At 44.9% G+C, this 117,123-nt stretch overlaps 6 protein-coding genes across 12 annotated transcripts; 3 read left to right on the forward strand and 3 right to left on the reverse strand.

Annotated features, from left to right (window-relative positions):
• Positions 1 to 2,071: 2,071 nt before the first annotated feature.
• On the forward strand, positions 2,072 to 9,995 carry DDX47 (DEAD-box helicase 47). Its single transcript, XM_065045244.1, has 12 exons — positions 2,072 to 2,392; positions 3,108 to 3,201; positions 4,625 to 4,813; positions 5,009 to 5,080; positions 5,594 to 5,712; positions 6,223 to 6,294; positions 6,398 to 6,514; positions 6,681 to 6,827; positions 7,131 to 7,268; positions 8,555 to 8,625; positions 9,163 to 9,292; positions 9,387 to 9,995. The coding sequence occupies exons 1-12, from the start codon at positions 2,087 to 2,089 to the stop codon at positions 9,504 to 9,506; spliced, it is 1,575 nt and encodes a 524-aa protein (XP_064901316.1). The 5' UTR covers positions 2,072 to 2,086; the 3' UTR covers positions 9,507 to 9,995.
• A 2,077-nt stretch (positions 9,996 to 12,072) lies between these two features.
• Positions 12,073 to 36,071, forward strand: LOC102089120 (retinoic acid-induced protein 3). Of its 2 annotated transcripts, none has more exons than XM_021291543.2 (4): positions 12,073 to 12,265; positions 31,961 to 32,946; positions 33,916 to 33,968; positions 34,699 to 36,071. In XM_021291543.2, exons 2-4 carry the CDS (start codon positions 32,007 to 32,009, stop codon positions 34,789 to 34,791), a joined length of 1,086 nt encoding a protein of 361 aa, XP_021147218.2. In that variant the 5' UTR covers positions 12,073 to 12,265; positions 31,961 to 32,006; the 3' UTR covers positions 34,792 to 36,071. The 2 variants fall into 2 exon arrangements, with proteins under 2 accessions (XP_021147218.2, XP_005505473.3); XM_005505416.3 differs by lacking the exon at positions 12,073 to 12,265 and adding an exon at positions 29,211 to 29,423.
• Positions 36,072 to 53,338: 17,267 nt separating this feature from the next.
• Positions 53,339 to 59,430, reverse strand: HEBP1 (heme binding protein 1). Its single transcript, XM_005505405.3, has 4 exons — positions 59,059 to 59,430; positions 58,757 to 58,895; positions 57,044 to 57,224; positions 53,339 to 55,711 (listed from the first exon to the last, which is right to left on the reverse strand). Exons 1-4 carry the CDS (start codon positions 59,134 to 59,136, stop codon positions 55,540 to 55,542), a joined length of 570 nt encoding a protein of 189 aa, XP_005505462.2. The 5' UTR covers positions 59,137 to 59,430; the 3' UTR covers positions 53,339 to 55,539.
• A 906-nt stretch (positions 59,431 to 60,336) lies between these two features.
• Positions 60,337 to 71,107, reverse strand: LOC102086159 (hypothetical protein). 3 transcript variants are annotated; one of them, XM_065045280.1, is made up of 4 exons: positions 70,698 to 71,107; positions 65,716 to 65,848; positions 65,178 to 65,307; positions 60,337 to 63,395 (listed from the first exon to the last, which is right to left on the reverse strand). In XM_065045280.1, exons 2-4 carry the CDS (start codon positions 65,816 to 65,818, stop codon positions 63,173 to 63,175), a joined length of 456 nt encoding a protein of 151 aa, XP_064901352.1. In that variant the 5' UTR covers positions 65,819 to 65,848; positions 70,698 to 71,107; the 3' UTR covers positions 60,337 to 63,172. The 3 variants fall into 3 exon arrangements, with proteins under 3 accessions (XP_064901352.1, XP_013223414.2, XP_021147219.2); XM_013367960.3 differs by having other exon boundaries at positions 65,716 to 65,853; positions 70,698 to 71,103; XM_021291544.2 differs by lacking the exon at positions 70,698 to 71,107 and adding an exon at positions 67,243 to 68,251 and having other exon boundaries at positions 65,716 to 65,853.
• Positions 71,108 to 78,042: 6,935 nt separating this feature from the next.
• Positions 78,043 to 100,409, forward strand: FAM234B (family with sequence similarity 234 member B). The gene is made up of 13 exons (XM_021291540.2): positions 78,043 to 78,193; positions 84,265 to 84,657; positions 85,621 to 85,719; positions 88,217 to 88,405; positions 89,720 to 89,850; positions 90,484 to 90,631; positions 90,968 to 91,109; positions 91,765 to 91,908; positions 95,368 to 95,449; positions 95,679 to 95,834; positions 96,447 to 96,564; positions 97,719 to 97,945; positions 98,362 to 100,409. Exons 1-13 carry the CDS (start codon positions 78,157 to 78,159, stop codon positions 98,365 to 98,367), a joined length of 1,872 nt encoding a protein of 623 aa, XP_021147215.2. The 5' UTR covers positions 78,043 to 78,156; the 3' UTR covers positions 98,368 to 100,409.
• On the reverse strand, positions 100,346 to 114,887 carry GSG1 (germ cell associated 1). Of its 4 annotated transcripts, none has more exons than XM_021291534.2 (6): positions 114,718 to 114,858; positions 108,539 to 108,857; positions 105,782 to 105,829; positions 102,852 to 103,004; positions 102,617 to 102,728; positions 100,346 to 101,545 (listed from the first exon to the last, which is right to left on the reverse strand). In XM_021291534.2, exons 2-6 carry the CDS (start codon positions 108,855 to 108,857, stop codon positions 101,230 to 101,232), a joined length of 948 nt encoding a protein of 315 aa, XP_021147209.1. In that variant the 5' UTR covers positions 114,718 to 114,858; the 3' UTR covers positions 100,346 to 101,229. The 4 variants fall into 4 exon arrangements, with proteins under 4 accessions (XP_021147209.1, XP_064901262.1, XP_005505460.1 ...); XM_065045190.1 differs by lacking the exon at positions 114,718 to 114,858 and adding an exon at positions 114,493 to 114,629; XM_005505403.3 differs by lacking the exon at positions 114,718 to 114,858 and adding an exon at positions 111,185 to 111,463.
• Positions 114,888 to 117,123: the final 2,236 nt, after the last annotated feature.

The following is a 117,123-nucleotide window of genomic DNA, read 5'->3' on the forward strand; positions in this document are numbered from 1 at the left end:
GAGTTAAGTTTTCTAAACCCAGTATATCTGCAGTGTCCTGTGCTGAAAAGCACAAAAAGGGAATCACCATTTAGAAGTGAGTGCTTTCCAACAGCAGTTTAGAACAGGAGGGAACTTTTGTTCAAATACATCTACTGACAAAAGGGAATTACCCAAACTGGATTTTCACCAGTATAAATTGCTCCAGCCTGCTCCCCATGAATACAGAACATACTATATTATATGGACAATGAGTTCAACAAAGAATCACTAGCAGTGACTTCCTGTCACATTCCTGACTCCATTTCCTGAGGCATCCCAGTGGCCCTTACAAGGGTTCATGTCTAAGTACTGGCCAGGCTTAACCTTCAGCACTAACGATATATAGCAAGCTCATAGCTAAGACTGCTGTAATTTTTGAGACATATGGTCATAACTAGCATCTACATTGGGTGTTTCTTGTTTTTATTTATCTATTTATTATTTTAAATAATTTCTGCTGGACACAGTGGGATGCAGTGGTTTCATTTCCACTGCTGCCCAGTGAATTGTTTCAGGTTTCCTCTCCTTTCCCTCTCACGCAGAGAGCTTGTTTGGATTTCCTCTCACTTTCCTCATTGTTCTGGGAGCAGAGGAAATGGCACGCTTGGAATCCAGTGACAGATGCTCAGATACGTCAGCATTTCCACTGTAAGCACATCCAGCCAGGCTTCCCAACCAGCAAGAGGGAGGTCTGCTCAGAAATGCAGTCACAAGTTCCATTTTGCAGTCAACTCTGCTGTCTTTTTGATGCCCAAGCTCTTCAATGCATTAACATCCTTCCCACTAAAACAGAGGGTGTTCATCCAGCTGCGAGGTCACCCTGCTGCAATCAGTATCGTGACTGCAGATTAAAGAGGCCACACCAAGACCAGATGGAAAAAAATGAGCTCAAAAACTATCATCATGACATAATATTTTGACACTGTTGTCACTTCAATGGTATTAAATCCATCACTGTTTTCACCTCTTATTGTGCACTTGCAGACTGCCTGCCCAGGTCACAACAGCAGCAAAGACAGGTAGGGGGTGTTTGCATCCAGTCCCAGCTCTTGTTTTCTGATTTCATGCTGTGAGTTGCCACAGTTCAGTTTATTTTATGTGTTTCTCACACTTCAGTGTTACGCAGTGGCTATTACCATAGACCGGAGAACAAGGTGGACAGTTCTTGACTTATTTTTTTCCCCCCCTACGCTGGTACATCAAAATGTTTCACACCAGCATTTCTGAAAAAGCTAGTTTGTTCTTTATATGCTTGTATTTTTGTGATCAGATTTTCCCTTGTTCTTTCACAGCCATAGAATTTATGAGTACGAAAGAATTATACATCCCGCACACTGCCTGAGCAACGTAACCCCTGAGTGGCAACCCAGAGGTTTAGCCATTTGCAGTTACTACCAAGCAGGCAGGTTTTCAGACAGCCGATGCAGTGTGCTCTTAGCCCTGTACAGGCAGCTGTAGCTCCGTAACTCCCACTTCCCTGGAGAAATAAGTGACCTCACTAATGTTTATAAATATATAAAGGGCAAGTGTCACCAATGATAAGACAAGGGGCAATGGGTATAAACTGGAACACAGGAGGTTCCACTTAAATATAAGAAGAAACTTCTTCTCAGTGAGGGTGACAGAGCACTGGAACAGGCTGCCCAGGGAGGTTTTGGAGTCTCCTTCTCTGGAGACATTAAAAACCCGCCTGGACACATTCCTGTGTAACCTCATCTAGGTGTTCCTGCTCCAGCAGGGGGATTGGACTAGATGATCTTTCGAGGTCCCTTCCAATCCCTAACATTCTGTGATTCTCCAGAGTTCAGTGAAAAACCTACCCAGAGTTCTTAATTTAACACATAAAATGCTCTGCCGTGCAGAAGCACAAGCCAAATGAGTTGAAAGAAAACAAGCCTTGAACACGTTTAGAAAAATAATGCCCTTGTGCTGAGTCAGGATGCTTCCCCAGACACGGCAACTCCGCTGACATCGCCTCCCCTAGACTAGGAGAGTAAAAAATGTCTGCGTTTGGCACCCCAAGCATTACACCCTGCCCAGAGGTCTGAGCTCTGAAGAACTCCGGATGCAGAAGACACTTTCTGACCTCAAGAAAACGAGGCCGCCGGTACCTCACGGCACCGCCGCCCGCTCCCAGGCGCCGAGGGGCGCCTCGAAAGAAACGGCCCCAACGGGCAACCCTGGAGCCCCGCCCGCTTCCATTGGCTCTTTCCTCCGAACGGGGAACCACAACTCCCAGAGTGCGCTGCGCTGCCGCAGAGGGGGACGGTCCAGAATGGCGGCAGGAGAAGAGAACGGGCAGACGGCGGAGCCGGAGGCAGCAGTGGAGCCGGAGGCAGCGGGGGAAGAGTCTCGGAGCTTCAAGGACTTGGTGAGGCCGACCTGGAGCTGGTTCTACCCTCGCTGCTCCCTTCCCCGTCCCGAGGAGCACCCTCCTGCTCATCCTCATACCAGGCCGGGCGTGGGGCGCTCCTCGCACAGCGCCGTGTGCCGGGCCGTGCCCTACGCCGCCCCGCCGTGCTTGTACCCTCGTGGCGCGGCCTTGGGCTGCGACCCTGGGCCCGTCGGAGCCGCCGGTGCACGGGGTCAGGCAGGCACGTCGCTGCTCCGGCCCGCGGGCGGGAGGCTGTCTTGGGCGGGAGGTCCGGGGCGTTGAGGCCTCTGCTCCGGTGCGGGTGGCGTTTCCGCTCCCATCCACGCTCCTCAGCCGGCTGCATGTGTTTTCACTTGTGTGAGTTTGCCCAGGTGTTTTCCCTTTTTCGTGCTAATGGGATGCCCCCGGAGGGGAAGAAAGACAGCTGTGTGTGTGAAGTTGCTTGTGCAAACTAAGGAAAAAGGTGACTAGTTTTTTAGTGATCACAGTCACCGCTTACAGTTCTGAATGAATCTATAGAGTTACTGATGGAGGTGGGGATCATTGTGAGCACCCTGCCCTTTCATATAGTTGCACTGAGGGCCTGATGGGGTTTGTCTCTGCTAGAGACAAGCATGGTTCTGTTGCAGCATGTATTTAACTTAAGCCTATCATTTAATTTAGGTCTCCTTGGTGATGTGTGTTTCCCTTTTCTCTTTTCACTAATGTTCAGGGAGTGACAGATGTCCTGTGTGAAGCTTGTGACCAGTTAGGATGGAAGGTCCCAACAAAGATCCAAGTTGAGGCTATTCCAGTGGCTCTCCAAGGTGAGCAGTGTGCTCTGATCCCAAATCTGGGAATGCCCCAGAAGCTCTGTTTGAATGAATTTTGCTGAGTGAGAAGTGGCAGAGATGAGAGTTTTTGCTGCTTCATCATGGAAGGCCTTTGTCTAGGACTAGTTTCTGTGTTCATTCTTGTGTCCTTCCCAGGGGGAGCTTGGAGTGCTAGTTTCTCCTCTAACACTGACTGTAACTGCAAACTTTCCATTGAGTGCATACCTGAGTTCTTAAGTATTCACTGCTGTTGTGTAGTTCTGACACTCCACATCAACTAGAGTTGTTGTCAATCATTTGAGCTGCTAGTCTGCACTGACCATTTTACTTCTGAAATACTCAAGGATGCACAGAAAACTTCTGATAGATTTAGGACTATGCCTCTTCTGGTTGAGACCTTCAGTGTGTGTCTGCAATTGGAGATTGCCGTGACTGATTACACGGCCTGTATAATCTGCCTTGCTCTAAGCTGGCAATTCTTTGAAGTTTAGATTTCTGGAGTGAGTAATAAATGAACCACAGTGCCTTTCTGTAAACATCATGGAATTACAGGAAAATAAATTACTGAATTCAGCAAACATTTCTGCTTCTAGAATATTTGGTGGTTTAGTTTGTTTGTTTTAAACAAACAAACCCACTGAAAAAGGAACAGAACAATGTGACAGAATGGGAATAAACTTTCAGTGTCACTCTGTCCTGGTACTTAACTGTTGTCAGACTCTTTTACTCCACATGTAAGATTCTATTGGAGGAAAAATAAAAAGATTGTATTCCTGAGAAGTTGTCTTTAGTTTAAGTCTTGTTGTCAGAGTGTTCTTCTCTGCTGTAGAAGTTTAGGAGGCCAGAATGGATTCTAGTGTTGAATTCTACACTGTTGCCTGCACTGGTTTTGGGCAAAGAACTTTCTGTCCTAATTCCTCCTGCCACAAACCAGTTTAGATGACTCCTAATGGCACAAAATTGATCCTGGCTTCTGTAATGTGAGTTTGGTAGTGCTGTTGTCTTGTAGTAGTTAGTATGACCTAAGTCTCAAACACAGACAACAGTTGGTCTAGGATACTTACCCAGATAAAAGCAATAAGCTGTAAATTGACAAACAAATTTGAGAAATAATAAAGTAAAGCTGCTTTTGAACCTGAAGTTTGTATGAAGACCTGTATGTTGACAGAAGTTTGACTAGAGAATGGAAAGGACTGAGACTGTATTGAACAAATGAAGCCACACTCTAAAAATACTGCAGAGATGTTCTGAAATAATTTGTTTTGGCCCTTTGTGCTTCTTTACCCTTTGTTTGTTTCCTTTTTTTTTTTTTTTTCCTTTCCTTTGGAAATTCTTGTGCTTTATTGCACAGTGCTTTAAAGATTTCTTTCTGTGGTCTGGATGTATAAGTTTTTGTACTCCTTGCTGCTCCTTGTAGGCAGAGATATCATTGGACTGGCAGAAACTGGCTCTGGAAAAACTGGAGCCTTTGCTTTGCCAATTCTTCAAGCACTGCTGGAAACCCCTCAGCGATTATTTGCTCTTGTCCTCACACCAACAAGGGAGCTCGCCTTCCAAATCTCAGAGCAGTTTGAAGCTCTTGGATCCTCCATTGGTGTCCACACTAGTAAGTAGCTTTGTGAGATTGTATGGCTGAAGAGGCCTGGGAAGGACAGATGTGCTAAAATAAAGCAAATTCTCATAAAGTAGCCTTTCATTTGTACAGAGCTGTTGTGGGTGACAGGGAGTAGGAGGAGGTACTATGGTGCCAGGGGCTGGCTGGTGCTACACTGAGATTCACTATGTTCTGTTTGTCCTGCAGCGGTTATTGTGGGTGGAATTGACGCGATGTCTCAATCTCTGGCCTTAGCCAAGAAACCACATGTTATAATTGGTAAGTTAATGTGCTGGGGATATGGGGTATGAATATTATCATGCTGCAGTTGTTCAAAGAAAGAGTGCCAAAGGGTTTTGTGCGTTTGAAGTAGAAGTGTGAGTACATCCTTTATTTGTTTTTGTCCTGAGATATAAGTACTGGCTTGTTAAATATATACCAGTAGCCTTGTTGCTACAAGCTCATTCCAAAGCATTCTTGCTAGACTGCCTTTGGCTTGCTTTTTGTTCTTCTCAAGTATTCAAAATGCTGGTCTTATCCTTCTCAGTACAGCTCATGTACAGTCAGGCTTTTTTAGGGGGGGAAGGAGGGCATTCTTCAGAAAGTCTGACTCCATTAGTCTTATTTCAAAATACTCTGAAAATATTCCATGAAAGAGTCCTTCCCATAAAGCAATCTGCCTCTACTTCTCTTGGGCAAAGAATCCTGTTTCTGTGACAGATGGCTCTCTTGCCTCTTTGAATCGTTTCCTTTGCTTTCATTCTAAATTGGCTCTCGGGATTTTGTTGATAGCAACTCCTGGACGTCTTGTTGATCATCTGGAGAACACAAAGGGATTCAACTTACGAGCTCTGAAGTATCTAGTGATGGATGAGGCTGACAGGATCCTTAACATGGATTTTGAGACAGAGGTAGGAAACTGCTAAAAGAAGAGTTTGTAACAGCAGATGAGTCCCTTTAAAATTGCTTCCTACAGTCACATAGTAAACACTGAGCTGTTCTGTAGAAGTGAATAGCAAACTGTAACTAAGATCTAATAACTGTACAGAAGTCTATGGTAGGAGCAGAACTTAGCAGAGTTCTGCAGAGCACTAGCAAGACAGTAGGATGCATTTTGTCTCTGAAGTCTTCTGGTTTCTCTGGAGTGCCTGACGTTGACATAGTTACTGTAGGAACACGATCACACACACATTCCTGCAGGAAAACTGCACTGCTATTAGACTTCTGGAGTTCACACTGCCAAACGGTCAACAAGCTATCAGCCTATGATTTTGCTTTAGAAGAGGGGAAGTTTGTTCCTGCTCTGAGTCTAAGTTACACAAGTGCATTACTCTTCATTTGGATGATCATTGTATTTGGAGGTGGCTTATGTTGTGATTACTGTTGTGTTCAGCATTTCCGTTTTCTTTCTGTTTTTACAGGTGGATAAGATATTAAAAGTGATTCCTCGAGACAGGAAGACATTCCTGTTTTCTGCTACCATGACCAAGAAGGTGAGAGCAGAGTACTCTGCTTTATTTATCCTTCCATCAGCCTGTACTGTTTAGGCTGTATGAGATGGGTTTCTGACAAGATCGCTTACATTGATCTTCCCAGGTTCAAAAACTCCAGCGTGCTGCTCTGAAGAATCCTGTTAAATGCGCTGTTTCTTCCAAATATCAGACAGTTGAAAAACTACAGCAGTACTACATTTTTATCCCATCCAAATTCAAGGTAATGCCACTTCTGTTTGTTCCTGCTTCTGATCGTGTCTTGCTGTTCCAACATGTGCTAGGTATCTTGTCATCTTCTCTGGCTTATAGTTTTTCAATGTGGCATATGTGAATTTTTTTTTCTTTTTCTTTTTCTTTTTTTTTTTTTCTTCTCTGTTTCTTTCCAGGACAGCTACCTGGTTCATATCTTGAATGAACTAGCTGGGAACTCTTTCATGATATTCTGTAGTACGTGTAACAATACCCAGAGGACTGCTCTACTGCTCCGCAATCTGGGGTTCACTGCCATTCCTCTCCATGGGCAGATGAGTCAGGTAAGGGTGTATTCCACAGAGTGGAGTAGACAGAAGATGTGTTGCTTGGGGAGTGGGCTGCACCATACTAAGTGACAACTACCTTGAAGAAGGAGTATTTCACAGCTAGTGGACTGGACTGATCTCTAGAAATTTTAACTATTGTGAATGCTGCCACTGATTATGTAATAGTTCAAAAATAAATTAGATAAGTGAGACTTTTGAGTTTCTCCTCCAGTTCTTCTGTACCAGCATTTCAACAAGAGCATATGAATCAGAATGAGCATTATCCTCTCATTCCCTTTTTGTCCTCCTCTTTTCCAGAATAAACGCTTGGGCGCTCTAAACAAGTTCAAGGCAAAGGCACGTTCTATTCTACTGGCTACTGATGTTGCAAGCAGAGGTCTGGACATCCCACATGTAGATGTGGTGATAAACTTTGATATTCCTACACATTCTAAGGTGAGCTCAGTCTGTGTGCTGGCTGAGAACTTCTGGTCACCGGGAGGCATAGTGAAGCTAGACAAAGGGACAAAGACAACTTTTCTCTGTTCTGCTGACTGGAAGCCTAGTTTACACTTCTGTCGATTAAAAGACACAGTTCAGCCTTTGAAACTGAGAGTTGGTATCTCAGTTTGGTTGGGTGGCCTCATCTGGACTGTAGAACCGATCCTGTAAGCGAAGAGGGGAAATAGGGTGTTCTATGCCTGCGTTTCTACTCAGAGTATGTGTTTTGCCATATTATATTAAAGGGCTTTTAGACTTTGAAAACAGTCATAACATAGTACTAGTTTCAGGTAGTCATCTCTATTCCTGTGATCCAGGCCTGCCTTCACATTTTAAACTGTGTTTTTAAAAAAGTTAAAATTCTTCCATTATGCTCAATCAGGATTTGATCAAGAAAGATGTCTTTGGTACATTTCATCTTCCTATCACAAAAGTACAGTGAACTGAAAAAAAAAGTGACTTACTAACTCTCTACTTTGTAGAAAGTATAGTATTGTCTTAGGTGCGTGACTTTGTTTCCCAGCCTAGTTTCAGAAAGCATACCGTTAACATGCATTTTAGGAACTGCTATTGTTCCTTATAATGATCAAAGATACTGCACATTGCAGACAGAGGAAAGTATGGTGGTTCTTTTGAAGATGCTGTCTTTGACATTGTTAAAGGATGTAAGTTAAAAAAAATAATGGTGGCAGCAGCATTGAGTATTTTAATTTCCACAATGTAGTATAAAAGCTGGAAAGCAGCCTAGAACCGTATAAACAGAAGACGCTCAATAGATCAGACGCTTCCAAATTGTTCTCATTCATTCTTCCTTTCAGTGTGCTTGCCAAATTTAAATCTACCTGCCGGGGAGTTTGTCTGGAAGACAGACTATATAAGAGCACTAATTCCCAAAACTGAAAATGCAGGCAGTGGCTCACTTTAAATATTAGCTTTCCAAGGAAGTGATAGTTCATTAGCAAAGTCTTGTATCACCACTTTTGTCCTGCAGTCTTAAATAAGTGGAGGTGGTCTTCTCCTTTAGCAAGAGAAGACTTCAAATGTTAAAACCAAATAAATGCCTCCACAAGCCAGCATCTTCTCAAACCCTGATGCTGCACATGGTCCTGAGTACTTAATTGTGGCTTTATTTTCTTGCCATTTTCTTGTTCTTTCCTAAAGAAAAATTATATGGACTGATTTCCTGTAACTACTTTGTTTGGTGCACATATCTTATTGATTATCAAGAAAATTGTTTTCAGGATTACATTCATCGTGTTGGGAGAACAGCTCGAGCTGGGAGATCTGGCAAATCTATCACCTTTGTCACACAGTAAGTGTTAAAATGTGGAAGACTTACTCTTTCCAGCTCTATTTGAGTGCAGAAAACATCTGACCTCATCCTGGGTGAGAAGAAAATACTACTTTCTGTTTTGAGGTGCCAGCTAGATTTGTTTAGTTAAAGGGGAGAGAATTCAAGGCCCAGGGTGGGGAGGGAGAAAGATCTAGGATAAATTCTAGAAGTATGCGTGTAATGAGCAGAACCAGGTGTTTATAACTTGATTGTATAATGTGCATACATTTTTATAATATATAATGCAGGTTAAATATGTGTTTTTGATAAGTACTGAAGTATTTGTCTAAAAAAAGTCTTTGCCAAATAACTTCTGAACCGAGATGAGCTGAATAAATCAGTAAAACTATCCCGAACAGTGGCATCATTTGGATGAAATTAAAACTTGCTTGTTGGACCATCAGCATAAGCTAACAGTATCTGTGGGCTGGAGATAAGGGGTGATGTCTGTGGGTGGTGACAGCCGAAATATTCTCAGGAGGACTGACTGAAGCTGGTGTCATGTCTTTTTTTCAGGTACGATGTAGAGCTGTTCCAGCGCATTGAACACCTGATTGGCAAGAAGCTGCCAGCATTCCCCATGCAAGAGGAAGAAGTTATGATGCTGACAGAGCGTGTGGCTGAGGCCCAGAGACTAGCTCGAATGGTGGGCACTGGCTTTTTGTCCCTCTACTTGCTGTTGTAGTTTGAATTTCCTCAGTTGCTAGAACCTCTTGGTCAACCTCTTGATTGCATTGCAGGAGCTGCGGGAGCAAGGGGAGAAGAAGCGATCTCGGAATGATGATGATGACACAGAAGAAGCTATTGGTGTCAGGAATAAGGTGGCAGGGGGGAAAAAGAAGAGGAGGAAAGCCTTCTAGTGTATTATTTGGACAGACTTTTAAAATTTTCTCTATGGCTACATGAGCTTGGCAAAAACAGTCTACCAAGCCATCTTCAATGTTTTTTTGGTTTTTTTTTTTGAGAACTACTTAAGAAATTTGGCAGTCTACCTGGAAAGCAACTTCTCTTCTGCTTCACTGGTTACAGACCAAGCTTGGCCCATTCTGGTACGCAGGGACCAGTCATCCTTTCAGAGACACCAGACCATCACCTATGGACCTGAAAGCCATTGTGGTCTGGCCCTGCTCATTCACAGAGAGGTGCAGTGTGAGTGCAGCTTTCCCGCCGCTGCAGCCTGTCTCATTGCCCAAACTCAACGAGTGCATCTGGGGTCAGTTAGGTCTGTCAGAAGAAAGAGGAAAAAGTTAATAGAACCGACTGAATTTCCACAGCAGATGGATGATGCCCCTGCCTTAGTGAAGAGATGTGATATGAAGAACTCCAAATATATTTTGCTTAATTTTAAAGCTGCCTGGCTTTCCTTGTCTTACCATTGACCTGTTCTACTCATTTTGAATATTTGCTCTACCAGAAAATTTTCTTCTTAGGTCAATCTTAGTGATTCAGGTGTGACATCAGTACCTTAGATGTGTCATCTGAACAGTGGCCCAGCACAGAGAGAACCTGTTTTGGCAGGATTGGGCCGTTCACAACCTGGAGTTTGATCCAGAATCTGTAATGATTGGGAAGATCAAGGAGAGGTCTGTGTTATGGGGTTTTTTTGTTGTGGCTGATTCGTGTATTACTTACAAACCAACACAAGAGGGTGGTATTTACATAGAAGAGCAGCTCACAAGCGGTGTGGTGAAGAAAAGCAGGTCTCATACAGCGTCTGTCTGTGTTTCCCTATTTATTTCTCTGTCTTAGGCAGAGTTCAGTGCCATATAAGTAGACTCTTGCAAGAATGAGATAAATGTATTTATCTTCATATCAAACCAGAAGGTTAGTGCTAGTTCCCATTGGCAATAAAAATTTTCACATTGGACATTTCTTCTGGTGGGCAGAGAAGGCTGAGAACCTTTGATATCTGTTAGAACCACTCATACACTAGATTTTCTGCTACATGAAAACAATGCTCAAATTATTTTTTCTAAATGGAAATTCTTTTTCTAAACGGAAAGCAGAGACTACTGCAGTAGTCAAGGTGAGCATGATGGTTACTTCATAGTGTCAGCGTAAATCTGATATATGTGTGTATGTTGGTCAGAATGCTCTTTTTTATACTTTTGGGGTAGCACATTTTGCAAAATTACAAAAAACACATTATCTTTAACAGGGAAACATGTTTTGTTTTTGTTTTTTTATTTAAAACAGCTCTGTCTTAAGGAACAAACATACTCTGGTGTGAGAAGAGTGACAGAGTACTTACTTTGTCCTTTTTTCTTTTTTTTTTTTTCAGCAATTTACTTAAGTCTCCCAAATACTCATCTTCAGGTCTGATAGGTCTAAAACAGTCTAAGATCAGTTGTAGATAGGTAAGGGTGCAGATCTTAAGTGTGTTGACTGCTAAAAGCATTCTTATGAAGCAGAAAGAGTTTGCATCTTCTGTGGGTCCTAGTGCTGAGAGGCAGGGTTGGAAGCCCCATAATGAGAACATGTTAATTCTACAGGGCCCTTTGGCAGGAATCCCTACAAGTAAGAGGAAATAGCCCTAGAATGCACCAGAAGGAGAGGAAGAAAATGAGTGGGTGTATGGGTGGAGATGCAAATGATTGTTCCCTGTGGAGCATGGGAACTCTCCTGACTGATCTGTCCTGCTGGATGCTTGAGCAACATTTCTTACACCTCACGAGCAAGACAGGGTTGGTTGCACCATCAGCAAATGAAGGTTAAAACCCTCTGAGGCTACTGAGGCTCAGGAAAACCTCTCAGTGTTATTCCCAGCTATGTAACAGGTGGCATGCAGAGTCAACCCTGAACCAGTCTTGTCAAGTGATATGAAGGGCCATTTTATTGCTGGGGGTGTATGTAGGGCAGCATCATTCCTTTCAGAAGTAGTGTGAGGCTTTCTTTAATAGACTGGTAGAGTCACTGGCATCTTTCTGCAGTCTTTCAAGTGTGGAAGGCTGCAACAGCAGAGGGGGTCTGTCTTGCCCTTTGACAGGATCAAAGATTCTCTATCCTTTCTCTGCAGTTCCGAGAGTAACAGAGAAGTAGAGTTGCTCCTTGTAAAAGGGTGTAGAATGTCCTTGGAGATGAGAGACTCCTAGACAGCTGGCCACCTCCCTTGATTTGGAATTATGAACTGTAGAAACACTTGGCACTAGAAAAGCAAGGGTTTCACCACACCCACATATTCTCACTGGTGCCTCACCTGCCACAGGTATGTGTGTTCAATTTCAACTAAAAATACTTCAATGGGTTGGAGGGGCAGGAAAGAGATTCTTACAGTGACTATGCCATGAGGGCTTGGTCAGAGTGTGTTTGTATAACTGAAGTGGAATAGGGAGTGTCTGAAGATACATTTGGTCAAAACAGAATTTGTAGCCAGGCTAAAGCAAGATCTGTAGCTGATCTAATGAAACATGAGGGGAAAAGAATGGAGTGAGACCTGTCTTTCTCTGCATAAAAGTTCAGAAAATACCTGCACTGGTATGTGTGTGGCTGCATACTTTTGTACAACAACTGATGGCAGCGTGTTTGTTCAGTCAGGAGGACTCTTAAGGGACAGTTCTGAAGCACGCCTCTCTGCACAGCAAGGAGCTAAAGTGGAGGATTAACTTCAGTGTGACGTAAGGTAAGGTTGGGCTAACACAACCTCTCATTTTTTTGCGGCTGAAACTCAAGTGAAGTTTCGACAAAAGCTGTGTTTTTGAAAGATGTTCGGTGGGGATGTTTGTGTTTTGAAATTATTCTGCGCTTCCCAAGTCCATAATGAGAAGTGATTGTTTATATACTTGTAATATGTATTTTAAATAATGTTTTGTAGTCTTGGTTTTTAATACTGCATAGGCAGTAAAGAATGGGGATATAGTGTCTTTCATTTAAATTATCTAGAGCTAGGAGAAGTGGGACGATCCTTTGGAGGAGTAAAACATTGATGTCAGTGTCAATAATTGACTTCAAGTGTGGATAGCAGTCTTTGCAACCACAGAGTGGTCCAGAGCAGAAGCTGGGCTTAGCTGCCCTGTCTGAAATGGATTTGGCCATCTCAGTTCCCCAGTGCCATGCACCTGCTACCCAGGGGCTGCAAGGGAAGACATGAGCAGGAAAGCACAACTGGGAACCAGAGTGGGGAATCCAGGTTTTTTGGGTTTGGGTTGTTTTTTTTTTTTTTTTTTGTTTTTTTTTTTTTTTTTTTTTTGTGGTAGCAGGCTGAACATAAGTCTGCTGAAAATAATCACAAGGGACACAGCTTGTCCTAAGGAGCTGGCAGCCCACCTTCCCCCCTCCCTAAAAAAGTAGAGATCGCCAAGGGGGAGAGCTTAGTATGCTGACTTCATAGAAACACATTAACTTGTGCTGAGAAGAGGCTCAGTTTAGGAGGGAACTCGCAGAGTAAGAAGTGATTTGGAATCTGGAGGGCCTTAGTTTACAAAGCAGGACTGAAATTAGTAAACATTCCTAGTTTAGCCAAGCATAGAAATAGGAAAACATCCAACATACTTAAAAGCCCTTGGAAGTACTTAAGAAGGAATGGAATTGATAGCATGACCTGTGAAAAGAGACACAGGCATTTACCAAGTATTTTGATGTTGTATAAATGTGAAGTTGTGGTTTGCCTGCAATGGCATGTGAGAAGCTTCTGTAAACATTCAAGTGAGCAATTCATTCCTGTAAATTTTGCAAAGCAAATGCTGTAAAAATCCAGCTTTGATGCCAGAAGTAGTCCATGTAGTCATTCTGAATTTTACTGCTCTTGTTTATGCACTTACCAGTAGAGTTTTTTGGGGAAAAGTACTGTCACTGTGTAAACATGAATCAGAATATGACTTTCTGACAGGTTAACTCCTGAGATCATTAAAAAAAAAAAAAAAAAAAGGAAGTTAAGACTCTTTCTGAGTCTTCAAATGGCTTTTTTATTTCCTGGTCTGACAATGAAAACTCCTTCAGAATAACAATATTTAAAAAGGAGAACTAAGGAAGTTTCATTCCTCTTGCACCTAAGAAATGAGAATGGTTGCTTGCTCTCTGGTGCAGGGATAAATACAGCCATGCCTCCAGTGCTCTGCCTCTTCCTGAGGACCCTTCAGGAATGGGAACTTATGATGATAATAGCGCTTTGACTCAGCTTCCAATGCCCACCCAGGACACATGCCTTCCTGAACATGATGATCAAGTATATGTCATGTTTCATGGTAGGACGTGTGTTGGACTGAGCCAAGGTCGTGCCCAGTTGTGCAATAGGAGACAGTGGCACTCTGCAGGCTTCAGCTATTGACATTGTAGGTACTCAGGGAAGGGCGGATGCCTTTGGAGCTTGTTCAGAGCTTTTTCAGGGAAGCATCTAGAAGCCTGAAGCTGTGTTTACTAGAGGTTAACACGGGGTAATTTTGCATGCCCAAAGGGAAGAGTACCATTTTTATCTTTGCCTTCTCTGCTGGAGAATCCTCATTGTTGCAGAGGTGTAAATGCTACTATGTTGCCTCTCCCTCAAACAAAGTCTAGGGGTAGGAATCTGTCAGAAGTTTCTGCCTTCTCTTGGGCTTGGTGGTCGCTAAGGGTTTTGGAGCAAAGGGAAGGCAATGCGGGCTTTCTGTGCAAAAAAGGGGAAAATGTTTTGTCTTCCATTCAAGTCCTAGCAAAGGCAGAAAAAGAACCCCATTGAGAGGCCTCTCGCAGAGACTGTTCCATCTGTCCATCACTTCCATCTACCTATTTGATATTATCGAGGAAGGCATTTTTTTTTACACATTTCCTATTTGGACTGACTTAAGTCCCCTTTAATCCTCCTCAGGCCTTTCACCCACAAAACACATCTCTGTGTAAAGAAAGGCAAATAGTAAAAGTTGTTCTGCAAGTTGTCTGTCTGGGTTAGAGGAGGGTTGCCTTATAAGGTTGAATTGCTTGGGTTGTGCTGGCTTTCCAGAAGAAAATGATTCCTTTGTGTGGTTCTTTGTATGCCATGAACAGGACTAAAAATGAAATTTCTTGGCTTTGGTGTAGGTAAAAGTCTTTTGCACAAAGACAGTTGGAGTCACAAAAGTACCTTCTTTCCTTCAGTAGAAATGTAAGGGGGCCCAGGATTTGTGGAGCAAGCCTGGGAGAGAATGTGTGGAGGCTCATTCAATTTTATTTAAAGCAACAGAAATCAAGTTACCCCAGCCAAGCATGTAATTTGATATACTTAGTCTTCTGCTGTCTTTATTGTAGCTTAGTTGAAGGGAATTTATAACAGGAGATACCAAACCTGATCTGTCCTTGCCAGCTTTTGTGCTTGATGTATCATCAGGAGGAAAGTAATACTTCTTTTCTCTCAATATGTAATCAGAATGATAAATTTGCCTTTAGTGAGTGATTTCCTATTACTGCTGCCCATGCTTACAGGTGTCTTAAGCCTTTATCTTGGTGCATGTCAGAGGCTCTCTTTGTTTTTTTAAGGACTAGTCTTCTTCAAACACAGTCAACAATATGAAGCAGACAGCCTAGCAGACTCATTTGACAGAGCTTGAGCAGAATCAGCTTTCTATCCCTGCAATTGCGGATCTTGAGATGCCTCTTAAGGGTTTTGTAGAGCTATGGGCTATTTTTCTTTGAATACACTGAAGTCATGCATGTGTATCATAGTTTAGGCTCTCTCCACCTGTTGTTAAAATTGTTTTAGTATTAACTAGGAATCCCAGAATTTCCTTTCCAATTTTCAATAAAAGTTTAGATAAATCGCAGAAAAAAGTATTGGTTATGCTCTCTAAAATAGATAACACAGTGACAAATGTTTATAAAAGATCTATGGAAGAAATGTAAGAAACGTATTTGCTTGTCTGCTCTCTCTCTAAGACTGGCTCATCTCAGCTGAGTGTGTTAGAGAGCTATTTCTTCTGAAGCATGCTAGTGGTTTGTGTCTCTTTAGTTCTTCTAACACTCCCACTCAGATATGATGACTTTTACTCCAGCTACTCTGCCTCTATCTAGTTCAAAGGATGACTTCTTGAAGATCCATCCTCTAAATGCCAGGCTACCTCTCGTCTTTGAAAATGCCAGCACTGCTTTTACAGGTCAGATGCTGTCATCCAGTCTCGCTGATGAACAGCTCTTTGTGATTCGTGAGGAATCTCCCTCTCCATCAGGGTTGTGTTAAGCTGGTGGAAAGAGAATTGCTGTTACTGGTCTTGGTCTTGTATTTGCGTGGACTGTTTGTGAGTGTGTGCCTGCCGTGTTCCTTTGAAAACCCTATAGGAGACAGTTGTGAGTCTCTTGAATTCAGTACAAGCAGGAGATGTAGAGGAAGATGTGGCTAGTGCAGGGCCCTGTTAGCCTCCTTCTGTTGATAAACCTGTTGTGCAATGGGAGGGCAGCTTGCTGGAGGGCATAGTATAAATGAAATTTTTGTTAAGTGTCTTTATTTCTGTATCTTACACATTAAATAAGGTTTTGAGTTTTTTGTGTGTTTTTGTTTGTTTGTTAGTTTGTTTTGTGTGTGTGTGTTTTGTTTTGTTTGTTTTGTGTGTGTTTGGTTTGTTGTTTTTCTTTAAAGACAACAAAACTAATTGCTCTGTTCTTTCTTGGAGAGGAAGGCAAAGCCTCTGAACCAGCAGTGTTCACTTGTCCTGTGCCAAGCCAGACACACAGATAAAAACTTTGAGAGCTCTCCTCCTTTGCCATGTTCTTTAACCACTCCTGCTGGGGCCAGGGCAGCCTCCTGGTGAAAGCCATGCCAGCCCTTTGCTTGTGTGATCACCTGAGAACTATAAAACCGTGTATTACTAATTGACATGGGTAGCACAGAAAATGCACAGGGGGTAGATGCTTTTCTGCCTCAAAGAGTTTGTGGCTCAACATCCAAAAATAGGATGATGTCTTTGCAGTAGTTATTGGCATGTGAAGATATAGGGATAAAGAGGAAGACTGATGGGGGAGAAGTCCCTCTACGCATGAATGAGAGGTTGCAGGAAGGTGTTATCTCTCTCGGCGGGGAAAGACCTTTGACAAGTAGAGATCTAAAGTAAAAATGGTTGGGTGACCTTGCCTTAAAGTGCCTTCTGTGATCTGGACTCTCATCTCCTTGGCCTGCACAGTGATGGGACAAATATGTCAGTTTCTGCCTGCTTTGCCTAAAGTGAGATAACCGCACCAGAAGCTGTGCTGAGCCTTAAAATGAATCCTGGGTAGAAGGAAACAGCTTGTGAGCTTGTGCACTGGCCCAGGTCCTGCATGAGCCAGCAGTCTTTTCTCTGTGACTAAACTGGGCAATGGGCTGAGCTCCGCAGCAGGAGCCAGGACTGACTGACATACATGGCTGTACTGGTACAGCAGAGTAGGTTAACCTGTCTGCTCAGCACGTCAGCAAAATCTTGCTGCCCAGGTAGGCAGAGTTTGCATCTTTCTTGCTCTTCCGCATTGTCTGTGGAATTACATCATTCCCCAGTCCACTCCCATAATTTGATCAGATAAAGGTGACTGAGGGACTCCACTAACCTTTGGAAGCATTCAGTGACGGAGATCTTGGGGCAGTGATGTCTCCAGGGGCACGTAGCTGGGAGCCACCTCTCCTGTGGCTGAGGGAGAGGGAATCTCCCTGCATGGCCTGGTGCAGGGTACTCCTTCCACCCACCAGTGCCTGGCTGCAGCCTCCCTCCCTGCCTTCAGGCCTCTGCATGGACTGACTTACTCCTTTGAAAACATCAGCCAAGGCCTCCCTTCATATACTTAACTGGCAACACTGTGCTCAACTCCTGCAGCTGGCACAGTCTTGCTGACTTCTGCTGAGATCCTCTCCAAGCAAGATTTCCTTGTGCTTAGCATGCCCCAGGATGTGTTGCATTATTAACCTTCCATTATTTGGTGCTTGTTTTGGGTTGTCTCATCTTCTCCCCAAACCTTTAGCCATTCCTATGTGTCTGATTCCCAGCCTTCACCAAGTAGGTCTCGTGCATGCATCCCCTTTTCTAAGCACCTTCTGCACTCTGCCCTGCTCACCTCTTCCCATCCTCGCCCCATCAAGCAGCCTGCAACCAGGTCCCTAAACAGGCCAAAGGCTGGTTCTTTGCTTTGCTGTTCATGCTGCATTGCAATATGGTCCTGCAGGCTCTTCTCCTAGCTGATGGACAGGTGTCTGCACAAGCTGTTTGCTTCCAGTGCTGTCTTCCTTGTGTTTTTCAGTGTGCAGGGGAGACATGAGCTGCCTCAGCAGTTCACCCATGGCTCTCCTAGACTTGATGTCATTTTAGGAGACACCTCTGTGCTTTGAAACCTCTTGCCAGAGGAGGCTACTACAGCCCCTGTGCGGGTGGAGATCCCTCCATTGCACACCTGCAGGCATATCCCACCTCAGCCATTTGGGGACTGACTGGGATCTGCATTCACAGATGTTCTAGAACAGGGGTGTCAAACTCATTTTCACTGGGGGCCACATCAGTCTTGCAGTTGCCTTCAGAGGGCCAAAAGTAATTTTAGGACTGTATAAATGTAACTAGTCCTACAAAGCAATGAGGTAAATGATAGAAAGCAATGAAGATTCTGCTGGGAGATATGGGCAAGTCTCTTGTTGCTTAATATTGTAGGATTGCCTGTTAGGAAGAGACGGTTCATTTATATTCAACAACTTATTTCAACGCAATTGTATTTGTCTTAAATCCTTTTGATGAGTATAGGGAAGGATGATTAGATCTAGGGCAAGCCTGTCAAAATGTTGTGCCGTCCTGGAAGGTTACAATACATTGTAACCAGTAACAGACTTAAACAATGTCATTTCTTTGCTTGATGATTGTAAATGAGTAGTTAGGAAAGTCAGATTTCAATTGGCCAGTGGAGGTTTTAACCATGTGTAAATCTAGATTAACCACTCCGGAGATTGGGGATTATCAACTGTTACGTAATACCAGACATTTTTTTTAATTGGAACAGGAATGCAACAGATGCTCTGTTTGCTAAAGAAGCCAGACAGTCATGTAATCCATCCAGAATGTCTGTTTCATTTGGCAGAATCATGCACGTGAATCTTCACTTTCCTTTGTCTTTACCACTAGTAAAACCACAGTGCTGATCAGGCAGGTGAATCATTATAGGTTGGATTTAGTTCTTGTTTGAGTTGTCAGTTAAGAACTGAAGTTGCCTTAGTTCAGTTCCAGTTCAACACAGCTTCAGATCTACTGTGTCAGTTCAGTTCTGGTTGAGGAAAAGCTAACCCCATGTAATGTAAGATCTTATGGTATCTTCAACCCCTATGTATATCACGGCCCTGTAACTTGATGAAGTCCTTGGAGGTAGCAATAATATTGCTCAAATCCATAGCACATGTGAGATCCCTTCATTCACATACAGCATAGGCTTTTTTTTTTCCTTTTTTTTTTTTTCAAGAATATACCTTAGTTTATCCCACACATGATGTGATGTGCTGTGTGCCAAGCAGTAAGTCAGAGCCCAAATTTGCAGTGGTTCCTTTTGCCTTTTAAAATGTGAGCACAAAGGCAATGAATTTTCTGTCTGATTAAATGAACCTCCCTGCAGGTCCTGGAGATGGGGTACTGTGTGCTTGCTGAAATGTAGCAGCACTGTCTGGTGCCCAGCAGTTGCTAGGTTTTACCCTGGGGTGAGATTCCGTCTGCAGCCAGGGATTCCTGGAAAAAGCATTTTATAGCCTTTTGGGGAGAGCTGCTTATGTGCCAGTTGGTATTTCGTTACTGCAAATGAAAGTCTGTTATGGCAGTTTGTTAATAATGAACAAAGAAGGGATTATCAGGCAATGCAACAACCCAGCAAGAGGAGAAGAACCTGCTGTGGGGAGGCTGAAGCTTTCCTTTGCCATGTCATGCACACACCAAGAGTCATCTCTCATCTCTGAAGCTTTCCTGGATTGGTCATATGATTAGGTGAAGCTTCATTTGCATTTCTAAAGAGGTTAATTGGCAATTAAACCCTTTCCTGGGTCGTGGCGGTCACTTAGAGGGTGTCACTTTTGTTTACCAAGCAAAACAGCCAGGGATGCTGGGTCTGGAGAGCAGCAGGGAGTGCAGGGCCTTCCCATGGGAGAGCTTGCTGGTCCTTCCCACCCAGGGACCAGCTAAGTGGGAGGAGAGGAGCACAGCAGGGGCAGAAAGGGGCTCCTTAGGTTGAGGTTACTGGTCCAAATTGAAGCACATGCTCTCTTTCTCTCCATAGGGCAAGACAGAAGCTTTGTAAACCTTCCTTCCAACCAAGTCCTCTTCATTTGGCTACTAACAATGGCTGCACATTGACATTCTTCTCCCTAGCTTGTCAGGAAGGTTGGAAGAAAAACAATCAATGTCAGAGACTTAGTAATCGGCTTTATTTTCTGTATAGTTCAGACCTTACCTCCTCCCAGCACAGCATCCAGGCTGGAAGTTTCTGGAGTACAGAAGTTTCTACTTCACATTTGACAGTGTAATGCTCTTTTCTAACCCAGCATCACTGCTTGTTTAGATCTGTGCAAACGTGGCAAGTTTACAATCTCTTTAGTGGCCATCAAATGAGATCGCAGATGTCCCCACAGTCCTATTTGAAATCACGAGAGAAGTTAAACGAAGGTGTGAGATGAGACACAGAAATTATCCCAGCAGCAGATCAAGAGACACTTTGAGTCTTACCAGCTGGTCTGAATCATTAGTGGAAATTTCCATTTGAACTTTCAATGGAATAATGGATTTTTTGCTACAGGAGTGAGGAAAAGTGTGTTCATCTGTATATATGTGACTGTGTTTATGACTGCATATTAGAAGAGTTATTTTTTTTTTTTTTTGCATTGATCAGAAGACTTAATAACAGTAGGAGTTTTATGCACAGGCTGCATTTTCCAGCCAACTCTCCCTTTGAGATTTCCACTCTTTATTGCCATAGAATTAAAGAGAAAATAATGAAATGGATTACATTAGGGCCTCAGCTTCAGTTCTCAAGTACTTAATCTCCCTGGCTAGGATTCAAATCTATGGCCTCAAGTGCTCCATCTTTAGAAAGCGCACCCAGTCAACTAGACAACATTTAAGGAGTGCAGATCTTTCAAATCTGGTTTCACAAAGAAAGCAGAGGTGTCCTATCACAGTGCAGCACGTGCTAAACATCCTGCAGTTAATTTTCTGTGGAAAACTGTTTTCAGTAGTTCTCCTGGCTTGCAGCTACCCTCTCTCTACCTCAACCTGCTGGCTACCACTTTCACCAATTCACAACTTGCAAGTCCAACATTTTTAACTAGTTTTAATAGATATTGCAACAGAAACAAAAGCGTGGCAGGCAGTGCCTGCCTGGGTGCGACCAGGCTGCTGTGTGTGTGTGCTTGCACACAAGTATGTGTGTTTGTGTGTGGTGATGTGCCCACCCAGATCAGTCAGAAACTGCAAAGAGATGCATCAATTTACAGACGCAAGCAGCTGGAGCAGGAATGCTATCAGACTTCTTAAACACACCCATTTAAATTTCTGCCTTAGTCAAGCAGATAGAGTAAGGCACTGTTTCCACCCTCATTTTCCCTAAGTACAGGTATTTGAATGTGTATCATTATGTCATAGATTTTTATGCCGCTTAACTACCAGGTGCAGCAGACGTACACCAAATGGACATTGTTATGTCCCTTAGGGAGTTTAATGTCACTGGTGATATTAGGAAGTTTGAGATGTCATCAAGCATCAGTTGTGATGAGCATGTATGACAGGAGGAAACTGGAAAGGCCTTCGTGTTGATGCAACAACTGATCGCTGCTGACAAATATTGAACTTAGAGAATCACTTAAGAAAGGATTTTGGTGGGAGGAGTGACGAGCTTAACTGCAGTCCTGGGCCTCTAGTGAGGCAGCATCAGGACACTTATGTGCCCATGTTCTCCTTGAAATTAGAAGAGCAACCCATTCACCTTAATGTACATGATGGAAGAAGTGGTAGAAGGAGGCCTGTATGTGTTTTCTTGTGCCAAGTCAAAGAAAGGTACCCAGTAATGTGCTGGCCTCTTACATGAAGGGCACCAAGTTCTGTTGCCCAGCTAGTGCCATAACCTCCACCCAGCTTGAGTGTCCTAGGCTACCACCTGCATTCCCCCTGCCATGGTGTGACCCACTGCCATCTGTGCATGCCTGAGGAGCACCTGACCTCCAGGCTCCCAGGGCACACCATCTACCTGTGCCAGAAACCGAGTGCTTCTAGGCTGCTGCTGTCTGCAGAGCAATTCCCATGGCTCCTGGGTTGCCAAAGGGAGAAGAGACTTGAGGATTTGAGTGAAAAGGCATGTTGTGCATGCTGAAAGCATGGCCCTAGCCCTACCCTGAAGAATTGCGTATTCTGATTTATTCCCATCCCATCTTTGAATGTTTGCAAGGCTCCATCAGCCTTTTTGGTACACGTACACTGAGCTGGGGAAGGTAGCATGGGCTGAGATGAAACTCCCCTAATGGCTGCTGACATGAGGTCTTGGGCTGCCCTGAAAGTCATCTGAGGAGTTCTTATGTTTATATATAAACATGGTAGTGCAACAAATTTTATCTAGGGTGAACTAGCAAGCAGAACTGAGGCGTTGGCCTTATAAACTATTTATAGTTATAACCTGGCAACTATTACTCACTGGCATTTCTGCCAGATCAGCACTGGCATGGCACTTCCAGCAGTCTCCAACTCAAGCCCAGAGGAATACAGATGATCTCTCCTGAAATCACAGGGACGCACAGGCTGTAATGCCTGTGGCTGCTGGGAAAAGGCTGTGTCTGTGGCTAGAAGCCCCCACCTCTGTCTGCCTGAGCTTTGCCACCAAGCAGCTGACACCCCAGAAGATGAAACTCTGTGGAAAAAAAGTTCCTTCTCTCAGGAATGTAGTAAGACATTTTTTTATCAGGGCTAGCACCAAAGCTTTGTGTGTTATCATGTTCCTCAGTTACATTTCCTTGAAGCCTGACTGGGTTTACCAGGGACCTACATGACTCCTCAGTAGTTCTCCAGCTCCAAGAGGTAACACTGGGATTTGTGGCACCCAGAGATCAAGAGCTGCCTGCCTTGGGGACTTCTTCTAGACAGCAAGAAAATATTCAGGAGTAATAGGCTGTGAACTCAATTACTTGACCTTACCTCACAATTATTCCTTATATTTTTCTCCCCCACCATCCATTTCCTTCAAGAAAACTCACAGCATTGATTAATGATTAGTCTTCATTGGATAGCACATATTGACCAAAACTGTAGTTCTGTAGTCAGTAGCTGTCAGTAAGCTGTAGTTCTGCAGTCAGTAACAGAGTTGGGTACAGCCATATTGTTCAATAGGGTGTGTCTGATTAAGATTAAATATGTAAATACAATTGTATTTTTGATAATTTAGCCAGGACAGACAATATTGAGTTTATGCCAGCTTTTATGCTGTGTGGCAACACACACAGATCTGTACCAACATGAAGCTTGTTGATAAAAAGAAAAACAAAATTTATGAACACTTTTTTTTTTTTTTTTTCTGGTGAAGTCTGAAAGGGAGGAGTGATTTATGTTGGATCTCAGCTTTGCTTTGTGTCATTGCAGTGGTGTTTGATCCAGGAGCAGTACAGCAGAATTTTCTGTATCATTGAGAAGGGAGATTTTGTGCGCAACCTGATTCCCAGGAATGCTTCTGGCACAGCAGCAGTCCTCTACAGAGCTTCTTACCCAAGATGCTGCTGGCAGGAGAAATCAGCCTCAGACTCCAGGGCAGGATGGCTGTCTCAGAACATCTATTGCCAGCAGCCAGCCATGCAAGAGAGTGCCTAATCCTCACTCAGCAAGAATCTCACCCATTCTTCTCAGCCCCGCAGTGTGGAGTGGAAGGGGAGAGAAAAAGAAAAACTGCTCCAGGCACAGTGGACAAGCAATACCGAAAGGAATGCCATTAGATGCCGGGCAAGGGTACCAAAGCAAGGACTGGCACACAGGGAAAACAAAGGTTGGCTCCTCCTTGAGTGTTTTGCTGTAAGTCTCTCTATCAGGTTTCACCAGCTAAAGATGCCACCAGACATCCCCTCTCTCCTAAATCATTTCCCCAGCTTTGGTGACAGCCTTGCTGGGAGAGAGGAAATACAGGTACTCCTGGATCTCCCTTGGCATGTCTTCCTTTCTGGGGCTATCAAGCAACACCTCCACCAGTTGGTATGTTTTCAGATCCATTGTTTCCTGAGAGTTATACACTTATCCACAAACATCTGTGTACATACAATGCACTCTCATCCATCAGTGCAACTTGCTGTTTTAGGAACACATCAGCATGAAATCAGGTGAGGTTAATGCCATAAAGGAAGACTGGAACCTTCTTAGCTGCTCTGGTAAGTAGATAGGCACAGGATACCTCCAGGAAACTACATCTAGAGGAGTTGCTCAGTTGTCATATCAGCATGCTGTTGAAAGCCCTAAAGGATGTAATAAATCTATTTCTTTTTAACTTGCTCATAACCTTCAAGAGCTCCAGTTTTGTTACATGAGAAAACCTCTTCTTAGACAAAGTGTTCAACAGCCACAGGTGCTCTTAGCTGCTTTCCACTTATTTCTGCCTGTTCTTGCTCCACCTTCCACACTTGAGCAGTATGAAAGACAGTGTGACACCTGCCCCTGTGGGACAGGAGCAAGTCTAAGGCCTGAACTCGGGACAGTTTTGGCAGGTGCTCCAGGAACCACACCCTGTCTCTAGGTTTCCAGGTACTAGGCTGGCTGTACCTAGGATTGCATACAGAAATGATCCCGTTTGCAGCACAGCAGAACATTGTGCTCCTAGTGCAGGACCAGCAAGCCTATTTCTATTACATTTCCAGAAGCAGGGTCTTCTCACCAATTAGAGATGCTCTGGCAGACAATTCACAGATTTTAAGGTCTCTGTTTATAGGACATACTCGGAAACACAGATTTCAATATTTTAACAAGTCTCCTTGCCCTTTTCTTGCCCAAATCTCTCCACCTCCTGGTAAATAATCACTCTGTAACAGAAATAAGGGCATTTAGGAGCCAGGAAGAAAAAGGGGTTGGCCAAAACCTACTCATTTGAAGAAGGAAGCTTCCTTCGGAGGCAGCAATCAGCAGTCCCTGGCAACGAAGCGCATCACTGTTACATACTGGAAATGTTTATTTAGTATCTGGAAATGAAAATGGCAAGGAGCACAGCATGCGGTTTAGAAGAGCTAATGGCCACAGAGAGAAGTAACAGCTCTGAAGGACACCAGTATGAGAGGTTTTTTTGCAGTATTTTTTAGAAAACATTTACTTTTTGTTTCCACACCTTTCATTTCCAATGGAAAAGGATTTGAGCCTTAGATGAGGTTTTTGCTAATCTTTGGATACATGCTTTCAGAACCACAACACAGGGGATTCAGGGACAGGTCCCTCAGGAAAAAGCCCAGTGCTATGCAGAGGTGCCACTTGTCCCTCTACAGAAATGACCCTCACCTGCCCTTGTCTTTCCTCCTCTCCAAGGCAGAGGTGCTCCAAGCCGGCTGCCTGGACTGAGGACCTGTCACCTCTGTGCCACGTTGTTTCCAAGGGTGTCATAATGTTTATACCTCTAACATATTGAAAGATGAAGGAAATTGATGGGGCAGGACAGGGCGGAGGCTGCTGTAATGTTAGCTCAGTATGACTGTGATAAGTGCTGGCAGGGGGCATTTCTCAGGGAGTGAGGCTGTTCTCGTGTTACCGATGTACTGCACAGGTAGCTAAGCAGAAGGAATGACACAAGGATATTCACAACACAGCCAATATCAGTGACCAAAAATAAACATGTTATTTAGACACATTCCAGAGCGCCAAGCACCGTCTCTCCCCAGTCGTCTACGTGCTTTATTACTTGTCTTAATAAAAAATACTAAGCCCCTGAACCTCACAGATGTGCTCTCTCCCCCAGACCTGGCTGAGCTGAGAGGGACTGCAGTGCTCTGCCCTTTGCTGAAGGCTCAGCCCTACAACACTGCCTCCAGTGTTGCAGGGCTGGCCAGTGACAGCGTGGGCAGCACTGGGCATTGGCATCCCACAGGAGGGAGCAGGGCCAGGCAATGCCAGTGACAAGAAGAGGAAAGGAGCAGAGCTGACACAAAGGGAGAGTCCAGCCCTCCTCCTCCACCTCATCCTGCTGCCTGAAAACTGGAAGGGGAAGTGTGGGTAACTGCTGCCTGAAGGCATCAGTCCCTGCTGCCATCCCTGCCTCTCCTTGTCAGCCATAGCCACTGCTCCTTCCCATTCACCAGCAGTCAGCTTGCCTCTCTGGGGCTGCAGTATGGCCAAAGCAAGCTGCTTTGCTACCAGCAGCCCCCCACCCAATGTTATCAGCATTTTGCTACTCGACTGTGTTGAATTTATTTTGGAGACTTGCTATGCAATTCAGCTGACAAGTGTAAAGGTCTGTATCTGAATTCATTATTTTGTCTCCCTTCACCTCTGTTGGAGAGAAACAGGTACTTCTCAGGGGCGATTTGGTTAGTCATGAAGCAAGTCAACTGCAACTCCACTGGAAGTGCCTCTTTCCACCAGCTATAGTGGCAATCCAGATGACTGCCTCTGATGAAGGAATTCTGCTCTGTACCCTGTTTCCCCAAAAATAAGCCCTAGCATGATTTTTTAGGATTTTTGAGGTTGCTTGAAATATAAGCTCTTCTCCAAAAATAAGCCTTAGTTACAGTTCATTAGAAAAGTCAGTTTAAATAGTGTTCAGGTAGCTATATATGTAAAAAAAATTAAGCATCTTTTGGAGCAAAAATAAGACCCTGTCTTATTTTCAGGGAAACAGGGTAGATATCTAGGAGTCAATTCAATTGACACACTGGTGCCTAGGACCATTTGAAATCCTCTGGGTTAATCAGTGTGAGCTGATGTCCCAGAAGGGTAGTTTCCCACGCTCTTGTATCTTGTATACCATCTGTGTGCTGATGACTGAGCTAAAGTACCTTCAATGGACTATTTGTCTATGCTGATGCAGCAGGGCAACAAACATGATCAAGGGAGTAGAGCATCTCCCTTATGAGGAAAGGCTGAGGGAGCTGGATCTCTTTAGCTTGGAGAAGAGGAGACTGAGTGGTGACCTCATTAATGTTTACAAATATGTAAAGGGTGAGTGTCAAAAGGATGGAGCCAGGCTCTTCTTGGTGACAACCAATGATAAGACAAGGGGCAATGTGTGTAAACTGGAACACAAGAGGTTCCACTTAAATTTGAGAAGAAACTTCTCAGTGAGGGTAACAGACCACTGGAACAGGCTGCCCAGGGAGGTTGTGGAGTCTTCTACTCTGGAGACATTCAAAACCCACCTGGACACCTTCCTGTGTAAACTCACCCAGGTGTTCCTGCTCCAGCAGAGGGATTGGACTAGATGATCTTTTGAGGTCCCTTCCGATCCCTAACGTTCTGTGATTCTGTGAGAGTGAAATCTGTGTGGTGGACACCTACATCTAGGTACCTACATATAAGATGGGCATCTCAGCTGTGAAATATCCAGTGGAGATTCAGCACTCAGTCCATTTACTCTTACAAAGGTGATTTGAGATGCCTGAGGGTATCCAAAACATCTGCACAGGACTGCCAGATCTGATACAGGAGGTGTGGGAGACCCATGTGCTCCTGGAGTGGTCCCTGGAAGCTGGGCGGGATACCCTGCGGCATCACTATATGCCGATGTGCAAGCAACTAAGGTGAGGATCCTGGCAATCCAGACAACCACACCTGGGAGCACTTCAGTGCACACAGAAATAGGCACCTGCATCAAATCGGTTGCGACAGTCCTGGCTTTTTGGCTGCTTGGGAGCTGAGATACCATCTCACATTCAGATATCTAAATGTAGGTGACTATATATGCAAATTTCATCTCATACCTAAAGTGAGGTGGCAGTTGTATCCCCTTTCTGGTGTGATCTTCATGCTGTTTGTACTCACCCATGTAGACTAGCAGTTTTTCTCCACCCTTTGGCACAGCATGAGGGCCACAGTTGCCATTTCTCAGCCTACCTACCACGAGTCATCAGCACTTGGGCTCCTAAGTCACTTGGGATTTTTTTTTTTTTAATGTAACCCCACGTATTAGTCTTTTGATAGAACAGGGTGTGTTTGATGACTGATTCTTAAGGATTTCTCAGGCATTCTGAAAGTGTCAGTGTTACTCTTCTTATCTTTTCTTCTTATCTTTTCTTCTTTTCCCCTCCCCCGAACCTGATATAATTTGACACACTGCCTTCCATGGGGTTTTGTATGCCTCTGTAAATGCAGGGAAGTAGCTGGCAGTCCATAATGTGCTCTGACAAGATGCAAATCGGCTGGCAATGACCAGTGACCTTTGAAAGCTTCTTTGAATGTCTTCCTAGACAAGTTGCATCCCACTGAGCTGGTCCTGAACTCCTCTTCATCACTCCTTCTTTATTCCTCTCATTTTTCACAGCTGCCTCTTTCTTGGCTAGGTTATTAAGCCTGGAACCTACTTTAAATTTAAGATTAGTTTAATGTAAAGAAACCTGGCATGTCTCTTCCTAAGACGCCTCAGGATTTTATGCTGAAATGTAAGTAGGAAGGACATGAGGAACTGTCCTAGGGCTCAGCCTGGCCCACCCTGCAGTGACTGCACCAAGCGTTTCCTTGCAATGAGCCACTCATCCCCACAGGCCTTCATGTGCTTCTAGGGACTGTGCAAGAGAGGACTTTCTTGTATGTGTTTTGTGGCAGTCTGCACATATGACATTCAAAAGGGATCAGCACCCAGAAATAAGCTAGGGGCCCTAAAACCAAAAACCAAAACAAGAAGTGAGCAAACAAAAAAATTTAACATGCAGAAAAGACAACCATGGGCAGTCAGACCTCAGCACAGGCATGTACAGCTGCATGTACAGTTTTGGGAAGGAGCACAACCTCCACAGGACGGGAGGGATTCCCAGGCTTAGGGGTTGTGTATAGGGACAGAGTGCTTTGTGTGAATAGGCCCTGATGTTAAATCCTTCATCAGAATAATAAAATACCCTCAGTGAGTAATATTTAAAATAACAGATGAAGTTATGAACACACTGGAGGTACAGGGACTTTGGATGGGATTGCACCAATAGGTGTGTCAGGCCAGAAGCACAATGAAGAGCAAGGGGGAATGGCCTTCATTCATTAACCATTTGGGCCAGCAATTTGGACAAAGTGACTCATTGCTCACAAGCAGACAGAACTGCGCCAGAACAGAACAGGGCTGGGCTGAGTGAGACACCAGGAAAGACAAACTACCCTTTTCAGGAAAGGAGTCCCAGCACCCATCAAGAGCCCTGAGGCAACTGTCTCTGGAGCCAGGCTTGCAGCTGCTCTCCCTCCAGGTGTTGTGGAACCATTTGCATGCCACAGCCTTCCACTTAGCAAGCAGTTATCTGGCAAGAAAGCATGCAAAGAGACAAAAGGCTTGGAGCAGGGAGGGGACACACTGCTATTCATAGCCACGGTCCCCACCCACAGGTGCCAGGAGTGCAAGGGGAGCATCTTATCAGGTGCTTGGCTGAGCAGCGTTCAGTCCATCCCATCCCAGAGCTGGGACAGGCAGTGGCTCCATCTCCACCCCGATGGAAGGGTGAGTGCCCTGCTGACGTCAGGAGGCCTTACTTCATTTCCTGACGCGGGGTCCGTATTTTCATAACTGTGTCCTGCTGGGGAGGAGAGGCGGTGGAACTGGAATAGGCGTGCTCAGCCACACCTCCTCGCTCCTCCAGCTGTTAAAGCTCCCAAGGACGCCAAGCGCAGGGCTGCTGCTTGGCTGAGGTTAACAGGAGCAGAGGTGACTGTGTTACTGGCGCACTGGGAAGTTGCCTCTTCTAGCCGGAGCCTCCCTGCTGCCTTCTCCGGGCAAGACCCAGAAAGGTAATTCAAGGCAATGTCCTACAGGATCCAGGGCGGACCTGCGTTCTACAACTGGGGTGGGATGGTGTTCAGGACCATGGCTCTGGGGGGGTGGGAGAGCAGGGGCATGGGGTGCCACAGCAAACAGACAGCCTCCCACCCTTGACTCTAACATAGAATTTCCATCTGGAGCTGGGGGAGTTATGGCAGACTTTCTTGGGAAATTATCTGAAATTTGTGCCTGGATGGGTATATTTTATGCACAAAGTATTAATGAGAGAGGAGGCACAGACTGAAGGGAGAAGACTTATCACTACAGTGAGAACCATGATTTGGGGGTGAGCTGTGATGTGGACCCAGCAGTAGTGAAGTGACTGTGACACAGGTTCCCTTGCACAGACTGCGGAGCCCCTTGGAAATCCCAGACCCTTGTGTAGGTGCCGAATGAGCAAACTCAGCTTCTGGGGGGCAACACTCACCCAGGAGACAAGGTAGAGACTGTTCATGCCTCACAGGCCATCTACCCTGGAAAAAAGTAAAGGGGCTAAAAATCAGCACAAGTGGCACGGTTTTCCAAGGTGGCAATGTTCTTTCCACCCTGTTTGTTGCAAGGGCTGTGGCAGCTGACTGGGTGGCAAGTACCACTTGCAGTAAGCACCCAAAACTATGGGTGTGCTCTGTGCTGCCCTGAGGTCTCAGGCTGGCTCTCCACCTGCCTCAACAGCAGGTTGTATCTCCCAGACCTGTGGATAGATAAGCTTATCTGATCAACAGTAAACTTCTGTGATTGAAATTGTAGCATTTTCTCTCCAGATTTTCAGAAAGGTTTGTTATTTATTACTCACATTTGTCCAGATAACTGTCAGCTGTTTGTACAAGAGATCATAAATCTCCAAAATGTTGTGAACGATGATTTGCAAAAACTCCCACGTGTTGTTCACCAATTCCATTATTTTCATGAGAGTCCAAAATTCCTGCATATTTGCATAATTCATGTTTTATTGTAGACAGCTTTTTGAAGAGCTGCACATCTCCTTTTACACAGTGAGGTTACAAGCTGGAAAACTACTCCAACATTTATAAGCAGGTCACATTGAGGCAAATGTGGGGCTCAGAGTGAGTCAGTGATATTTTCTCCCTTCATTCATCCTTTGATTAGATCAACTGCCATTTATTGAAGACTCAATCTCCCCTCCCTAAAATCTATTGGAAGGGTTTTAGAACCAACCTCATAACAGCAGTGTGTTGTTCTGGAGGGGGAAAGTGAAGGCAAATGGCATAATGAGCACTCAACACTGAATTTTGCAAGAGGAACTTTTTTCTTTGTATCTCAGAAAAGAAAGCATTTGGTTTTCCAGTGTGGGGGTCACCATTAAGGCCAGATTCCCTCATGTTTCATGTCAATATTGTATTTAAACTTCTGTTCAGTAGATTTCAGAGACCTAAGACTAACTGAGCAATTTGGTACCTAGAAAGCAGTACCTGACCCCTGGGATCTAAACTCACTCAGTGTCTGAATAATGGGTCACAAAGTGCTCAACATGCTCATGTAGTGGTTTCTGCACATGCTTCAGGCTCTCAAGGAAGTAGGCAACTTTATACCCCATGGCGACAGGCAGGGCTCACCTAAACAGCCTTTTATCCCCTGGCGAGACAGGCTTAAACCAGGCTTAGACAGCACTGAACTTGTGACAAGACAGCAGGAATGTGCTGGGTACATTGAAGACCTTGTCCATCTTTGACTTGTGGACTCCTCAAGCAGTAACGTGGTGGTTACTTCTTGTGCAATGAACAGCATTAGCTCTGACATGTCAGGCCTCCAGCCAGAACAAGGCAATATCTTGGCGAGGGGACCGTGATCTTTGAGATAGTTCTTGTTGCGCAGCTGCCATGAAGAAGGAATATGTGTTTGCGGCTCATGTTTGGTGGCCTATATTTGCTATTATTTTGGCATGAGAAAAAATATGCTGGAAGTGTCCAGCTTAGTTATCTGCAGAGTAAAAGGCAGTTTAAGTTCCCCTTCATTCATACCCATAAACCAAAGCCAAGAGTGTTCCAGAGAAAGTAATAGAGGGAAAAGAAACAAAGTGATGAGTTTCCTGTTCTGTATTGCTCATCTCTGAACCTCACTGGTAGGAGGTACTGATGTTGTTTGAACTTGTCAAAAGAGTATAAGCTGTGTTATGACTAACAGGTGCTTTTGTATCAAAAAAGTGACAAGGTAGCTCAGTCTTTGTGCTGCAGGGCATCAAGCTAAGGCTTGTGAAAGCGCCTCACCTTTTTCCTGCTCCCCATTCTCCTATGACATTGCACAATCCCAGGCATGGTGTAGAAGACATACAAGGTGGATGGCCTCCTGCTGAGGGGCTTGGCTTGCCCTTGCCTGAGAGCCAATGCCACATAAGAGGATGGTTCTGCTTCTACCTCCCCATGTCCTTAGCACTGTAGTGTCCTTGCCCAGTGAGGTGGGGATGGACATCTATCCCACCTCTCTTTCCCACCTGCTGGCAGTACCCAAGTGGTTGATATGACAGCCCGTGTCTTTTCTTCTTCTACAGTTTTGGTGAAACATTTCACAGGGAGGTTGTTCAAGAAGGCAAGAGGATGACGACGATGACAACGACGACATCGCCTCCCCGAGGTTGCGGCAACATCGATGCTGACTATTACCTGCTCTGTGATGTGGAGAAGGCCTGGGGGATTGTCCTGGAGTCACTGGCTGCAGCTGGTGTCCTCGTCACCATTTTCCTCATCTGCTCGCTCTTCTCTCTCATCTGTAAAGTTCAAGACAACAACAAGCGGCACATGATCTCCATCTATTTCTTCTTTCTCTTAGGCACACTCGGCATTTTTGGTCTCACTTTTGCCTTCATCATTAAACTCAATTCCAGGACTCGCCCAACTCGCTTCTTCCTGTTTGGAGTCATCTTTGCTCTCTGCTTCTCATGCCTCCTCACCCATGCCTTCAACCTCAACAAACTAGTGAGAGGAAGAAAGCCCTTCTCCTGGCTAATATTGCTGCTCCTCATTGTTTCTTTTGCCCTGGTACAAGTTGTGATCAGCATTGAGTACTTAGTCACCATGCTAGTAAACCAGAGAGACGATTTTTTGAGTATGACTGCAGAGGAGACCAACAAAGACTTTGTCATGCTTTTGATCTATGTGCTCTTCTTGATGGCTCTGACCTTCTTGGTTTCCATGTTCACATTCTGTGGCTCATACAAAAGGTGGAAGAGGCATGGGGCACACATCTTTGTCACTGTCCTGTTCTCCATTGCCATTTGGGTAGTGTGGATCACTATGCTCACGAAAGGCAACACAGTTTTAAATAATCCTAGCTGGGACGATCCTGTCGTGGCCATTGCTCTGGTGTCCAATGGATGGATCTTCCTGATAATGTATATCATCCCTGAAATTTGTTTCCTCACTGCCCCTCCAAAGCTGGAGGACTACCCTCCAGAAAATGACTTTTGCCAACCCAAGCTCATAAAGCAGACGACTGGAGTGGACAACCGTGCCTACACCCAAGATGAAATTGTGCAAGGTATGATGAAGTGAACAGCGCCACTGTCCCCCAGCCCTAAGCACTCATGCACCACTCATGAGCTAAAAGGGTTAGAAGGGCTACAAGAAAAGATTTGAAGATAATGGATAATTTAGAGGTAGGAAAAAGTTTCAGACTGATGAAAAAATGCAAGTTAAAATGAATCTTCAGACAGGAGGGAAAAGAGTTAGAACCAATGCAAAAGCCAAAGATGTGTAGGAGGAGCAGCTGAGTAGGAGACCTATTGGGTATCAGGGCTGAGACATAACTCCTTATGATTCTGTTATGGCTAGAAAGTCCATATAGAAATTCAGGAGTTTTTTGTTCATCTCTTAGTAACGCTTCAGCTCTTCAGACCTCTCTAGGTTATAGCTTGGAGAGTATTTCTTTTATTTCTGATATGGATCTGATTATCCATTGAAAAATAAATTCATCATCCAAAAAGGAGGCAAGGAGGTCTTACATTTCAGTATGAGTTTCATGCCTACTTGGACAAAGCAAAATGTTTTATCAGTTAAGGCTTCTCAAAGCTATGGGTAGGAGATGTGGCCACACTCCCCATGGATCTGCTGCTGAGATCACATTTGTCCTCTGGAGTCAAACCTTCAAGTTTGTAAAAGAATAGCTGAGAAAGGCTGTGCTTTCCCAGGGAATAAGCCAGAGGGGGTCTTGTGCATGCAAGTGGGAGGGATTTGGCCGGTGATGATGACAGTATTTGTGAGGCAAAACGAGGTGTCCAAACTCCAAGGACACCCACATCTTGTTATTTACAATACTATTAATTCCTGCTTTCATAAGGAAATACTTAATAAGTCCCCTGTCTATGGATTTTAACCCATTCCTGCCTGTATATTGCATAGAGTTTGGTCAGTCTAAAAGCAGCTGCTGAGTCTCCATTGTCATGGTATTTCCAAGCTAGAATATAACACTAACTCATTAACTTTTCCCCTCTCTTGTCTTGTGACCCAGGAGACAGAGAAGATCTCAGCTACAACCCATACTCTTCTCACTTTCAGATGAAGGTAAGTTCACCCCCCCATCACCTGTTTCACCACATGTAGGCTGTTTTTCAGATGGTGAAGGGAAGGACAAGGGGTAAAGATGGACCTAGAGCAGGCTCTGTGGAGGCAGACAGGTGCTTCTCATGGAGCTTGGTGATACCATGACACATGTTCATGGAGGTACCTGTGGCTGGGAGGAGCTGTGACATGTCCAGGGACATGGGGAGGCAAGAGGAACCCAAGGCAAAGTCTGAGGTTGTGGTTTTCAATATTCTGGATTTGATGTAAAAAGTCTTCTCTTTGGGCACAGTTCCTGCAACAGACTATGCCTTCCCTTCAGGAGATCATACTCCTTTCGCCAGCCCATGCCCTGAATGTATTCCCACCAGCTACCACTGAAAGTGCTTGGGCAGTCTGAGTGTCCCTATGTCTGTTCACCAGTCTTACTTCATACCAGAGCCTAGCCAGATCTAGTAGCTCACATCATGTCCCACATGTCCACTGGTGACATGTCCCCATGACTGGTTTGTTCTGCCAGGATCCTTTTCCACAGCCCATCGATCACATCATTTGCAGGAAACCTTCAGCTCTGTTTCTCTCTCCCCCCCTTATTTTTTTTTTTGTTTGTTTTGTTTTGTTTTTGTTTTTGTTTGTTGGCTGGTTGGTTTTGGTTTTTTTCGTTGTTTTGTTTTAAGATCTATTCTATTCTGCCCAGTTTTGAAAGCTAAAAACTTTCTTGTTTCCTTTTCAGAACATTGAACCCCAAAATAATTTCTCCATCCCTCGGCCCAACGCCCGGACAAGCCCATACCATGACTACACTGGTGGGAAAGGCCCCATGTAGCAGCTCTACTGGGAGCAGAGATTAAGACCCTGTCAGCAGAGGCGCAAGGAATGGGCCATGTGGTGACAAGTGACTTGATGCTACAGGAGAGTCAAACCCACAATGGCAATGCTGATGATAAGGAGAGGAGTCCTCTTTTCCCTGAACAGGCATCTTTGTAGCCCACTCTTATTTGTCAATCACAGCTTTCAGACACTGCTCTGACCATCCTGTTCCTGCTAACCCAATTACTCCATGGGACAGAGCTCTTCTCTTCTGACAGAGGAATGTGCTAGACCTGTCCTGACCTATTTTCAGCAGGAATGCTGTAGGGCTAGAGCAGCAATAAGATCATCAGGTGGACCTGTGACTGGGTCTACCCCAGCCAGGACTTGCTTTGATCAGCTTGTGGGTATGCCTGCACCCCACATCTGACAGGAGAAAAGGCAGGAGCAGGAGCATTAGCCCTACACATCCCTACTCCTGCCTACCCATGAACACATGACCAAGGATGCCCTTATCTATCCACTGTTACTGTTGTGCCCACTCCCAGCTCTGCCTGGATCTCTTAGAGATCAGTAGAGGTGAGACAGAGAAAGATAGAGAAAGCAAGATTATTCCTTTTTTCTTCTTCATTTTCACTTCCAACCCCTTCCTCATTGCCTAGAGACCACAGTGGAGAGCAGGAAAAAAATTTAAAGACACAAAAATATCTACATCTATTTACCCTGACACATTTTCTGATTTGCACTCTAGCATCAGCCTCCCTCTCAGCTCCAGCTCTTGACCATGTGCCCCAGCTGAGCTCCTTGGGGAGCTCAACCCCAAAATACCTCCCTCCCCACCCCTGCCACACCAGGCTGTGGGTCCCTGCAGACAAAACCTTTTCCATGCAACTGCTTGCAATAGCCTGGTGGAATTTAACCCTATGCACCTTGGAGATCTGCCTCCTCCCAAGTGTATATGTGATATTAATATGAACATTTCCCAAGCAGACAGGTTATGGAGGGTGAGCACCCTTGTTCCCAGGAGTGAGCGAGCGTGAGCAAGTGCATGTGTGTGCATGTGTGTGTGTGTGCACGGTGTGGACTGCACCCTGGTGATGAGCAACAAATCTGCAGAGCTGAATCATTCTGTAGCCTGCTTTGCATTTAGTAAATAGCTTTCCATGATATTTCATATATAAATACATATTGCTCTCCAAGTGGGTGTGTATGGTACAACAGCGTCTGATGCAGCTATGTATTTATTTAGTATTTTGTGTGTGGAATATTTAATTAATAAAACCCCAAACAGTCTGACTAGGAGAAACACATGTTCTTCCTCTGGAATGTGATGGTGGGGTGACAGCAACAAAGCAGGCCACCTGGAGACTGCAGCTGGGGGAAAAATGGCAAAGAGCTGGCTTCTTTGAAGCTGTCACTGTGGACCAGAGATCGTCTGCCTAAGGGTGCAGAAGAGGGTTAGTAGCTTCTCCATGCTACTGTTCTTGAATAAAGCAAGCTGATTCAATGTTAGAAGTGCTTAAGAAATGAAGAAATATAAACCCAAGCCACAGCAAGCAAATGCAGGAAGAAGGATGTAATCTTTCCATCACTGCACCTGCCTGTGTCTGCTGCATCTATATTCCTGTATTTATTTGCTTGTGTCTTGCTGGGTACTTACATAACCAAGAACAGGAAAGGAGCTTGTAGGTATTTAATTCAGCTTGTAAAAATATCTCTTTCTGATGTTCTGAACAAATGTAATTTTTACTTGAAAGTAGAAACTATCAAAGCAAAATAATTATTATGATAATTTTTTAAACCATATATTTTAATGAGGCTGTAGTCTCCAGTTTTAGAGGTTTCCTTTCTCTTGAGTTTTTACATGACATATTATGCTACCATGTATGGGTGCTCCTGGCAAGCCAACCGCCTTCCTCAGGCACGGTATTGACTAGAATATGCCAGGCTGGGCTTTCTCCACTCTGCCTACCAGTGCTGAAGGGCAACAGAGAGATATTTGGGTCTTCTGAATCCTTTGGCATGAGAAAGAGCCCTCCTAGGCACTGGTTTGAAATGTGCCATAGGACATCTTGCCTTTTTCTAGTAAATTCAAGGTGGAAGCTCTGCTTAACCTTCCTCTCCCCTCTGCCTACACACTTCCGTATGTGTAACACAGAGAATGGGCGAGAAAACTCAGGGATACTAATGTGACATTGAGAGCAGATTGGGAAGGGGCTATGTGAAGCCATGATGCAAGTTGTTGGCTTGCAGACTGAAGGTAGGAGGGATGTGCTTGAAACAATACCAGAATTTCAAGAAATTAGGTTTATGAGCTGGTGTGGTATCATTGATGGCTTAAACGTAGCTAATGTCACAAGAGGAGCCAAAAATGTGTCAAATAAAACAAAGCCAGCTCGACTGCTTTAGTGGGGCCTGGTGGAGCAAATGGAAAGGCTAACAGAGAAATAAGAGCAAAGCATGCTCTCACGATGTGTGTTTTCCACATCCCAGACACTTAGCAACTCCTTCACTGATGGCCACATACCAGAAAGTGTCTCCCAAATGCACCTTGTCACCAGAGGCAGCAGAACTAGGAGGGCTGAGGGACACTGTATGCCCTCCCATCAATGCAGGGCATGGCAATTTTCTTGATTACTTGGTTGTTATGGTGCATGCTGCTCAGCAGAAAGTGAAAATCTCCTTCCATGGATTTATAGCACCTTTTAGAGTACTTTTTTAAAGCTCTGTAAGGAAACAAATACTAATCTGCCCAGAGTTATTTTGCACTTATTCAATATTTGGGTGAGGGCTGATTTAAATGCCAAATTAAATACAGATTTCTCTGGAACTTGGCACTGGCAGGAAAGGGGTGGTGCCACCCTGCAGGTTTCTCACAAATCTGGAGATGCTTTTGGGAAAGCAGCAGTTTCCTCTTTTACAACTGAACTTAAACCAAACCAGACAGATACTTTGTATATGTATCTGTCTGTTTGTCACATCTATACAAGTCCTGGGGAAATCCTAGACTGGTGGAGCCAGACTGGCCAGAATCAAAAGAAACAAGTGAGTGGAGGAGGCACAATGTTGCTTGATTTTTGTGCTGTTTTTGTTGTTGTTTTTCCTAAAATCTGCCCACTAGAAGTCTAGTAAACCCTGTAAGGCTTGTGCCCACCCTTTCCTCTGCAAAGGGCTTCCTTGTTGGTGGGGGCTGATGATCCACTGCCTGCAGGACCCTCCAGTTTCTTATCTTTCCCTAGTCAAGGAGATCAGAGCACCAGAAATGCACACACTGGAGAAAGACTGGCAGGGAACACACCAGGATTATGAAAGCAGCCAGGATTACCAGGAGGCGGGATGAACTCAGATGAACTTCAGGTCAGGAATATCACGGGTAAAGGGCAAGGAAGGGCAGGGTCACAACTTGGATCTAAGGACTTTCAGGGTCACCATCCTGCAGGCTTGCCAGGTCTGCAGGTTTCCATGTGTCCAGCCAGGCCTGGGCATGAAGGGTGCAGTAAATCCTTGGGGCAGAGCCACAGGCCAGAAGTGCCAGGACCTGGCATGCGGAAGGACCTTGCTGGGTTCACATTCCACATGCTCCCCAGCTTGATAAAAATGCTCCTCTTTTGGCAGTCAGTGCCAGCTCCACCATCCCCAAGCAAGGATCAGTCTCTCTTCCTGGTCACATGCTCCAGCCAGCCCCCAAATGTTTCAGGGGCTCCCCTGCCAAACTTGTTCCACTTGATCAAGCTCTGTTGCAATGAGATAAGCCCAAACTGGACACAGTATTCCGGATATGGCCCCACAAGTGCTAAATAAAGGGGAATAACCACTTTCCACACCATGCTGACTTCACCCTTACTCATGCAGCCTGGTATGTGGTTGGTGTACATTGCCATGAGCACGCATCTCTGGGCAATGCCTTCTTCAGGTTCACTTTCCCCAGCACCAGTTGCTCCCTTTGCCTCAGAGGAGCTTGTGTGGCTATAAATAGAAGGGACTGAACAATCCTGAGTTTCTGTCTCTAAGGCGGGTCATTTCTGGTAGGATCCAGAAACAGCACCCAAGGCTGCTTTGAGCTGAGGGCCACAGCAGCAGCTGCCTTTCTCAGCAGGGAGCCCTCAGAAAAGAAGTCCAAGGGCCCCGGACAACATTTACCTGCTTTCTGGGGAGCTCTGAATGTAAAGTGGAGGTGTGCCTTGGAAGCAGCAAGCCCAGCCCTTGGGTACTAGCTGGTCTGCATCACTCCACACAGGCTGGGGTTGGTGACCTGTTGGTGATCAGCTGCGCTCGATTAATCTGTGCCCTTACCATACCACTGAAGCACAGGGTCTTGTCCCGCTCTGTCCCAAGGCAGTCTTTCCTGCTGCACTGAGCAACGCAGGACAGTGGCCATGGGAGTCTTCTCTGGGGGTTCCTGCCTCACTCTGGTCACCCTGGTCCCTGTGTGCCTGGGGCTTGTCTTGTTCCCTCTCTCTACCTGCAGCACACCCATCCTTCTGCACCCAGAGCTGTCGTATGTGGGATCCTCTCCCTCTTTAGCCAATATGCCCTGCCACCTGCACTTTCTAGGGAAACAGGTGTTTGCTTTGCCTTTGCTATGGTGATGAGTGAAACACCATGCTAGATATGAGTACCATTTTCTACAAAAGGCTTTCCAAAGTGCCAGGTGTGGAGCAGGAGCTGCTCTCCTGGTTGGCCAGGTTGACCTTATCTGGATGGATCTCTGGAGTCAACCAGGGTTCTGCCTGGCTGAGGAGTTTCTCCCATCAATGCACATTTGAGGAGAAAGGAAAGGCTGTGGCTTACAAAATAGTCATCTTGTTCTGTAATGAGTTAGTCAAGAGCTTAAGTAGAATGCCATATCTCCAACATACAGCACGGTCCTCTATTTCCCCCCAAAAAATGTCTGCAGTGAGGCTCAAATGATGGATCAGGAGTTTGAAGAAATGCTGAAAATTTGGGGTGAGATCTATAGTCCTGGGGGGAAAGGGACCTGGACAGCATCCTTGGCATTTTACTGCAAATCTTTACTGGTTGTGCCAGATTGAACAAACCTGTTTGAGTGTCAGAAATTGGGCATCTCGGTGTTGCTCAGTGTCACTTAGTCATCCCAGGACCCCTCTGATCAGAGTAAAGAGACAAGCTGCTCCTGCAGATACTCTGGCTTTAGCAGTGCTGAACTGCTCTCACTGCCTGTTTGCCTGGAAGGAGCCAGATGTGACCCACAGCCCCTAACCCATCTGCCTGAGACTAGTGCCAAAGAAGCAATGAGACATACAGGGTCCAGGATGCTTTCAGCACCCACGTGGTACCCATGGTGGTCTCTAGACCAGTAAGCCACATTCCACTGTGTCCAGTTCTGGGCTTCCCAGTTTAAGAAGGACAAGGAATTACTGGAGGGAGTTCAGCAGCAGGCTACAAAGATGATGAGGGATTTGAAGCATCTTTAGTATGAGGAAAGGCTGAGAAAGCTGGGTCTGTTCTGCCTGGAGAAGAGAAGGCTGAGAGTGGACCTTATTTATGCTTATAGATATCTCAAGGGTGGGTGTCAAGAGAGAGGATGGGATCAGATTCTTTTCAGTGGTGCCCAATTATAGGATAAGGGGCAGCAGGCACAGACTGAAACATAGGAGATTCCACCCAAATATGAGGAAAAACTTATTTTCTTTGAGGGTTCCAGAGCACTGGAACAGGCTGCCCAGAGAGGTTGTGGAGTCTCCTCCTCTGGAGACATTCAAAACCTGCCTGGACACATGTCTGTGCGATCTGTTCTAGGTGGGTTGGACTAGATGATCTCCAGAGATCCCTTCCAACCCCAGCCTTTATGTGATTCTGTGTAATTTTGACAGAGGTGAAAGCAACCCTTTCAAAACCAGGGAGGAGACTGGTTTTAGGTTTCTGATTCCGCAAAGGAAGTGGAAGCAACACCAAGAAAGTTGGTGCGAGGTAAAGAGCCGGCAGCGCTGCGTGGGAGCGGAATTTAAACCCGCTGGGGCTGCTCTTCCTGGCGTTCCGCCCGTGGCCGCCGGGTGGCGCCATCGCCCCGCGGAGCCCAGCGCCGCCTCCGCGCCTGTCCCCGCCGAGCCGCGGGGGGGCACGGGGGAGCTGCTCCTGCCGCTGGCTGAGGCCTCTCCACGGACCCGGGGTGAACGCCAAACACACTGGACTCCTCGTAATTAAAAAAAACACAAGCAAACATCCCCCCATCTCAATAAAGCTTTAATTATGAAATCATTAAAAATATATTTTTTTTAAAGTTATTGCATGGTCTTTCATTGAATTTTGGTAAGATTTTTGATTTTGTTCCCATGAAATTATTTGACTCAGCATGTTTCAGTCAAACAAACAAACAAACAAACAAAACCTAAAAATTTTCCATCCTAAAAAGGATGTTTTTCCCATGGTGATGTTCAGTTTCTTTTACACAGCAACACAAAAATCTTGTCTCTGAACTCAGGTTATTTTAGGCACAGTTTGGGTTGATTTCAACTAACCTCTTCCTGACCAGCTGCACTTCAGCTGCTGGAGAGAAATGGCTGCCTGGAGGGTGTCTTGCCCACCTCTAGTGAGGCATCCAAGGGTAAGGAGGACAAGTCAGTCCCCAGACCCTGGGCCACAGACTCCTGTTGCTCCACAAGGCTCCAAGAGATGGACAGTCACTGGGTAAGGCAGCAAAAGGGCAAGCAGGCATGCTTCTGGCAGCCTGGCTGTCCAGCCTGATTACAGCTCACCAGCTCTACATCCCATCCTGTCCAGACTCCCAAATAGAGGCCACCAAGCTCCTGTGCCTATCTAGGTTGGGACTGTGCCAGTCAGTAGGATAGGAGATCCCCAGTGGCAGAGCCAGAGATGTCTGGCAATGATGTGGGCAGGACAGTTTTGTTACACGGAGAAGCAGCAGGTAGATAACATTGCAAGGAGGTACAATGTTATCTACCTGCCCTCTCTGTGTCTATTCCCCTCCTTACCCATCACCACCATCATCACTATATATCAAAGCTGTGTTGTTGTTTCACTTTTTACATCTAGACTTTTGTGTTTAAAATGGCGAATGATTTGTGTGAGATGAGACCTTCGCAGGGCCAGGATTAAATGCACAGCTCTTAAGTGCAAGTCACCTCACAAGCAGATGTAGTCACTGATGCAAGGATGTGTGCACCATTTCAAAGGGGAAATGTACAGATTTATCTACCTGTCTCTGCTGAGTAGTCTATGGACAAGATTTTTTCAGCACAACAGACCCAACTGTGAGTTTCTGTTGGCACGACAAGCCATTGGGTTGTGAGACGGGAGTCTGGTTGACCAGGGTATGCTTAGTTCTCCACAGCATGGGCTGCTGCTCAGCTGCTGGAAGGGCTGTGGGGCATCTGCTTCCAATGACATGGGAGCTGCCCCCGCAGTTCTGATAGCATCTCAGTGTCACCCTCGCTGCTGCCCTACTCTTCTCCTAGGAGACCTGCTCTGCCACCCGCTGTGCTTTAGCGTATTCCCTGAAAGACGAGCTAAAACCTGCGCTGTGTGAGGACCTAAAATACTGAACTGTCTCGTTTTTCCCCTAACATCGAGCCCTTGTTCCATAATCTTCAGTAACCATGTGGGGGCACTGCGGGACCTGAATCCACCGTGGTCACACGGCCGCTTTTCTGTTGAGTTAAGCAGGGTGCACGAAGATAGATCATGAACCATTTTTAAGCTATTTGAAGTGTTCAAGTGAGTTCACACAGGATCGTTGTTTCGTGTCTTGGTGGTCATCACGTTTTTCATCCAGCAGAAGTCCTACAGCCATATTTACCAAGATGTACAGCCCTGGCTCTAGCTGCAAGTGATTCTCTCCAAATCCTGGAGACAACTGGGATAAGATGAGGCGAAGGTCCTTTATCTGCAAATTTCATTATGCATGTTGTCTCTTTTTTGAATATCATCTGTCTTTATTGTCTGGTGGTAATCTCTAAAAGTGGAAGCAACTATTTCTATAGTGAATGAATGAGGAAATGCTGAAAGAAGCTGTATGCTCCTTTACAGGATCACAAGAGATGAAACCCTTGATAGATGAAACCCTTGCCTGATTTCTCTTTCACAGTGCACTCTTCAAATGTAATCAGCTTTTGGAGCATGCTCTGCCTCCAACTGTGCATACAATGCTCACATTGAAATTAATAGAAGCATGATGATACATCTGAAGGGAAAATCTGGGACAAAAAAGTTAAATACTTGCTGGTAAGATCAATGACAAAAGTTTCTTTGGCTTTAGTTCTCACTTTAGAGGCATCTTTATCTCTAAGTCTGTGAAGAATATTTTTATGGGTATATATGTGTCTTAGCAACATCCTAAGAAATAATAATAATTAAAAAAACCCAACACAAACAACAAACAAAAAACATGAACTTTGGTTACATTTTATACAGAAGTTTAGAAACAAGTTTTTCTGTCCTCCTTCTTAGCAGAGATTTGTTGCTGTGTTTAACCCCACTGCCTCAACCCCAGTCCTGTCCTTGGGGAATGGGGAATTGTTTGTGATTGGTGGGATCATCATAACACATGTGGACAAGGTGCTGGGCTTGAATTTGTGCTGGTGACCTCAGATACAGCATTTTCATAATGCTCCTATTGTGTTTTTGATGTGTCTGTGGAATTCCTAAAGAGCCCTACAGGAGATCTTTCATGTGCTTATTCTTCCATCTTGCCAGAATGACAAGGAAATGGTGTTCCCTACATTCAGAGCATGAGGTCAAGAGCAGATTTCCACCATGCCTAGGTGGCTGCTTGCCCTCACGCCCAGGTGACTTGCTCTGTGTCACTCAGAGAAGCGGTCCAAACCTGGGCTGTTTCCAGGCAGAGACTCATGCTTCTGAGTCCTCCTTCTTTCCTCCTTCTTTCCCCCTTAATGAAGACAGTGTCTGGATAATTGCATGTGCCTGAAGCCCCCTGGCTTGACTCAGAGGTGACTGCAGGGCAGTTAGAGGCTGAGCAACACCAGTTCCTGCAAATAAACACCCTCTCACATACACACAGGCTGGGCTCACAGCTGAGCCGTTACCCAGGCAGTGACGGACACCAGTCCTAACTAGCAAGTACATTGCCTAACTGCGGAGCAGGGGCTAGGTACAGCACTGATTTTCTGGCTCCTTTTCCTTAGGATTAACTCCTGTCATTGGGCATCAATGAGGTGAAGCTAAGCAGCAATTTATCTCAGACCTGAAAATATGCCGATCTCTGTGTAAGGGTGGAAGGAAGAGGGACCCAGCAGATTGGTGGCCAGCCAGACAGGGAGATTATGTGTGTCCTCTTGTCTCACCCCTTCAAGGTAGTGGGCAATACAAATCCCAAGTGACTTCAAACTTGGGGTCATGCTCCCTGCAGGTGCACTGCCATCTTCCCCACCACTCCACGCAGTTGCTCTGACCACTATCACAGCAAAGAGGCACTGACCTTTGACATTCTCCCACCCTTGCAAAACTCTCTGCATGCAGAGAACTGGATAATTTCTTGCATAATTAGCCTCTCCATCTGTTAAAACAACCTGAGCCCCAGAAAAGCTCTCAACAGCAGCAGGCTTACAGGTAGTCATGGCACCAAGCCTGACAATATTCAAGAAGCATTTGGACAATGTCTTCAGACACATGGTGTGAATTTTGGGGTTGTCCTGTGCAAGGACACGAGTTTGATTTGACGATCCTTGTGGGTTTCTTCCAACTCAGGACATTCTATGGTTCTATGACTAAAGAGAGCAAGACAGCTCTTCTGATCAGCAGCCTTACTTAGAAGTGGCACTACTATCAAGTGTAAGCCAGTGGGGTTTAAGGTCCCTTCCTGAAGAAGGATGCCCTTTCAGCTGGCATTGTTCATTTGCTTAAAAGGGAAGACATGAGGAAAGCAAAAACACCTGGATGCTCTCACCAGATGAAGTAAGGGGATGATTGGGACAGGCCTCCCTGTTCAGACTGTCGTGTTGTCCCTGGGACTGACTGAAACGCAGCCCAAGCACAGAAGCTGGGTGCAGCACATGCTGGCAGCTGGGCTCAAGGCTCTCTGTGGACTCTCCCACCCAGCCCTGACAATTTGTCCTGTCCTGTCCTATTAGCCAGATGAACCAAGCACAGGTTTCCCAGAACAAGCTGCATGACTGCCGCTTCTCATATGCAAAATTGGCCAGAAGCAGCTTGCTGCAGAGATTTTATAAGAGGGAGGAAGTCATGGGCTACAGGCACGTGGTCAAGGGTTTCTATGGCTGCAGCTCTGCCTGGAAGAAGCTACTGACCCTTGTCTCGTGAGCTGGAATAGATCTGCAATCATAAGCAGACAGCAGGGGGGATGGGAGTATCTCTCAGTCAGGCAGAGCAACCTCTCGTCTCCATGGGCAGGACAGCTGAGATGTAGTTTCCTTCACCCACATCATCCATCCTCCCATTGCACCGTGGCCTCCTACTTAGACACCAGCTAGTACCCCAGCCAAGGGGAAGAGAAAGGCAGGAGTGGGATGTAATCCTGTCACCTTGTGCTGACAGTGATTGTTCATCCTTTGTGGCTTCTTCTGAGCTTCTGTGGCACTGATCTTCCCATCTCAGCTCTGTCCAGCTCTGCAGGAGAATTCCCAAAAGTGCTGTGAAGTAACTGTTCTTCCTAAAGGTCTGAAGAATGAGGACATTATTTACTTTTGGCTGTCGACAGGCATCAAATGATGTGAAAGAAATGTATGCCTCAGCTCCATCACTATCTGGGACCAAAATAACAGATAAAAGAAGAAAATCAGTGGGGGTTACCATTATATGGAGTTGCCATGGAAATAGCATGAGAGAACTTGGAGGAGAGCTAGCACACCATGTCTCCAGGAGGGCATAAATCCCCTGCTAGCCTCACTCTTTTTTATCACATTAACAGGCAATATTTCTTGCTTTAGCAAGAGGTAAGAAAACATCAAAGCACAGTTCTGACATTTTTGTCTATCCCTTGATTTCTCTGACCAAGACCTCCCTGACCCCTCAAGAAGTAGAAATGTGAAGCCTAGTGCTATTGGAAAGTTGTCCTGGAAACCATTTCATAATTTCAGTAAAATGGTAAGAGGGATGTAATTTTCCCCAGAAAATATTTATCGACTTTTAAGTAATCATATAAAAAAATCGAAAAACTTCTTTAAAAATGTACTAAGACTTTTTAAAAAGAAAAAATGTCTTATTTTGTTAAAAGGATTTTTTTTTAATGCTGATTTCTAAGGAAATGCATCATGATTTAAATGACCTCAGAGTTTTGGTGAAGTTGCTTTCTTGTGCTGTTGCACTTTTCTAGGACACCCATTTTATTCTCCCCTCTGTTGCTGAATCTCACTTTGAAACAGCCTTACACCCCCTTGTCAGGACAGGACAACCAAGTCTGTTTATGCACTATATTATAAGACTCCACAAATATAAACACAGCTTTGAGGCATGATGTTGTATGGGATGGCATCCTCCAGGACACACATACAGTTCTTCACCCCGCACTTCCTGGCAGGCCACAGGCCACTCTTCTGGAGAGAAGTCCTCACCCACGACTATCAGTGATGGCTGTGCCAATCTGACACAGAGTAAACTACCACTTGGATGCTGGCATCCAGCTGCTGTACAGGTATGTGTGAGTGAATGAAACCAGCTCTGTTTTCAAACAAAATCTTCATCCTCTCCTATAAGGCCTCACACTCTGTTCTGCTGCATTATCACTCCCGTGTTGCAATATTTTTCCTGTGCATACTTCCTTCCCTACCTCTAGCTCCTACCCTTCCCTACGGCTTTGGCCACTACAGGATGGGACTGAGCACATTTAGAGATAAGAAGGACCCTCAGCCTGCAGCCAGGCTCCAGAGGGGAGAGGGCAGACAGGAAAGCCTGGGGCAGGGCAGCAGTAAAGCTTCATATTTGTATCTGCTCCCTTTTGACAGAGCCAGTAAGTGGGAAAGGAAAGACAGCAGGAACCTCCAATGAGACCTCATCTTCCTAACCCACCAGTACAAATTATTTGTCCCCCACCAGTGCTGCAAGGGCAAATGAGATGAAAGGAAGCAGAATAGTGAGAGGAAGCCAAAGAGTACTGTCACCAAATGCTCCTTTAAGAGCCAATTCAAGTTATGTCCCAGCTATTGACCCCAGCTCTGGCTCAGAGCCCCATTTCAACAACTGAATTTCCATCACACTTGTGACTCCACTTGCAAGAGCTGGGACCCCAAGTAATATACTATCCTGCATTTGGAAACCTCTCTCCTACAGAATAGCTAAAACTGTGGAATTAATTTGTGTGGGGTGAGAACTCTGGCCCAAGCTGCTCTTTGGCTTACAGTCATCACATTATGCCATAATGGCACTAATTTCAACTTTTTTCCCTAAAGATGTCTTAAAGAAAGGAATGGGGGAAGAAGGTCTCTTTTGACATCTGCATTTCTAAGGCAAAAGTCTAACAGTTATCTAAGTCATTATCAGCAACCAAGATTTTTCCTCAGAACAAAACTTGTGTGCTAAGTTCTTGTTGATTGTTTTGTCTGTTTGCTCAGCATCAGTTTGAGATAAAATTATACACATAATTTTATAAATGCTATTTATAAAGCTGTGAATACATATCATGCATATTTTGTGACAAAACAGATCCATTTTTACCACTGAAATGACAAGTCTCAAACACTGAATAATTCCAAAGGGGCTATTTTTATGGCACTTGGTGGTACATTTGTTGCTGAGTAGCAGCTGTCTATAGCCATGGGAATAGACATCATTTTTAGCTTGTTATAATTCTGGAACTGGATTAATTCCAGGAGAGTTTGTCATAACAGTGGGCTGTGAAATGGCTGTTTATGATAAATGGATTCATGGATTATGGGATCAAACATTTTGGAAAACAATTATGTTTATCTTCACTTCAGGACTGTCTGGGGAGTTCCCATTCATCCCCTTGTTGCATCTCCCAGGACAGGCAGCTGCAGTCACTGGGAAACTCTCTTGTTGGGTGGCACTTCCCAGGATAGTCTCCTCATCTCCCTGATGTGCCTGGTAATATATTGTTGCTTTCAGTAAAGTTATCTGGAAGCAGCTGCCTCCACTGTTTCTTCAGGATTGTTATTTTCATATATTTATTTCCAGGAAAATGGAAAACATCCAGAGCCTTTTCAAATGCTGCTGCTTTAGCATCAGGAGGGGAAGTAACTTGAAAGGTGAAACAAAAATCCCTTTCTGTATCTATGCCATTTTTGCTACATTCTGTGCATTCTAGACTTCCATTCAAAATAAACAAGTTTTTAAAAGCCAAAACATAAATCATATGCTACAGAAAAAAAAAATCTTACATTTTTCTCTCTTGTTCAGAAATAGAACCATTGCAATGTAAAATAAACTAACTCCTACTGTCTGTTAAAAAAAAAAAACAGCTCTGTGGAGAGCTGTCTCCAGCCAAACAACTCCCCCGGTTCAAGATCTGGCCTTCATTCCTGGATCCAGAGAGATCTCCTGTGCTGATAGCAATCATGCCTGGAGTGTGCATCTGAGGACCAAAGCAAGGAAAAGGCACTGAAGGACCCAGAGGGAGGTGGAAGAAGGGAGGTGTGAAGCTACACTGGGATCAACAGATTGTCAGACCAACAAATACACTCATCAGGAACAAAACCACCCCTGGGCACTGTACCTGTTTCTTTCCAGCTCTAGTTGCTCCAGACCCTGTTTCCTCATTTCAATGAAGCAAACAGTCCAAAACCTGCAGTACTGCCTTCATTGTTTTGAAATCAGTTGGGCAGGTTTCCAACCAGAGGGTGTTTTAGGCCAGGTTTCCAAGACAGAGTATCTTTTAAAGTCAGAGTTTCTGTTTTCCCTGCCGTGAGGCAGGGAGGGGTGCTCAGAGCAGTCTCAGCTGTTCTCATGGCTAAGGATTTTTCCCCTTCTGGGAAGCAGTGCTGAGAATGCCCTCAGAGAAAGAGCATTGCTGTCTGTGAAGATGTATGCCAAAGTCCTGCAGAAAGCAGATGGCAACACAGCAGGAGCAGAGTTGTGCTTGGGATTTCCAGGGAGATCTTTCTTCCTTGGACACTGGTGTAGGTAGGAGAAGGGATCTGGCTCAAGGCAGGCCTGGAGAAGCTGGGATGCATCTCTGGTTCTTCTTCTATGTTTAACTGTACTGCAGCCACCACAGCATAAATCCTTATCAGAAGTGGTTCAACTCTCTCCCCTTTCTCAACAACATCTGCCAAGGCAAAGGGCCAGCACATGAGTTATGGGGCACCCAAGGCGCTATGACAAACTGACCCACCCTCCTGTTAGACAGCACAACCAGGGCATCAGCCTTTACCCCCCTGCATCTCCACAGGACTTTTCCTCCCCCTTCAGCTTGAGTTTCCCACACAGGGGTACCAGTGTGCAGGTGGAAGCAAGAAATTGGAGAATGAGAGGCATGGTTTTACACGAGTTTAATTACCCAAAATAAACACCACTGCAGTAACCAACACCTTCAAAGTACTGTGGCTAAATAATACTACAGCTCATGAAACAGATTTTGACGAGCCAGCACATGATGATTTGGAAAGACGTTCCCTTGCAAAGCTGAGTCATACAGAGGATTGAGAAACTCTGCAGTCAATGATTAAACTAGAAAGATCTGACAACAGGAAAGTGTGCCCAAAATTGTCATGCTGCACGCTATCTTTTATTCATTATTTATTTATTTATTATCCAATGTTTTGCTTTAGGTGAACAGTTTCGTTTCTTTTATTTGTCTGAGTATGATGCATTCCAAATTTCAGATCCTCTCCTCTCTTACTCACAGCAACACTCAATTCTGTTGATCTTGTACTTTATTGGTCATGTGGGAAGGTGACTGAACTTTTTGTCTAATGTCAGAAGATGCTTTAATTGCTTCTTTGGACTCCAATTAGGAAAGGCCTTAAACACTAGGGATACCAAAAAAAAAAAAAAAAAAAAGACTGGAAAACTCTGGAAAAATACTCAGGGGAGAATAGTTGCCATGGAAATGCTTCTCTGTTTTCTCCAACACACACCTCACTTAGACCCAAACCCACTTAGCTTCCACGTCCAGGCATGGGCAGGGTGGGTAGTGCAGCTGCCACCACAAAGCACAGACATGGGCTCTGCTGTCCCCCCACAGGGAGCCCTAGCATCAGGTCACACTGCCAGTGTCACACTGCACACAACACCATGCTGTCACCCAAGTCACAACACAAATCAGGGCACTGCAGCACATGGCTGAGGAGCTGCTTTTCCATACCAGCTGCCTCTTGATGGCCTTGTAGCTCCAGAGCATCTCTGCTGCTTCTTGGTCCCACAAAGCAAGCAGGGCTGGTGAGAAGCTCACAGCTCACTATGTTCAGCTGCATCAGCTCATGGGATCACAGAGAGGGAGTAGGGCCATGGCACTTGCAAGACCACACTGCAGGCCAGGCTGCAGGGGATATAAAAGACGAGGCACCAGCCTGATCCTGTGCTTGGTACACGGCAGTGAGTTGATCTGTACGCATGAGAATCCAGATCCTCAAAGACATTGAAACACTTAAATCCCAGTGGTATCTTTCAGGATGTGGTTTCTGGGATTTTTTGCTTCCATTTGTACTTTTGAAAAATCTGCACCCAAAATTCAGGGTCATCAACACAGTCTTCTCACTGGGGCTGCACAGAACATACATCTGAGGCTGTGCTCCAGGACCTTGGGTTGCTGATTAGCCAGACCTCACACTCGGTCTAAGAAGAGCACGACTCCTTCCACCCCATTCACTCAAGTTTCTCCTCATGGAAACTAAGGGGTGGGCAGCAGTGAGGGGTGTGGGATCAGCATGCACCCAACTCTCACCTAGGCATGGGCTCTGGATGTGGAACTGCACGAACAGCACTTGGGGAGTCAGGCAGCATCTGCCCTGACCCATCTTCTGCAGCAGCTCCCACAGAGGACTAGAAAAAAAATCATCCGCCATGGCTGAAGCCTGTCTTGTGCAACAGATTCTGCTGGGAGTGAAACACAGATTATGAATGAGCTGACAAAACCAGCCTGCTGTTGGCATAGGCACCAAGCAGACAGAGAGTAGCTACAATGGCAGTGTTTCATCCATTACCGTCAAAGAAGTCACTTTTACCACTGATCCTGCCCCAATAAATCATGTTGCCTAGCAGTTTTACAGAGGCGTTGTACATCCAAAGCTACTTATGGTCCCGTTAAAAGAGATACATTTCTTTTTTAGCTCAGTGTGTCTGAAATGCTGTCATAGAAGAAAGAGAGACACTGCTCAGAGTGCTATTGTAAAAGAAGTATTACTCTAATTACAGCAGGAGGGACAATGTGAGCTAGAAGCCACCATCTTCTTCCCCTGTCCCATCGCCTTTGGGCAGCCTTGCGAAGCTGAAAATTTGCTACCACAAGCACAATATCTGCTCATGCACCCTTTGCCATAGTGATGGATGAAAATGGGGAAATAACAATGTTAGTTCCCCTTTCACCATAAATCACTCATCCCCTCAAAGTGACTACAGTATTGTAAGTCTGGCCAGATTTATAAAGACAACTTAACCAATTAGGTCTTTTATAAAGGCTGTCATCTTCTTAATGCAGTGTTAGATATATTTAGGCATGTGTCCACAAAATAAAGTATTTCTTTTTGAGGCTAACAAAGCTTATTCTAGAAGACTTAAAATCTCAGTCTGCAAATATTCACCCTGTGGCTGTGTTCACATTAGCAAGTTATTCACTGACAGCGGAAGCCAACCAACAGATCAAAGCTGAAGGTCTGGAGGCCCCTACACATATGCTACATATATACATGTGCATATACACGTACATGTACATATACCCATATTTATGCAGGTACATATGTGCATATATAAAAACATATAAATATTTATGGTTTGCCACTGTTGATGCTGGCAGGAAAACTCTCACAGATTATGTTATTAACAAGTGGTGCAGCTTAGGAAGACAGTATATCCAGTGGGATATACTGATCCCAGTATATCCCTATATCTACAGGGTATGCATATAATTCCCATCAAGATTATGCTTTTGAATTTGTCTCCATTTAGATCATAGAATGGCCTGGGTTGGAAAGGACCTTAAAGATCATGTGGCCGGGCCTGTGGTGGGCCCTTTCACCATCACAGAGCTGCTTCGCATCGTGTCAGGAGGGACCTGCCCAGTTGCTAATTAGCAACAAGGCCACTCCTGTCTCTGGAAGGCAGAGATAATTCCCAGGGCTGTTACCCCACCAAGCCTACCCAGCCCAGCAGGCAGTGCAGGCAGTCGTGGATGGGCTCCCTGCCCAAACCAAGCTGGGGCGATGGGCAAGGGGCCCCAGGCAGCAATGCAGCCTTTGCTGTGCACACCCACTGCACCCCAACAACCCAGCAAGGCAGCTGCCGACAACACCAAGGTGCCTAAGCAAGAAGAAACGTCCTCCTACCAGTTTCTCCAGCATAGTCTTCCTAAATCCATGCACGACAGTTAACGTCATGACTCCCTGTCAAACACCAGAAAAGCACCAAAATGTCTCAATTTCAGCATTTGCTTCAGACAGACAAAGGCTCTGTACAGGCTCAGAAGAGAAGCAAGGAGGTCTCTAGGCCACCTGCTGCACTAGTATTACTCAGAGAAGACATACTGGAGATGGCAGAGAAAAAGCTTTTTTTTTTTTTTACATTAGTTCGGGAGTCAATTGTGAGTAACGAAGTGGCTATGACCATGCTGGCCTCGTGTCTAAATCCAGAGCATACTTTTGACCCTCCAGTCCCCAACACAAAGAGGTTGCTGGAAACCCTCTAATGTCACTCGTGACTCTGGCTGTCTAACCAAACACGCACTTGCAGTGACAGAGGTGTTATCAAAAAGCTGGCTGACCCAGCTGCCTACAGAGCAGAGAGACAACCTGCTGGAAAGTATTTCTGCCCTTCCACATGCAAGGGACTCCTTGCCGTAAGACAAAAGGATGCCATGGATAGTAAGCTTACCTAGTCCAAAAAGCAACTGGACAAATGCATGGGATAAAGTCTATCAGGGTTTACCAAGCACAATAACAAATATCCCTGAGCCACACTGTGCTAAAGATGAGAGAATACTTAGAGAAGACACCAGCCCACAGTGGCATGGATCCTGTAATCTGTCTCAGGTGTCCACTACTATCCATAATGGGCAGCAGGGCACTGAGATAGATGGACCTCAATGTGGCAATATGTGTAACATTTCCAGATAGCAGGTCATGTTGAAAATCAGTCATGAATATTTGCCTGAACACCATCCACAAACCCCAGCCACAGGAAGACACAAGTGAATACAGAACTTTCCTCAGGTGAGCAGGCCCCCTAGTTTCTACATTAACACAAATGCATCAGTCAAAGCCTCTCAGTGCCTGGAACCAATGGAGAAGGAGATTATTCCATCAGCTCCCATCTCACACAGTCAGATAATGCAGGGCCACATCAGGATACCTAAAGTAACAATTTATTGGAAAAAGCATTATGACTGTTGCTAGATGCTGCGACATGATTAGTACCTCAAACAGAAACATACACCGTCAACCTAAATTATTTCAAATCAACGATTCCCACTGAGCTTACAAAATCAACAAGCAGCACAAAAATTGTAAATCACAGTGTTATTATTTTCTTTTATTTAAAATCTCTAGAAAATGCAGACAGAACACAGGCATCTTTGCTTATACAGAAAATGAAACTGTTTGCATAAGATTTGATATCAGTTGAAACTGTTTATGAAACTGTACCCTGCCCACAACATGCAAAAGGCCTTAGCAGAGCTGCACAGGTAGAGCCTATAGATTTGATTATTCTCAGAAGCTCTTGCGCTTTGTTCAGAGTGTATGCATGTTACAAAAAGAAACCAAAAAAACAAAAAAACAAACCACACTGCTAAAAGGTACAGCTCTGTTCACATCAAGTTTATTATTGGTCTTCCTAATGTCTGAGATTTCACAAGAGAAATTTTGAGAAATTTCAGGATTTTGATTATTGCAGGACATTCATCACTGGTAGCCAGAAAGGACTGTATCCACAGTCTATACACAAGTTCCAAAATGAACTTGGGAATGCATAAACCAGGCAGCACTAAGTCCCGCTATTCCTCACCCACACAGGTAAAAATAATCTGGGACACGAATAGGTCTCTCTGGATTCAGGGATGGCCTTAGAAGGGCCTTTGCTCCTTAAAAATCTCCTTCAAAAGCCTAACTCTCTGTCTGCCTTGATTTCCCTCTTTTGATTGCTCCTCGCCTGCACTGCAGTCACGAACTGCAGCCAATAGCTCTTCCCTTGTTGTTTGGTGGTGGTTGTTTTGTTTTTAATTGAATGGTATCTGCTCTTTTTACCCATCTAGAAGATGCTCTTGCACACAGATGACACTTGTGAAGTCCACAGCAAAGCTCTTACACAGCTCAGCAAGAGAGAAAATGAAAGCACATCAGAACCTCAGGTTTTCTCCTTTTAATGCTGAGATTCATTCTCAGAAAGCAGGCACATGTCAAACAGCTTGACTGGCCAGAACCTGGGACAAATCTCTTTCAGCTCCAGGAGGAAAATGGTTTTTGGAAAGTGCCTGAACTTTGAGGCACTGTAGCATCAGAGGAGCACACCTCTTTTAGAAGAGGTAACAAATGATACAGGCAGACACAGTGGCATGGTGTGTGAGCATGTCCCCACTGCAGGCACCATGCTGCCTCCCTGGCAGAGCCAACAGCCAAAATGCTGTTTTGATGCCTAATGGTTAAACATTGCCGGTCTTCCTAAAACAAGACATTCCCTTACTATTTCATTTTAAGTTTCCAAAAGGCTACTCATTATTTGACTTAAATCCCTATTTTCAAGAACAGCCAGGTTTTCCTCCTCCTTTAAAGACAGTTGCTCCAAGCAGTCCTTCAGAAACTAAAACAATTTAAGAGATGTTATTTAAAGACCTGCACCCACAGTGGTTCCACTAGATGTTCACCATTCTTCAAATGTGCCCTCAGATCACAAGTAATAGGCACCTGCTTTTTTCACAGCCTGTGTTTTTCTCATTCCATTAGATTATCATACACATTTCAGCTTTGGCCCTTATATAGGCTAGTTTTAAAGAAATTTTACATACAAGTAACAGGAATGTGAGGAAATTATCTTAGGGTGTCCACATCACATTGTCCAGCTGTGAGTTGAGATTAGCACATTAACACACCCCAAATGTCCCACTTCAAACAGAAGGACAGCTGAAAACAGAAACCTGTATCTTCCTCTAAATGAGATTGCTCAGTCAGATGACAAATGTAAAAGATGCTTATATGCACTGTGCTGTGTTGGTACCAATGCCCATGTCCCTTTAGACTGCTTTTGGAATGGCACAGATAAAAGCAGCATTTTACAGCTGCAGAAAGCTCAAGAAGATAAAAACATCCCTGTATGCACTTGGGTCATGTTCCCCTGCCTGCCTCAGGTGAGACCAATATTCTGCCAGCACTTGGATGCAACTCCTGTCAGGCATCATTCTTGCTAATTAAGCACTTTTGGCTTCCTCAGCATTGAACTCCGGCAGCACAAGAGAGATAAAAGTAAACCACGGAGAGATCACAAGAGTCTGTGTAGTTGAGGACCTGGTCTTGAACAACGGAGAAGGACTGTGAGGGAGGTCTGCAGTGTCTTTCTAAAATGGTTGGTCTGTAAAAGACCAAGACATAGGAGTGGAGGAAGGGAATGATGCTTTTCTGTCTCTGACAAATTGTCAGTTTATTTTGAAGATGACAGAAACATAGCATGGAGAGGTTGCCAGTGCAAGCCAGAATCACAGGGAGCCAGATGCTCACTCTTTCACAAACCAGACCTCATTGCGTCGCCCATAAGGCTTCATAGGGGGATCATAACCATTGCAGAAGTAGAAATCTTTGCGGTATGCAGCATCACTCCCCAGAGCAGACTTCAGCTTGGCAGCATAGTTGACGTAATCCGTCTCTTTGGCATAGCCACCAAACTGCCTGCAAAGAAACCAAACAAAGAGAGGTGCGGAGCAGTCCTGGCAAACCACAGAAAGGAAGAGAGAGAAAACAATATATAGCCACAATATATTTAGCTACACATTTTGGTCCAGATCCCACCAACATGCACTCATGCAGGTGCTATTATTTGTGAACTGGCACACTTTGCCTGTGACAGGTTAAGTCCAAAGGGTTACAAAGCCAGGGTCCAGTCACCCATTGGCAGACCTCAAACAGATCCCCCCAAACAGACCCATGTATATCAGTCAGCAGAATGGCCCTGCCCTTTGAAACAATGCCATATCAGAGGAACAGCTTCCTAGAATACAAGGTTATCTTCAAGTCTGCTCAGCCCGCCGTCTTTACACCAGTGCTGTTAACAAACATGTTCACTGTGGTGTGAACAGCCATCTGCTGGATTCCAGATCATGAATGGAAGCTAAATGCTCGCTAGCTCAAGGAAAAGGGGAGGTAGGAGCAGAGATATTAGCAATTACACGCCATAATGCTATTTGAAAGGAATGAGCTGGAATTGGACTGTTTTGTGTTGACCTCCCATGAAGAGAAACTGTGTCCACATCAGCCTGCACCTCACTACGCTGTTTCAGGGTCAAGGTTTGAGATAAAACAGCCTGTTCTTGCAGAAGTGGCCCTCACCCACAGCAAAGGCCAGGCAGCAGTCACAGGCAGGGAGGAGCCAGACAGTCTAGAGTCAGCCAAGATAGTTTAAACAAGGAGACAGGGGAACATCCAAGGAGTTAAATACAAGATGAAGAGCTTGTTGCTATTGTGATGTTAGTTTGAGTCCGGGTTGTCAGTCAACAGCTGAAGACATTCAAAGGTGATTTGAAGCAATGCAATGATTATTTCCATTATGGACTCTGGCACGAGTCCATCCAAATGAGGCTTCAGCTGACACCTGTAGTTCGATGCAAACCACACCAAAGAACATTCCTGATGACCAAGAGCCATCTTGATCCCAGAAAGTGGGGAAAATAATACTTTTCAGAGATTAGAAATGATTCAGTACCTTCATATTCACCCTCCCCTGCTCTTTATCTCCCCAGGTGAAACCAAAAGCCTTTCAGGGCTAACCTTCACACTTGTTTTCCCAGTGAAAAAAAAATCCATATTCCAAACCGGTGCAGCATGACCAATGATAAGACATGTTATAAACCACCTGTCTTCAGTCTGGAAAGGCCCTTCCATCCCCTTCTACCACATGCACCCACTCTCCACCAACCAAGTCACCTGGTAAAACCAACACTCCCCTTCGAAGCGCGCTAGAGACCTCAGCACTTGGGACTGGAAATCCCAAGATGTGTTCCTTACGTGGAATAAATGGTCATTCCTTGCCTCTCTTCAATCTTAATGCTTTCATCACTAGGACAAGGAGGGTTGGCTTGAAACTGACTCGGGATCCGCAGAGAGACCTTCACATTCTGCTGTAAGGAGCCGTCTTCAGCAGGGAAAGCAGTGATGGAGACAGGAGCAGTCATGCCCATTCCAACTCCTGAAAGAGGCACACAGACATTACTGAAGAAATCTAGGTTCTCAGGAACTCACAAAATTAACAGAGGATTCACAACAGCTAATTTTAGTGTAGGAAAACTCCCCACACTGAACTCCTTGCACAGTCAGCCAAGACTGCAGTCCTCTGAGGCATGCAGAAGAGCCATGTTAGGCTTTTGCTTGGGCCAAACTTCTCTCTCCACTGACTACACAAGGACTCTGGGAGATAAGGGCCCCAGGTGAACTCTGGATGGCGTTTTATTAATGGTCCTGTTTTTGTGGCTCTCAACTATATAGCTCATGCCACCAAGGCACTCTGTTCTTCTGACAAATCACCTCTAACACAACAGGGTCTACAGTTCTGGGGCAGGTCAGTGGAACATGTAAATCCACATCAGTATTTAAATTATTATTATCTACACTTAGTGGTGAGCCCATAGCTTCTGTCACTCAGTGTTGGGTATCTCATAAACACTTTCAAACACTTCCAGACATTCTATAAGTTCCAGTGCCCCAAAACTCAGTGCTGTTCTGGCTTTCAGCAGGGTTGTCCATGCTGCCCACCACTCCAGCATGCTTCTTTTCTGCTCATTACTGCTGAGAGGTACCACATGACATGGAAGAACATTTTTCTTCTCTCTTCTTCTTTCAGTGGTAAGGGAACCTCCAAACATCAGGATCAGGCTGCCATAGAACCAGTTATGAGCAAGCCATCTTTCTCATTTATTTTGTTTTGATATCATACCTTTCTCTGTGGCACGTATTGTAGAAGGTACCCTTTCTCTTATAGCAACAGCAATTATCAGCTTTCCATGCTGTATAAATGCCATTTCCTTCCGCATCCAGCTCCTACCCCCGTACACACTATACAAGCCCCTCGACCAGATGCCTGAGAAAGGTGTATATGCCTCAGAACCACCCTGTGGTCTTATCTTCCTGCTACAGATGATTACTGATGTGCATACTTTAGTAAATCGAGAATTAGAAGCAATCACCTGGAAGCACCATTATAAAACATTACAAAGTACCATTGAAAAGCAAGCTCATTGTTCATTATACTTTCATGAATAAAAATAGCCAGAGTACGTGATAAAATATCAAGGTCATAAAAGTTATTTCACTGCCTACATGGGCACATCATAGAACCGAAGTGCCCCAGATACCCTAGATTTCATCAGCTACTGCCAACCCCAGGAGCTGTCACAGATACACGTGTGCCTGTCCTCACGTTATCCCAGCTGCAAAGTAACCCAGTCTTGCTTAAACAAATATATTTTGAGATTCTACCCTGAAACAGAAACAGGTTAGGAGTGGACACACAGCATAACTTGGCTGGGCATGCTTTAACCTGTGGTGAGTCTATTCTTCCCAGTGAGGGGCCATCCCCACCACAAACCCCCAGTGCCAGGAGCCACAAGCCAGGTGGGCCAACAGTGCCATTGCCTCCAGACATCCAGCTTTCACCAAGCCTCTGCTAGCAGCGGTCAGCCACAAACATCGGCCAAGCCCCACAGGGCAGGGAGCACCTCTCACCCTTGTCGTTGGTTCCTCCGACGTACTTGAGGAGCTTGAGCACCCCTTCCTTCGAGGCTTCGTCGAACGGCTTCCCCACCACCTCCACGGCCGCGAACCGCCCGCCCTCCAAAGTCCTCTCCTCGTAGCTGAGCTGTTCCTGGGGAAGGGGACGGGCATGGGGAAGCTGGCAGCTGCCCGGAGGGGCTGCGAGGAAAGAGCTGCCCGGAAGTCACCCGCTCCCCCTCGCAGCGCCTTATCCGTCCCGGCCACCAGGGAACCGCTCGGAGGAACCGAGCCCGGCAGCCCGACCCGCCACTTACCTTCTCCCCCTTGCTGAGCACCCGGTAGGGCCACGGCTCCACCGTACTCAGCAGCGAGTTCTTGATCATGCCCAGCATGGTGCCGGTCGGCTCGACTCAAGCACGGCTGGGCCCCGCTCGGCTCGGCTCGGACGAGATGGGAGGACCCGGCGGGCGCCCCGCCGCCTGCAGAGCCGCGCACCGCCCCCAGGGAGGCGCCCAAGAGCCACCTGCGGGGGGCGGGACCGGGGGGAACGCGGCGCCGGGGGGGGGACGCGGGACTTGGCCGGGACGCGACTCGGCTGTGGTAGGCTCTGGGAGCGGAAAGCTGGCAGCCCCGGGGGTGAAGTCATGGAGGACTCTGAGAAGTGTGAAGTGTAAATAGGGTGCGGGGGCAGGTGGTGTTCATCCGAGAGAGAGGAAATCTGGAGGAAATAAAAATACAAGGGAGGGAAAGTACTGACAAAAGTGTGTAATATATGGCTCGGGGTGGCACAGCTGTCCTGAAACTGCACCATAATAACGGGTTTTTTTTTTGTTTTGTTTGTTTTTTTAATAAACGGAACTAAGGGTGGTCACAGTTGTCTTTTAAGTCTGAACTCAAGGCAGTGCTCCGTGTCTCTGTGAATGTTGTGTTAGGTAAGGGGTAGATCTTAGAAGCCGCTGATGATATTGGCTCTCCCTCCACTGACCTCTGCAAGAGTTCACAGCCCAGCTGGTCAATTCTGTTTAAAAATCCAGCCACATCCCTTCCCAGAAACACATGTAAATGAACCCAACAAGGGGCTTAGAAGGCCTTTTATAGATGGATATCTTTATGTGCATGGAGGACTTAGGTCTTCATGATAACAAATGGATTTTAGTTCTATAAGTTATGTGAAAGGATGAGTGCCAGGTAAACACAGTGGCTTTGCCCAGGGTTGTTTAAGAAGTCGGTAGCTGAGACAGGAATCAAATGCAAGTTCCTGTGCAGCCATGGATCAGAACAGCCTCCCCAGGCAGATTTAGACAAAGACACCTTGAGGTGCCTGGTCAGCTGTACTTCTGCCTCCTCAGATGGAAGGTGAGTGACACAGAAGCAGGCTGATGCATAACTTTCCTATACTCTTAGAGAGCAAAAAGGAAAGTTATAAAAGAAATGAGACATCAAAGCAATTCCATCTAGAGAGAGAGGGTGGTACAAAGGCAAAGCAGTTAAAGCAGCTGGCCATGGGCGTCTGATCAAACTGGCCCCATTCAGGTCAGGAAGCAGAGCTGGAGCCTGACATGGACTTTCACAGAGTCAATGACAGATGCTGCTATCAGTAGTGACAAGGCCACAGATCTAGTAATTTATTAACCATTTATATAATTAGGTTCATTCACCATTATGCAAGAAATTGCGTAATTGTAATATACATTGTGTGCTGCAGCTTACTTGTTCTCTTTAAAATAAATGGTGAGTTTCTCTGTTGAGCTGATGAGTTTTGCCAGGAAAACCAACTAGCACATATTAGTATAGGAATACATGAACTGGGTCAGACCAAAGGTCCATCTTGCCCAGTCCTCTCTCTCTGGCAGAAGCTGGTGGTGGACATTAGGTAAAAAGTAAAAGCATGCAGTGATCTGGTCTGGCCTCCCAACTCCATCCATCTGTGACTGAGGGACTTACACAAGCCAGAAGTCTCATCTTTCTGTTTCATGTTGGATTTTATACAACTTCAGCTTGCCTGATAAAGTTCTTATCTCTAAAATACGAACATTAGAGCTGACATTTATGTTGTGTTCTTCCTCCAGATAGGCCAAACTGACCAGCAGTTCCTAGAGCCACAAGCAAAGTGTGTGAAGCGTTGCCTGGCAGGACCAGCAGTCTGTGCAAGCATGTAACTGATGCTGCAGCATAGACTGGTAGCTCTGAGTGCAAAATAACAAGGAGGAGGGGGCCTTTATTTCCTGCTATGCCTTGTAATTTAGGTAAATATATTCTGGAATCAAAATACTCCACATTTCCTGAGAAATTATGATGACAACTTCACCAAAGGCACAACTGTATCTTTTTATCAGCTTTTTCACAGGCTTGACTTTTCCCTTGTCTAGCTAAGCAGTGCTTCAAATTCCTAAGCAAAAGCCAAGGAGAGACCTTCCAAGCTAGAGTTTTGTTATTTTCTGAAAACCTGAACTCCAAGAAAACAAAGCTGTTAAGAGATTTTTGTATTGGAAGTGGTACTGTAGACTTGATGTATCTTGTTAAACTTGATCTTTGTAACTTGCCTCTTACAGAAATATAGAGTTGCAGAAAGAAGGCCTTTGACTGACCTCAAGGCTATGGCAAAGGCTGCTAGAGAGTAGTGTACTTCGTTCACTCCTGGAGGAGGAACACTGGATGAAGTATGGTATTTATCTGTGCTCTAGTTTCTAGGTCATTTCATCAGTGCAGATACAGCTATTGAGTACTTAGCAACATCTTATTGAGAGCTTAGCCCAAACAACGGTAGCTACTTTCCAAGCTAAAAACGCTAAAGGTTGGACCAGATGATCCTTGTGGTCCCTTCCAGCTGAGTATTCTATGACTCTGATGTGCAAAATATTTATCAGATTGTCTCATAGACTCTTCATACCTCCCCTCCTCAACTCCCAGGTAGAGCCAAAATGCTGCCTGTGTCAATACTTCCGGATCCTTCTGAAAGATTTTATATTAAACTAGTTTTTCTCCTTTCCCTCTTGGGATTATTGTAGTGTCACTGAACTTCTTTGCATAAACCCAGGTCTTGGGAATCCTTAAATAGCTGGTCTGCATCCTCACTGTTCATGGTTGGAAAGTGTTTGCAAAACAACCATCATGCCAGCCTCCCCCACAACCATTTTGACATAGTTCTTTATTTTTGTTCTTATAAATTGCTCCATCCAGACCTTTAAAAAAAAAAGAGTTTATTTTCCTTTCTAACTCTTCTGCATATGTTTCAACAGATTTCAGGTATGCAGGTGGCTGCAACACTGGATGGGAATCTCTGTATTGGATTTCCCTTTAGAGAGCTGAAGGGCAAGCCCACTCTGTCCTCTGTTTAGTGCATAATTTGATTTCTTCACTGGTTTTTATCACCAGTTTTATTTTCAGGAAGCCACAACACAGACAAGCTGAAGGCATGGTATTCTGGGTGATCCCTGAGGCACCAAAGTCCCTGGGGTGCGTAGTTGTTCTTTTTCTACAGATTTTAATTGTGCTAAAGGATGTTGAGAAATGTCTGGAGGTCAGTGCTTGCATGTGGAGAAGATACTGTGCAAATTAGACATCAATTGAATTATTATCTGTGATTTTGGGGACTGAACTGCCTCAGCTACTTTGGAAAAACCTTCTAGACACCTATCTATGCCATTAGTTACCTAAATAGTTTTGGAAAAACATCCCCTGGTTTCTAAGGGTCTTGGTAGAAGTCAGTGCAATGTCTTTCAGAGTGCTGGAAATTCTGAACATATCTACTGAATGGCAAGGTTTTGAGTGCACAGTTCCAGGTATCTAAAAAAAAAAACCACTTCTTTGCAGAAGATGTTCAAATCTGGTCCCAAGAATATGACTCATATTCAGTATTGAAACATGATGCAGGGACAAGATTATCCAACCATACCCATGACCGGAACATGTGAATGGGGCATTCTTTGCACGATAGAGAACAGGTCAAGACTGTAGTTTAAAACATAGCTGCTTCTCCCCATCCCCGCCCAGGTGGAAGTGCCAAGCACTAACCTATCTTTCTGCTTTCACCAAGCATTCAACACTTTTGAAGATCGAATGTCTCAGCTGTTTCAGATGGAGTGGTGTAAAGATAAGACAGAGAAAGAAATTCACCTGATCTTTATGGAAAGAACTTCCTCTGGTAAGCAAAAAGAATGACTGTATAGCTTGAAAGTATTCACACTCAAGTAAACCAAGCTTTTCACTCATTTTGCATGGGACACAAAACAGCCATAATTGAAGAACAAGGTCAGATTTCACCTACTGACCTAGGTTTGAAAGGCAGCAAATAAATGTAGAAGTTCCAGTCTTCTTAACAAAGATGACTTGTATGTCCTTTGCTTCACTCCCTTTAGCAGTGCCCCATTGAGAAAGGTTTAAGCAGATAAAAAAAAAAAAAATCCCTTCTTTTTTTCTGGTACAGAATTAATTCCCCTGAGGTCTCCTGCGAGCGTACAACCTTCTCCTATACATCGGAAGTCTCCGCAGCTGAGTATTTCCACGCCTCTGGCTCTGCAAAGCGTTCAGTCGGATGGGAAGGACAGTTTTGCTGATGACATTGAGCCGTTCATTCAGTTCTTCTAGCCTTTTTCTTATTGACTGGACTTCCCTCACGAGGTTGTCCACAGCTGCAGAGACAGGGCGAAGACTACAGAGAGAGTAATACAGGAGAATAACTCAGTGTGGGGAGTGTTCCTGAGCATGCAAAATAATTTCCCATGGCCTTGTATTTCATGCTGCAAAAGGACCCTTCATGATGAAAGAGTTGCAAGCAACCATTAAAAGATGCTTCCAAAACCACCCTCTCCCTTGGATGGTGGGAATTTATCTGAGATGCACCTGTCTGAGCCCAGGAAACCATGAGTTTTAGGACCAGCACAGGTGGCACACTCTTTCCATTGCCACCAAAGTGCAGCTGGCTCATTGCAGCTGGTTTATGAGCTCCCAGAAGCTCTTCACAGCACTCCTGCTTAAAGGGGGGAGATGAAAATCATTCTGCTTGGGTGGGACTACTAGGGCTAGAGAAGAAGAGAGCAGCAATGTGCAGGATGACTTATGAGGACTTCCTGATGAAGGGCTGGCTGCTGGGTGCCGTGGTGCAGCTGTGATTGCACAGCCCCTGGGTCACTCCGGGCTGTGCTATGCCTGAGCTGAGGGAGGGAAGAGATGGATTTTACATCAGGATTTGGCAAGGTGAGGGCTGCACTGATGTACCAATATGCTTGGGGATATCCTTGACCCTTCCTTTGGAAGGATTCCTCACAGTCTCCCTTTGGATGTTCGGAAGCTCTGATGATCATTCTAATCTTACCTGATATTAATTAGTCTTGCTGTTAACCAGGAGCAGACAAGGGGGCTGAGCCAGTGATTCCCATGGATTACTGTCAGTCTTCAACATTTCTAATTGACCAGTCTATGTGCTTAAGAGGAAACTCTTAATTCAAAGTTCTGTGCAGGAAATATGGCTGAATAGTCTCGTTACATCTCCGTGGACTAATGTTAGAGCTTTCTAAATACATGACTTAATATCAGCCTTGATGATCTTAGGCACCAAAGAATTTCAGGACTGGCAGTGTGGAAGTTGTGCTGAATTCTGTGCTAATAACAACAGCCAATGTACAGCCAGGGAGAAATCTATTTGATGCTAAAGACCAATGTAATTTATCAACTATATCCTCCTGAAACCCTAATTTGTACAGATATTGTGTGAGCTTTTGACCAGTGCCATTTTATTCTTCTAGCCTTTCCTCTTTGATTTGTTCAATGTATAGCAGTTGCAGACAGATTTTTTTTTTTTTTTCCATAAAGAGAATGCTGGGTTATGAAAGAGGACCACTTGCCTTATGAACAATTCTGATTAAAGTGGTATTAGGTTTCTAGTAATTCCCAGTATTCCCTTCTACTGTGTCTCTTTCATTGCCTTTCCCACTGTGTTTCTGGAAATATAAGTTTGAAGTAAATTTTGCAAGTGTACTCAAACATTAATATTTCCTGCAATGCAGAAGGAAATATGAGAACATAGACCAGTTAATAACTTTCTCTAACCTGGGTGATACAGAGGCTGAAATAAAAAATACCACAGACCAAATCAGCTTCTTCATCCTGCCCTGTGGCCAATTCAATGTGTGGATTTGTAGCATAATTCATTTTTCCAGCCTGTTGTCACTGGAGTGAGGTGCTGAGGACAGCCTACATTTTACTTAGAATAATTTTTATAATACAGTAATAGCAATTGGGAATATTTCACAACAAATAGTCAGGAGAATATTCAGTTTACTAGGGTAATCAGAGCGGCTAGCACAACAGATACCAAGACAATAGGATTCATCTCCCCACACTTGGGCAATCTGGAAGGTAAAGAAGATGAATCCTGCTCAAGGAAGGGTACCCAGGAGAGGACTGAATCCCACCTCCAGAAGAAGGGAATTACCTGGAGAATTCGGGCAGTAAAGCATTTGGGTCATTCAGCAGGGTGTGCTTCATTTGCCAGAAGATGCCGTTTCCCCATTTCTCAAGTGTTTGAGTAATGCTGTTAATGCCTTCTATGTTGACTTTGTCAGCTAGGTTAGCAGGATGTCCATGGAAAAGGGGAAAATAAATGTGACAGAACAAGAAAACATGAGCTAGTAGTCTCAGTTTGATTCTACTCCCCATGACTTGTGCTGAGTTGCAATGAAATGCCAAGTATCAGACATATGGAGGATCTAAATTAAAAAGCAGATAACTCTCCCTCACAGTGTAATTCTCTGCCTACAGGTACCCAAGTTTTCTGCTGTTGCTGGATACCCCAGCTGATTATTTCTAAAACCATTTTTCTCTCCAGAAATCTCAGCAGCTACCCAGGAATCAAGAAAGAACACTCATGAATGAGCACTGTGTGTCTCACTCCAAGGACAAACCAGGCAAATCTTCAGCTCTGAGTTACCAAATGCCTCCCAGGCTGACCCACCAGCACCACCACCTCTTACCGCCTTCTCTGTAGTTCCATTTCTGATCCTCAGCCAGAAAGTCCTCCTGGGATTTACTGCAGGGTGAGAGGATGAAGAAGAGGAAAAGAGGAAGAGTCACCATGATGGTTCTTCATGGGATCTTGACTTGCCCCTGCTCTGTGGAGACAAAAATCATGCTGATTTCTTTCTTCCTTTCTTCCTTTCCTTTCTTCCTTTCTTCCCCTCCCACTTTTCACCCCAACACCAAATTTCTCTCTGATGGTCTGTTTACTTAAAATGTTCAAATTGGTTAGCCTAACTTTGACAGAAGCACAGGAACTGTTCTTTATCACAAGTACAAACCTCCTTACTTTTTTTTTTTTCCAAGCTATTGAGTGCTACAGAGATGTTTCATCAATGGGTGGCAGCTAGGAAAGTAGCTTTGCTTCTTATGTAGCCATGTTGGGATAACACCTTTTAGTTAATAATGTTCTATCAATGTCAGGAGTAGGTACTAGGAGGTATAGAAATAGCTGCATCCTCACTTTGTTTTGAATGTTGTTTTCCTTAAATGCAGTGAAGCAATTAATCAAGGATTTAACAGAAACCAAAATAAAAAATTGCTCTTTTGGATCTGATACACTAAACAGTGGCAATAACTAAGATGCTGCCCAGTCATGGAGCCTTAAATGCAACCTCAGCTGCCATGTATTTTCTCCACCTTGCCCTGGTGTCAAGGATCCTGATAAATCCTGAGTAAATCTGCAAAGTAGCCAAGACAGACATATGAACTGATGGGAGCATTTACCTAAGCTCCTTGTCTTCTTTTGAATATACCGTAATTCCCAAGCCAATAGAAGTCAACCCTAACCTCTCTAAATGTAAGACGATAGGTCAGTCTCTCCACAATTTACTCCTGCTAATTTGTTACTCTGTCTTAATTAAGTAGTCCCTCAGTATTGAATCTGATTTTTTTTTTTTTTTTTTTTTAATGTCATGAACAGCTGCTCTGGTAGAAACTTGCTGGAAATATCAATTATGCACATATTGCGCATAGCAAACAGAAAAAATGCTTTGCCAAAGTCATCGGGTTTAGTGATGATTTCAGTAATCTGTAGTCACAGTGATGGAGGGGCTCATGTGAGAAGTAGGCACATTCACAAAATCCAAATTATTCCCCTATTCAGGTACATGCTTCAAAAGTCTAAGGCCTCACTGAAAAATATGAAAAGATTAAATTGCTTTTTGAATATCATATAAACCTCATCTCCTAACCATCTGGGAAGAATTCAGCCACCTCAAAACCTACTAGAAGCTGTAGCAGATAAAGCCGTACATAAATAAATCCTTTTACTTTGTGCCTTTCTTGCACTCAATCACTACCATATTTTAATTGCAACTGCATTTATTTTTCCATGTATTTAAAATAGCAGTATGAATATAGCCATACTGATGGAAAATGTCATGCTACTTAAAAAATATTACTTTCCACCTGTCAGGATGTATTTTGTACTCAGTATTCTTCTTCTAATTGCAGTACTCATTTAAAGGAAAAAAATAAATTACCTTCTTCCTATCTTGCACATACACAGACCTCTTCTTCCCCCTAGCCCAGAGCTGCCAAAATGAACATCTCTAAGATGGTTTGATGATATCACCGAGGCACATAATGGAAAGGTCTTCATGGACCTTCTTGAAATTATTTGCACTGACACCACAGCTCCTCTGCCTCTCTGCTTTTCCAGATAAATACTTCAGTGTGTAGACCTTTTTTTTCTCTTTCTTTTGATGATTATGCACTGCACATGTCTTTTTAATCTTCCCTGATGGGAAACGACTTACCAGACACCAACATCTCTAATTGCAAGTGATTTGCAAATGTTGTCAACATCAAGGAGGCAGTGTGGCTTCCCAGCTCATTTAAAACATCCTGAAGAGATTGTTCATTCTTTACCCTTTGCATCTCCCACCTCTTTCATTTCCCCCGTGCTGGGATACTTTGATCTTTCTGTATTTGTTAAAAGAAGGGTGGTGATAAATTCCATCTACATCTGATACTGAAAATCTGCTCTACTTGATCTCAAACTTTTTAAAACATCAGGTGTCCAAATGAATCGCAAGACCCACGTGCTCCATTTGCAAGTCCCCTTATGGACCAGTTTCTTTGTAACGTTGCTCCCTGCATTCTTGAGGACCCACTGTAATTTATTGTCATACTAAACATCAGGTTACAATAATCTTTGAAGTAGATTCCCAAATCTCAGACACACAGAAATTAAGCTATCTTCCCTCTCTTAGGTGGAATTGTAGAAGGCAAATGGTTATTCACTAATAAGGTTTCTAGCAGAAAAAGTCTGCAGGATAATCTGTAATAGGAAGCAGTTCGCAAGCCTGTTGCAAATATATCTTCAGATCCGTTGCAGTGTTGCACTGGAAAATACTGTCAGGGTAAAACATGGCTTGACAACCAAGGAAAACTTTCTTACATCCTTTGATTGAAGCATTTTTCTAAATCCAGAGAAGAACAATAACAACATAGTAGCTTTGTTATTGTTACCATTAATTACAAGAGTATGGCATGCTCTCTGTCAGACAATTACATCATATTCTGTCCTTCAAGCAGGGAAGGCTTAGATATTCCCCAGACAGTCCCTTCATCTGCAAGCAATGAAGACAGACATATTTGTCTCATTATTACACAACATATATTTTTCTTCTTTTAACCGCTCGGTTCCTCACTCAAACATGATAAAAGAGCTCCGCTGGCTCAATACCCTGAGCACAGCCCTGCTGGGATCAGCAGCTGTGCCATCCAAGCCTGAATCCCTGCCTCAAAGCAAAGTAGCGCTGCCTGGATCTGAAGTCCCATCTCTGTTCCTCTCCCATTCACCCTTTCTGTTTCTTGCTGCTCCACTATACTCCATATTACTCAGTGGGGAATGACACCAGAGCACTGAGATTACATTGGTACCTGCCCCAGATTTTGACAAACTCAGGGAAAGCAGATGGTTTGAGTTCACTATTGCCCACGGGTTGTGCTGCCTGCTTGGATATAGCAGAATTGCCTGAGTTATCCTCTCCCAGTGCCAAACGCAGCTTCATTCCAGAGAGCCCTCTTTCCCCTGAAGCCTGAGAACACACTGTTCCTACTGCAGACATGTGAGCTGTTGCATTACGATTCAGAGCGTGACTGCCCCTTTTATATCGAGAGGGCTTGAATCCTTTCCCTGCGTTTCGGATGGCTCTAAACACACACATACTCTCCTGATGTCACATATAAGTATCCCAGGGTGTTAGTTCAAGCCTGTGTTTGTTTTGAGAGGAAGATTTTGTTGATTAGAGTTAGCAATCACAGTAGTGACACCTAAAATGAAGGATTTTTTGTGGCAATATTGGAATGCAAGTGAATTAGCTTTGTGGTTTTCATTTGAGACCCATTCTCCTGTGATATTTTTCCCAAGTTCCCTTTGAGCTACTTTCAAACTAAAGTTGAAGAGTGATATTGGGTTCGGGGTTGTTTGCAGAGAAAGCAAATATACTTTTAAATTAATCAGGGAATTTGATCTCAGATAAATAATTAATACATCAAATGTAGTTCTCACTCCAATCATAATGGATATTTAAACATAAAATTAAATTTAAGATTCTCCATTTTGTAAAGGATCTCAATAGATAATAAAGGTATATTTGCAGACTGTTGAAATTTCTCTTTCTCAATATGCAATATTTTAAGAATATTTTAAGGTTATATTACTTACACACACAAAACTAAAATGTTCTGATTTATGTTAAAAGTCACAGAAGGTTTAAGTGCTATAAGCTAAACAGCTTCACGTTAAAAAAAATATAGGAGCTGCACACACTTTCTTAGTTAATGCCAGGTCTGCCAGAGCTCCCAGACTGAGATCCTGAAAAGACTCTGAGCTTTTAGAGGAGAGAGCTGCCAAGACTCTGAGTCCAGAACAATCAAAGAATTTGAAAGCTTCACTTGCAAAGCGGATGACATTTGTAGCTCCCCAAGCAAAAAAAAGTCAGAGTAATATAAATATTAGCATATGCTTGTAGTATTATGTAATGGTGGAAAGATCAAGAAAACTGCCAAAACAATTTTAAAAATTGGATCCTACAATATTAACCCAGCCACAGTGGTACAGCTATAATATCACCTGTTTCAAAAGTCCTTGTTAAAAATCCATTGTAATGTATTACTCTTTGGTTTATATGTGTGTGGGCATATGTTGGTACATGTGCACACCCAGCTTTGGGTCATGTAGGAATAACAATATCTTGACTTTTTAAAGTTTGGCAACATATTTGAGTGGTTCTGCATGTAATTAAGAGTTACACTGCTCATCGTCTGCCCAGATGTTGTGTGAAGGCAAAGAGCACCTGAATGCCTCAAACAGCCTGACCATCCTGCTAAACAAAGGGATCTGACTAACAGCTCCAATGACTGACAGGTAGGATGATGCTGTTGTCAGCAGGCAGGCATACTGATGCTAAAGAAGAAAAAAAAAAAGCCATCCAGGTACAAAGCACACATCTACTGCAAATCATAACATTAGGAAAGTAGTGGTAGTTTTGAGGAGATAATATACACCTTCTCCCTCCTCTTCAGGTGTACCTGCTTTTCCAGGATATGTTTTATCTCTGTCTCTTCCTCATTTAGAGCTTGGTGCACCCTCTTAAAAAGTTTCCTCTCTCTCTCTTGATAGGCATCCACAGACCTTGCACTCTCCATGTCTGCCTGTCTGGCTGTCTCTAAGGATTTGCTCACTCTTCCTTTCTCCCTCCTTCTTTCACTCTCTATGCCCCTGTTCTCTCGAAATGTAGGTAGCAAACCTCCAACCTCCAAGTCTATGCCAGTCTGCACATTCCCTTCTCTCCTGGCCCTTCCCACAGGTGCCTTTGGAGTCCCTCAACCCAACAAGCTCTTTCCGAGGTGGATGGATGTGTCTCCTCCAGATAAGGAAACAAAACATTCCTGGGAAAGAAGGCAGATAATTGCATACAAGTGTTACCTGTGCTCGTGAGGCCAGTCCTTCTGTAGACAAGGCTTCCAAATCTCTGCCTCCTCTTCTCCTCACCACCCCCTCTGCATTTCAGCTTGCAATGAGTGACGTGTCCCTCCTCATTTCCACGCTTTCCGTATTTCCACGGTCTTTCTGTGGAGACTCCTCCAGCTGTACCTCTCCTACCCCTCCCTCCCACTCTTCCATCTCCCCCCACACATGGGAGCCTTATGGAAGAAAAGCCTGGGCAATGGAGCCACTATCAAAAGCAGCTCTGTCTGCAAAGACACCCGTATGTCTCTGCCCCAGGTTCTTTTGGGCAGCTCTCAACTGCTGGCTCTCCAGCACAGCTGTATGACTTCTCTTACTAGTCACAGTTTCCACGGTGCAGCGCTTCTCTCTGGCTGCTTGAACCCTCTGGTCATCCGGCCATTAATTTGTTCACCGCATTTGTTCCTGTCTTTTAGCAAACATGCCAATTAATTCTCTGCTGATTAGTTCATTCCTGATGCACCCTGCCAAATCTATTTCTGGTGGAATAAACAAGGAGGGATGAATCGGCTGCAGTGTTGTTATTTTTTTTTTCCTCTGCCCCCCTCCCCCAGGTCCATGCCTGCCAAATCAAACAGGCTCAGGTCTGGTCAGTACTCAATAAAGACACTTCCAAAGGAACACATGGTGTTAAAGGGATTGTTTTTTGTGAAGCAGGAGCTGGACACTTTACTCTGGTCCCATGTCCCTATCAGACTGACATTTTGCTGTGATTTGGGAGGATGTGCTGCTGCCACAGCCTGAAGCTGCACAATGGCTGCACACCCAGGCTCATGACTAGACCCATGGCACTGCTTGCAAGTGCCTTGGCCAAATCTACATTCTTCGTGATATTACTTCTCCAGTATCAGCTGGCAACAACACCCTCTCTGTTTCCTGACCAGCCTATTCTTATTTAACTCCATTTCCCACAGCCAAAATGTCTGCACTCAGCAGTGAGATAAAAGCTGGTTTTCTCAGAGGGTAAAGGACTGTCCAGCCACTCAGAATAAAAGCAAACACCCAGAAGTAAGGAGCCAGAGGATATGTGCAAGTGTTACAGACAGGGCAGTTAAAACACAATATTATGACTGCAAGAGAGTGATGCTGGTTTGCCCCAGGTGAGGAGCTGATCAAGAGGAAAGCTGAGTAGCATCCTTCTAAGCACAGTCCATAAACATCAGCCAGCACTATCATTTAGTCAGACACTTAAATCCACTCAAGAGAGGGGTCAAACCAGGACCACACTCAGGCGTATCTGTTTCTTTGACACCAGAATCATGTGGTTTTGGCTGTCCCTGCTTACCCAGTCATGCTCGCTCTGTGACAGGGAAATTTCTGAGAAGACTGCCATGTTTAGGGAGCCTTGCCACTGAAGCAGCAGGACACTCATTTGCAAAGTTATAAAACATCAGTTTTCAAAAGCTGCCCACAATACACAGGCTTAACACAAACCAGCCTCTGGAGGAACTGGAAACCTATTTTTTTCAGGGCTCAAACAAGCAAAGAAAATGTCCAGGCAACAGGCAAATAACCCAAACAATCATTTGTCTCCAGCTGTTCCTCATTCAGCTTGCATCAAATACAGCCCTGTTACGCTGCTGTAGCATCCCCCTGTAAAGAGGAAATGAACTGCTGATGATCAGGTGTACGATGGGGATGGTGGATGGAGGAACGTTCCAAGTGAGAAGCTGTCAATGGCATGACACAGAGACACCAGATGAGCAAATCTGATGGGGAAACCCACACAGGCACAGCAACGCACTCCCGAAACCCCCGTTCAAATCCAGCCTGGGCTGGTGAAGGGTCAGCGTGTATGCCCAGTGCTCTGGTCTCACGCTGGCAGCCTGCTACCTCAGCATGGCTTTCAGCTGGCAGGAGTGTGTATCAGAAATTCCCCATTCCCTGTGCCTCCTTGGGGATTAGTGGAGGAGGCAGGACAGGAAGGAGCTGTAGCACTTCCCTTCCCTGTCTCCTGACATCCACATTCCCAGTGATGTGAAAGGAGCGCTGCCCAGCCCACCATAATTATCTTGGCTACTTTCAGATAGGGACATCTAGCGCCCCTCTACCATCACTGGACCACACTAAGCATAGACTGGGAACTTTAATACAACCAATTAATTAGGAGCTTCTTTTTTTTTTTTTTTTTAATTTGTTGGTTTTGCCACATCTCTGCAACTGTACTATAAGCAGCTACAAGGTGTTTGATCTGCTCTCTTGCATGAGAACTGTTGCTTGCAGTCAGTTTTCTAAACCTGAATAGCCTCAGCATGAAGCTTGCTTGTGATATGCAAACAGGCTATTTCATGTGCCTGTCTGTGGGTCTCTGAGGACACACAAGAGTGCCAAGACAGCAAAATCCCTCAAGCAAGAAAAACATCTGCAGAAACATTTATGCTCATTTCCCCAGATGCTGGTTTAACCTGCAGCCTTTGGGCAGGTGCAGATTTAGCAAGCTGAGGGAAAAAAGGGCTCAAACCCTCTCTGTAATCCCCGGTGCCTTGCAGGGTACTTGTGCCCTGGGCCATGTGGGAGACCAGCAGCTGTAAGGGTCTCCCCAGTGCTGCTGCTTGTGTCTAGCCCTGGCTGCCAAGCACACACTGAGACAAAATACCCCTAGAGCACAGAAACTGGGTGCTGTGAGTGAGATGGAGATGCAGAGGAATTCCTGACATCTCCCAGGGACCAGAGGGCAGGCTGGCTCCGATATGTTAGCATCTGTAGAGCTGGAGACCTTTTAAAAGTCCACACATGAGCCACCAGGGATTTCAATAAAATTCTGAAATGTCATAGATGCTCCTGTGAAATTTCTAAGAGCATCCATCTTTGGAGATGCCCCAGGGCCAGCCATCCACTGCTGGTCTCTGACTTGCCTCAGCCCTGTACACAAGCCAGAAAACAGCCTGCCTGAAACAGTCCCTCTCTCCCCAGCCTGGCTTACAGGAACAGTCGCCTCCACCACCGCTGTGCCTGTTCTTCTGCCTGCACCTGCACAAACCACACCCCTGCTCTGAGGTCTTGCCCGGGTAGTTGCAGCCATTTCTCTCTTGCTTCAGATCAAGGGAAGTGCTGAGCACCTACGAAGTGCTGCTCTCTCCCCAGAACCACTTCATGCCTGCTTTGGTCTGCTGCAAATCTGTGAGTGAAACATCTGTGCTGCATGAGGCTTCCTCCATTGCCCCACTGGGATGAAAGCAAGGTCTTTCTGCCTGTCACTGCTCCAGGCGCAGGCACCTGCGGGAGGACTCAGATCTCCCGTGGCATCACCCCGAGGTCACATTGGGAGATGAGGCCATCAGAGGAAGCCACAAAGAACAACACAGCACTTCGTAGCATGCATCCACCTGATGTTGTCAGACCCAGCTGGTTAGAGGGAAAAGCGTAACTCCCAAGGGTGCATCAAGATGTATGCTTGATGCTGGACAGTTTGCAGGATTTTGCAGCATATGCTCCCTCCGCTTTGTGCGTAACACATCCCTTTAGTATCTACCCTCTCCTTCCCTTCATTAATTGTTTCTTCAGTTCACACACCACTGGGCACTTCCCTCCAGGCTCACAGCCACAGGACTCCCAGCATTGGCAGAACAACGCTAGGACTGGAAGAGTCTCTGGAGATGGACCCATTGGGGGTTTGGCTGGGGCAGCTCACCACAGTAACTCCCTCAGCTGACACACGCCCTGCCTGCCCCATGAGAGCATGTGGGCACACCACACAACCTGGGGACTGCACAGCTGAAACCTTTGCGGAGGTCCAACCATCTTTTGGTCTTTTGCTCATGCTGAGGTGTACAAGGGGCTGGCATTGGGTTTACTCCTTGGGCTCATTAGAAGCTACAGTCTTCTGCACTGTTTAAAATTGCTTGAAGTGTGCTTGCTGTAGGTACAAGCAAACTTGGCGTGGTTTGCATCTTCTAGAAATGTTATCATAACTTTTCCTGGTTTTACTTGCTTTTTTACTGTTTTATTCTACTGGTTTTTACTTAGTTTCCTATTCATTGCAATATCTGCTCCTGTGTGAGTCCTCTGTCCTGAAGGGATTCAGCCAGGCATGGGAGGAAAGAATGGTGCTCCTGACCCTCTCCATGTAGCTATGCAAAGAAGGGCAGGACGAGAACAACAGGTAAAAGCATTAGAGTAGCACTAGTAGGAGTGCAAAGATGCAGGTTAATTCTGCCCTCCAGACACCTGGAGGAAAAGACAGCTCAGAATAGCTCCTGTCCCAGTAGCTCATCAGGAGGCAAATGATTCTCTGATCTTACAGCAGAACTGCATGTGCAATCACACCATTGTGCAGCTCTGCCTGAGTGACCTGCTCTACCTTGAGAACCTTCAACAGCAGTGTTTAATGTGAGTCCTTTCTGTATCAAGGAACAAACAGAGGTGTTCTTGCGCAGGCAGCGTGGAAAAGGTTATAATTTCTGGCAGAAAGGTGGCAAGAAGCAAGGCAGTGAGATGTGGAACCTCACCAGTTAACCCTGTCCCACTGCAGCCCAACTTAAACCTCTTTCTCCATTTGTTTGCATTAGCCTCATCATTTACAAAGGGATTGGCACCTGTATAGGGTGAATCACCATACGGAAAGGGCAGCACTTTTCACTTGTGGGATATTTGGTGTAGGCTGGACCAGTGGCTAAAGCCATGGAACAAAACGATTGTGAAGGATGAGGGGTGTTATGCGTGACCTGTCCCAGAAAGAAATAAGGGAGGAGGAAAAGAGAAAATAGCTGCAACCTGGGGGCAGGGCTAAAGTGTGTTATTTGGGATTTCTGGACCAGGCGGTTGTCCCCACATATTGTGTTCCTGCTGCTGTTCTAGGACATCACCCCCCTCCTTTTGTGTGGAGTGACAGCGAGGAGCTACTGAAAGAAGTGACACTGGAAAAGTTTCCTTATGGTGCTTTCCACCATTTTTGAGCCAAGTTCAAAGTCTTCTGCACTGGCCCTATCAGGTGGACCCTGGATATCACTACAATTTGTGTAGGTTAGGTGAATATTGAGTACTTATACAGCAACTCCAACAGACCAGCATTTCAAAGGGTCAGGTCAGAAGTCAGGTCAGAAAGCGGGGCACAGCAAATTTACCTCAGGCAGGGTCTTCTCCCTGCTCAGGACACCAGGTGTCAGGGTGGGTACAGAGGGCTTGCACAGGCTTAGCACTCACTGATAAGGGGCTGGTGGGTGCATATTTTCATGCTTTTTGGCTTGTAACATTTTCTAAACAACCACACTGCCAACCCAAAGCTCTCAGACTTCAAAGCTTAACCCCAAGTATCTCATTTTTCAGCATCTGGCTTTTTCAAACTGCTTTGGAAAAAAATAAATAAAATGAACAGCAGCATTCACATAAATGAATGATGTATTTGCAACTCCAGTCTTATTTTCACAGCTTTTTGACTGATATTAGTACACTTGACAGGTCCAATTTATATGCAAATCAGCTTACATTCACAATGTAAAGAAGGAAAATTTCATTTCTCATGCTTTGCAAATCATTACACCCTCTGAACACCATGCTTAGTCATATGTTCCTCAAAAGCATCAGTTTTCACCACAAGTCACTTGTCTTTGCTATCCATCAGCCTCACAGAGATCTCAAGGCTCGGGGAATGAGCCATTTTTGTGGGGGTGCTTGAAATTAAGAGTGGGTTGCACTGTACTGCAAACATACCAGCATTGTAAACTATGGGCTCTTGCTGTGTATGTGTGTGTGCCAGATGTTAGAAGATCACAAATGAGGACACCAGATTTTCCAGTCCCCACTTCTGGCTGATTTCTGCCATACCTTTACTCCCAGCTCTAACTGGTGCCAGAAACATTTTCTTAGAAAGAACCACTCTGCTGGACAGCTCTTGTCCCTGTGTATCACGGACTTTGCTAACTGAGGCTTGAAAATGATCCAGGATCTCTCCTGTAAATATTTACATAGATACGGGATCATCACTGGGCTTAAATCAAAAAGCAAAGCAGGGGAAATAGCATAAAAAAGAGAAAGACTCTATATTCAGGAAGACCTAGAAGGGAAAGAACAATGACAAAACTAATGGTTTCTCCAGAGTTTGCCACCTGGAACTGCCTCTGCAAGTGTTGTGTTCTCCGGACAGTCCTGATCTGAAGCCTGATGACATCAATGGAAAAAGTCCCTCTGGTACCAAAAGATTTTGGATCAGAACGACTATTTTTCCTGTTTGAATCTGAAAAAAAAAAAAAAAAAATCACCAGCTAGACCACTTGGTGTCTCTCTTCTGCTCCTTCTTTATTGTTATTACTTAAAGAGTTTCAGGACAGACCTGAAAGGCAAGAGTAAGTACATTATTTGTAGGAACAGCACCTGAAACAGGAGAAAACAGCAGCAGATGCTGAGGAAGCATGATGTGCTCTTTAGCCAATGGGACTCTCTTTTGATTATGGAGCCAATACTCCTTTCCCTTCTTCTGTGACAAAGGAGTCAGATTTGAGAGTTCTCACACAAATCATGACTCAAAGAACTGGTGGTGTTAGGTGGCCTGAGCATGGGTCTGGGAACTGAGAAGCTGAAACTTTGTGGCTTTGAGGAAGCCACAAAACCCTCCTTGGTCAACTTCCCCATCGTGGGAAAGGGAGAGTTCACTTCTTCACTTGCCTCGGAAGGCTGTGGTGAAGATCAAGGACAGCTTTGGAAAACATCCTGGTGGTCTTTTGTAATTAAGGAAAAAAAAAAAAAACAACAACAACAAAAAAAACAACACACAGTTGCAAATAAAACCATATCGACAAATAAGATTCCTTCCAACCAAAAACTTCCTAAGAATGAAGGCATATATTTATACCAAGAATAACTTAGAGGACTGGCATGTTCCGCATAAACCACTTAGGACAACAAGTGTGTTTTTTGGTGTATGTGTGCCCAGCAGAGTCACGCAGGCTGTATAAAGCTGGGCTGTCCCTGGCCATGGCTCACTGCCACCAGCCCCCACCACCCTGTGAGTCTCTGTCCCCGTGAAACAAAAGGGAGCAAACGAAGGATGACTGAGCCAGCGAAGAGCCTCGGTTTTGATAGGAATCCCTAAGTTTATGCCAGGCGGATGGCCACCTTTGAGGGAGAGCGGCACCTGCCAGGTGACAGCCCGGGTACCGTCCCACCTGGAGCCCCGCCCGCAGGGGCTGCCCCATGGCGAGGACACCTCGGGGCCAGCGGCCCGCTCCCTTCGCACCCCCTGGCTGCCCACGAGCGGCTCTCACCCGCAGCTCCCCATGACAGGAACCTCCGGGGCTGCCCCCCGCCTCAGCAGAAGGAGGCTTCGCCGGCGAGGAGCGACGCGTCCCCGGACCCGGCCGGGTTGCGGGGGGCGGGCGCCCTTCCCGGGGAGCCTCATGCCGCAGAACTACAATTCCCAGCAGGCCGCGGAAAGGCGCTGGGAGGGGGTGGGCGGTGCGCAAGCGCACTGCTCCTCTCCAGCATGGCTACGGTGCTGTCCCGGGCGCTGAAGCTGCCGGGTAAGGGGTCTGCACCCGCGGCGGGCAGAGAGTGACGGGCCGCGCCGCGCCGCGCCGGGCCGGGGGCACCCACGTCTGGCGCAGCCCTCGGCGATGGGGAAGCGCGGTTGCCGCTCGCCGGGGGCGGTAGGGTGCGTTGCCATGGTGATGTGACGATGTGCGGCGAGGCCCGGCGCTGGGGGGAAGGGGCAGGCCCGGCTGCCCTGGAGGCGCGGGGAGTGTGAGGGGGCCGGCGGCCTCCACCCGGGTCCCGTGGCGAGGGGAAGGCTGCAGGGGACGGGGCAGAACCTCGGGGCTCCGGGGGCGTCGTGCGTGGCGGCGAGGGGCCCCGGCCCTTTGAGGAGCTGGGCCCGGGGGTGCGCGGGAGGAGGCGCCGGGTCCCGCAGGCCGCGCAGAAGCGGGCACAGAATCGCAGAATCACAGAACGGTTGTGTTTGGAAGGGCTCCAGATAGCCGCCACCACCGCGGAACAGTGTTAGACCCTCTCTTATCCACTCCTGACGGGTTTTGCCCCCAAAAGCCAAGCCACTGCTTGTGCCACTGCAATTACCTTAGGTAAATGTTTAAAGCCTGCCTGCCAACCCTGCATACCTTCCAGCCAGAGATCTTCAGTGAGATGAAAGGATATTCAAGCATAAGGGACTATTGTGTCGGGGAACAAGATATTTCGAAGATTAGGCAGTGAACAGCAGTCCAACAACCGCTCTATTCAGCGAGGAGATTAAAAGGGAATGAAAACACATTGGAAACCAGATCTTGAGAGCACGCTAGCTGCTGTGGGGTGGACTGGAGAGAGTGCCAATGCACCTGGCTGCATTAACCCAGGGGAAAAGTGCCTCATGTCTGCTCCTGACCATGTCTTGCCTTTGGGACAGCCATGGGACAGAGATGGGACTCCTCCCCGGCACCACACATCACTGTGGTACTGCAGTGCACCACTCTGTGAAGCTGCACTCAGTGGGCAGGTCGTGCTTCTCTACACCATCAGTCCATAAAGATCACAGTAGTGTCTTCAGGGGCCTTGCTCTCAGCTTTTAGTAACCAATACGTGGAGTAATTATTTTTTAGCTTATGTAGTGCCTGTTAGATCTCATTCAAAGAAGTTTTGTTTACAAAGCATTTTTTTCCCAGTTTTTATGTATATATATATATATATATCTGTTTAAAAGGAAAGGAATACAGTTTACATTAAGTTTAGAAAAAGTGTGAGTTGGTGTCTGTAAGTGTGTGTATTGGGGTGTGGCCACTGGGGAACTGTATGATAACATGTACAGATACCTTCTGGGACCTCTGGAAGCAGCGTGATGTATTTGATATCTGCTGTTGGGACACACTGATGTCGAACAGAGCACAGGCCTTGCCACTGCAGTTAAGAATACAGTTCTTGCATCAGTCTTTCATTTAAATTGCATGTATCATACCTTGTTTGTGTGGTTAACTCTTGAAAAATGTAGCTTTCAACATCAATGAGAAAGCAGAGAGCCTATTGCTATAGCTGGTTTTTCCGGCTCCATCTCATTAAATTAATTACATCAATATGTGGCAACTTATCTCCCTGCGGGCTTAGAGATATGTCTGCAGTATCCAGTGACTTGTGCCTGCCAACTGCCATCTGGGAAAGAAAAATAAACAGAACATGAAGTGAGTACAAAGGATACTGGAACCAGCATGTCATCATTGGAATAATGCAATGAAAATTGTACTTATCTAAAGTCCAAGAGTGGCCCTTTTCACTCCAAAGTGAGTTCAAAGAAGCCTTTCCAGTAAGTCAAAACCAGAAAAAAGTATTACAATTAATATCTTTCAAGCCATCAGCACTAGAAATTAGTATTTCATTATGAGTGGGACCTGATTCCATCACAGATCACCTCACAGATGCCTCCTTTCCGAATCATGATCACATGATTCATCTTCTATAAGAGGTCACATTCTTCTGCAATACTCGCAAGAGCTGCCTATGCAGAAAATACTGTTAGGAGAATGCACAGGGGATTAAAGTGCAGTTTAGAGTCCAGCTGCCCTTGAAAGTTGATACATTTGGGGCATTTTCTCTCCCTTCTGCCTTTGAAAACCTCTCTCTTTAGTATTAGCTTTTTCTTCCAGTGGCTGCAAAAAAAAACAAAACCAAAAAAACACTAGGGCAACATGATCAGTAATTTAGCCACAGACTACGAGCAACAGTTCCTCAGGTTGATGGTAACCACAGGCCACTGACTGAGAACCTCTGTTTTATTGCTGGTGCTGTGGAAGAAAACAAAAGACAATTTAGAGCAGGTCAGAACAGAAACAGTTTGTTTACTATACCTGTAGGAGAGACCACAGAGCAGCATGGAAACTGATTTAACTCTGTCCCCTATAAAGTGAATGCAAAGTCTATACCACTTAGAGATGCTATGCAAGAGACAGATAAGATATGAGTTATACAGTTATGCAAGGCCACAGAGCTGCTCAACTTAAGTCTAGAGTCTGTTTTCTTTAGTGCAGAGACCAATTTATCATTAAGGTTATGCAGTGATTATTGTTTCAGGAGACAGAGTGAGAGTTTCACCAAGAGGCCAACTCAGGTCTTAGCATTTCCATTTCCATGCTGGAAAGTTGAAAACTGCATGGGAGTGTTGGATTTTCTGACAGCTGATCACTTGCAACAGAGGCAGTTTTAGCTTTCTCTTGATGGACAAAATGTCTTTCCCCAGCCTGAGCCTTGCTCTGGACCAGAAAGGAAAGAATTTGACTTCTGGAGCACTTCGTAATAAATCAGAATTCTCTAAATGGTGTGAGACTGCTGTTGTTTTCATACAGTGTTTACTGCTTTTCCTGTCTATTTATGCTTTTCTGTTGGAAAAGCATTTGGAAGTAATTACAGGAAGCAAGGTGTGGTATCCCTCCTTCCCATAGCACCTGACCTGAAACCCAGATGAGGAGACATGTTCCATCTGCTCTCTCTCCAGCCAGGTGATTCACGAGTTACATATTCTCTGCACTTCAGAACAGCCTCAGGAGGCCAGAGTGACCGTGTCCTCACCACCCCTCCAGAAACATTCCCAAAACAGCTACAGATTGATTGTTAGGGCTCTCTGAATGGTGGGAGATGAGTGTTTGAATCCTCTGAGATTAGATATGCAAGTGGGTTTCCCATGTGCTACATGAGTGCTCCAACAGCCATTGTTAAAGGACAGTGTCTTCCCTCCTTTTGACTTAAAACCAAAAATCATCAGGGCATTTTATGCCAGACCTTACTGAGTGGCTGTGCCTTGCAAGAGTGCCAGCTAACCTTTTGAGGAAGGTTATGGAGAAGGAATGCCAGTTTCTGCCTCCAGGTCAGGCTTTATAGCTCTTCTATAACTGGCCAGGCTTTATAGCTTCCTTACATATAAAAACATATTTTTCTGTGTAGATCACAAAAAGCTGTTAGTCATTAGTGTGTAGCAGCTGTTTTCTAGCCTCTGATGAGTAGATTTGGATTCTTACCTGGTTCTCAGCAGGAAAGGTGTTCCTGTTACAGGTTGTCTGTGGTGGTTGACACCACTGTTGATGTTCCCAACATCTCAGTTCCATCCATGGTAAGCCATAGTTTCGAGGTCCTTTCTGTCTCCTAGAGATTTGAAACAAAACTGTTCAAGATAAAGCTCATTCCTGCCAATGCTTTTAGTTGCCCCAAGGATGAACAGCAGGTTTCAGTCTTCTGGATTGACTGTCTGAAATTAAGATAATTAAACAAATCACAGTGTATCTGAAATGTAATTATGCTTTTGAGTTGTTTTACTCAAAGCACAGCAGTTTCCAAAACTGGGAGCAGTCTGCTTAACATAACTGTCCAACTTTGACTTCCCAGGCTAAATACCATTTACTCGTGGGCCAGCAGCATTTGCTTTTCATACTGCTCTGACCTGGCTTGAACTGGCACATCTGGATCTGTAGTGAGAAGCTGCAAATACCCTGCCAGTGAGCCCTCTCTGGAATTTCTTGTTTTTGCTGAGTACTCCTTCAGCAACTTATCAGCACAACCTACTGTATAGACATCTGGGAAATTCATACAGTGCTGTCACTGCAATCTCTGAGCAGAGAGCTGTGTGCCACTGAGTTTGGTGGCCTTCTGTGCTGCTCACAGGATGGACTCAAGGTTATGAAGACTTCTGAAAAGCCCACACTTCGAACAGATCAATGCGAAACAATGCATTGTCTCACAGCGATACACCTGACTGTCCCATAGGAATGTAATACTGTTTAGCTGGGTGCTCTGCCTCCACAAGGAACAGCTTTTTGGAGTGTGTGTGTGTGCACCAGATTGTTTTGATGTGAGTCTTCTGTAGAAACCCCTAGTTCAAAAAGGGAGGGTGTAATTTATGTACATGATCTCAGATATCTTTATTTCCCTCTGTTCAGTGGGGGTGGGTTGTCCTGGCTGTTCTACTTAGTGTGGGGCATTTGGCCTTTAGTAGGATTGACTCTTTTTTTTTTTTTTAATCGTAAAATTGACACTGAATGCCATTTATAAGTGGTGCAGGAAAAGGAAGTGAAGGTGTTTTCGTGCGGTGAGAAATGAGAATGAAATGAGATGCACGTGCTGCAAAATGGATTCTAGATGATGCAAAATAGGTGTGTTGCACTAACTAGATACTACAATGTTTGTAACTGTGAGCGTGCCTTTAACAGGAAAACCAAAAGTAGGACGTATTATCTTATGCAGGAAGGATAATCATAAAAGCTCTTAAATTTCCACTCTGTAAAGCCTTCCCATCATCTTAGTGTCCGAGAGTGGTTACAGCTTGCATATTTTTGCTTAAAATTTATGCCTTGCATGTATCACTTGAAGCATCTATGGGCACAAATTAGCTCCTGTTTCAGGTCAACTTTAGACAAAGGAAAATAAGGCAGATATCTGGGATAGCAAAGTCCCCCCTTGGAACAGGAGAGAGAGAGAAATAGACTGAGACCTTGCAAACATTGGAGCAGTGGCCATGGCTCCATGCCCAGCCTGGTGGCTCAGAGCAGCTCCCTGAGACGTGATCCTCTACTCGTAGCTCAGGGCAGTGGGTCTGCGTGATCTTCCCTGGCCCCATAAACAGATGGCCCTGGCTTTGCACCAGTGTGTATGACCGGGCTCTGCACCTGGCCTCGTCGCACTCCCCATGGCTGTCTAGGGCTTGGGGGAGAATTAGTCCATGTGCCAGGCATCTGTGAGGGAGACACCTAAAGCTAAGCTACTTTCTTGTACCACCACCTGAAGGCATCAGTACTAACTTATCTATCTTGGCAAGGCCGAGCACAAGCTGTCGGCTCCGGTGGGAGCAGCAACAGAGCAGGAGCACCGTGGTTTCCTGTTGCGGGGCTGGAGCACTCCCTCTCACAGTGATGAGCCCTGAAGAGACGTGGTGTCTTAGAGTGGCAGCCCTGATCCCTTCAGACACCTGCATGTTACTGGCCCAAATGCGGAAAATCACTTTGCCATCATCTTCAGGGAGCCGATACCCACTTTTAGCAGCACTACAAAGAAGCCATGTGCAGTGCTCTATCCCTCCTGTCCCTCATGAAACAGGACAGCAGATATGGTACACTTGGACCAGGCAGGAGGAGCAGGGGAAAAATGAGTTGCAGAGAGAGGACTCCTCAGAGAACACAGACTACAAGTGAAAAGGGGCTGTGTCGGGATTAGAGGCTGGCAAACGCTAAAGGAGTTCAGAACCTGAAGACAAGAGAGTGCTGCAGTTTAGGTATTCAAGACTGTTAAGCATGACTTCACGTCAATGTGTCTCATTACCAAACAGGAAAGTATTTGAATTAAGTCAGCTGTGAATTACATACATACATACATACACGTGTTTATGGATATGTATATAGATATAGATGCACCTTTATCTTGGGAAAATAAACTGTTGACATCTTTTCTCCTGCAGCTGCTACTCATGGACAGACCCTGTCTTTTCTCTCGTACCTCTCACTTGGATCCATGCAAAACATGGACTGCGCTATTGTTCCTTTTGTATCACTCTCCACTGCAGCCTTTTCTCCACTGAGATGCTGCAAAAGCAAGGAACTCATGCTTTATTGTCTCTCTCCATCTCTTTCCTCAGGAAAGAAGAGCCCAGACCTTGGGGAATACGATCCCCTCACTCAGGCTGACAGTGATGAAAGTGAAGATGACCTGGTACTCAACATCCAGAAGAACGGGGGGGTCAAGAATGGGAAGAGCCCCCCTGAGGAGGTGCAGGACCCTGACTCTGATGTGGAGGTTGGGATGACAAAGCAGCACACGTCAGAGAGCACGCCTGAGGGTTATTCTGCAGAGACGGCTGGGAGTTTGGAGCAGAAGGCTGCTCCCTCCCTCATGCCATACCTGCGCACAGCGATCTTTTTGCTCACTGTGGTGGTCTCAATGATTCTTGTCTTGGTGTGCGCATTTCTAATTCCCTGTCCCCCTAGAGACTTGCATAACACCTGGAACCGCAACCTAGGTCAGGGAGCAGGTGAGAAAGCCTCAGGAATGGCATCTGGCATGGGGGAGGTGGCAGCTCCCAGGCTGGGTATCGGTGGGAGAGACCTATCTGGGAGAGCCAGGTCAGAGCAGAAGCCCTTCCTCACCACTGCAGGTGCTCCTAGTAGAATAGTAAATGAGCAACTGTGTCCTGCTCCCTCTTCAAGCTGAGGCCTGTGAAATCTGACATCAGTACATGACAGTGCTACAAAATCTTGTTTCTGTCAACACCAAAAAAAACATTCTAACTCTTCTGCCATCCTGCCTTTTTGTTTAGATGGTATGCTCTGTTCCAGATGGACATGGCCCAGCCCACTTTAAAACATAGTACCTGCCTCTCTACATCCTGTGTTTCACCAGCACCTCCACACTGAAGTGTGTGGGTGTGTTCAGCAGGAGAGGGATTAAAGTCTTTGTGTCTTCTGTCTGGCTTAACTAACCTTATTTCTTTTGTCTTCTTGTCCTGCTTGAATCCATAAGTCAACATTTGTGATCTTTTGTCATCCTATTCAGGCCACTGGTAGCATTTCTAAAGTATCTCCTATTCTGACTTCTGCAGTAAAGTAACAGTGGTTTGTGAAATAATTTCTGCCACGTCTAGATATGTCTCTCCCTCCTTGCATTCTACCACTGGCTTCCAGATGTAGCCCTTCGTAAGATATGTGGCTCCCACATCACCTCAGAAAGTGAAATGGAATGCAGAAATGTTTTCCTGTTACCTCCTCCATTTTTCCCTTTCATTTCCCTGACCCAGATGCTACATTTCTGCCGTTCCATGCAATGAAACATCTTGCTGTGGTGTGAGCTGCCTGACATTGGTGGTTCCCTAGTAGACTCCGTGATGCTTGGCTGTCCATGAGTCTCTTTTTCTGGGCTGGCCCTCCTCTCCCAGCATGGAAGATGGGCTGGGTGGCCTTTTTGACAACGGTGGGGTGATTCTCTGTGATTGTTGCAGGTGGTGTGTTATCCCCACTGGAACTGTGTGACGTGAACGGCGATGGGCTCCCTGACATCCTCGTAGTCTTCACTGCTTTGATGAATGCTAGCGTCAGGGGTAAGCAGCGCAGCTCCTTTCCATTCCTCTTTCTGTACATGTCAGTACAGACCTCTGTCTTATGCATGGGAACAGTTCTTGTCTCTGCAAATCTACTTCATTGTTCTTTTCAGAGTTCCTTAAAATGGCTGGTGTACTGTGTCTGTGCTTTGTCACGTTGCTCATAATTTTCATTGCAAGCCTGTGCTCCCATACCTGTTGGGTCACTATAATCTATTTCCCCTTATTTCTTATTGGGACAAGTCCATCTTTTTCTCCTGTATTTGTGCACACTTGGCTTGTGGTCAGAGATATAGCAATCAGAAAGGACTGCTCTACAAATAGCAATTGGAAATAAGGTGGGTTTTTTTCCCTTCTTGTTGTCTTTCAGAGCCCTTCACAAGAGCTCAGGCTACCTCCCTCCATTTTACAGGCACAGAGGTGGAAGCACAGAGGAGGGAAGCAACTTGACAAAGGTTACAAATGAGATTCAGTGATAGTCTCGACTCTTTCCTAGTCTGTGGTCTAGCGTCCTGGTCATTACTAAGGGTAGTTGGTGACAGGTACAGTGATGGCAGAGCTGACTGTTGGAGCACTTTGGGTCTTCTGAATTAGCCAGTTGCTTGCCAGCAGGAAACATTATGAATTTTTTTAAGGCAGCTCTGTCCTAATGCCCCTTAGGTCAGCATTGCAGGAAACACCCTCCCCTTTCTGCCTTTTTCTCCAAGTCACTCCATATACTTTCCAGGCTTCGAATTGTTGTTAATTCACAGATAATAGACTGCCTGATGGTGGGTAAACTGCTGTGCCTAGCTGTTTAGCCCTGCTTCCTCCTTCTAGCTGCTTTTGCTTTCTCTGTTAGCCCTCACAGCCCTCAGGTAACATAGCAGCAACCTGCTGATACTGGCCACTGTTACACAGAGGCTGCCAAGTCCAGTGACATCCTATTGCACTTGAGTTCTGAAGTCCTGGAGGTTCCCCGCTGCCTGCTGTATGCCCTCTGCCCAGCCTGGCATCACCTGAGATTACATGAATCTGTTCAGTCTCAGAGATGTATTCAGATAGCAAGCATACATTGCACAGCATGAAGACAACTCCTGTGAGAGCAGGATGCCTTGGTTGTTCGAAGAGTTGAGTAATAAGAATATAGTTAGTGGATAGGGAAAATACCGCTTCTCCAAGGTTGTCCTAGTGTTCTATATATTTCCATTGCATTGTATTTATCTTTCATTGCAGACATATGTACAGCTGTCAGCACACTCTGAATAGAACTAGTCATGCGTAGCTTCATCCTGGTCTATAGCTATGCCGGAAGACAGAAAGCAGACACTAAAGCAGGTGTAAACACATCACAATCCTAAAACCACATAGCTGCACATCAGCCCTCCCATAGCTTGTGCTCAGAGCATTCATACAGTGTCAAGTAGAGATAAGGTCAGGATAGGTACCTAATGGAGTAAGCTATGACGTTGTTAGCTGTTTCTCCAGCTTGTACGCACAACAGCTGTGAGCTGCATTCAGGAGTTAGTTGTTCTTAGTCCCTGCCAACCCAATGAAGAGAACTAGGATTCAGGCAGCCCCTTAGCATAAGTCAGATGATTTTCAGTTTGGGAAGAGAGTTTGATTTAGAGAGTGGGCTCAGACTTGCTTTTAGCTAGTGGCCCAGATACACCCTTTGTGTAGTCATATTACATGTTGTTTTGATAGTAAGACTGGAGTCAGCTGGGACTGTTGTTATTTTGAAATGTATTCATCTTAAATTGTGATGTGAACATACCAAGTGGAGATTACAGTAACTGCAGTTATGTCTGTGGTCAGTTGTTGACATCTGGAATCAGAGCCAACAGTCAATCGAAACAGCACAGAACACTTTTTTTTTTTTTGCAACTACTTTGTGCTAACCAGTGAATTAGGAAAAGGACCCTGAGTTACACGAGCTGGTTGCATTCAATCTGTTTTTCACAGTAAAACTCTTTTGGAAAACAAAGGAAAAAGCTCTCAGATTGCCAGTCACTTTCTACTGCTCCAGAATTACAAACAACCGAGGACTTTGACATGAGGTGGCATCTGTCTTGGGAGTCATGTGGGGTTTTTCCTTGATGCTAGCCAAGAGAGGGAGATCTGTGGGGAGGGAGGATCAGAAGGATCAGTCTGGTTTGACAGCAGTACATTTCACACCAGGAATTCAGCACAACTGAGCAGGTTGTCCCCAGGATCTTGGTTCCTCTTTGCCCGGCTGACCACATTTCTTGCTGTGAGCTCAGGTCCAACCTCTGTGATTGTCTGCACTGTTGACTGACAGCAGAGCTTGTCTGGAGATCACTGCTAGGCTCTGTAGGCAGAGAGACTCGCCTGTGGGGTGGGTTTTGACATTTGCTTTCAGTCTGTGTGAATGTGGCTGACTTGAGCCACTCAGCTCTAGGAGCTAGAGCTGGAACTCAAGCACAAAGACCAAAGGCAGAGTGAACACAGCCCATGGTGCCAAGTGATTTCACTCTCTCTTTCCTGCCTCTTCCAGGTGTCTCTAGGCCCTCCGTAACTGTGGTGGCCCTTTCTGGTATGAATGGCAGCACCTTGTGGTCCATCCAGCTTCCAGAGGAGACTCGAAGCGTGCAGTGCAAAGGGTTGTCACTGGGGGCACCTGGAGAGCCCGTCTGTCTTGTTACAGGAACAGCAAAATTCCTCAGCCTTCTCAGTGCCTCCACAGGTAGAGTCAACTGCCAGCATATTATAAATATGTTATTACTGTTTTGTTTTCTTTAAAGGACTGATAAGAATGAATGATTCACTGCTGGCACTTCATGGTGGCTGTTATCTAGTTACACACAGGAAGGAGTCAAAATACTAATGAGTTTCTAGTTACACAGGGTAAGAAACTCCAAACTGCTGCTGCTCTGTGGCAGCATCTTCATCTTACCGTCTCAGAACATTTAAAGGTGTTCATGTTATCCTGTAGCATGCCCATGGTATAAAGGGTATGTGAGGTCTGTTCTCAGCGCCATTGAGCTGTTAGTACAACTCAGCACTTACCTAACAGCACTGAAAAGCTGAGCACCATCCTTAGAAAAGTTATATAAGGACGTGCTACAGCCAGGAAACCTTCAAGAGAAATTAGACCCATAGAGGAATTGATTAGATGTGAATGAATACTGCATTTTTAATCACTTGATCACATGCATCTCCATTCTCTGATTGCTGTTTGTTCTACTACATACATTCATTGATGGTCAGGACCATCAACTGTCTCCTTTACCAACAGTAGTAGTGTTATTAATGTGTGCAAGTGTTTGCAGGTCTGGCCTTTGGTTTCATTTGTCACGCAAGGGCAAACCTTATCCTACACAGCAGCAGCAGCAGAAAGGCATTTTTAGACTCTTATTGAAAAAGCAGAAGTGTTGGCGGAAGAATCATAGAAAAGTAAAAGCATTGAATTTCATTTTGCCTTTTTTGGGTGTTTATTTGCCAATTTGCAAATCAGGTTTTACTGACATTATGTCTGCTAACATGCTTTCACCCTGAGGTAGAGCAAGCATGCCATGCTAGAGTGGCTATTTGCTGCTGGGAATTTAACTGAGACACAGATTTGCTCTTTGAATATCAGAACTGCCCATCTGTTCCCTTTCCTGGCATCTATCTACAGGCTTTACTGCTGGCTGAGGAAAACAACTGCTGTCCTGCAGAGCAGCACTCTCGTTTAGGTTCTCCTTCCAAGAGTGAACTGCAAATATTCTCTGCTGTTTCAGGAATTGTTTTGGTTTCAGGTCTTTCTAGAGAGATTCTAAGCAGCAAGCACAGCAGGATTTGAGGCATGACTAAAAGACAATCTGAAGAAATGCTGGGAGAAGAAGTTTGCTTTCCACTGCAGCTTGCCCCAGTTTGTAGGCTTGTCTTTCTGTTTCTCAGAGAATGAGGGAAACAACGTCTCTTGCTTCCTTCTTCAAGAAGGTTTTTTGGAATCCTCTGGGGATGCCCACTGGTTGCCCAAGTGTTGTGAGTCTCTTTCATCCTGTTTCTCCCACAGGCAAGACCATCTGGACGCTGAACTTGATCCACCTTTCAAGTGGGTTCTTGGCTGCACCGGCTGCAGTTCTTCCGGATGTAGATGGAGACGGGACTAGGGATATTGTTGTTCTGGCTCTGAAAGAGACACAGGTACAGCATAGCCCTGTTTGGGGTTTGAAAGGACCTTGACTATCTAGAGGAAGAATAGGGAGACTGATGTGGAAAACTGTAACAGGAACTGCAAGCCCCCTGGAAAGCCCCCTTTTTCTTTCAAAGCAGTGAGATCAAGCAATAATGACACTACCTGCATTTCTTGTCAGCTGCAAGTGAACAGAAGGGTCATTATTTACCCCTTTCTGAGACTTCAGAATTATCTGTTTTTGTTCAGTGAAGCTGTTTTTGTTCAGCTCCCTATGCTGTTTAGCAGCATAGGGAGCCGTGTTGAGACAGATCTCTGGAGAAAGGACCATTCAGCTTATCCAAAAGAAAGAAATACTTACGTGATTAATTCAGATGCAGATTTCCTCTGTGATTATCCCTCCCCACAAATCTAGCATTAATGTTGTTAGAGGAGGTCAGGTTTTTGAAGTCCCTTCCATCTTTGATGTACTTGCAGTCAAGGGAAAAGCATGAATGTGAGAGTCCCAGGAATTCAGACTGAACAAAGATAAAAAGACCACGAGCTAGACCTTGCTGTGGGTGAAAGAGCAGTGGAGCTTCCTGCTGTGGAGACCAGGAAAGATGAAAGCACTGTTAAAAATCTCTGCATCTCTCTCTTTGCAGCCTGATGTGTTTTTCATCTTGGTGTCAGGAAAGACTGGGACTGCTTTGGGTGGGCCTGTGATGTACAGCACCAATGGAGAAGGGAAAGTGATTGGCCCCCAAGTCCACATCACCAGCCGGGAAGCCATCTACATCCTATTTGGTTTTGGTAAGTTGTACCTTGCCTCTCCAGCACTTCACCTTACTAAGAAAACATTAATTTTACCTAAAATGGGCCAGAGCATCCCTGGGTTATCTCTACCATGCCTTCTGCTGTGAAAGTAGGGGGCATGGGAACAAGCCTCACTGCCATGGTGTGGAAAAGTACAGGAGCACCAATACCTGCTAGCCTGAAATACCTTGGAGTTTCCCAAAGGCCAAGAAAGTTCCAACTCTGGGCATTTCTTTGCCTTCTACCACAACCACAGTGGTCCCAAGGACCCTCCATGCTACTAGGGAGATAACTTTTGCAGGCAGGACTCTTCATCTTTACTCTTTCTGGCAGGTAATGTTCAAGCAGTTGCCCTGAGGGATATCTTTACCCAAGCCAGAAACCGGGACAGCTTTCCTGCAATGCTGCAGCACGAGGAGCCACAGTGGGAGAAGCGCAGATCTGTCAACCTGTCAGAGCTCATTGACATTTATAGGTAGGAGATGGACTCATCATCTTGCTTCTGCCAGGAGAGGATGGGGAGAATGGGTGCTTCTTAGTTCTCCTAGAGATGGTCCCTCCTACTTCAATACTGTCCTTCTCATTTCTCAGTTGATAACAGTACTTTGAGGAACCCACTGTTTCCTCCCTGTCCTGCAGTTGTCCTAGCAGAAGAAGTGCAGAGTATGGTAAAAAGAAATCCTTTGCTTCTCCTGCTCTTTTCCTTTCTTCAATTCATGATGCATACCTAGAGGAAAAAAAAAGGTGTTCCCAGCTGATGGAGTTTCATTTGGGAAGCTCAGTCTATGTCCAGCATTGTGGGCGTGGATTTCTCAGCTGCTCCTTCTTTGCTGCCAAATTGTGGTCAAGATCAGTCTGGATGGGAATAAAAGGAAGGGAGTAAATGTGAACCCCTACACTCCGTGTTTTTTATAGTAGCTCAAGATGTTCAGAAGAGCCCACACCTGAATTTAACCCACTTAACTCAGGAACCCCCAAAGGAAGCTAAGCTCCATCTCTGGGGAAAAGATGGGCTTCTCCAAGAACAGTTCAAATCTTAGGTGGGATAATTGCCATGTGGACAGGCAGTTAGTGCTAAGATATGCAGATACAAGACTCAGAATCTCCTCTCTGCTTTCCATTTGTCCCAGTGGGGGTGTTGACTTTCTCCAGACAGTGAAGACACCTGACACAAACTGCAGCAACCTGCTTATCACAACCAAAGAGGGCTTGATCCTACTGCGAGGGCAGGACCTGGAGCCCCGTTGGACCCTGGAACTGCAGAACATCAGCAGGTTACATAGTGGAAACATTTTTCTGTCCTAGTTCTTCCTGTACCATTTTCTGCTCTTCACTTTTAAGTGTATGTGCTCCTTAGAAAGCAATTCAGAAGGATTCTCCATGTCTGCAGAGAAATCTAAGAACTGGAGGTGTACAAATGCATCACTGAACAAGTGAGGAGGGTAGGAATGGGGAGACAAGGAACAGGAGGCTGCAAACCTGAGGTGTGTGCTTGTGAGTGATCACAAATTAGGGGCTTGATTCAGGTACCCAACATTGTTGTCATGACTACTGTGGCACTGGTATTCAGGGGATTACTGGTGTGTGGTTCAGCCCATCTGCTGTTCAGGGCTGCCACTTGCCAGCTCAGTGGAGGGGACCAGTTCCATTCGAGATGTTAAGTATTTAGAGAAGGTGTCTGAGTATGGGTCACAGATCTTAATATTCCTTGAAAGCTGAAAATGAGCACTCTGAGGGCAGTCAGCACACCATCTATACTAAATGTAAATCTCAAAGTAATACTGCTTATCCACTAATTTCACACATGGAAATGAAGTAATTTGCCAGAACTCATGGACTTATAATAACCAGCAATTTCAGCTTACCCAGTATTAAATATTTGCAAAGGGCAGTTGGGCACAGTTGAGGGAAATTATGTGGGAAACAAATTGCTTGCTCTGCTGTCTAGAGGAAAGAAAGCAGCTCTCAGTGCAGTGTTACCTGACTGTCAAGAACATCAATAGGAAGAAGTCAGTGGAACTTCATTAGGCAAAAAAAAAAGAAATCGGTGTTCAGCTAGGTTTGATATTCAGTTAATGTCCACATTCTTGAGGGCTGATGAGTGACATAAGCAATGGCTTTAGGAATGGCTTATGGCTAGTTGATCTTACTATGGGGAAAGGAAACAAATTAAAAGTGTTTTGGGCCTAGAGTCTGCAGACTTCTGGATGTGTCTGGGGCTGTGTACTCACTAAGCAAAGCCAGTCCATAGATGCGGTAAAATCAGTGATATGCAAGAAATTTCTGAATGGACCAACTGATTAATTGAAAATTTTCTATGAGTTCAAATCAAGAAGGGTTGAGAACTGCTTTACCTCTTCCATGCACATCATCACAGGCTGAGGTTGGAAGGCACTTCTAGAGATTGCCTAATCCAATCTATCTGCTCAAGCAGGCTCAGCTAAAGCAGGCTGCTCAGGGCTATGCACTGTCAGGTTTTAACTGTCTGCAAGGCTGGGGACTCCACTGCCTCTCTGGGCAACTGGTGTCCCAAGTTGCTGCACTCCAGCCCTGTTTCTTCTGGTTCTGTGACCTCCCAAGGGACAGAGTTCAGCATGCGTACAGGGGCTGCCAGTTAGGCATTGAAAAATAATGAAAGCAGTTCTTGTTCAAGGCCACTGTGCTGAAGTCCTGGACTGCCTGTTTTCTGGGAATTAGGAGAGATGAAATCTAGTAAACTGAATATATTGTGGACAAGCTTTTATTTAAGAGGGTATTTTTTTAGGACATAGAGAAATTCTGCTTGAGGCTAGGGGACTAATTCAGCTCATGGGTATCACCAGATAGTCAAACAGACCCAAGCTCAGTTCCTCATAAGACAAAGATTACAGAGCTAGCTGAGCTCCTTTTTTTCTGGATAGATTTGCCCCTAGACACACCACTCCAGCCAGGCAGACTGAGTCCAGCCCTTTGGGAACAGTCTCTGATAAAAAGAACCTGGGCACTGCAGATGTGCAGCATTTCCATATAGCTTTTGACAAGATCCCTGGAAAACCATAAAGGAGGATCAGTAATCATAAAACAAGGGTGAAGTTCAGAGACCATGAAATTGAGTAAGCAGTTGAAAATTGTGTTGTAAATGGATGTTTCAGATGAGAGAGGATTAATGGCAGGTTGCTGTGGGGATTATTGTTTGGCAGGAATAATTACTAGCCTTCTGGTTCATTTGAGAAAGCGCCAAGGGGATTTTTCAGTTGATTGGTAGCATCTAAAATACACATGCCTGCCTGCATTCAGTTTGTGGGATCTGTCACTGACTGTAACCTGTAAGGGACACAAGAAGAGGCACCTTAGGAGAGGTTTTAAGTTTATGCTGATAGAACTACCAACTACTTCCTTTTGCTACTGGAGAGCCTTCAGGCTGTAAGAGTCTCCCATGATACTGCCTTGAAAGCACTGGTTCTGATTGCCAAAGGTGTCTGTAAAGCGAGTGACATTGTTTGATGCAGTAAGTATAAATAGTGTAAGTATATAAGTATAAAAGTAAGAAGTCAAGCCACTACTGTACTGTGGCATTGCTGGTCAGGAACCATTCTGTTATGCACATTTTAAAGGGAAAGCTGGAAAAAATTGGAGAAAAGGGATGGAAAAAATGTTTTAGCATGGAAGATTTAAGTCAGTGGATTTATATAACCAAAGAGAAGCCTGAAAGGTGAGTTCATAAGCATGTGCAAATAATGGGAACCAACAGGCATTTTAATCTTGCTATAGTAAGAACAAGTGCCTAGGAGTGCTAGCCATGCAGGCATGTTTCTTTGAGTGAGATGAATCATTAGAACTGACTGTCATGAGAAGTCCATTAATTCATCTCATCTTTGTAGTTCTGTAGCAAACCTCATGGCTGGTAGATCTAGTCAAAATCAGCCCACTGATACTTGGTTAATTGGGTGAAATACAGCAATCCATCATCAACAAGAAGAGGGATGACATTTTCTGATGACCCTGCCTTCCCATAAAATCTCCGATTCTGTGAATTTTGAGGAATCATTTGTGCATATTTAGAACCTTGTTTCTAGCTGTGGTGAATGTAAGGAAGACAGAGATAAGACTCAGAAAGCCAAAGGCAAGATGATTAGAAAATAGTTATAATAAGAGATATTAAAGTAATAGTGTTATGTCACTCAGAAGGGAGAGGATGAGAGGGGACTTAATTTAAACTACTGAAGGTTATGAAAAGGCTTGTAAAACCGCCAGCAGTAAGAAAACAAAGAATCATGAGCTGACGTTAATGGTGAGTATATTAAAAGCTGTCTCACGCAGCTAAGGCAGCCTGGGAAATGCACTTTCAGCAGGAGGTCAAATCTGCCGATGCATATTGAAAGGGCTGGGTAATTTTTTATGACCATAGCAAAACGGCGCAGTTCTCATGCTAAGCAAATAACAATGCAGATTAATGTCACAGGGTGACAAACAGATGTCTACACAGCCCAGCAAGAAATGTCCTCCACACAGATAACTCTGAAGAATGGCTAACAAGCACCATGAGCTGCTTGATAATTTTTCACTTTTCTGATCCACCAGCAAATGGTTCCTGACAGTCAAAATAGTTCTGAGTGTATGAAAGATCCTATTTAGCATGCCAAATCCTGCCTTTTTAAGAGGCAGAATGGAGAATGAAAGTAAGTGTTCTGCCTCCATCTGAAATCCCTGTTTTTCTGTGATAGGGCTGAGTGTTTCTTTTTCCAAATTTGCAGCCAGCCTGTACCAGGTTACTTCGGTGCTGACCAAACTCTGGACTTCATGCTGCAAGCACAGACTGGCGATGGGAAAAAAAAGGTAAATAAAGTGAAGGCAAGGAGGGCAGTGGAAGCGTAGGAGTGAGGGAGGTTGGGTAGAAAGGGACAGTCATTGCCCGTCTTCGCTCTCCCCATTTCTGTGCCTGACACTTGTCACACTGTGGCCACAGTCATGAAAGGGAACAGCACAGTCCATGCCACTGCAAGGAGGCTTTCCGTACACCCACACCTGAACACTCGTTAATGCTAAATCTCTCTTCTGCCTTGAGGTGATGGTGGTAGATGGCAAATCTGGCCTCCCTGTTTGGAACCAGGAACTTCCATGGCAGAAGCAACAACTTGATGCACTGTCAGTCATGACTTTGGACAAGAAGTCTGTTTTTCTCTTCTGGGCTGATGAAACACAACCTGTGTTACAAAGTCTGGTGAGCAGGCATCCTTTCTTCACTTTGAGGTTTCTCTGTGAGGCACATGCAGTCCCTGTCTTTTATTCCTAATGTAATTGAACTTTAAACCTGCTATACAAGAAGGCTTTCAGGGACATATTTTCCTCTTGTGTTGACACACTGCCTTCTCTGAGCCTGAACACTGGAGTTTTTGTGTGCAAATTCTTCACCAGAAAGTTTTATTGACAGAATGTTTGCATCCACAAAACAAAAACTTTCTGTGTGAATTTAACTTTTTCTGCAACACTGAGATATTTTTACTGCAGTTTTGTTTCCAGCCCCTGAGTGCTGCTTCTCTGCATGCAGGCACACAAGTCAGCATGGAGACTCACACTTCCAGACTGTAGCTTCACCCATCAAGCTGGCTTTGACAGAGCCAGATCTCAGTCACACCAAACAGAAGTTGTAGAACAAATTCTGTTTTAGAAAAAAAACTTAGCAGGATTTAATCTCTGTAAAACTGTAGAGTTTTTGATTCTCTGATCCACATAAAGACAGCACAGTGGCAGAAAACTTCTTCATTTTTTTGGCAAAGCTAAACCCTCTTTGCTAGCCAGCTGCAATGTTTTTGTCTGTCCTTCATTCCAACAGCAACCTGGTCCCAGACCTGAGCACCCAGGGCTGCACCACCTCTATCTCCTTCATCCTGTTTTTCCTACAGTCCTTCTGGACCTCACCAATGCCACAGACAAAGTCATTGCTTCAGCAGGTGAGTACAAATGGAGGAGAAACTACCTATGTTAAAAGAAAAAAAGAAATATGAAGGGAGAGGTAGCTGTGTAATAATTACGTGTAGCTGTGCTTTTAAAGGTAGCACCTGAGGTTCACCACACATAGGCTAGCAATGGGAAATAAGGTTCATCTTCTTCCTGTAGAAGGGTTCTGTCCAACTCCAACTTTGCAAGTAGAAGACCCACCAAGTTTCTTCACATGTTTAAGTGAGGAAAGGTCTGAGTTTGGTTTCACGCATGTCTTACACCTTAGAATTTCCCTGGCTTTCCAGGGAGCTATTTATGATTTAAGGTGGTGCATGAAGAATCACTATGAAACTTTCCTCTGTCACCTCAGATACACTTCTGCCTTTGTTGGCCATCTTCTTCTACTCTCTGGGATAGCAACTGTGCTTTTTCTTCCTCTTTCTTTTTGAAAAGGGGAATCCAAAATATTTAAATGTGTGTTTCAAGAACAAGTAGATCTGGTTTTAATATCTCTACAAGGTTGTACAGTCCCTGTTGGATATCCTTGCTCTTTCTAAAGCACTTCAACCAACATCCAGCCTGTTGAGCATAGCGGAATATGTGAGAAAAGATCGTTTTATACAGCACTGAGTCCAGTAGGTCAGGAAGCATAGAAAAAATGCTACATAGGGACACAACAAAAAACAGCTCAGTCAAGAACAAAGAGAATATAACTTTTAGAGAGGTTTGGTAGAAACTGGGATTTCTGAAGTCTGTACAGATCATTCTGCAGTGACTGGAGTGAACTGACTTGCCCGTGCTTTACCAGTTTTCCCTTCTATAGAGGTAAAACAATATCTGCTAATAGGTGTGGGAAGGAAAGCTCTCTGAAAGTGAAGTGCATTGTTGAAATGTGTACATGTCTTATGTCAAACTCAAACACATCACCTGGAACCAAACCCTTCAATTTCTGATCTAAATTTCAGTTTATTTCCGTGGAAAATGTTTAACTTAAAATCATTTTCCCTGATAAACTGAAGTACATGCAATTGTAAAGCCAGACTGAATATACCCCCACCCAGTCCAGTGAATGGTTTGATTGAGCAAAGACTGTAAGATTTCTTCTGGAAGAAGTGTAACCATTTACTCCTCATCGATATTTTCTCTCCCTTTTCTGATGGACCAGTTGGAATTAATGATCTCCAGAAGGATGCATTTCATATCACTGTGACAACAACTGCAACCTCTGAAAAGCAGCCAGGATTTCTCTCAGTCAGCAAGCTGGGCCTGAAGTGGGCCATGATGAGTCAAGGTCGAATGGTGTGGCTCAAGGACACCACCACTCCCAAAATCAGCCGTGGAGAAGTGAGGCGATTTCTTGCCCGGCTGAAATTTGTTGACTTTCCTCAGAAGGTGAGATTGCACAGGAATCCCTAATGAAATCCAGGCCTTTCAAAACATCTGATCTCTTCGCTACAGACACAGTTAGGTGCTCTTTGGGATGCAGAGAAACTGGTGGGATGCTAAGAGACTGTTTGCAAGATGACTGGCTCCCCCTTTGGGCATAAGCTGGACAGATTGTGAGGCCATTACTTTGGCACTTGGACAAGAAAGGGGATCTTGAAAAGAACCAGGGCTGTTGGTCATAAAGGACTGACAGACTCACAGAGGGAATAGAGAGGTGGGACAGAGATCACTTGTTTTGATGTGGGCAAACAAGGGTCCTGCATATACTGGTGCCCAGGTTCAGCTGCTGACCTGTGAATTATGTTTTTCTACCAGATTGGTTGATAATAGGTTTTGGTTTTTGTTTGCCTTTCCTTCTCCAGCTCTAGCCTGGTGGTTCCTCAGATTTTGGTTGGACCTGTGGCCTGTATGGGAAATACAGGAAGCTGCTCTGTGGATCTTCAGGGAAACTGCTGTGTAGAGGAAATGGGGGCTAAAAGCATTTCCCCTTTCATCAGCTCTCTGAGGAATGATGCTGGAGGCAGGTTAGTCCTTGGCAGACCTGTCCTGCACCAGAACTTTGTTCAGCATCTCCTCCTCCATATGCTGTTCTTGCATGCTTACTTCCAGGTAACATGGAAATGTGAATTTTGAATTTATATACATATATATATGTCAAGCAAGGCGCTTATATATATATGTATCAATTTATACAATATATGTATATTTTTTGTATGTTTAATTTATGAACAAGATTTAGGACACTCCTTTTTATGTCCAAGCAGTATTTCCAGGCAGTCAAACAAGCTCTAGGACTAGAGCAGGCCATGATGACTCAAGGCAAATGGTGTGGCTAAAGGACACCACCTGCTTTATATTTTTGGACAGAAGCCTCTCTCTGGGTCCTGCAGGGCTAGTTATGTCCACAACCTTTCCTGTACTCTCAGCCCTCTTCTCCATTCTGTCACTAAACTCATGAACAAACTAGCTCTCTGGCTGAATTGCCTGGTCTAGAGAAAGATGATCCCCACAGCATTTGCCAGTTCTTGTATATTTATTTTCCCAATTTCACGTTCAAGACGGGTTCATGTGGGTCATGTACTATTGAAAGGTTCACGTCTTATTTCTATGTCCTCTTCATCTCTAAGCTTTTTATGAACCTGAAGTGTCACTGTAACATCACACTGCAGTCCAGTGGGCTGATTTCCCCTTTGCAATTGCACCACAGCCCTTTTGGGATAGATTCTCAGCAGATCCCCACTGGCAATGTAAAGATCACATTGGATTCAGTTACAGCAAAGCTGATTCTCACACCACTGCTTCAGGGTTTAGAAGCTCAGACAGCAGCAGAATTGGAAAGCTTCTCTGTGCACCTCTATCCTGAGCTCAACTTTACCATTCTCTTGCCAGCCCAGCCCTATGTTAGGTTCCAGGAGGAACAAACTACCCCCAGGGCACATTTGCTCTCACTATGTTTAGTACTTCGAGCTACACCTCTGAGTGTGCCACCAGTCTCCTGTGTTGTAGTTGCTGACATTTGCATTAATTTTCTTCTAATAGAAATGAGCACATATTAAACAACCACTTTGGTGGCCCAGCAACTCCCTACAGTGCAGTTCAACAACATAGGAACTGTTTTCCCAGTATGCCTTTCTAAGTCTGACTTTTGACATTAGGCAAAGCAAGGCTAAGATGAGGATTGCAAGGGACTCTTCTGTCCTCCTGCTGGTACATGCCCTTGCAGTCTCCCCACACTTCCCTGTGAGTGGCAAGGTGGTGGCAGGACTTTGACACTCTGTCCAGATGGGTACATCTACCATGAGTTTGCTCTTCTGGGCTTTTGGCGCCTCTCCTTGCCATGTCACCCTCTCTCTTCTCCTTCCCTGCATCTCCGTATAAAGCTTCCAGGATAGCCCTTCAGGATTAGCTGCAAGTCCCAAGGCTGGTCTTTGGGCCCTGCTCTCTTAATGTCAGAGCCTGTGAACAATTTGTATCTGTTCAATGGTATTTTTGTGTAAATAGCTGTGTATATATTAGCACAACTGTAGCAATGGCTCTAAGCCTGGCATTTTCCTCTAGGCAGGGTTTAGTGTTTATAATATATAGTCAGTTAATACAGCTGCATAATAGGGATTGAAATTGTGAGGACCAGTAACATATGAGGATTAAACAGGAGTGCCCCTTCCCTCCTGTCTAGCCACCACCTTGCTGGGAAAGGTGAAGTGGCTGTTATGTGAAGTAGTTATTCTCCTGAGGTTCTTCCTGAGAGAACTGATATTCAGGTTCAGTGACGTTAGCTCCTCCATAATGTGAATTCACCCTGCCCACACAGACACATCCCCACTGTGAATGAAGAGTCTATCTGTATATTGTTGGAAAAATGTATTTGAACTGTGAACTGCAATGGAGCAAATAAATACTGTGTACAGCATCAGTGTGTCATGTGAAGCATTGTTTCACCTTTGAGAGATTATGAGTTTGCTTGATTTGGGGATTGTTTGTGATATTTTTACAATGGGGAGAAGGGGACAGATGAAGAGGAACAAAAAAAGCAAAAGCCAAGCCAAGGATTCTTAAAGGTTGTGGAGAAGCACAGTAGAAAGAGACAGACAAGAAGTACCTCAGAATGGGCAGTTTTGGGGGAAAAGCAAGAAGGGAGTATGTGGGAATCATTACAGATAGAAAAGATGGGAGATGTGTCTGAAAGCAAACCCCCATTCCTGCTGCAGCAGCACTTTTAATCTGGGGGCAGGGAGAAGAGGAGGTTGGGCCTGGAAATGAGGAATAAATAGGGTATTCAGAGGGGATTACAGCCAATCAATATAAGCAACAATGCCATTCACCATAGCACTGAACCAGAGGGTTGCTGGAAGGTCAATGTGACACCACTCAAAGAGGCCCAGCACAGCAATTTGCCAGCCGGATGGTGCTGTCTGTTTATTCCCAGGTGCAATACTGCTGGGATTAAGACATTTACTTCAACTCTGACAGACCTTGGGTGCACCTGGCACCAGCAACATGTCCTTCCAGTTTTACCCTTCCCAGCTGAGGACACCTGTCAAACTGCAGTCAGGGAGGACCCACCCTGTTACTGTTGGCACTGCTTTTGTTCTGGCCCTGTGCCCACCTTCTCACTGCCCAAACATTAGAGGAAAGAAGTTCCTCAAGAACTTGCTAACAGTGGTGCTACTGTTTGGTTCAGAGCTCTTGTGCCTCCCAAATCCCACTGCTTTGTCACTGCGCACTCATCCCTAACAGCGCTCCTCCCCGATGGTGTGTCCCAAGACCTCATCCAGTTCCAGCTCTGGTTCTCGCTGTAGCACTCTCTGCTGCAGCTCAGAGTAGAAGTCGATTCCTTCAGAGACTGAACGGAGGGGCTTGTTGTGGGGCTCATAGTAGCTGCTTATTTGCTGCTGTATGAAGCACTGGTGATGCTGAGGCTGATCCTTGAAGCTCCCGTTGTAGCCCTTGATGTGGGTCCTTTTGAACTCCAGCACTGTCTTTGTGTAGGTGTTGAGAGTGGTGACAGCAGAGGCCATGCAGCAGGTGAAAGAGGCCCAGGCCATGCTGCAGAAGAGACACAAGAATAGCACATGCTGTGACAAGCCAAGTAGGGTAAGGAATTGACCTGCATGCACTGTGGTGCACCCTGATTTGCCAGGCAGAAGCTGTTGGGCATGGACATGAACTAGAAATACTACGGCTCATAACATTACAGTTCTTAGGGATTATCCCACCACAGGATGCTGCTTAGATTGGTGGGGTGAACACTGGTCATCCTTGACACAGGAAAGGGAGGGATGCAGGGAAAAGAAAAAGGGCAGCAGGAAAGTCTGTAACTGCACAGCTTGGAACCAAGTTCTGTATTGCAGGGCTGCTCAGTGTCTTCGCGGGCACGAGGCATGTCTACTTGAGCATAACCAGACAACCGTGCTGACATTTGATGTCCGCAGCTGGCACGTGACACTGAAGTGTTTAAGTCTTAAGAATCAGTGTGGTCACCATCAGTACAGCATTACAATTTGAGCCTTCACTTTCCATGAGCACTTGCAAAGCTCAGCCATCTGTTTTTCAAGTTAGTTATGGCATAACAGCTGCAGACAGCTCCTTTAGCCTTTAGAAAAAGGAACCCTGAGCCACCTGCTTTTTGCAGCTGCTCTTCCTAGTTACAGTGTCCACATCTTTAAGCATGTGTCTAGGTATGGTGCTGCAGGAATATGTCCTTTGGATTTGGTTAGTGAAGGTGCCAAACCAGCATGCAACTTATTTAAACTGCAGAAAAACAAGGTGTTTGAGAACATCATCGCAGGTGTGACACTGGCCTCTGCACACAGGGAACGGCTGAGACCGAACAGGGCAAACCAGCATTGGGCAAACCTGATTAGTCAGCAGGCACTTGTTTAGGTATGACCCCATTGTTTTGCTAGTCCTTGGTAGCTACTCATTTAAGTAACTCAGTGACTATTTGTTAAAGCAGGGGATGAGGCAAAGACAGGAGATTAGCAGTAGGAAAACCATAGTACACCTGTCTTTGGAAACACGGAAGGTCAAGAAGGGAGGAGGTGGGTTTCAGCAGGGTGTAGCATGAATGAAACTCAAAGGGCTGGGGAGGTGAAGATGGCTTCAGAGCTCACGTACTAGTACGCCCAGCCATAGTCCCATGAGTGCGGTCGCCAGTCCTCTGGTCCCAGATTAACTGTTGCCTGGAAGACTTGAGAGTACATCATGTGTGCAACCATCCCAAGAAGACCTGACACAAGAAGACAAGAAAGCAAGGAATTTACAGTGGGAACCAGAGCTGCATATTTTGGCTTTATGTGGAAGAGGAGGCTCTCCTGCTGCTGTGATTCCAAATCTGCAGAAACACACTTACCTGACAGCACCGAGGAGACAGCGGCGAAGGCATTGAGCTTCAACCCACAGACGGGATTGCCGGTATGGAGCATTTCCGACATCAGGAGGATGAAGCTGATGAGCAGCAAGCTAATGTACAGCATCTCTGATCCCAGTGACAGCCACAGGATTCCTGCCAGAAACCAGAAACTCCTCACATCAATACAGGAGGGCTTGTTCAAGGGAGAATACTTCTACTTCCCAACCCAACCCTGAAAGGACATCCTTTGGAAAGAAAAGAAAGAAGGAAAATAACGAACACCCAACAGCAATCCCTCCAACTTTTGAGCAAGGGCTTAAAGGATGCTGAAGGGGACAGAAAGTCCATCACAGAAGATGTCTTCGCTGGTCTGGCACTGGGAAAGCTGAGAGAAACTAAACCATCTGTTTGTAAACAAGGCAGCATTGTTCATAAACAGCAAGGAAGACACCATGGGCAAAAAGAAGGGTGAAAGCTATTGAGCACATGATCTAGTGTTCATAGGTTGGTTATGAACACATCTGAGCTGGATGTGAGAGTGTTCTTTCCTGCTTGTGTAGTGACCTTCACAGTAGGTTTCTAAATACAACAGTAGAAACAAATGACTTTTAACCTGGAACTTAACTGGTTAAGAAAAGACAATATGGAGCATCCTGTGGCAATGACTAGGACCTGGCCTCTGGAATCCAGGTTATCCCGTTTGCAGGCTTGTATTTCTTACAGAAACCCCAATTAAAATGAAACTATATTCCTTCAGGTGGATATCCAGCTAGTGCAGTAACATTCACCACTCACCCTACTGTTTGAACAGAGCACAAGTACTTTCATACCAGGATTATCAGTGGGACTGTGACACCACAGTCCTCATCTGAGTTTACTGTGCAGTAGGACTTGGAAGAGAATAAGTCACTCTGCAATGCTGGGCTGTGGAACAGCACAGGATTCACTGATGAAGAAATGTTAATCTGCCAAATGAAGCAGCACTGTGAACACTACTGTTAGCAAGTATTAATGGCCATGGAAGAGACATTCAACTGGGGAAAAGGAGCATGAAGAAAATCCTCATTAATGTGGCACTGACTTGACTACTCAACATCATTAATGCCATAGAGTCACCCAGCTCTTTAGCAGGAAATGATGAGCTGCATTCCCTGTTTAAAGGATCTGGCTTGCTTGCTGCAGCATCATCAGGAACAATATTTCATTAGAGGTCACTGACAAAAGTGTCCTGGAGGCTGCAGGCAGCACACATGCACAGAGCTCTCTGCATCACTTTCCCTGCGAGACGAGGCTCACCATATACACCATGTAATCTGGACTTGTAATGCTGCCTATGTAATGTGGAGCTGCTCTGCACACACCCAGCCCAGCTTGCAATGAATAGCCTCACCACCTTCTCCAGTGCTGGCTCAACTATGTAATGATGGCTGCACTGGAGGCCAAGGTCGTGTTAAGATGATGCCATGTGCAGGAAGGGGCAAAAGCAGGTGATAGAGCTGTTAAGACCACAGTGTCACTATAAGTGTCATGCTTAAGCTCACAGTGATCTTCCAATTAATTTGTAGGAGCTCAATGTCTTACAGGACATGGCCTTTCTACCAGTGTTGGGCTGCAATTAGACAAGGAGCAGTAGGAGGAGTGTGAAGGGGGACAGACAGAAAGATTTACAAAGACACATAATTGGTTACATAAACCTCCTTTCTTAGTAAAACAGTCTATAAATAAGACATTGGAAGCAAAAGAGGCAGAAGCCTGGGCAGGGAATGAAGCACAAGGTAAGAAAGCAGGAAAATGTGTTGCTACTCCCTGTGAAGTGAGAATTTTATGGTAAATGCAAGAATTATTCAGTAAATACAGTTAAGTCATTCATTTCAAGACAAAGTGGACTTCAAAATGGTCTTGTAACACCAGCAGTATTTGAATTGTGTGAAAACTATTTCCCAAAAGAATGAGCAGGGGAGGCTTTTCTACCCTGCTGTTGTGCCAAGAATGACCGAGGTTAATCTGCAGAGCGATGCTGCTGCACACCACTCGCACTTGACCCCTCATCTGGGAATGTACATCAGTTTATAAAAGCAGGTCAGGAGTTTACTGGTGTTTTTAAAATGGGGGAAACAAGGCGTGAAAAGATGAGCTCCCCCAAATTATTCATCTCCCTGCTGGCTTTTGCGATTGCCCAGTGTCTGTTCCAGCCCTTGCTCTCATGTCTTAAACACTGACACATGTTCCTTATCCCAGACCTTTCCCTTCACATATGGACATCCTCTGAAATGACTTGCCTCCAGCTCCCACCTCAGGCAATACTTAGCAAGCCCACACCAGCTGAAAAGCTTTCAGTAAGTAAAATCTCCATTGCATATGTACACATACATCCAGGTATGCTGAAGATAACCCCAGCACAATTTGAAACGTGACAATGACAGGAGGGGTGAGCTCTCCAACCCAAATGAAGTTTCACATTGATGAGGCAAGGACTTCACCCTGAAAGTGTAACTTTCAGATGTTCTGATCACTTACCACAAAGTAAGAGGTGATTCAGCATCCAGAGTCACCACATTAGACCCCAAAACTGAAGCCCTGAGTCAACATGTAGCGTACATGGGAGGGACTGTCATCAGATGACATCCATCCCCTTCCCACTGACTACAGCAAGATGACAAGCTCAGACTGGACAACTTAGTATATGAGACAAATCCCACTTCATATGGGAGAGGGTCTGAGGTTTCCAGCACTGACCTCACAGATGAAAGTGGTTTAGGCAAACATTTTGGAGGAAATCTTAGCTCTTTTAGCAACCATGCAGCCAGGATTTCATGCCTAGCTCTTTGGAGAGCCACTCTGGTGTCCTCACACAGGTGAAGTGTTGCAGGTCTTCCATTCCAAGGAGATACACTGGGCAGCTACAGTGAGGTATGGGGATTTGCTCTTACCTCTCTCTGCTGGCGGTGAAAGCTCAATAAAGCTACGGCATTTCTCTTCTGAAACACAAAACCAAAGGTATTAGTTTGTAAAACAATGCAGGGTACATAAAGGAAATCTCTACTTCTCAGTCTCTTTTCACTGCATAGCTCGTCATCCCTGAGTCTACCCATCAGATCTTTTCACCTCTACTCCGTTTCTGACCATCTTTTCAGACCTTTACTGGTGCAAGGTAGGAGAAGGCAATGTCTGCCTGGAAAACCAGAAGTGGTCTTTACAGAAAACAACAAGAACAAGAACAACAACAACAACAACAACAACAACAAACCAACCAAAAAAAAACAAAAAACGCCTTCAGCAATTTGTAAATCCCACAAGCCACTGGTGAATATAAAAATCTGTTGCTACTTGTTCACAACATTACTGTTGGTCACACCTATTAAAGATGTAGCTTTTAACAGACTGCAGACCCACCGGCTTCTGCTGAGGATGTGAATTCCCACTCACTCCACCATCAGCAGAGCAGTTCTAGCACTGCTTCCCAAAGAAAACGACAAAAAAAAAATCTTCCCAAGTGAAATGCTGCATGACAGAGATGTTGAGTGCCTCTTAAGTGGCAGAGAATCACACAGAAATATGGTCTTCTGTCCTCACATTTTAGGCATGCTATTTGGACAAATGGTGTTCATATTTACTTTGGCTTTTTATATTGGCCAGATGCAAACTATTGTCTCAGCTGAGGGTCCATCATTATTAATCTGCAAGTCTCTCTTACTGCATACTGCATTACGGCATTTGAGGGTCCTCTCCTCTCCTTGGCACAGTGTTTTCTCCCAGAAGTATCAGCCTGCTGTTCTTCATGTAAGAATCTCATTTTCTTAATTTCTATCCCCAGTTCTAATCTCTCCCAATCTCCTGTATTACTTCCTTCATCCACAGCTCTCAGGATGCTACCCGGTTTAGTGCCATCTGCAGTCCTCATTAACTTGTGGTTTGCTACTTCACCTTTAATGAGGTTATTCAGTAATGGCTCATCTAAACTGATTTTGAGATTAGCCTCAATAATGAAATCCTTTATCCAGCTCAACTCAAACCCCTTTTTCTCATGGTAGCTCCTTATTGTTTGTTATTGTCTCTTGCTTCAAAGATCCACAGCAGTGATTGGGTTGCACTCAATTTATAGGAAGCAGTGGACTAAGGCTATGTGCTCTACCCCATGCTCTGCTGCGATCCAGATGTAATGCACTCTCTATATTCCTTCAGTCCTCAAGGTTATTCCAGGACTGCCTGGTGACCAGACAAGTCTTTCAGAGAAAGCTGTCAAGGGATGCAGTCCCATTCCCATAAGCACCATGGAAACACACCCCTACCCAAAGCAGTCCCAAATAAACACATCCTTCCACAGCACGTCTGGAAATGCTCATAATGAAGCAGCCCTCTCATTAGGACATGAGAATTTCAAGCACATTCACTCCTGCTCCCACCCCCCTTCTGTCTGCTTTTATTCACCAGTTCTTTATTTTCAGACTCTGACAGCAACAGATAAGGAAATGAGAAATGCTATACTAGAATGGCGGCTTAGTTAAAGAAAGTGAGATGTTAGTGCTGGGGGAGAACTGAAGAAAGGATGGTGGGCTCAGGGGAATGAGCCTGATGAAAGCAACTTTCATCACTGTATCTTTAGATATAAATCTCCCTGTTGGCCACCTTCTGGGTCAGTTCTGATCCTTGATGTGTGTGCCAGGCTGTAAAGAGCATCTGTGTGCTGCAGAGCATCCACCTGTGCTGGTGTGGCACAGCTTTCAGCAGGACTTCAGCAGGGCTGGACAGGAGCAGCTCAAGGGTAAACTAAGGCACCAAAGGTGTCTAGTACAGGTTGCGCGACTGGTCCCTGGCACCCTAGGGTTTGCAGTGCCTGTCCCACATGGTCAAAAACCACAAATGAAACCTGTTACAATATCACAAAAACAACTGAAAAAATTACAATATTGCAGGTCTAATCCTCAGGTCAATTTGCCTCTAGCTTTACAGAATCACGGAATGGCCGGGGTTGGAAGTGACCTCTGGAGATCACCTACTCCAGCCCACCTGCTAAGCCGGTTCACCTAGAGCAGGTTGCACAGGAATGCATCTAGGCAGGTTTGGAATATCTCCAGAGAAGGAAACTCTTTAGTTCTTCTGGATTCAGATCTTCCAGGTTTTCTGTATCTATAAGGCAGTACTTCTCTCTCTTTTTTTTTTTTTTTTAAGAAAAGCCCAGTCCCTGTTCAATTCACAAAATGGCTCAGTTTGGTAATTTAAGGAGAACACCAACTATTGCAGTCCTCACAGTGATGATTAAATTGACAGCATTGCATAAAATCACACTGCTTATGTTTCTGAGGGGACATGCACAAATGTGCCCTGGAGAACATAAAGTAAGCTGTGTGTAGGAATGGAGATGTGAGGAAAGGGAAAGGAGGCTCACCTCAGTTTACATCAGGGCAAATGATGCCATCACAAAGTCACTGCCACCACTACCAACTCTTGCACTTCACAGCCCCTGCTCCAGGCCAAAGGGCACACCAGAGACAACCATTCTCCCTTGTCCCCCTCTGTAAACATGCTAATAAAGGACAGAAATATAATGACCACAGCAGTGCACAGGCCTGATGCCATCTAAGAAAATGAAGTTCTCCCAAGTGTTGTCAGCCTCCTGCCTTTCATTTCCAGACTCCTGTGGAGTAAATATAAGGGCAGAAGTTGTGGTTGCCTGGGCAAGAAGCTACCTGGTCCTTCCATGCTCTCTTCACAGGAAAGCCACATCCCTGTGTGGAAGTATCTGAAGGCAAAGCGGTCATCCCCGGTCTCCCAGCTGTAGTGCACCACCTCCTGGGATGAAACATTGCTACCCTCTGCATCAGGGGGCACGGGGACACCAATGCACTTGGTGGCTTTGCTCTTCCCACACAAAGGCTTGGGCACTTTCTGGGTACCGGTGCACCAGTAGCTGCCAAGCAAGGCAGTGGTGGAGAGGGTGAGAGCCAGCAGGTTCAGGATGACAGCCAGGAAAGCACGGCGCCATGGCAATCCCTTCAGCAGCTCCATCTACAACACACAAACAGGAGGGACTGTCACACCAGCTGCTTGTCCTACCTAGCCTTACGAATCCCAGGTCTTCCCAGCATGCACCTGTGGGGAGGGATTATGAGTGCTCTGCCCTCTTCACAACATGCCAGCAGTTCACCCAGCATGGAAGAAACATTTCCTGAAAGCCAAGGTGGCAAAGCAATAGGTCAACTTCAACCATTTCAAAGTACACTGAACATCTGTACCGGTGACCCAGTAGACACAGTGGGGCTGAGTGCATCAGGGTGTGTGAGCACATGACCAAAATGAGAAGGACATCATATTCACTCCATCTCAGAGGTGGCAGGGAAAAACTGTTCACTAACTTCCCCAAATACCATTTGTTGCCTTTAGATGGGTCCCGATGAATGCTCTGTCCAACTAAATGTACTCGCTGCCGAGTATCCCAAAGCACTCTTTCAAGAAGTTCATGAATGTACCTAGGGAGATAGCAACTGTATTGATTTCACAGTGAGGAAAGGTAGCAAAATGCTCCCAGATCACTGAAGGCCATACATCAAAGCGGTGACCTGCACAGGAGGGACACCCAGGTATCCAGACCTGGCAGCTCGAGAACAAGCCTCAGAGCAGTCCCTCCACCTGAGCAAGCACTGCTCTGCACATTCAGAAATTTGGTAGGGTGATAGGATGACAGTGTCTCTGCTCTCAAACAAAGTGCCGAAGGTCTTTTTTTTTAGAGCAAACATTGTCACAAACACTCTTCTCAGTTTCATCTCATTGGAAAAAATAATTCAAAAGGCAGTTTGTGTACCAGGGTCCTGTGGTCTTTCTCACTCACAAGGAAGCTTAAGATTTTACGGTTCCTGCAAAACCCTGCACTGACTTTTGAGAAACCCAACTTACCGCTCCGTGGAGTGATTAGATGTCATCTACCCACACATCAACTTACATATAATCAACGCATGCCTCTTCCCACATGGCACTCCCTATGTTTGGCACAACTTCATCCAGATACTCCCACCCTTTCCTATTTATGACTGTCAAAATCTATTTGCCCATGGATAGATTCGCTTTGTACAGATATTGCCTGTTGCCAGTCCTCTTCACATAACTGGTTGACTCACACAATGTTCAATGTGTGACAAAGGACCTGCATATTGTGGACACTACTATAAATAAATTATATGAGACTGAGCTTTGCATTGTTTGTGACTGCACTGCAGCTAGAAGTGGTGCAGTTAGAAGCATTTGTTCTGCTAACCAGCAAGCTCGAAATTGTGGTCAATAATGTGCTGAAGTTCCTCTTGGAAAGCAGGACATCATTAGCACCTCCTCACAGTGAGAAAAGCATGCCTGATCCAAAATATCCTCATTGAAGGCAAGAAAATACCAGCTCCTGAAAAATCCCTGCACTATTTTATGCTCTGGCTTCTCTTGTCTTTTCACCAGAGCATTTCTTTCAGCAATGGAGATGCTGCACCCTGGAGATGGTAAAATCTTAGTGATATCATGACTAATGACTTCATGACCTGAAGCATGTTGGATATCACCATTTTCATAGAGCAGATCCGTACTAGGAACACTTAATTATATGAAGGTTTCGGCCTAAGGTTGGTGGCAAACTCCTCACTGAAATTTTTTCAGTGGAAAATTTGGCTTATAACTGAAAAGAAAATTATACAAGGTGTTTGAAAAGGATGGATCCAGTCTCAAAGTAGCATATTTCTTACAAAGGATTTAATGAGTTACCTTTAGTAATCCTTTGAAACTCTATGTCCCACCCTTTCAAGTGGGAAGAGTTTCATGCACAATTTGTTTACAGTTGCAGAGATACAGTGATTTCAGATTGGGTCCATTGTTTTTGAACACTCTGTAGATAAAATTGCTCTCCTCAAAAACATGATATTTCACCTGAAAACAGAAACCTTCAGCACAAAAAGGTTTTTAGTTTTTCATCAATGCTTGATTATAAGATTTTCTGTCATTTTGTTTCAGTTTGCTCATGCCTTTTTTTAAGAGAAAATCTTTCCACTCATAATATTGACAAAAATAATTTTTTAAAATTTGAATCTTCAGTAGTGGGAAAAATATTCTCTTCAGTTGATTTATGATAGTAGTTGAAAGGCCATATAATTTCAGAACAAATGATAAGGAAAAAGGCAAAAAAAATATAAGAAACAAGTGAGTCAGAAGAAGGAACTGGATCAGGTATGCAGAGGACATGGGGAATGAGAAGCAAATCTGAGCTACTCCTTCATGAGAACATTGTCAGAAAAGTTTCCATTCATAAAAGCCAAGCACTTACTGACAATCACTGATAGCCCCGAAAGAAGAGTTGAATTTACCTTGGCAGCAAGTCCTTGAAGTCCTGTTAATTTGGAGGAGCAATGCAGAAATGGGACTTAGGCTTTGTCTGCTGTTTTGCTCATCTCTAGATACTCCAAGAAACCAAATTGCTTCAAACCCTCTCTCTCCTTTGTCTCCTCCCTTCCTCCCTCACCCCCCCATCCCTAGTGATTATTAAATGCTATCCCTCCAGCCAGCAGCTGTTTTATGGAAAATGGTCATTTTGTAATCCACAATGCAATCACAGCACAGCTGTTCTGGGAGATTATATGGGAAGCAATTGGTGCTGCAGGCCAGGATTAAGTGCAGAAGTGGTGACCTGTACTGACTGAGCAGAAAGTTTCCTTAAAACACAGACAGATCCCAGCCATCTCCATACGGTGCCTGTTTGGGAGCTTGTATGGAGCAAGCTGGCAGCTCTCTGGCCAGCACTTCAGGGAATGAATGACCTTAGCTCAGACACTACCAGCACCCTTGGTGTCAGGTCACTTCTCACCCTGCACACAGTCTCAGCAGAATGGCAAAGGCCACAAGTCCCCCAGCCCTGGGGTATTTCCTGGCCAGACCAAACAGTCATAGAAAGGGGAGAAGAAAAAAATGGGGAGAGGAAAATTTATGCAACTGAATCTGTTCTGACAACTGAGGATTTCAGGCCCTAAAAAGACCTCAGTCTATGGGTGCTGGAGATTTTAATGACAAAAGGAGCCCCTTAGGAGAAGCACTGCAGAGTGGTAGATGGGAACCACGGCATCACCACCATGATGGAGGTGTATGAAACAGTGACAAGTCAAAGAAGTCCAGTACTCAAAAGGTGGGAGCATGAGGAAGATTTTCAGGGTCCCTTGTAGTGTCAGCTTTTACCAAGGTGCAAAGTTCAGCAGGAATCCCAGTTCCCAGAAGCTTCACATTGGATGAATTTGGGAAGCTAGTAAGGAGAGACAGAAAGATTCACACTCACTCAAAGTGAAGCCTGGAGAAATGGAGGCTCAGGGAAGACCTTATTGCTAATCTGAAAGGAGGTTGTACCATAGAGGGTGTTGGTCTCTTCTCCAAAGTAGCAAGTGATAGGATGAGAAGAAGTGGTTTCAAGTTGCACCAGAGGAGGTTTAGATTGGATATTGGGAAAAATTTCTTCATGGAAAGGGTTGGGAAGCACTAGAACAGGCTGCCCAGAGAAGTGGTTGAGTCACCATCCCTGGAGGTGTTTAAAAGATGCATTGATGAGGTTCTTAGGGACATGGTTTAGTGATACTGTTAGGTTAATGGTTGGATTCAGTGATCTTAAGGGTCTATTCCAACCAAAGTGATTCTATGATTCTATGAAGTTCCCTCTGAGCTCTTGTCCTGAAAGTTTAAAGGCTCCCACAATACCTGACGGTGTCAATACACCTTGTTTGGTATCAGAACAGTGAAAAGTGAGAATGGCATCACTGCCTATGAGAACAAACTGTCACTGGAGGGCATGGACCTACACCACATTGAATCAAAGCGCAAGGGAGAGGAGCATCCCAAAGATGCTAAGCCCATCTTCCCCACAAAGGCTCTGCCCAGTGTCAAGTGGGTGAGACGCCCACCAGCATGTGAAGGAGCAAGTCAGGTTCCCTGCATGCCTGCCTGCTGCTCTGCTGAGACAGAGGACACCAGTGGTCCATCTGCTCTCATCCCCCACCTCCAACACCAGAGCCTGAGGCTGGAAGGCAGATGTGGGGACAGCTCTGAGTGACACACATCCTGTGACAGCCCCTGCTCAGCACGGACGGATATGGTAGGTTCACTGTGCCATATGTGGAATGTGCCATCACCGGCTCCTGACCCTTCCTGCCCCGAGCAGAATGGTCAGTATCTCCGCAGTTATTTTAATCCTACTCACTGCATAAGCTCCTCTAATATAGATAATCATTTCTAAGGCTGGCTAACTGAAAGCAGTGCTAAATGTTTATGTGCCTCATGGACTGTCTGCAGGTTTTTTGATTAATAAAAAGATTCTGTTTGACACAGATATACTCAGTTTACTGAAAGAGGTAGAATAACAGATGATGTTGTTTAAAAGGAGAGTGATTTTTTTTTTCATTGTGCAGTCTCTCTGCATCTGGATACCTTAAGTTTGGCTTCTAAATGCTCAGTAAAAAAAGCCTGTTTTCCAGGCTCAAGAATAGATAAAGTCCATCTCTTACTGATAATCCTTAATGTTAACATGTTCCTAATTTTAAGCTTGATGAGAGTCTCATTAAAATCCAGCATGCTATGTCAGTTTCTAAAGCTGGGATCACCGCATATATATTGATGAAGTGAGGCTGAATTAGATTTATATTGCTAAGGATTCAGATTTTGAAATATTTTTTTTAGAAATGGTTTCAAAAACATACATATAACAGATTTAGTATTCTGAATAATGGCAGATATTTATCCTTCCAGAAGATGGCAATCTTCTCTAGTCTTCTTTTTGGGAGTCTCTGCTGCTCACATATGCTTGGAGGAAAGCAACACCCAAGTTTAGGCTTCTATTCCTTCCTATTATTCCTCCCCGCATCCCCCATCTGGGGATGTGGGGTTTTGAGTTATCTTTGAGTTATCTGAGCCTGGGAAGTCTTCTGAATTCATTGAGGAAAGGAAAAATAAAGGAATAAATGGAGGAGCTTAGCATGGCATTTGCTCCACCTTCTTCCCTGCACAGAACTATTGTTTCTAATACATTTTTCGAGTATTTCATCAAGTACCATATGAACTTTCTCAACTTGTTTCCACCCCCAGATTATTGTACACACCTCATGGAACATATACACTAGAGCACGTTTCCTGATTTTCAACAAACTTCCCTTGTTTTTCTTTTTTTAATCCCCATTCCAATCTTGACTTAATCTGATCAATTATGGACAGAAAAAACAAGCAGTATCTGTCTTGAACCTTCCTGTGCCTTCCAGTTTTCTCCTGTTTGTATCTGACCTTTCCCACAATAACTTGGCTTGGCTAGAGGTTTTGGATGTCTCTTTCTCTTTGAACTCAGCAGCAGACAGTCCCTGGTGACTCGTTTAAAGTTTGCCCATTGAAGTGAATGCCCATAGCAGTTGATTTCCTGCGCAATCATCCCAGTGCTTGGCTTATAGAAACAAAACAAGGAAACTAAATGCAAACCACAATCTTAACGCAGCACCTCTATGGAGACTGACAACTCTACAAAAGCCTGGGCATTTACAAGTGATGCATTTTCACCCCAGCTGTATCACATGAAATAGGGTGTATCCTGCCCCAAAAAGACATCCTCAACTCCCAAGGAGGCTGGTGGAAAACAAGGGCGAGAAGCCCTTACCAGATAAGGCCCAAAGATTGCAATATTAACCAGCAGGTCTCAAGAGACACACAGCTCTTCACAGCCCTCCATGCAGCCTTCCTGCCCAGGGGTATTGGGAATCATATGCCATCCCGACAGTGACTCCTCAGCTGTCCTGAAGAGGAAAAAAAGGGGAGGAAGAGCAGCTATTTACACCCATAATGTTGCTCTGTGAAACCTGGATGAAGACGTGCTCATACTCACCCCTCATTCCACACATTCCTCGCACATGACACTTCCCAGTGCTCCTGTTTTTTGCTGGTTTTACAGGAAGACCATCCAGTGCCGCTGTCCCTTCCTTGCTGCCACACAGAAAGCAGGGTGTCTCCGGGCGGCAGGGACACCAAGAGAGCCAGACTTCTCAAACTCAGTGACAGACTGCAAATGCCAGATTTCTCCCTGAGCTCTGAATAATTCCACTCAGATTGTAACCTTTATTTAGCTGTTTGCATGATGCATTAACTCTTGATCTGCAAATGACCTCACCAGGCATATTTTTTCTAGTCTAAGTACATTTAAAGGTGAATTCTGTTTTTAAACATGAACAGCTTACATTGCTAGACATCAAGTCTGTGGCGTAACAGAAATAAGGATTGAATTGGAATAATCAAGTGTATCTTAAAGATGAACAAAGAAGCTTGTTTGGACCTAGCTACTTTATTTTTCGCATACTTTTTCTCTTTTTTCTCATATTTTTTTTTCTCTTTTTTCTTTTTTTTCTTTTTCTCAGAAGAAGTCTTACTTGGCTGGATGTTTTCTAATGTTTATGGTTAAGAACCATTCAAAAAAATCCATATAAAGCAGACATGAAATTTAAAAAAAAAATCAAATGCAGCAACACAGACTTTGAGGATCACTAGAGATTCTAAATGCTTCAATTTCTAGATAGGCAACATAAGACTACTTAAGGAAGATTGCTTTTCACAGAATACTTAAACTCTAGCAACTCTAGGATGTGTTCACCTGGCATACAGGAAAAAAAAAAAAAAAAGTTATATATTAAATTTAGCCAACAATTAGCAGACAAGAAGAAGAAAATTTTTATATAAATCTATAAGGATATTAAAGAGGAGTCTGTCTAGGAAAGAGTCCATATGAATCCCCAAGTAGATAAAGGCTTACCTTATCCCCACCTGCTCTTCTGAAGCATTCAGTGAAATACTACAAGGTGATCATGGGCTCTCCCACTATTTCTTTCTCTCTGACTGAACATGTAGCAGGCAAGAAATTCCATGAGATCTGACCAGATGCTTTGAAATGTACCAAATCTGTCATTTTATTGACGGGTTAATTCTTTCTGAGCTTGCTAATTCATCACAGTGCATTATATCAGCTGCCGCAGGATTGGCAGGGCGTCCACTTCTGCAGAATATGTCTTGTAATTTGGTAGTCCCCTTTATGAAAATTGTTGCCAGTTTTAAATCTACCACTTATGAGATCTCAGTCTGTTACTCCACAGAATCATAAACACCCAAATTCAATGGCTGTCACAAGCTCATGGGATTTTTTCATCATCAGGAGGGATCATTACAGCAACATAGTCTCACCTCTGGTGAAACAGAACCCAAAGAACTTCAGACAATAATTTCTAGTGATATACAGAGCTCCTGCTCCACCTTTAGCATATATTTTATACAAATAACTAGTACTGACCGTGCAACAGGATATGATGGAAAGCCCATCACATCCTTAGAAAAATTATTTCAATGGTGAATTGACCTCATTCTTAGAATTTTGCTCCTGATTTGTAAGCACAGTGTCTACTTTAGTTTTCAACCTCATCAGGCTGCTCCAATAAACAAATAAATAGCCAGCGAAATGATTTCCTAAAAATGTTATTGTAAGAGTCGCAAATCAATGCATTTCATTAAAGGCACACAGTGTGATCTAACAAGCTGGCTGATGGCCCAAATTCCTGATTCTGTACTTGGCTCTGATACGTGATTTTCCCCTCCCATGGGCCAAGTCATTAGCAGTGCATTTACACTGCAGTCAAAGCAGTGGCAGTGATGGGGAGTAAACATTCAGCGCTTGCTTTAATTGGGTGTTGCTAACAATTTCGCTCCAGCAATATGGAGCACAATGTGGGGTACAAATCGCAGTCTAGAAAGGGAGTAGAGTAAGCTGTTTTGAACTTCACACTGCCATGGCTGGACTAATAGTTCAAAAAATAGCTAATTTCCCTACACTATAAGGTTGGGTCTTTGTAGTCATTCCCACAGACACAAACCTACACCACAGCTGATCCCTGTTGATGTTGGAATCAGTATGAAGCCAGTAGAAAAGAGACACTATGTTTTCATAACGACAGAACTTGAGGATCTAAAATAATTCTGTGCAAAAAGTACATCACATATGCCGATGATCTTGGAGTCAAAGAAATGTGTAATGTTGGTTTTAACACAAAAATAATTGAAACAATAGAGTTGAATCACACTGCACCTTGTATGGAATGTATGGAAATGAGTAACTCAAAGCAATTGTTCTTTGCTTCAATTTATCTTTTTCTCCATTTCACTATGGTGAATCAGAATAAGCAGAGCTAGAGGAAGCCTCCAAAGATTAACTAGTCAATCCATCTGCATCGATGCGACTGAGGCACCCTAAAGA

The sequence above is a fragment of the Columba livia genome, chromosome 1, assembly GCF_036013475.1.
Source record: "Columba livia isolate bColLiv1 breed racing homer chromosome 1, bColLiv1.pat.W.v2, whole genome shotgun sequence".
Lineage (NCBI taxonomy): Eukaryota > Metazoa > Chordata > Aves > Columbiformes > Columbidae > Columba > Columba livia.

Bases quoted from the DNA above. Each gene is read 5' to 3' on its own strand.
- DDX47 (XM_065045244.1), top strand. From the start codon at position 2,087: ATGCAGAAGACACTTTCTGACCTCAAGAAAACGAGGCCGCCGGTACCT. The intron at 5,713-6,222 runs GTAGGAAACTGC...CTGTTTTTACAG, and splicing joins ACATGGATTTTGAGACAGAG to GTGGATAAGATATTAAAAGT. The intron at 6,515-6,680 runs GTAATGCCACTT...GTTTCTTTCCAG, and splicing joins TTATCCCATCCAAATTCAAG to GACAGCTACCTGGTTCATAT.
- LOC102089120 (XM_021291543.2), top strand. From the start codon at position 32,007: ATGACGACGATGACAACGACGACATCGCCTCCCCGAGGTTGCGGCAAC. The intron at 32,947-33,915 runs GTATGATGAAGT...CTTGTGACCCAG, and splicing joins CCAAGATGAAATTGTGCAAG to GAGACAGAGAAGATCTCAGC. The intron at 33,969-34,698 runs GTAAGTTCACCC...TTTCCTTTTCAG, and splicing joins CTTCTCACTTTCAGATGAAG to AACATTGAACCCCAAAATAA.
- HEBP1 (XM_005505405.3), bottom strand. From the start codon at position 59,136: ATGCTGGGCATGATCAAGAACTCGCTGCTGAGTACGGTGGAGCCGTGG. The intron at 58,896-59,058 runs GTAAGTGGCGGG...CCCCTTCCCCAG, and splicing joins TGCTCAGCAAGGGGGAGAAG to GAACAGCTCAGCTACGAGGA. The intron at 57,225-58,756 runs GTGAGAGGTGCT...TGCCTCTTTCAG, and splicing joins CGGAGGAACCAACGACAAGG to GAGTTGGAATGGGCATGACT.
- LOC102086159 (XM_065045280.1), bottom strand. From the start codon at position 65,818: ATGGTGACTCTTCCTCTTTTCCTCTTCTTCATCCTCTCACCCTGCAGT. The intron at 65,308-65,715 runs GTAAGAGGTGGT...CTGCTAACCTAG, and splicing joins ATGGAACTACAGAGAAGGCG to CTGACAAAGTCAACATAGAA. The intron at 63,396-65,177 runs GTAATTCCCTTC...CTCTCTCTGTAG, and splicing joins TTACTGCCCGAATTCTCCAG to TCTTCGCCCTGTCTCTGCAG.
- FAM234B (XM_021291540.2), top strand. From the start codon at position 78,157: ATGGCTACGGTGCTGTCCCGGGCGCTGAAGCTGCCGG. The intron at 88,406-89,719 runs GTAGAGTCAACT...TTTCTCCCACAG, and splicing joins CCTTCTCAGTGCCTCCACAG to GCAAGACCATCTGGACGCTG. The intron at 91,110-91,764 runs GTAGGAGATGGA...CATTTGTCCCAG, and splicing joins GAGCTCATTGACATTTATAG to TGGGGGTGTTGACTTTCTCC.
- GSG1 (XM_021291534.2), bottom strand. From the start codon at position 108,857: ATGGAGCTGCTGAAGGGATTGCCATGGCGCCGTGCTTTCCTGGCTGTC. The intron at 105,830-108,538 runs GTAGCTTCTTGC...TTTGTGTTTCAG, and splicing joins AGAGAGCATGGAAGGACCAG to AAGAGAAATGCCGTAGCTTT. The intron at 101,546-102,616 runs GTACGTGAGCTC...TCTCTTCTGCAG, and splicing joins GACTATGGCTGGGCGTACTA to CATGGCCTGGGCCTCTTTCA.